The following is a 144,179-nucleotide window of genomic DNA, read 5'->3' as shown; positions in this document are numbered from 1 at the left end:
AAAGTTTGGGGACCACTGCTCTAGACCTTCAATGGCTCTAAGGTGTCCACTCCCGGCACTGAGATTCAGCACCCCCAATGCCACCCAAGCTGTGGGTTCCAGTTGGGATCCCAACACTGAATCCTCTGTCTCTCACACACAGGCTCCCCAAACTTCCCTCCCTGCTGCAGGGCTATCCCAAACTAACCTGAATGCTTCTAGGTGAGACCATAGAAGAGTCTGTTCAGCGGGAAGTGGCCGAAGAGGTGGGGCTGGAGGTGGACAGCCTGCAGTATTCTGCCTCCCAGCACTGGTCTTTTCCTAACAGCTCCCTCATGATCGCTTGTCACACTACTGTGAGACCAGGGCAGACAGAGGTGAGTCTCCCCCAGGCTTCTCTTGCCCATCCCTTGGTGTCGTACTCCTGGCCAGAAAACCGATTTATTTCAGTCACTAGACAAGTTCTTCCTGAGTGCCTTCAACATGCCTGATGAAATAGGATACGTGATTCTTTAAAGAGCTTGTAATTTGTTGGAGGAAAAAAAATTTTAAAAGAGAGGGCAGTTAGGTGGCTGCCTGGAGAGCCAGACCTGGAGGTCTTGGGTTCAAATTTGGCCTCAGACATTTCCTAGCTGTGGGATTCTAAGCAAGATACATTACCTCCTTCCACCTCAGTTTCCTCCTCTGTAAAATAGAGATGACAGCTATGCCTACCTCCCAGGGTAGTTGTAAGGATCAAATGAAAAATTGTTTGTAAAGTCTTTTGCACACCTTAAGGCACTAAATATGTTGACTATTAGAGCTCACTTTTTAGGCCCTTCATTTGGGCCCTGACTGCTGGGGATCTCCCATTACAGAGCAGGATTTTGAATTCTCTGTTCCTGCCAGACAGCAGCCTCCAGATACTGTTCTCCACAACTCCTGTTTGAAAATCATTCTCCAACATCCTCCAACCCAGCCTCATAACACAAAAGAGAGCTTGGGGTCAGAATGACCTGGGTTCAAATCCTACTTCTGATATGTACTGATTGATTGATTGAGTGAATGATTGATTATCAGCTGTGTGACCCTGGATAAATCATTTAAACTTTTGCCCCTCGAGCATATGGATTTTAGCCTCTCATGGGACTTTATCTACTAAATCATAGATGGAACTGCACGATGGGTCTTCTTTTGTATAGTCCCTACATTAACAAAATTCATCAATTCAATAAACATTTATTAAGGGCCTACTATGGGCCAAGTATCACGTGAATGAAAATGAAACTGATCCCTGTCCTCGAGGACCTTACATTCTATTGAGGGGTGGGGGGCAGGAATGGGGAGGGAGATAGGGAGAGCAATACATCCCCAAATAATTCGTGGAAATATATACAAAGTACATTTTTTGGCATGGAGGGAGTTGTGCCATCAAGAAAGACCTATGAAGAAGGGAGCTCTAGAGTTGAACCTTGAAAGAAACCATTTGGGACAGTGAGGTAGTTAGCCAATAGGGTGCCAAGCCTGGAGTCAGGAGGACCTGGGTTCAAATATGAATTTAATTCAAACTTTCCTAGCTGTTTGACTCTGGCCAAGTCATTTAACCCCATTTGTCTAGTCCTTGACCTTTCTGGCTTAGAGTTGTTCTTGAAACAGAAAGTAAGGAAAAGGAGGGAGAGGGGAAGGAAGGAAGAAAGGAAGGAAGGAAGGAAGGAAGGAAGGAAGGAAGGAAGGAAGGAGGGAAGGAAGGAAGGAAGGAAGGAAGGAAGGAAGGAAGGAAGGAAGGAAGGAAGGAAGGAAGGAAAAGTAGTTACTCTAAGAGCTAGAGGAAGAAGACAAAGAGCATTCCAAGCCCGAGAGACAAATAGGAGAAGAAATGTCATATGCAGAGAATAGCAAACGTTCAGTTCTAAACATATTCCTACCACAATTTTTATAGCATCTTTCCTCATTTCTTGCCCTTCTTTTGTGCCTTTCAGATCCAGGTGAACTTACAAGAGCTAGAGACAGCAAAATGGTTCAGTCTAGAAGAGGTGGTCGCAGCTCTCAAGAGGAAAGGACCACCTACCAGTCAGCAAGATGGTGCCATCCCCTTCTGGTTGCCCCCCAAGGTGGCCATCGCCCATCACTTGATTCAGGAGTGGGTTCAAAAGCAGAGCTCCCCTTCAAATCTTGCCTGATACAGATCAAGTGGCATATATCTCTTTTCCTCATCCTCGGGGAACATATCAAAGAGATGAGATTGATGGAGGTGACATGGCCTTGGCAAAAGGCAAATTCCAACCCAACCTTATAACATAATGGTATAATGGAACACATGTTGCCTTTGGAGTCAGAAGAAACCTACAAAGGAATCCCACCTCTGCCACTTGTTAACCATGGGCAAACCATTTATAACTTCACTGAACCCCAGTTTTCTCATCTGTAGAATGGGGATAATAATATCAGTAAACCTATCTCACAGAGTTGTTGTGAGGATCAAAAGAAATTTGAAAACCTTTTAGCTGCCATTTATAAATAACACTTTTATTATCATTAGGCCAGGCTTTGTGAGGAAATAGTGATATGACAGGAGGCAATCTTCCTATAAGACCCCCTCAGTTAAGGGAAGGTTGAAAGGCTACATGACTTTAGTGAATAGAATGTTGGGTTTGGAGTCTAGTAATAGTCTGTCAACCTTACCAGCTTTGCGACTTTCGGCAAATTACTTAGCTCCTCAAAGCTTCTGTTCCCTTATCTGTAAAGTGGGTGTATTAATACCTCATAGGGATATTGTAAAGAAGGAATTTTGCAAATCTATAAATTTGAGCATTTGTGCCAACACCTAGGAAATTGGTATTTACTAAATGGTGAATGAATGATTAAATAAAAGGAAATAAACATTTTCCAGTGCCTGATATGCCTGACCAAAAAATGATACAAGGTTGAGGAGAGATACTGTTTAAATATCACCATCCGAGTTGCCATACTTCACGTGCCCTTTGACCCATTGATACCACTACAAGGTGTTTACAAAATGGCCTCTCTTTTTTTGTGGTGGCAAAGAATTAGAGGGGGATGCCTATCTCTTGAGGAATGGCTGAACCACTTATGGTAAAGGGAGGTGATGGAATACTGTTGTGCCAGAAGAAATGATGAAGGTGATGGTTTCAGAGAAACCTGGCAAGATTTGCATGAACTGATGCAGAGGGAAGAGAACGATTTATAGAAGACCAGCAATATTGTAAAGACAAACAACTTTGAAATATTAAGGAACTCCAATCGGTGTAATCACCTGCCACAATGCTAAGAGACTAATGAGGAAACACCCTACCCACCTCCTGATGGAGAGCTGAAGGACTCGGAGTACAAAACAAGACATTGTTTTTTGGACATGACCAACATAAGGTTTTGTTTTGCTTGACTCTATGTTTGTAAAAGGGTTTGGGGTTTTTTACTTTCTTGGGGTGGAGCGGTGGGTGGGGGAGAGAATGCAGATCTCTATGAAAATAAAATAAAAATGAGTTTTTAAAAAAATATATCAACTGAGAGACAAAACCAGTGGAAAGGTCGAAGGTGATTAATATGGATTATTATAGTTCCTCTAATTTTACCCTTAACGTTTAATGCTGAAATCTTTCTTTTTGATGGGACCAGTAGAGACAGGATTATCCTAAGGACTAAAATGCTTTTGAGGTTGTTTGGAGGAAGAGTTAGCAGCACTTCCACCTGAATATTTTTCAATGTACAGTAAATGGCCAACCACCCCTTTGTGGGTCAATAAAACAGGGGGCCAGTTTCATAGATCACCAACATCAGTCATATTTAATACATCACTCATTTCCTGAGAGGTAGCAATTCAATGTTTCTAGGCCAGAATGCTTTGCCTGCTTCCTGCTATGTGTACTCATCTCTCTTTGTTGACAGCTGTCTCTAGCTGTTACGCTTGGGGAAGGGGGAATAATTTTCCCTTTCTTCACATGGCATTGTTTATCTGAGCTCTTGGTCCTGAGCAACGACTGCAGTGACATATTAAGTCCACAGAAGCCAATTTTCTTTACTTTTTTTTTTAAGCCTTTACCTTCTGTCTTAGAATCAATACTGTGTATTTGTCCCATAGTGGTAAGGGCTAGGCAATGGGGATTAAGTGATTTGCCTAGGGTCATACAGCTAGAAAATGTCTTGGGCCAGATTTGAACCCTGGACCTACAGTCTCTAGGTTTGGCTTTCCACCAAATCACCTCACTGCCCCTAGAAATCAATTTTCTATCATGGTAGATTCTAACACAGAAATAGCCTCCTAGAACTATAAACATAAAAGCATAAATATTTCTAGGACTAGAAACTGAAATTACCTGCAAAAGCCACTTATCCTGCCTCTACTTAGGGTCACTGGTAAAGGCCACATCATCAGCAAGCTAAGAAATGGGGAAGGGGGACTCTTATGAAACCAAGTATGGGTCACCTTCCCTGAGAGCCAGGCTGGGCCCCAGCTTTCTTGGGCAGGATGAATAAAGCACTAGAGGGCAAAACGAAAACAACCAAATACAAAGAGGGGGCTCCCTACCAGTCAATGGCTTCATTTAATTTCCTCACTTCCTACAAAGAACAAGGAGCCCCAGTCAATTGCTGGGTAAAGCCTGCAATCTGGAACCAGAGAAGGAAGAATGACAGGATAGTTTCAGGTCTATAGTAGTCAGGCTTAGTGGGAGAAAGGGGGGAATGTAGCCCACTGATACGAAGACAGTTAATAAGATGTTAGAACTCAGTAAACCAAGTCTATCATTTTCTAGGAGCTGGGTGCTTTGAAGTGTACATGATATACAGTTATTTGGGAGCTCAGAATAGGTGCCTATTATAATGACTGAAATTCTAGACTTAAATCCACCATTCAGATCCCTTTCCTTGACAACATAACAACTCTCTATCCCAAGCCATTCCTTTAAAAAAAAAATAGAAGCATTTAATGAAATTACATTTAAGTAGTAATACAATACTTCTACCATGAACCTGTCAATTTTCCCAGAAATAGGCACACTGTCACCAAAGGGGAAACATCTAGGGGAAATGTCTAGGGCACCCAGAGATAGGAGCAACGATGTCTCCACTAGAGCAAGTCTGCTGAGCTCTTCTGGTGAGGTCATTTTGCTGTCTATACTGGCAGACCATCAGTTATTGTTGTTTTTGTCCTTTCATCTTTTGAAGACGAGCCGTGATATCACTGGGCGATGTCTTGACTCTCAAGTGAATTAGATTTCAATGAGGTAAAGTTGCACAAGTCGTCAGTCTCACTCTCTTTTCCAGTTATGGAAGTCCAGTGGCAAGACAAAAATCAAGATGGCTGGCGATGGCCCTCGATGCATTGGTTGACGTTGGCACCTTCAATGTCTGACCAAGCTCTAAGCATTCCACTTTATCCTCCTTCATAGCTGTTGGAACAAATCATCTGGGGTGGACACCCCCCCCATTCGCCAATAGTTTTGAGACCTGTCAGTCACCCTCAATCCATTTTAGTCTGTCTGCTAGACCAATATACTGGGCAATGACTACTGGGCATGCTACTTCTTCTTGGAGCCACACAGGTGACAGTTATGAATGCATTGAAAGGTAGTGCGGTGTAGTGGATAGAGCAATGACCTTGAAGTCAAAGAGAATTGTGTTCAGGTCCTATCCGTGACATATACTGGCTGTGAGACCTTGTTCAAGCCATTTAACTATTCAATGCCCCAGGCAACTTTCTAAGACAGGGATTTTTAACTAAGGTCCATGAACTCATTTTTTTTTTTAAGTAAAAATTTTGGCACCTATTTTAGTATAATTGGTTTTGTTTGTAACCCTATGTGTTTTATTTTATGCATTTAAAAACATTATTCTAAGAAGGTGGCTGTGGGCTTTATCAGTCTGCCAGACTGATGACAAAAAAAAAATAATTAAGAACCCTTCCACTATTACATGTAATTGGTAAAATAAAATATATATATATATAAAAAGAAAAGAACCCCTGCTCTAAGACTACAAATTACATTTCCATCATTGAAGGGACCTTGTACATTAGGAGTGCTACAGAGCAGTAAAATCATCTATTTTAACATAAAAAAGTAATGTTACAAAGTATTCACTGGAATAGTCTTTGATGAGCTTACATTGGAATACTAAAATGTATTACATTTGAATTAAAAACTATCTACTGGGGGCAGCTGGGTGGCTCAGTGGATTGAGAGGCCTAGAGACAATAGGTCCTAAGTTCAAATCCAACCTCAGACACTTCCCAGCTGTGTGACCCTGGGCAAGTCACTTGACCCCCCCATTGCCCACCCTTACCACTCTTCCACCAAGGAGCCAATACACAGAAGTTAAGGGTTTAAAAAAAAACTATCTACTGATAGACAAATTATACATGGAATATTCTGTCTGGTCCATTAGCTTTCATGGATGTCTGCCCATTTATTACAGAAGAAATCAGGAGAATTCAAGACATAAATCTTTAATATTTCCAGGACCTGTGATTTCATCAGTCTGGAGATACCCTTCATAAACACAGGTTGCAACTTCTCTATGACTTTGTAAATGATCTTTTAAAATGGTGGTGGCAGAAAAAACCCCCAACAACAACCACCCTCACACCATACCTCATCACCCTGCAGGGAGCCTGAGAATGAGCCTAATGAGGCTGATCTTTGGGCAATGACTAGACAGCCCATCAATCAGCAGGATACATTCAAAGCCTGAAATAATCAAGACGTTCCAAACCTTTCACTATTGCCCATCAGAGCCCTGACCCTAATGGCTCTCTAATTATCCTTTAACTTTAAATTCTCACTGGGATAATATGGAATTGGGTCTTAACCAACAATACATGTAAAACCCAGTGGAATTCTGTGTCGGCTAAGGGAGGTTGGGGGCGGGGGTTGGGGGAGAGGAAAAGAACATGAAATATGTAACTAGGAGAAAATATTCAAAATCAAAATTCCAAAAATAAATAAATAAATTCTCATTGTCAAGAAAGTGTCACTAAGCAGAGGATCCTGCCTGGGGTTCTCTTCTGCCTAAATTACAACTGATCTCGAGATCTTTTCTTTTGCTCAAGGATTTTGGCTCATTTTGATTCCTCTCTGTAAATAGACTCATTCTGGGTAGACCATTTCTCTTGAGAAGTCCATTTCCCAGTGTAGGAAGTAGGTACTAGTAACTTTGAAACCAGGGACTGTGTGCCCACGGCTGCCAACCCCAGACCTCCATCCCTTTTCTACTAGGACTAGGAAACCTAAGGTTTGTTTTGTTGGAGACCCTTTGGGGCTTCTAGCTGGTGCCACTTTCCTTCTCTTTTTTATTTATTTTTTTCTAAACCCTTAACTTCTGTGTATTGGCTCCTAGGTGGAAGATTGGTAAGGGTGGGCAATGGGGGTCAAGTGACTTCTTGCCCAGGGTCACACAAGTGGGAAGTGTCTGAGGTCGGATTTGAACCTAGGACCTCCCATCTCTAGGCCTGACTCTCAATCCACTGAGCTACTCAGCTGCCCCCTTCTTTCCTTCTCTTTTAAGGGGTTCCCCAGTTCCCAGATCCCAATGGGCATGAGGGCACGATAGTGAAACAGTGAACCCTCCACCACTGACCCACTGAACTTGAGATTTCTGTTCAAAGCCATCTCTGTGGGCTACTGTCATCTATGCTCACCTGCACAATACTGAGCATAATATATCGCAAAGAATCTCTTAATAAAAAAAAGAAGAATCAGAGAACACTGTAGCTCTCCAAAGGAATTATAGTACTATCTCCTCAAAATCTCTAGTATGCATCATGTATCATCCCAGTATCCTTTCACAGATAGCCATTCATGGAGTGATAGTCACCCACAGGAATCTTCTCACAGGCAAAAAACATCTTTTAGTGCCCATTAAGGGAATCCCTTCCTCTAACTATCTCTAGCACTGGTTCTTTTTTAAAAATTTATTTTAAAATCTTTATTTAATTAATTAATTTAGAACATTTCTCCATGTTTATAGGATTCATGTTCTATCCTTCCTCTCCTTCTACCCCCTCCCATAGCCAGCACCCAATTCCACTGGGTTTTACATGTGTCATTGATCAATACCTATTTCCATATTATTGATATTTCTAGCACGGGTTCTTAACCTAGAATCCAGGAATTTTTTTGTTGTTAATATTTTTGCTAACTATTTCATTATTATTGGTTTCCTTTGCAATCCTGCCTATTTTATTTTATACGTCTAAAAACATTATTCTGGGGCAGGTAGATAACTCAGTGAATAGAATGCAAGACCTAGAGTCAGGAGGATCTGGGTTCCAATATAACTTCAAGCATTTCCTAGCTGGATGACCCTGGGCAAGTCACTTAACCTTAGTTGTCTAGATTTTACCACTCTTCTACCTTAGAACCAATACGGGATCAATTCTAAGATAGAAGGTAACTGTTTAAAACAGACAAACAAACAAACATTATTCTGAGATGGCTTTGATAGGTATCACCAGACACTGCCCAAAGGGATTTATGACACAACAGAGATTAAGATCCCTGGACCAGGTTGGCTGAGCAGAGACAGTCCACATTCTTGTCTCAGTGCAATTATTCAAATCACCAAAGTGCTTCAGGACATCCAAATGGGGAACATTTGGGGTGCTTTTTGTTGTTGTTGTTCCCTTGGATTAGGAATGCCTGCCCTGGTGTAGGTGGTGGAAAGGCTGGGGTGAGGAGACAGGACTATTCTGTAAACTGTCAGAGCCGGATGGAAAAGATCTCCAGGATGGAGGATGGACCCTTAAAGATACCCCTCCAGGTTGAGCCTATAGGAAGGTAGAATCTCCCATCTAGTGTTAAGTGGCTGGCTTCCCACACCCTACATAGAGACTATAGAAAAACTATTGGAATTTTAGAAAGAATACTGGACTTTGAGGCAGGAAAGATATGGGTGCAATTCCTGCCTCCTGTATTTATTAGTTATCTGACTATGCACAAAGCACAATCTCTCTGTAGTCAGTGTCCTCCTCTGTAAAATGGGGATAATACTAACCCCAGTCCCTACTTCCCAAGGTAGTCATAGAGATCCAATAATATATGTAAAATGCATGTTGTCTCCCCCATTGGAGTGTGAGTTTTTGACAGCAGAGACTGTCTTTAGCTTTCCTTAAATCTCCAGTGCTAAGCACAGTGCCTGGCCCATAATAGACACTTAATAAATGTTTGTTGACTAACTGGATACCTTATGTATTTGGTTTTGGAAGATAATTAATTTCAAAGTCTCTTAATAAATTTTTTCCAATATGGTATTATTGTTTATCCTCTTTTAAGAGGACTAATGACGTGGAGTGATATCTTGACTTGTGTATAAATTGGATTTAAATAAAGGCAGATACAGGGCAAAACATATGATTTTTCACTTTAGTTTATTTGGGTTTTTATTTTGGTGTTTTAGTTTTATAGGAGTATTCTGTTACAAAAATGAACAATATGGAAATATGTATTGCATAATAATCAAAATGATCACCAGCTCTGGGAAGAGGGACGGAAGGGAGGGAAGGAGACAATCTGGATCATATAACATCAGAAAAGTTATGTGGAAAATTGTTATTACATGTAATTGATAAAATATCTTTACAAAAATGAAAAAAAAACAAATTTGTCCTCTGACACTATCCCAGTGATTATATATATATATATATATATATATATATATATATATATATATATAATTTAATCTGTCTTTGAACTCCAGAATTATCTGCAAAATGAGAGTCAAAATAGTTGCACAGTCTGTCATGGAAAAAAAAAACCTGTCGAATCTGTAATAAAAACCATTGAGGGGGCAGCTGGGTAGCTCAGTGGATTGAGAGCCAGGCCTAGAGACAGGAGGTCCTAGGTTCAAATCTGGCCTCAGCCACTTCCCAGCTGTGTGACCCTGGGCAAGTCACTTGACCCCCATTGCCTACCCTTACCACTCTTCCACCTATAAGTCAATACACAGAAGTTAAGGGTTTAAAAAAAAAACTATTGAGTTAGAACTCTTAACCAATAACCATTTATAAAGTAACCTGGCCCCCTTTAATGAATAAGACCTCACCATCTGAGGTGACCCCTTGCTCCCCAGTACAGATTTTATAACCATCAGGTCCCAGAGAGTCCAGATGGTGTGCCACAAAATCCACATTCTCATTGGTGGTGCCATGGTCACACTGGTGGTCCTGAGGCAATGGGCAGGCAGATATCCACCTAAGCCCTAGCAACGGGGAGAAGTAGGGCAATCAAGAAGGCAGAATCCCACCCCATGTTGGACAATTGAGGGAAATGACAAAGGGTCCTGAGCCTCCTAAAATAGCTTAGGGACTTTTCTCAAGTGGTCACAAAAGGGGCAAGATAAGGGCTATCTCCACTCACAAGATAGGCAGGATATATACCTATCACTGACTAAAGATTCCTAAGATGGGTAATGGAATGAATGCTTATGTTCCCAAGTCTGGTGAGAGGAAAATGTCAGAGGGCAGAGGTCTTGGGGGCAGGTGATACCCTTCCTCATGTTAACAATTACTCATCAGGCCACATGGGGGGAGTTCCTCTAGCTGGAATATTTTTGTGGTTAAACGAGTGCATTCATGACTCAGTATACAGCCTTAAACCTGTTTCTTCTGGCCTAAAAAAATCGGATATAAAAAAGAATCCCTTTAACCTGATCGTAAGCATGATACGGATCAATATCTCTATGATCAAACTTGATTGATTACATATGGATAAGAGTATATTGAGCAATCCCTTATGTAATCACTAAACTGACTGATGCTCATTGGAAATAAACTGGTTGGAATTAACCAACTCTGGTGAAATCATGGATCAATCGATCAATCAATCATTTTTCACAACCTACCTCACAGGCCAGCACTTCATCAACCCTAAGGCTTTATAGAAATGGAAAGCTGGTTCTCTTATTCTCTGAAAGCTAGAAAATGGTCCTTTGGTGTGAATTCTCCTCCTTCATGTGACAGAAGTGGAAGCCCACATTCAGGGTCTATGGAGATGGCACAAAAATATGTGCAAAATGGGCATTTGATAAAGGTCAGGCTGAGAAGGAAAAGGAATAGAGAGAAGGTCAGACTTTTAGAATATAGAATTGCTGTGTGCAGAGCCGCAAACAGCCCAGGGCAAATGTGGTTCTGCCCAAGAGTGCCAACAACTCTGGGAAGGAGTAGCATGGCGCCATGTTCCTTTTCTTCATACACATGATAACTCTGTATCTAAAAAGGTAAAAATGAGCATCGAGCCTGCCATGGAGGATGAGTCGCTATTTTACTATGGATGACTTCTCCCCCCTAGTCACCTTTGCTCTGCCATACCTCACCCCAGGTTTAATTGGTCCCTGTTTTTTTCAGTTCTTTGTAGCTCTAACACCAATGAATGAGAGCAGACTCCTATTGCACCCCCTACCAAGAAGATCCCCAGGTCAGATCAGCTGGATAATTAAAAAGAAATATGAGCTCCAGATGGAGAGGGCCAACGTGTTGATGGCGTCCTTGGCTCTCAGACTTTTTATTCTCAGTAAAAAAGACTATCACTCCCTGGGTGAATGATAATTAGAGAATAGGACTTAATTGCCCTCTGACAAATTGGAAGCCTTTTCTTACCTAGTTTGACCCCAATAGGGAGGAGAGAAAAAAATAATATGGAAAGAGAGGTTCTGAGATTTCTTCATACCCTGCAGTTTGAAGAAAACAGTTCAGGGTTCATGTGTATAACCCTCTCTCAGACTTTGAGATCTCTCTTTGGGTGTTTATACTCAAATGTACACACACACACACACACACACACACACACACACACACACACACACAGAGTCTACAGATATTGATAAAGAGAAGACCAGAAGGGAATCCTTGTTATGTACACTTCTCCAATTTGCCCGGCTGCAACTATGCCCCCATCATTTCTCCTTTGAAAACAACAGTATTAGTCAAAAAGCAAACAGAGAGAGCTAACTGGGAGAAGCTGCTTAGCTGAACTTTGTTTTTCTGTCAGTGAGTGGGAGGAAGCCTTGGGTTGGAAATCTGAAACTGCCTGGAAAGAAAAGAATGCCCAAGTGAAGTGAGGGAGGCATGGGGAGAAAAGAGAGAAGGGAAGCAAAATAAAGGAAACTTTGGGAGTGGGATGTCCGAATTTGGGAAGTATTTGTGGAGGGGGTACGCACTCTTTGGTCCAGTCAAACTGGCTTTTTTACTGTTTCTCACACACCCAACATTCCATCTTCCGTCCCTCTGTCTTTCCACTGGTCGTGAACCATGCCTGGAATATACCGCCTCATCACTTCTGCCTCTACGAATTCCAAGCTGGCTTCAAAGGTCATCTCAAATGCCACATTCTCCACGAGACCTTTCCTGATCTTCTTGGCTAGTAATACCTTCCCCTTCTCCATGCTGTTTCCTCCAGGAGAATGTCAACTCCTTGAGGGCAGGATCTGTTTCATTTATCTCCATCCCCTAGTTTATTGCTGATGGATGTGCTGAGAGATGAATTTCAGGGGGTTAACGTAGCCTTAGAGGTAGAAGGTTTGATTACAAGGCCATGCTTTTGAGTTCTCATTGTATGTTTCCTGCAACAAAGTGATATGACTTGTCTTTACATGTAATTGAGGGGAAAATATTTTTTTTAAAAAAAGTAAGCTCTTTGAGGGCAGAGACTGTCTTTCAATTAATAAGCATTTATTGAGTGCCAGCTGGATGGCATGGATAGCGTGCTGAACCTGGAGTCAGGAAGGTCCTGGGTTCAAATCTGACCTCAGACACTTCTTAGCTGTGTGACTCTGAGCAAGTCACTTAACTCCAGTTGTCTAGCCCTTACCACCCTTCTGCCTTGGAACTAATACGTAGTATTGATTCTAAGACAGCATTTTTAAAAAGCCTAAATAGGGGGCAGCTGGGTTGCTCAGTGGATTGAGAGTCAGGCCTAGAGATGGGAGGTCCTAGGTTCAAACCCAGCCTCAGACACTTCCCAGCTGTGTGACCCTGGACAAGTCACTTGATCCTCATTGCTCACCTGTACCACTCTTCCACCTAGGAATCAATACACAGAAGTTAAGGGTTTAAGAAAGAAAGAAAGAAAGAAAGAAAGAAAGAAAGAAAGAAAGAAAGAAAGAAAGAAAGAAAGAAAGAAAGAAAGAAAGAAAGAGAGAGAGAGAGAGAGAGAAAGAGAGAGAGAGAGAGAGAGAGAGAGAGAGCCTAAGTAGCTTTAAGAAGAGTTATTTACTAAGGTGGTATAGAGAGTCCAAAACACTCCCCATAAAAGTCTGAGACACTTTTCCATAAGTAGATACATAGTCCAATGGTAAGTGGGCTCAGCCTTAGGAAGCATATATGGCTAAGGGGTAACTCAAAGTTCCTGGTTGCTTAGAAACCTTTTTTTTCTCCCTTTGTGTAGTATTTAAGAAGTTCCCCTTAATCATGAGGAATCCAAATTCATCTGTCTATGGTTTTTTGTTGTCAATACTAACATCAGTTGGTCCAGGGATACTGTTAAGGACACAGATGTAAAAATGGAATTCCAAAATTTTCTGGACCTTCTGAAACTCAAAAGGTCCTTCTTTAGTCAAAGGGGTGGGAGGAGGAAGAAGCTCTGTCAATGCCAAAGAAGCTGAAATCTCCTTCTCCCTCCTCCAGACTCCTGGAGTCATTTCACTTCATCCAAAGGCTTTCAAAGATATTTCACACTTAATTTAAGGTCTTTTTGATTGGTTGATCGATTGAAATGTATTTTGTCTAGTTAAGGCATCCAGCTGAAATAGGAAGGGATGATTTTGACTTCATCCTTACTTTAGCCTACAACCTAATCCTAACCAGTAGGAAAACTGGTTTCCATCAGCAGTAGTTTCAGGAGGAACCAAAATTGCTTGTCTTATCTTCTGTCTCATTCCTAAGAAGATAGCATCCCAGCATTGACCAGTCAAGATGGCAACCGAGCCACAATTTTATGTCACATTCTGATGGACATATTTACCTATATATAAGAATGGATTCACTTGCCTTATTCTGCCATCTTGGCTCAGGAAGACCTCACCTGAATGCTTCTGATGAGGATGTAAAACTAAATTTTGTCCCTGAGACATGTTAAGAGCAATTTTTAAAGGTGGATGCTTCCCACCTTAGCAGTTACCTTGCAAGTTTGAGAGTTCCTGAATTCTAGAGTTGGTATTGGATGCCCAGGGGAAGGCATTTTTGGAAGGAAAAGATAACATCTTATAGGATTGTCCTTGCCAGCAAAAAGAACTCAATTCATGACATGCTTGACCAGCACAGATTACAGGTGAATGTGAAATATCAGTAGAGCAATCCCACAAAGTACATTATGGGTATGATGGGTTTTTGTTTTATTTGCTCATGTCTGCTTAAGTAGGAGTGTGCTGGAGCCAAATCAAACTTTTAGATTTGAGAGAGCTGATTGTTAAATTTTTAGTGTGAGCATTTACACCTTAGAAGTCAGTAAATACTACAAATTAGGGCTAAGTTTATTATTTTGTTGATTTCTAGACTTAAAGTGATGAATGAAATGTTAATAATGCAGACTGAAGAACAATATGGAAATGCATTTTACATGGTAATACATGTATAATGCAGATCAAATTATTTACCATCTCCAGAAAAGGGGAAGGAAGGGAGAAAGGGAAATAATTTGGATCTCAGAACTTCAGAAAACATTAAGTGGAAAACTGTTATTACATCTTATTGGGAAAATAAAACATTTTTATATGACAAAAAGTTAATTTAATTTTAAAAATTATATAGATTGAATGTGTATCTTATGGGTACATTTTCTCAGCAGAAAGCCTATTGTTAAACATTTGCCAGAACACTGCTGCTTATGAGTCTTTTATATGTTAGACGTTTTGTGGTAAAGAGAATAAATAACTGTCCTATACCCAGAAAAAAACAAAATCAAATAGGACCAGATTGTTAGCACTACTATAGTGACAGTTGCATTGGGCTCACAAGTCTCTCATCTCTAGACTAGAGAATTGTTGTCCCCAGTATTTTCCTTTGACAGTTCTTTAGAAAAGAATATGGGGAGGTAATCCAGGGTTGAAGATTGACAAACAAAACAGGAAGGATGAAAGGGCAAAAGAATACCAGGGTAAGTCAGAATAAAGGTGATGGACTTGGAGAATAGGGGAAGATGGAGGACTTGAGATCTAGACATGGATGAAGAGCAGAGAAAGGAGCAATTCAGTTTAAAAAAAAAAACAAACAACTTTTGTTAAACACATCCTATAGGGGAATTCTCTCATCCTTTTGGGAGAGGCATATCCATCAACTGGAGTCCAATGACTATGGGTCAAAGATAGGATGTTAAGCTGAAAGAAAAGGGATTTATTAGATGCTGAATATCTCACCAATAGAAGATTCATATGGTTTTTGTGACCCTTCAGACCCATTTAGGAGCATTTTGAAGAAATTTAGGATGAGAAAATAAAGTATTTCACATGAGAGGGGTATATAGAGAAAGAGAGAGCACAGTGAGGGGAGAAAAAGGAAATCTTTGGAATGCAACTGGCAAGATTTATAATAAGAAAACATTCCTTGTTAAAGGGCAGGAGACAAGGGGGAAACATCGAGTAGTTTTCCGATTGTTAAAGAAGTCCTTTTTAGAGAAAACTGCAGAGTCTCTGATCCAGGGACAGAAAGCAGTTGTTAACACAGCAATATTGTGGAAAGATCCAATATGATAGACTTAGGTCCTCTCAGCAATACCTGATCCTGGACGATTCTGAGGGACTTAGGAGAAAGAACTGTTGGAGTTAGAATTCCAATCAAAGTATTTGCTTTTTCACTTTTTTATTTAGGTTTATGTTATGAGGTTTGGGTTTTAGAAGATTACTCTCTTTCCAAAATGAATAATATGGAAATGTTTTGTGGGATAAAACATGTACAACCCAGATCAAATTGCTTGCCAGCTCCAAGATGGGGGAGAGAGACAATTTGGACCATATAACTTGGGAAAACTTACATGGAAATTTGTTATTACAAGTAATTGGTTTTACATATATATATATATATATATATATATACACACACATATGTCTTTATAATAACGTGTTAAAAAATAAAAACAAAAAATTAGGGGGGAAAAGTAGTTGTTACAAAAGTAGATGAGATCATTTACTTTACTATGGTCGAGGATCTTCTAATATTAGGGCACTAAGTCATTGCAAGATTTTTACATATTTAGTCCATCAAGATGCCGTGAAATGATCATGGTGAAATGGCCATTTTTTCCCCCTCACCACTATGAGCAAGGCACCAAGCTGAGCACTGAGGCAACAAAGATGAATAAAGAACTCTGTTCCTGTCCTCAAACTGACTACAATCTAGAGCAGGGGTCGGCAACGTATAGCTCTCGAGCTATATCTGGTTCTTTTGAGGGCCAGATATGGCTCTTTCTGCAGGAGCCATAAAGTCAATTTTTTTTCAGGCGCTGTTACAGGAGCGGCACTGTGACCACTGTATGGCTCTCACGAAATTACATTTTTAAAAATGTGGCGTTTATGGCTCTCACAGCCAAAAAGGTTGCCGACCCCTGATTTAGGGGGGCTGCAGAAAGAACATGTAAACAAAAGAAATACAAGGTAGATTAGGATGGGGCAAAATTGCTCCAGGAAAAATTGCAAGAGAGTAAGTTGCAACAACTTACTCAGGGAAGGTTTCATGGAAGAGGTGATGAGCTGAGCCTTGAAAAAAAGAGAAAGATTTTATTGAACTTAGAGGAGGAAGAATATACTCCAGGCATGGGGGATAGTCTGTGTGAATCCATGGAGACAGAATACAGAAAATGAAGATCAGAGAACAACTAGTTGTCTGGTCTGGGTGGAACAAGGTGTATGAAATGAGAAATAAAGCTGGACAGGTAGACTGGTGCCTAATCTTTACCTAAATGCCAGACTGTTTTCAGTTTTTCACTATTGCAATTATAACAATTATGAATATTTTTGAATAGATGGGTTATTTCTTTAAAACGTTTTATATGCTATAACAACAAGCAAGTAGGTGGTGCAACAGATAAGTATACTTGGGATTTGGAGTCATGAAGACCTGGATTCAAATCTTGCCTTAGACTCTTATTAAAAGTATGATTTGGGGCAAGACATCTAACCTCCCACAGCCTCAGTTTCCTTATTTGTAAAATAGGGATAAATAATCCATCTCCCAGGGTTGTGAGAATCAAATGAGGGTAACAAACATAAAATGATTTGCAAACCTTAAATTGCTAAATAAATGTTGGCTATGATGATGATGATGATGATGATGATGATGATTGTGCTATTTGTCCTTTCAAATCACCTTGCTTCCTAGTTCATCAACTTCTTCAACTCCCATGACTTTCACCTTCACACTGTTTCATCTCCTCATGGAGGATGGCCATGCCTTCGATCTCCTCTCTACCCACATCCATAATCCATTTCTCTAAAATCCCTCTATGTACCCTAAATGACCTCCTATCAGTCCATCACTTTCTGTGCTTCTTCTCTCTTCAACCCATTCTCCATCTCACCACAATCTCGAGTCCCATGTGGCTCAGCCTTCCCAAGCCATCACTCCTTCTCTGACCTCACTTAGTTCCTTTCAAAATACTGACAATCCAACTTTGTCTAATTAGAATCCCTTTGCCCCCTTAATCTATCGCTGCTTCTCTGTTTCCAGATCTCAACCCTGGATTGCTCCCGCTGACACGTCAATCCTTTTTTTCTCTTCCCTAACTGACTTTCATGTTGCCACAGAATCTATTCCAAACTTTCTCTCTTCTCAAGTCACTTACATTACCACTTTCTCCCGCCTTCTCTCCAAGGACCTCTCTGCACCTCCTCTAATTCAGGTCCTCATCCCCACTCACTCTGATTATTGGGATCGTCTTCTAATGGACTTCCATTCCCTCTCTCAAATCCATCCTCCCCACAGCTGCTAAAGTGACATTCTTTAAGCTTAGCTTTGGCCACATCACTTCCCTCCTCAAGAAACTTCACCAACTGCCCATTATCTCAAGGATCGAGTCCAAAATCCTCTGTTTGACATTAAAGAGTTTGTTCTTGATAGGTTGGCTTCAGCCAATCTTTCTAAGTAGTTTACACATTACTTTTCCCCATATACTCTATGTTCCTGCCAACCTGGGCTGTTTGCTGTTCCCTGTAAACAACAAGGACTCTCTTACCTTTGCACACATTGTCCTCCATCCCTGTAACCTGTGCCTGGGCCATGACTTCTTACCTTTGAATGATCATTTACCTCTGGGGATGTTGACTTGTAGAGAAAGACAAGGGTATATTTGGACTCCTCACTAGAAATCTCAGGGAGTAGGCAGGAAACCATGCAATAATGCATCAGGCTGTACAAGATCTGTAAACAGGCATACAAGGCTACAATCCCTTTCTTCCAATGCCCTTGAAATTCAGATTTCCTGCTTATCACTTGAGGAACTGGGGCAATTGGAGGCTGCTGTGAAATCTGCACTCCGACTCCAGCAGTTCCTTCTTTGGCTGTGGATACTATTTTTCATCAGGAATCCTTTGTGGTTATCTTGAAGACATCCTTTGCTGTTAATAGTTTAGTCCTTCATGATGAATCATCGTATAATATTTCTGTTACTATATGGTTCTGCTGTTTCTGCTCACAGTATTTTGCATCAGTTCATATAAGTCTTTCTAGATTTTCTGAACTCATCTTGTTCATAATTTATTATAGTACAATAGTGTTCCATTACAATGCTGTTAAATGCATTTCTATGAGATAAACAGAAGCAGCCAGGACTGGGAATTATGGTAGCCACTGGTCCTGCAGTAGCCTAAGGACCCATTTTCTTACAACTGTGGTATTAGAGACTGTTTATTAGCTTGTGGGAAGCAACCAAGACCTTGGAACAGAGAAAAGAACTGGGATGCAAGGAGGAAGACCTTGAATTCTGAAACTGGCAACTATTGAGAATCTTGTTGGTCAGTGAAAGAGGCAAGGTCCTTCTTCTACACATCCCTTTTATTCCTGTAAGATATATATATGTCCATGCAAGATATTTATGCCCTGAGTTATCAAACTGTGGCTCTTCGGGAAAGCATGGATAGACCTGACCTGAGATGTTATTCATTTGTCAAAGTAGATAGCAAAAGGAAATTGAAGTTATACAGATTAGAAAATACCATAAAATAAACCAGAGTGAATGGACTTTTTAGGTAGGAGAGAGATGGGATCTCATCCAACCAAGAGAGGCACTGATCTTATCCACAGGAAAATTCCCCCAAGTCTCTAGAGAGGCAAGCTGAAAATCAGGAGGAGTCTGCTTCCCCGACTTATCTGACACTTCTTAAGTCTTTTGCTCTCTCCCCACATGTCTGGAACTGATCCCAGAGAGAGTCTAGAACTACATATGAACTCTCACGAAGAAAAAAAATCTCCTCTCTCTTTAAAGCTGTTACATCAACTCTTCCATCATGCATCACATGTTGCAGCAGCATTCTCTCCATCGTTAAGAGAATCTCATGTAAAATGCCCTATGTCTGGCTAGAAATCCAGGTTTTATTGTACATATCCTTAAATCCTGTAATACCACTACTGGGTCTGTATCCCAAAGAGATCATAAAAGAGGGGAAAGGACCTACTTGTACAAAAATATTTACAGCAGCTCTTTTTGTGGTGGCAAAGAACTGGAAACTGAGGGGATGTCCATCGATTGGGGAATGGCTGGACAAATTGTGGTATGTGTTGGTGATGGGATATTATGCTGTACAGAATGATGAACAGAAAAATCTGGAAAGATTTACATGAACTGACACAGAGTGAAATAAACAGAACTGGGAGAACCCTGTACACAGTAACAGCAGTATTGTACGATGACCAACTGTGAAAGGCTTAGCTACTCTCAGCAGAGCAATGATCTGGGACAATTCTTGAGAACTTATAACAGGGAATGCTATGCACCTCCAGAGAAAGAACTGTTGGAAGCAGCTGCAAATCAAAATATACTATCTTCCATATTAGTTTATTTATGGTTATTTTGGGTTTTGGTTTTATATGAGTATTCTCTTACAATAATGGCCAATATGGAATTCTTTTTTTCATGATAATACTGTATAATGCATATCAAATTGCTTACCCTCTCTGAGAAGGGGGAGGGAAGGAAAATAGGGAGACAATTTGGATCTTATAATTTCTATTTCAACATGTAATTGGGAAAATAAAATATCTTTGAATAAAAACATGAATAAAATAAAATATAGTAACAGTACTAAAAAAAATCCAGGTAATATTCCCTTTCCATGATCTCTTGTCTCATGAGATTTCCTGGTCAATTGTGAGTAACTGGAAAATGACCCAGATAGGAGCTTTGGAAAATGTTTGGAGGCTGATGGCTCCAAGGAGAAGCGCTTAATTTTTTTCTTTCATCTTCACCATGTTTAATAAACAAGGTGGCCATAGAATATTGACTAACATCAGTGTTTATTTTGGGGAGGAGGAGATAGAGAGGGAAGAAAGTCCCGCTATGGCATAGGAGTTTTAGAGTTATTAATTTCACAATTGTGACATTTTGAACCATATTCTTTATTATCCCCTAATCACAATAAAAGCTGGTGTGCATATAGCCTGGCTGTTTTCAGACTGAATTCACTCAAGGGGGAATTCTGCAGTCTATGAAAGACTATTCCATATGTGAGATCCCTTCTTGGGTAAGTGTCTTAAGGAGAGCTACCACCTGGTGGCCAATTTAGATATCATACTTCTTTAATTTAATTCAGTGACCTGTTTCAAGGGTGTCCTGAAGCCAGCTTAAATGAACTCGCCTGAGATGATTGTTAAATTTTCATTGTGAGTATTTATTTGCATCTAGAAAATCAGAAAACTCTACAAAATAGATTTGATTAGTTGTTTTTGTCGATTGTCTAGATTTCAGAAAATTATAGAGAACAAGTTAACAATGCAGATTAACTTTAAAACTATGTCATGTGTGCTTTTTTTCCCCCCCTTCCAAAGCCAGTTGTTAAATATTTACTAGAGTATTCCCCTTCCTGTACTTTTAAGCTTGAGGATGGAAGGACAGACTCCAATCTGAACACTCTGTCACTACTACAGTCAAGTATGATGTAAGTCACCAACCGGTCACACCTGGAATGCCCTCCCTCTTCACATCTGTCTCTTTAGATTAGTTGTTCCCTTCAAGGCTCAGCTCAGACTTCGCCTTCTACAAGAAGCCTTTCCTGATTTTGTAGTCGTTAGTGCCCCCTGGTCCTAAAATTGCTTTAAGCCAAGAACTTTGCTAAGGGGGAGATACAATTAAAAAAGACAACTCATGGATGAAGAGGCTCAGAGAATTTTATTGTTTTTCACTTTTTTGCCCATCTTTTAGGTGTAACGTGTTATCTTGAAGTTGTTTTTATTTGTATTTCTCTGAAGACTGGACTGTTTGATCAACTTTTCAAGTGCCTATTAATAATAGCTTGTTTCTCTTTTCCAATGTGGCGAATATATCCATGCGTAAAGCAGCTAGCAGGAGAAGTTCCTTCTCCCTCTTGTGTCTCCTGGACGATGTTCCCTAGACAATGTGTGAATGCTTTCTTTCCGGAGGCCCCAAGGATGATGACAGCCTTTCTCTGGAACTGCCTTCCTTCACAACTAGGTCACACGCTTTAGGTTCTACTGTTGAATTTTGCCTTAAAAAGGAAATCTATGGAAAAATGTAGAAAGGGATTGCCAACAGACTCAGCTGGAGAGGCCTGACCCTGGAGAACCAAGGGCATCCCTAGAAGAGAAGGAACCAACACTCAGTAGAGAAGGGAAGGGAAGAGAAGGCACAGAGCAGGGAGCCACAGCATGGAGAGAGTATCCTCTTTGCAGGTGCTCAGGCTTGTGCTGATATTCATAGGCTTGTATATCAAGGGCTGGGAAGAACCTTTTCCAAGTTTTCTAAGTCCAACTCCTTCCCCTCATATTATAAATGAGGGAAGTGAGGCAGAAAAAATTTGACTTGCTCAAATCAAATAAGTGGCAAAGACCTAAGCTAGGTGGATGCTGGTCCTGGAGACCTGGAGTTTAAATCTGGCTTCAGACACCTATTGTGTGATCCTGGGCAAGTCATTTAACTCCATTTGCCTCCATTCCTCATTTGTAAAATGAGCTGGAGAAGGAAGTAGTAAAACACTCCAGTATATCTGCCTCTGCCAAGAAAACCCCAAATGAAATAGGTATTAAGTGATAACATTTGTACAACCCAGTGGAATTGCTTGTTGGCTCTGGGAGGAGGGAGGAAAGAGGGGAGGAAAACAAAATGAATCATGGAAACATGGAAAAATATTTTTAAAAAGAAAGAAAACCCCAAATGAAGTCACAAAGAATAAGATACGACCGAACAAACTTTTGCTTTTGGATTTTTGTCTAGTTCAGAAACTATCCAAAGGGCATAAATGCCTGAGAAGACATCCCCCCATCCAACATTCCCAACACTGCTCGTTTCCCCATTTTCTCTCCTGGCTGGATGCTGTGCCCCATCCCAAACTCCTCTGTGAAAGAGAACCTAGAATTCCCATTCATTCCTTTGGATCATTCCCCCATGCCCAATGGTGATGGGCCTGGTCCCTCCATTTCCCCATTTTCCCTGCCCCAAGTTTAGCAGATGGACACAGTCATTCCTACTGCTTGAATAAGCACGGAGTCACCGACTACAATCCTTCCTCTAAGACTGAGTATTACTGGGCCTTGCCATCTGCCTGGACATGACCTCCTTCAGACCCCGAGATATTGCCATCTGACTTACAAACGTCCCCTTGGACTTCTGGACTTTGCCATGGGCCCTGCAGCTAAGCCCTTCTATATGTACTGTCTGCCTCCTTCACAGAGGGAGTCCATGGAGACCAGGGACTATCCCTGTGCTATTTGAATCCCTAGCACTTACTTAATGAATTTTTTAAAAATTCATTCATAGACAAATGACTCTGGATAATCGGATAGAAAGTTCTTTAAAACGTGGCCAGATCATCTGGTAATGATGAACAAGAATTACAGAATAGAAAGGGATCTCAAATGCTTGTTTAACCCTTCCATTTTACAGATGAGGAAAACAAGATCCAGAGGGAATAAGTGAAGTATCCAAGGTTGCAAAGCTCTTCAAAGTTGGAACTAGACTGGAAGCTGACTTAATTCTGTGCTATTTCTACTACATTTTCCTTCTGTTCGGATTTCGATCCCTGAGCTCAGAGCCACTGCAATTAATTACCCACCTAACCCCAGAGCTGACTAGAATTCCCCACGGTCTGCCCTTGGTCTTGTTTGAAGTCTAAAATGACAACTAATTGTGTCACCAGGGAGGTGATCTGTAGATGTGACTCAGGTTCATAAAATTCCAAAGAAAACTGAGAAGACGTTTATGAATTGATGCAATGAAGTGAACAGAATCATAATCATTTATACTATTGACATTGTTTCAAACACTTAAGAACTCTGATTAACTCAACAATCAACCATGATTCCAGAGGCCCCATGATCAAGCTTGCTACCCATCCCTTAACAGAGAGGTAATGGTCTTATACACGCAAAACAAGCCACATTTTTTGAACATGGCCAATAAAGGAATTTGTTTTGGTTGACTATCATGAGTTGTTTTCTTTTTTTCAATGGGGAGGGTGGAAGGAAGAGAAAATATATGCTTAATTTAAAAAATTAATTTTTAAAAGAAAAAGTTAACATTTTAAAAGCACTTTAAGGACTGCAAAATCTTGCATATATTATCTCTCAGATACTTACAACAACCTATGAGGTAGGCACTTTCATTATTCCCATTTAGCAGATAAGGAAAATAAGGCTAAGAAAAGTTTTCACTTGCCTAGTCACATTGCCAGTAATTAAGGAATTAGGCAGGAATTAAAATCAAATCTCCAGATACATAAGGCAGGAGTTTCTACACCAGGAATCCAGTAAGGCAAAATAAAAGGAAAAATATTATTTAAAATTCTAGAGTCCCCAATCAATGGCTCTCAAATTTTCTCTAGTTCAGTGGTTCAAATAATTTACATGACTCAAGATTCCTTTGGCTGGACTGATTGTCCCAGATTCTTCCATATTAATCTAGGCTGTTGTTCATATTTAGGATAAGAAGGTTCTGTTCAGTGCACAAGAATTGGGGTAAATCCTTAGTGTCAAATCCAACAGTGGGACACAGGCACTCTAGATGGGCTCAAGGTCTAACCCTTCCCACCAGAGACCCTTGATAGAGCTAAAGATCCCTAGATACCAAGCAAGGAAACAATTCTTATAAAACATTAAGAAGCTCAAACTGAGGAGTCAGTGTTCCGAGAGAGAACTCAGTTTTACCCTAACTTAACCTTTGCTTATTTGAGATCCTGGAATCAATCCACAGGTTCATCATGTAATTGCCTTGAAAACAGGTCCCTAGTAGCTGACTCCTGGGGAAGACGGCCATAATTCCACAAAGATGAGAGATCATCACAACTCATTATTCTTAAATTTCAGCTATGAAGTAGGTCTTATCCATCATCCACACTGCCTCTTCTATTCCCCTTTGGTGGTCCGAGAGCCCCAAGTACCTTCAGCTCTGGATTGTTTGCTTTTTAAACTAGATTCTGGCCACTCATTACTAAAATAGGTATCTTTGTCCAGCATAGGGATAATTGTGGTCTCCTCAGTTTTCCCAGAAATGATCTTTCCTCTCTCCCAGCCTTCAACACCAAGACAGACTAAAAACACACCAGGTAATGATATAGCACAAGCAAAGGTCCTGAAAAAGCAAACCTGATTGGTATGGCGCAAAACTGAAGAGACAGACCTGACTGGTTCATAGGTTGTGTGTTTAGAGAAAAATGGGAAGTCAGGATAGATAGGATGAAAGTAACAAGCAAGAGGAGAAGGTACCAGAAATCCAAAGTTAAACAGAATTACAACAGCACAGGAAAATTATGCTTTTTCTAAAGACTGCAAAGTAACTTTTTGCTGGAGTATTTGAGAAAGTAGTCCTTTGAATCTTTGGAAAAGACAGAATTCAACCTGGGAACTGAGTAGTTTCTGTTTGTTAAAACTAGATAGGAGGGGGCAGCTGGGTAGCTCCGTGGATTGAGAGCCAGGCCTAGAGACAGGAGTTCGAATCTGGCCTCAGAAACTTCCCAGCAGTGTGACCCTGGGCAAGTCACTTGACCCCCATTGCCTACCCTTACCACTCTTCTGCCTTGGAGCCAATACACAGTATTGACTCCAAGATGGAAGGTAAGGGTTTAGAAAAAAAACAAAACAAAACAAAAAAAACTAGATAGGAGATAGGAGTCATATTAAATTAAAAAGGTTTTGTAGAAACAAAACCAAAGCAACCAAGATCAGAAAGTGTGAAGAGAATTAGACTCTCTTATTTTTAATGTGTAATCAATGAGTAAACTTTAATCAAATCAAGAACTTAAAGTACCCCTACTTAGTACCTAGCTAACCATTAAGAGAGCTCACAAATCACTTATTAGTTCATACCCCCAAAGGCCACAAGCACTGCCCCCCCTTGGGCAGTGCTAGGCAAATTGGGAGGCTGTGATTGGTTCCTATAAAGTGGGAGAGACAGGAAGTGACGTGTAAAAAGGACTCTCAAAGTAGAGAACGAAGGACAAGATTCAATCTTGGCTTCCTTGGTGCTTCAGCGAGAAGACTCTGTCTTGGTTGGTGCTTCGGTGGGACACTCTCTTCACTGTAAGTTCTGGTGAGATTCTCAGCGGTTTTAGCCTCACATACACTGAAGGCTCTCACAGTTTTTCAGCACTTCCTGGTTCTTTGGATTTCAGCTTCTTTGGATTTTGGTGAGACTTGCTTTCAGATTTGCATTTTCAGTCTAGGATTAGGGTATTTGTAGCTAGGTGATTTTTTTTTCCTATCTCTTTCCTATATTTCATCTCTACCCAGTTGTAAATAAAAGCTACTGACAGTTTTTCTGAATTAAGGGTTAATATTTTATAAACAGTGACCACAATCTTTTATAACTCTCATATTTGGTCAAACCTAATTTTAAATCTTACAAAAGAAGAAATCTGGGAAAAAATTTATAGCAACAATCCCTGATAAAGGTCTTATTTCTCAAATACATGGAGAACTGAGTCAAATTTATAAAAATATGCCATCCTCCAATTGATAGTCAAAGGATATGAACAGGCAGTTTTCAAGGAAATGAAGGCTATCTAATCATGTGAAAAAATGTTCTAAATCACTTAGAGAAATGAAAATTAAAACAACTCTGAGGTACTGTCTTTCACACCTATCAGATTGGCTAATATGACAGAAAAGGAAAATGACAAATGTTGGAGGGAATATGGGAATGAGACACCAACGCACTATTGGTAGTTGTGATTTGACCAACCACTCTAGAATTTGGAATTATGCCCAAAAGGCTCTAAAATTGTGCATCCTTTTGATTCAGCAATACCACTAGGTCTGTGCCCCAAAGAGATTAAAAAAAAGAAAAGGACCTATTTGTACAAAAATATTTATTGCAGGTCTTTATGTGGTCGCAAAGGATTAGAAACTGAGGGAATGTCCATTGCCTGGGAAATGGATGAACAAATTGTAGTTTATGATTGTAATAGAATACTAATGTGCTATAAGAAATGAAGAGCAGATAATTCTGGAAAAAATGATTAAGATTTACATGAAGTGATGCAAAGTGAACTGAGCAGAACTAGAACATTGTATACAGTAATAGCAATATTTTTTTGATGAACAACTATGAGTGACCTTATTATTCTCAGCAATAGTGATGCAAGATAATCCCAAACTTACAATGTCATCTACTCCCAGAGAATGAGCTAATGGGAGTCTGAATGAAGACCAAATCATACTATGTTTCATTTGTTTTTGTGACATCTTTTTCTCAGAATGATTAATATGAAAAACTGTTTTACAAGCATGTAAAATCTTTATCAGATTGCTTACTTGCCTACTTAAATTGTAGGGAAGGAAAAGGGATGGAAGTGAGGGAGGGAAAGAATTTGAAATTAAAAATTAAAAAAATGTTAAAATTGTTTTTATATGTAATTGGAGGAAAAATAAAATGTTAAAAAAAAATTTTAATTTAAAAATTTTTTAAAGATGGCTTCCCAGGAACTTAGGGCAATGATACTAATTTGTGGTAGATACTGGACCATGAGAATGTGAATTCTGATTTGCCATATCTGTATAGCACTTTAAAGTTTACAATGTCCTTTAGATCACCCATGTAAATGGGTGGAAGGAACCTCAGAAGCCATGCAGTCCAACTCCTTTCATTTTATAAGTGAGGTAATTGAGGCCCCGGGAGTTTACATGACCTCCCCAGGGTCATCCAGCTAATAAGGGTGGAAGCTTGGCTTTCTTGACTAGAATATAATGCTTTCCCCCTCATATCCTGCCTTATCTATGCAGAGGATCCCCACGGCCATCCATAGCTGAGGCCTTATGTACATGGTGATGGCTTATTGGCCTGAGAGCTCAGCTGGAGAGAACAAGGAAGGCAGATCCAGGGAAGTAGAAGCACAGATTAGATAGCAAGGTTCTCCTCAAGAGCAAGGACTCTTTTGCTCTTTTTTCTGTATCCACAGTGTCTGGAACAGAGTAGGTGCTTAAGAAATGCTTACTGACTGCCTTGGGCACGCCTGGCCAGGAAAGGGAGGCTGAAAAAGGTACAAATGTCACAGATATCAAGGGTCAAAAGACACGGCCTCAGACTGAGCAGAAAAATCATGTAGAAATCCCATATCTTCCCGAGATGTTGATAGTCACCCTGCTGTGTTTGTTAAATTAGTGACTGAAGCAGCATAGTGCACATCAGACTGACTCTTTATTGGCTATCAGATTAATCTTGCAGTTACTGGCTGGTATGTCTGTGATCTATGTCATCAGGGAGCTGCACACCCATGCTCTGTAAAAGGTTAGAAGCTGGTCCTGCCAGTCCATCTTGGGAATGGTAAGATTCCAAGACATTTGTAACCAAGTTCACATCCAAGTCCAAAGGGTCCAGAACATGGCCATCTGCTGTAGCTTCATCATCATCTGAGTCAATGTCAAGAGTTTCAGACAGTTCCTTTGGCAAGTTTTCCTACAGATAATCAAGACCAAGGAGAGGGAAAAAGCATGAGATTTTGAAGACAAAGCTATGATCAACCATTTGATTTAAGCTTAACTGAAACAGAGTAAAGCTAAGACCTGAACTTGAGACCTAAAAGGAGAAGAAATGACTTGTCCTCTCCCAGATGACCCAATCTCCAAATGCTTACCTTTAGTTCCAAATATTGAAATGATATCTGCAAGAAGCTCTTCTACAAACTAAATAGATTTCCTCCCTCTACTGAAGGATTTCAAGAGAGATGCTCAGGATATTAGCTTGCTTCAGCAGATTCCTGAATGCTAACAGGCACTTTGGTCTGCCTCTCTTCCAGATCTGTCACTTCCTCTGGTTTTCCTGCTCTCCTTTATTTTCTTAAAAACTCTTACCCTCTCTTTTAGAATCAATACTGAGGACTAGGCAATTAGGGTTAAGTGGTTTACTCAGCATCACACAGCTCAAAAGTGTCTGAGGCCAGGATGCACACTTAACCTTGTAGCACCTTCCCTACCCCTCCTTTAAAGATTTGTCACAGTTAGCATGGATATGGTAAGTTCTGGTTCTAGGTTCTATTGACCTTGTGGTGCAACATTCAGTACTGAGTGTCCTTTACAAGAAACAAGAACAATCCTACCTAGACTACCTTCTGATGGAGATTTCTCTTTGTAAAACATAAAATCCAATTTAAGACAATGATTTGTAAAAAAAAAAAAAATTTAAGGTTTCTGTGTTCTCGCTGATTCCTGTGTCTCAGAAAAGAAAGAAGAAAACATATTTACATTGCGTTTCCAGTTGGTGAAGCTTTTTCCAATGCTAGTTTGTGCTAGCTCCTGGTCCATCTGTGCCATGTATGACTTGATAGTTTCTAGAGTTTCTCTTGCAAAGGCCTTTCCCTCAGGACGCTGGGTTCCAAGGTCCAAGTCACCATCACCGTTTAGGTATACAGAGTCCTCCTCATCCAGATCATCATAGAAGTCATCAGAGTCTGATTCATCAGAACCTGGCAAAGTGAGAGCAAAAACCAAAGAGAGAAACAAGTTACTAAAAAAAGGTTAGATGCTGTCAGGAGGCTAGAGCACCACTTGCTGAGTTTGGCTATCTCATAATTACACCCTCAATGAAATGGAAATGCTGACAGGCAAGTCAGCAGGGTCAGGGTCCTCAAGTGGTTGTGGAAAACATGCCAAGTAATGCTAGGTTAAGGCCTGAAAGATCAGCGCTAGTCAGCAGAGACAAAGTGAGATGAGAACGTGGCCTTAAAAACATTGAGAGACATTCCCCACTGATCTCTTTAGGAGAGCAGATTCACCAGATGCAGTAGTTCAAAACTAGGTCAAGAACCTAGATTTCTCATGTCCCAAGTCTAATGCCCTCCCCTCCCTCAGCCACACAACTTCAGAAAATGTCAGGAAAAAGCACATTGTGACTCACCCAAAACCTTGTCAAAGTAATTGAGGAAAGACTCTGCATCAAAGGTGATAGGCGCCTCAGAAGGCTCCCTACGAGTTGGAAAAAAAAAAAAGCCACAATAAACCCTTTTCTGGGGTCATGGCCCTTTGGCATACCAAGATGCTCCTACTCTAAATGGGTGACTGGCCACTTGGGAATAACCTCAGAAAATACAATGGAGCAATGGTACTTTAGAAGAAAGCTTTGAGTGAGATGACTTTGTGTTCCCAACACTAAGCTCCCTAAGAAGCAACAGAGGGAGAGAAGACCACAAGAAAAGAGAATATTCCATTTCATGATCCTGAGAGAATTTTCTAGATAAATGAAGCTTCCTTTTCAAACACCAAAACTTTAAAAGGATCTGTCTTACTGAACGCTTAATTATAGACCTAATGAAACAAACTTTTAACCTCTTCCTGATAACTCTGGACCACCACATTTGCCCATCATTCTGAACTGCTACTTCACTGAGTCAGCATACAGTTTACTTTTCAGTAGGCATCTAGCTTTCTGCTATTACTTATTCTTCCTGTTGTCCTGCTGTGTCTGCCTCTAATAGATGGCTATCACCTAGACATGCAGGAAGGCATGGACCAGGAGTCAGGATCCCAAGTTCAAATTGTGCCTCGATACCTGCTGAGGCACAATCACCTAAGCCCATCACAGGGTACATCATCACAGGAAGGTGCTTTATGAACCTTAAAGCTTTATATAAATATGAGTTAATAACACTTGCATCTAGTCCAACTCCCTTATTCTACATATAGGGAAACTAAAGACTTATTGAAGGTCACCTGGTTAATAATGAGTGGCAGCATTTGAACTCAAACCCAGATCCCCTGACTCCCAATCCCAGATCCTTTTTATTAAGCTACATTTCCTCCCTTGTCCAACTTTGTAGAGGTAGTGAATAAAAGAGCTGAGATCAGAGGCAATGTCGTCCTCCTGAAAATATAATACTTCATCCCCCAAAGCCTTGGGAATACCACTACTTACATTAAACACCTCACAGTATTGCTGTGTTTCATAAACCTTACTGTGCTAAAGAAATGTAATGTTCAGACACTGATTTCAACTCTAGTGGTTATGCCATGTATAATTAGAAATTCTTGAACCTTTGGACTATGTTCCTCAGAATTCCTTTCATCTCCCAGCATCCTTTTTCCCTTCCACTACATTTGTGTCTTCATGTAATTGTTTATAAGTTCTGAAACTGCATCTTTCTAACTCTTCTCCCGCAGGCTTTTTTCTTTGCTGAGGTTTTGCTGTTTTTCCTTCTTGCTTCAAGTTGTTATAAACTTCGTAAAATTATAATACTTGGAGTATTTTGTATATTAATTTTGATCCTCACAAAAATTCTGGACCACCTGCCTGTCTCTTTTTGTGTGTTGTGAGGGCGGGTAAGGGGAAACACCTAGACTAGCCAATATGAGTCAACTCCACACACCGAGGCAGTTCTGCTCCTTTGTGGGATGAGACTTTGGACACAAATGATTTCATGCTGTCTGCGACTTTGTTTAAGTCAAAATTTGGCTCCTCTCCTTTGGGAGTGACCGCTGGTTTGTCTTTACCAGTTGCTTCCTGCAGAACCTGGTCCAGCTGATCTGGAGAGATATACAGCCAGCGATCATCTGACAAGAGAAGAAAGCACCACTATAAGAACATTTCCACAACTTGTTCAAGATCAGTCCTGAGGGGGCAGCTAGGTAGCTCAATGGATTGAGAGTCAGGCCTAGAGACAAGAGGTCCTGGGTTCAAATGTGGCCTCAGACACTTCCTAGCTGTGTGACCCTGGGCAAGTTACTTAACCCCCACTGCTTACCTCATACCACTTTTCTGTCTAGGAACCAAGACACAGTACTAATTCTAAGACAGAAAGTAAGGATTTTAAAAAAAAAAGATCAGTCCTGAAACACCAAGAAGATGAGACAAAGAAGAGTAATTCTATGGCTGAATATTTCCTTCTAAGAAGTTTGTATGGATTTCAAAAAATAACATTAACATTACCCTCTCCCTAAAAAAAAAAAAAGGCATTTGAAAGTAATTAACCAAAAAGTATTTTAAAAACAACTAGCTGTCAGTTCATGTGAATAAAGAAATAATCCTGTTGCATTCATCACATGACAAGGAGAAATGCATTCTGATATGCTGCTATATGCTGTACTCTTTCCCACCTGTTCCACTCAAATAGTCACTCACCATCCTCACTGCAGAGATTAGCTTCTTCTTTCTTCAGCTCCTCCTGGTCAAAGGGCAATGTTTGTAATAAGGTTAAGATTTCTTCCCCTGGGCTTACGTCAAGAAGGCTACAATAAGGAAAATAAAATGATGTGCAATTCTCTCATTTTGAGACCTAGGAATTAGTTAATCACACATAGAATTTTAGTCCTAACAAGAAGAGATGAGATCATCTAGTCCAACAACTTCATTTTAACCGATTAGAAAACCAATGCTGCAGAAAGATTATTAATTGGCCTAAAGTCATTTAGTGGAAGAGCCGGACCTAGAACTCAGGTCTCCTGTTTTCTAGTCTAGTGTTCTTTTCACTAATTGTAATGAGAAAATACATAGATTTGGAAAAAAAAATGTTAGAAGGTTCATTAGCCACACAGGTGACGTGGCTGATAATGAAAACTGTTGGAATTCTGTCTAACCTATTTCTAATGAAGTAAAATAAAGTTACCTATCAAGTCATTTATTCAAGAAATATTGATTGGTTACCTACCATGAGTGTTCAGTAAACAGCGAAGAAGAGAGATAAAGACAAGTATAGCATAGCCCCTGCTCTCAAGTAGCTTACAATATAAGATGTAAAACAATAGCACAGGGGGCAGCTAGGTAGCTCAGTGGAGTGAGAGTCAGGCCTAGAGACGGGAGGTCCTAGGTTCAAACCCGGCCTCAGCCACTTCCCAGCTGTGTGACCCTGGGCAAGTCACTTGACCCCCATTGCCCACCCTTACCACTCTTCCACCTATGAGACAATACACCGAAGTACAAGGGTTTTAAAAAAAAACAATAGCACAGAAAACTATAAGGGGCATACAAAGTGGTGTAGGGGTGCAGAAAAGGAAGGGAGGGAGAAAAAGAGGGAGAGGCAGATGGAGAGGAAGAAGGAGAGAGAAAGGGAAAGGGAGAATGTGCGAGAGTGAAAGTGCGAGCGAGTGCACTTTAAAAAATCAGCAAAGCTTATGTGGAGTAAGAAATGGCATTTCAGTTGGGCTGAGAACAACCATGGAAGGCCATGGCAGGAGACAATAGGATCTTAGATATGGTCCAAGCTCTGCTCTCGAAGGGAGGTTGGAAAATCATTTCAGCCCTCGGGACTCAGTCTGAATGGGTTAAGACCCATCCCAGCTTTGTATCTGTGACACGGATGAGGGAGGGAATTTTAGATGACTTTTAGCATGAAAAGTGTGGAGGTAAAAAAGTGGAGAATGGATTTGGGAACCTCAGAAGCTCAGCCTGGCTAGGTACACAGAAGAGAGAAAGAGTATGGTTGGAAGGTCAGTCTCTATTCAGGAGTCACTGGGTAGTTTCTCAGTTTAGAAGATCAGAAACATGAGACAATCTCTGAGTCATTAAGTTGGAGGGGCTAGAAGAGGAGAAAGTGAAGATGAGGAGACCAGTTAAGAAGAGTGAAGGAGGACTACAGAGAAATTCAGGTGATGGCATTAGGAAAAGAAAGGGTGGTTGTGAGATCCACTGGCAAGGCAGAAATGCAGCCCTTGGTAACTGACTAGAGTTGGAAGCAATGTGAGGAGGAATCAGAGATGAAAGATTACTCTAGGATTTTGAACCTTGGCCTCGGGGAAAAATGGTGGTATCATTTATAAATGGAGAAGTCAGGAGTAGCATCTAGCTTATAGGGGAAGGTGAGTTCAGCAGATTCATGGCTTTCTATGGGGGATGAACAGAGATGCACCTCTGCCTGCTGGGCCACATCTGCCAGGGGTCACTTCCGAAGTGGACAGTGTAGCCAGCAGCTTAGTCTGGGCATTTTCCTGTAGCCTCATGCTGTCTCCTAATTTAACAGAAACAGATCTCTGCTGGGTGAATGAGTTAGAAAAGCACAAATTAACGTTATCTATGTTTTCTTGTATTTTTATTGTGTTTTTTTTTTAATATTTCCCAATTTCATTTTAATCTGATTCAGGCTGTGGTGGTAGGCTGTGAGTTTGATACATCTGTCTTAAAACATTCTTCCTATTTTTTTCCTTTATCTCGGGCTTTATTTATGTCTGAGATAGCCACAATTTATCAGGCTTATTCTCTTTCTCTTCTCCCAAAGACCCCATTATAAATCAGAGGTAGCCAGTTTTACATACTTACTTCTCCTCCTCTCTAAATCCCCTTCAAAGATCTGATAAAAATAAACCATATTTCACTCTTTGTTCTTATATCTCAAGTACCTAGCACAGTGCCTGACACATAATAAGGGCTTAAAAACTACTTTTTCATTGACTCTTTGCCTTTCTTGATAAATAAAACATCAATGTTAGATAGAAAGAGACAATCTTACCTTTCTGGCCTATTCACAGAATGCTCAAAGTAGTTCTTTGCCATGTGTAGTTTCTGCACGTACTTGGCAGAGCTTTCTATTTCTCCCTGAAAAATGCAGATCATTCAATACTGATCAGAAGATTATTCATCTCCATCATGGCAGTAAGCCACTATATTTGTCTGCCACCCCAGACATCCTACCAAAAATATCACATTTCATATGTGTAAGGATTTTAAGTAGTTGTGTTATTTCTTCTTGAGTTGTGTATACAAAAAATACATTATTTTTCCTACCTCAAAAAAGCCATTTGCTTTCAGACTGTCAAGAAAGCCATTCCAAAGAGAGGTGGTAGTCATTAGAGACTTCTTGAAGTCAGGAAGTGAGTTGGATTTAGCACACAAAATCTCAAAGCCATGAGCCTAAAACAGATACAGGAATAAAAAGGAGGAAAAATAGTGATTGCAGTTGTTATATTTACACAGGTTCAAGAGACAGTTAGCTAGGACAGCTATAGAGAGCTGTGAAAACCTGGATTTGGTATCAAGTTTCTGAATGTTTTACAGGTTATTAAATTTGAAAGAAGGCATGGTGTAGTATAAAGAATCTGAGCACTTGGACTTCAATCCTGCTTCTCTAACATTTTAACTGTGTGATCTTAAGCAAGCCAGACTCAACCTCTTTGGGTCTGTTTCTTCATCTATAAAATAGGAGAGATGAACCTGATTCTCTCAAAGGTCTCTTTCAGCTTTAAATTCCATAATCCTATTACCCTCTGAATTACAAAAAGGCAAAAACTCACTGAAATTTTTATGTCTTTTAAAAAGCACCTCTTGTAGAGGGGCAGCTGGGTAGCTCAGTGGAGTGAGAGTCAGGCCTAGAGACAGGAAGTCCTAGGTTCAAACCCGGCCTCAGCCACTTCCCAGCTGTGTGACCCTGGGCAAGTCACTTGACCCCCATTGCCCACCCTTACCACTCTTCCACCTATGAGACAATACACCGAAGTACAAGGGTTAAAAAAAAAAAAAAAAAGCAGCTCTTGTAATTGATTATATAACTTTCAAGACAAATTTATGAATTTCAATTCAACTAGAAACATAAGTTCAAAAACTCCCTTGGAAATAAAAACTATGTTACAAATAAATGAAGCTGGCATAAATTAAAACAAAAGAAGTTTAATCACTGTGCTCATTTAGAAGAGGAAAGGTAGACTTGCCTCTGAGAGGATATGCACCTGGAACTCTAGAAGAAGATACAAGGGGAAGGAAAATCACAAAAACAATGTATTTCTGATCAAGAAAATTCCCATTGTTGCTCTGGCAGAGACTTGCAAAAAAAAAAATTCTTGAACGATGAAAAATTACTAATAAATTAGACAAGAACTCGGACACATTAAAAAGGAATATTTGATTTTAGAAGTTATCCTATACTTAAAGAAAATAAAATAAAAATATCTCCCATAAATGTTACCAGTTTCATGCCCAGTTCATGTGCTCGGTACTGGGGGTGGGATGGAGAAGGCAGACTGTACCCACTTCGGCGGTCTGGCACAAACTTCTGTTGTACCAACTGTGCATACAAACACTTTGTGAATGTGACCTGCATGAATAAAAAGAAAAAACAGATTTTAACTTCCATTTCCTGTGGGGAAAAAAAAATCGACCCGCTATTTGGGAGGGTTAAGACTTTCATACACAATTTGAGATAAAACACATTATTTTCAGTTCTCTGATGTAGTTCTTAGCATTAGTCTTGTTATATGACATATTTGGGGCAGAGTGAAAAATAATCCTATGTTCCACAGAAGAACTGAGAACAATTTAGGTCAACAATTACTCAGTCTCTGAATCTGAGTTCCTTATTTTGGAGGGAAAGACAGATGGGGACTTACTAAATCAACTATTCCTTACAAAAATTTAATAAGAGAATTCCAATCCACCAAAGGAGAGAAAAGACTAAGAGCAGTATCTTACCGTAGTCATTACACGTGTTTCTGGCAAGAATATTTTGAAAGTTCGGCAGGCTCGCAGGTCAATAGGATCCCGTAAATAAAAAGCCTGGACAGCTGCAGCTACCAACCGAGGATGCTGCTTCAAAATTGCTGCCGCAGCAGCTGGAAGGAAGCAGTGAGCTCGATGAAGGGACGTTTGGAGTTTTTCCGGGTACCTATGATGGGCAGCAATGTTGTTAAGAAACACCCCCAGATCAGGCTATAGTTTATGCTTCTAATGGACTTAAGGAAAAAGAATCAGATCTAAATCTATCTATCTATGCATCCATCTATCTATCTATAGGCTCTGAAAGACTGGGAAGAAAGAGAAGAAAAGTGAAGAGATGGAAGGGGACAAGAGTGAGAGACCTTAAGAAGACACCATTTTTTCTGGTTTGTTTGTCTGAAAGTATTCTGAGGCAAGGGGAAAAAATAATGCTTATTCCTCTGAGAGAAAAAATATACTGTTTCTTACCCTTTGATTCGTTTGTTCACTGCTGCTTGGATAGATTCTGAGGCAAGGATTTTTTCTGAGTGCTTGGCAATAATCTCTAGTGCTTGACTAATTGTGGGAGGTGATGCAGGTAACCAGGATATTTCCTCAGATTTCCGTGGTGCTGGAATAATGCACAGCTCTCCACAGTGAAAAAACACCTAATGAAAGACACAGGAATTGACATAAAGAATAGACACACCCTTCCTGCTGATACCTGTGTAAATATAGGAAAATCAAGACATGGATTTCTTCTTGGTCCATCCACAACAAGGTACACTTACTCTGTTGGTGCTATTATCAGGATCCAACCATTTAGGGAGGAATTCAGCAGCTTCTATTAGCAAGAACTCACCATCGTTGTCTTCAATCCTATTTCAAAGGAAATATCAGTTTTGTTCATGAAGATGACTATTAATCAAGTCTGCTTTGGTGGCAACAATAGGCAAAATTTTAATATAGCACTTTTAGGACTTGCATTTTATGTATAATAATGAAAATGTTTTTCCTCTCACTAATAAATTTTCTTCTCAATATTTCATGTTATATAAAACACTGTTGATGGTTATGATTTATAGACCTTTAAAGATGAATGCTTTACTTTTAATTTTTTCTATCACTGGACATATGAACTTTAATGAGACTTGTTATTTTACATCAAGAACAACCAACATCCTATGGTTAGCAAAAAATGAGTTACGACAGGATTGAAAGGTCATATGAATTTATAGTGACAACTTGTTTTCTCTCTTATCTAAATAAAGAAAAAAAATAAGTTACTAGTGCTTTAAAAAAAACTAAAAAAGATTCATGTAGAAAGCATCTTATTCATTATTTGGGATTTTGGCGGAGTGGGGTGGAAGGTTGTGGAGGGAAGGTTGACTGAAAAGGATCTGAATTTCAGAAATGACTTCAAAAATCAAAAGGACTAAACAAAAATCAAATGACAAGCTCCCCCTCTACTGGAAGTATATGGAACAACTGTCATAAGTTAGTATTGAAAAGGAAACACGAGCCAGAATTGAGCATTTTTGAGTTTTATTATTTATCTAGTTTGCTTTCTACAAGGGTTAATGACTGGTTTTACTTAACATTGATTTTGATATTCTATTTCTTGAAGGAAAATAAAAGCATGGCTAGGGACCAGTTAAACAAATTCAAGAAAAGTTTTTTTGTTTGTTTGTTTTAAGGGCCATAAAATTGAACATACGCTTTGATCTTATAATACCACTACTAGATCTGTATCCCAAAAAGGGAGGGGGAGTTGTGGAGCTGACCTACTTGCACAAAAACATTTATAGAAGCTCTTTTTGTAGTGGCAAAGACTTTGGAAATCAAAGGGATGTCCATCAACCGGGGAATGACTGAACAAATTGTGGTACATGTTGGTGATGGAATACTATTGAGCTACAGGAAAGGATAAGCATGATGATTTTTAGAAAAAGCTGGAAAGAGGGGGCAGCTGGGTAGCTCAGTGGATTGAGAGCCAGGCCTAGAGATGGGAGGTCCTAGGTTCAAATCTGACCTCAGACACTTCCCAGCTGTGTGACCCTGGGCAAGTCACTTGACCCCCATTGCCTACCCTTACCACTCTTCTGCCTTGGAGCCAATACAAAGTATTGACTCCAAGACGGAAGGTAAGAGTTTAAAAAAAAAAAAAAAAAAAAAAAGAAAAAGCTGGAAAGATCTATATGAACTGATGCAGAGTGAAATAAATAGAACCAAAATACTGTACACAGTAACAGCATATTGTATGATGATCAACTGTGAAAATTTGGCTACTCTCAGCAAGTCTATAACGTGGGATAATTCTGAAGAATTTATAATGGGGAATGCTATCCATCTCCAGAGAAAGAGCTATTAGAGTCAGATGGATGTGAATCAAAGCATACTATCTTTCACATCTGTGCATTTATAGTTTTATTTTGGAATTTTGGTTTTGTATGAGTGTGGTCTTACAAAAATGACCAATGTGGAAGTGTGTTTTACATGTTAATTTAAAAATATATCTACTTCTGGTTATATTTGAGCTCTGGGGAAAAGAGAATTCACCTAGAATACACTTTAATCTTTCATAAGAAAAAACTTTAAAAATAGAAAATTCGTCAAAACATCTTTTCAATATTAACTTTTTAAATCTATTTTGCAATGGACTGAACATAATACAAAGTTATTCGCTCAATTACAATAAAATGCTGAGTATTCTAGAAGTAATTGTAGTACTGTACCTTGCTACTAATTCTGGAAACTTCTTTGTAATCTGCTTTATAAGGTAAACAATAAACCACTCATCCTCAATGTTGTCCCCAAATTTAGTTACACCAACAATATGAGCAGGAATGTTACCTGAAAGCAAGAGAATATAAGGTTTCTTAACCGATAAACCAATTTATCATTGCAAACACACCAGGTTAGGAAGTATTCCAGCTAATAACATGGCTGGTAGAGATTTCCATAAAAATCAAATATAAATAGATTGGCTTTAAGCATCAAAAGAGAAACTGCAGAGCCAAACTGAAATGAATGGCAACTATCTGTCAGTGTATCATGTTAATTGTGCTTTGCAATACTGTCAAATAGAACAGTATAATATACCATTGAGACAGAAGTCATAAGTGATAAGACACTGACAGAACTTCACTAGTCTCTAACAGTGAACTAGGAAGTAAAGGAAAAGATCTGAGTAGCTAGTATGTCACCAAAAAAGCCAAGTTAACTCCATGCCATCATTCAATGATTCAAAAAATAATGCCATGGGTTAAAAGCACTGACAGCAGAAAGAACTGAATGAGAATCAATGGTACATTTATAGCCATGGGCATTGTGAGTCCTTCTAAGGGCACTACCACAGTACAGACACTATAGTTCAAGTACATTGATAGATGAGTGAGTGAATGAATGAAACTGCAGTCTGCCATGTCAAGTATCAGACTGAAATACCAATAAGAAGTGAGATAGTCCCTAACCTCAATACAAGAAAACTATACAAATGGTGGACTGTTGAAAAAGGAAGGAGGTTTTGGTTTGGCGACTCACTAGCAGAATGAATGAAGCCAGAGAGCAATTATCCAAAAGCAACAGCAATAAGACAGTATTGATAGGATGGTCTGCAGAGTCAAAGGGAGAAGGATATAGAGTAATATGCTAAGGAAAGGCCAGATAACAAAATGCCCAAGGTAAATGAATATTTGCCTTATTCTTCTTAGCCAAGACAAAAAAGTTTGCAATTCATTTTAGAAAGATTTTCACTAAAAAAAATATCATGGGAATAAAAATGTCAACTGGTTATGTGAAAATTTGAGCTAGGTGAAACATGTCTTACCTGATGATGCCAAATTGACCAATCAAAAGACACTTATAAAGTATTTTCTATGTCCTAAGAACTATGTTTGGAGCTGACAAAAAAAAACAAAACAACCAAATAAAAGGTCTCTGACCCCAAAGAACTTCTATTCTATAGTGGGGAGGGAATGGGGACAATATATACACAGAGAAGTTAAATTTTCAAAATAGACAACACGGATACAAAGAAATTTGGGACATTGTCACTAACAACTGGGGAAATCAACTATACTGTAGGAAGAGGTTTTCAGTTGAGCCATAAAGAGAACCAGGTATGCCAAAAGGCAGAGTAAGAAGGGAAAGTATTCTAGGCATGGAGGACAACTTGGGCATAGGTAGAGAAGATCATTCACAGACAATGATAAGTGAGCCAGTTTGGCTGGGATACAGTGGGTGAAAGAGAAAAATGTATAATCCTCCAGAAAGAGAAAACTGAACCAAATCTGTGAAGAGTTTTAAATGTCAGACAAAACAGTTTATATTTTATCCCAAAGGCAAGAGAGAGTGCCAAGAGTTTCTTGAGGAGAATGGACACACCATCAGACCTGTGTTTTGGGAATATCCATTTGGTAAGTATGTGGATGACAGAGCAGAGAGGAACAAGATTAAAGTGACCAAATTGCAAGCTATTCTAATAATTTGTGTGAAAAGTGATAAATTCCTGAACTAGAATAGCTATGGTGTAAACATAGAGAAGGAGCTGGGAATGTGAAATGTTAAGGAGGTACAAGGGATATTTGTCAATTGGGGGGCAAAGGAGGGAACGTGAAGATTTAGAATAACTTGAAAGGTGTGAACCTGGGTAACTAGAAAGATGGTGGTATCTTAGAGAGAAGTTAGGAAAGAAAGGTTTGGGGGAAGGTTATAGGTTCTGTTTTGGATACCATCAATTAGATAAAAATACATGACATCCAATGAAAAATGTCCAGTAAGTTCCTAACTGGCGCTCAGGGCAGAAACTACAATTGGATATATAGCAATAGGAGTCATCTGTGTTGAAATGATGATTGGATTCACAGAACTAATGATATAACTGGGCAAGAACCTGTACAGAAAGAAAAGAAAGCCAATGCCAGAGTCTTAGGGTTTATTCAATTTAGAGAGAGGGACAAGGATGATAATTGAGTAAGGGAGCCTAAGCAACAAGCAGAGAAACAAGAGAATAAAAACCCAGAAAAAAAGATCATTACTTGTAAGAATGACATGTAAGAATCAAAAGTATCAAAATGAGAAGTAGACCTTTACCTTTACCAGGTGTGTATCTGAGATTAAAAGGTTGATTTTGCCATATATAGGAGACCAGTAGAGATGCATACTCAGTCGTTATTGATGCAATATACTTCTGAAGGAGCTCTTTGCGCTTTTCTGGATCTTTTGGTTCTTCTGGTAACAAAAACAGATGATACTCCACTGCATCTTCCATCATTGCCAGCTTCATGTTCCCCTCCATTCTTGTTCTTGAAAAACTGTATTTCAAAGTTTTAATAATGTGAATCTCACAAACTGCTTTGTAACTGGTATCCTCATTTCATAAAATTTTCATGATGTACTTTCAAAGTGCTGCTCAAATATTACATTCTTCATGCAATCTACTCTGATACTCTTAGCCCCAACTTGTTCTTCCCAACTTTGAATTCTCATTTCATCGTATATCTCATCAATGTACTTTTGGCCTCTTTGTATGATATTGTATGTCTTATATGCTATAAAATGTAAGATATATCTATATATTATAATTATTGTAGGCTGTAGTTTCTTCCTTTAAGGTTCTTACAGAAAGTTTAAGGAAGGAATCCTTTTTTTTTTTTTCCTTTTTGTAGCCCCTTCAATGTCTTGCATACTGTAGGTACTGAATAAGTCTTTGATGAATTAAATGGGAGAGGCAAGGTAAAAATGAAAGAGTGCAATGTATTTCAAATTTGATGACCAGGGTTTGATGGTTTGCCATTTACTACTGGGTGGCCTATGGTACAGCAGAAAAAAGCATTGGGCCTTGAGTCAGGACAAATTCCAGGACAGCTGGAATTAAAATCCACCTTTAAGCACTTACTTATTATCTTTATCTGTGCCTCTCCCCTCCTCTTTGAAAAGAAAGTTACAAGGTACAGTGGATAAAGTGTTGGCCCTTTGTTCAAATCGTTCCTGTCAATGTTCATCAGTGTGATCCTAAGCAAATCACTTAATTCCTATGTACTTCACTTTCTCTCCTTAAAATAGGAATAATAGTAGCACCTATTTCCCAGGATGGTTTTAAGAATAAAAATCTAGATCTCTGTAAAGCACTCTGGAAACCTTAAAACCCGTTATAAATATTCCCTATTATTCTACCATACACCAAAGAAAGCCTGTCTACAGTCCTCTAATCCAAAAATGCTGATCTCTTAAAAAAAAAAATCCTACCCACAATAGTCTCCCTAAAAGATACCAATTTTTTTCTCTAAATCATCTTTTTTTTTTTTTTTTTTTACATCTTTACCTTCCATTTTAGAATCAATATTGTGTTTTAGTTCCAAGGAAGAAGCGTGCTAAGTGGTAGGCAATGTTACATGGCTTGCCCAAGGTGACACAGCTAGAAAGTGTCTGAGGCAGATTTGAAAAATCAAGCCTCGATAAACCAAGGAGGCAACTCTTGAGAACAGATAAAAGGTTTTTCTTCACAGCAAAGTTATGAAGCTCCTCGTCCCACACAGTGGTACAAGTTTCCAGAGATCTGGACGAGTTTTTTTTTTTTTTTTTGCATAAAGTATCCAACCTGAGTTATTAGAGAGAAGATTATTCAATAGGGTGGCATCCCCATCGGAGGCTAACGTAATGGTGCCCACCAAGGCCTTTCCTTATCCCCTCCCAACCTCGATGAGCACACCCCAGGGGGCGGGGCGGGGTGAGGTGGGGTGTCTGGAGAATGTCTTGTCTTGCTTGGGGGTTCTCAACGGTAAACTGGGGGCAGTAAGAGCCCGGGCTCCCGAAGCTGTTTAGGGGAATTGACCCAGGGAACCCAAGCCAGCGGGCAGGATGCCTCAACTATGCGGCCCGGACAGCCCCGAAGATAAGCGCTACAGAAATGCTGAAGCGCTACAGAAATGTTGGTGGTGACTCCTGCCATCGTGATTAAGGTCAGGACGAACACTGCGGGGATCGCCTTCGCAAGGGCTGGCCCCGCACTCAAGCCGTCCGATCCCCAGCCCGGGGAGCCGACCAAGACGGAGCCGTTTGCCCCGCACCCAGGCGGCGGCCCGCGGCCATTTCAAACCACCTGCCCGTTCGCCCGCCCGCCCCCCTCACGCACCCAGCTAAGGCAGCCGCCGGCTGGCGAGATGTTCGGGGCCCGCCGGCCCCACGCCGCCCCGCAAGGCCAGCCGGGGAGATGTTAGGAGGGGAGAGAAGACGAGAGGAGGAGCGGGGTCGCCGCCGCCGCCACCTCCGCCGCCGCGCCGCTGACGTCACTGCCGCGCGCCACGCGCCACGCGCAGTCATTTCCGGTGCTGGCGGGGAGAGGAGGGGTAGGGGTGGGAAGCGGGCGTAGGCTGCGGTCGGGAGTCAAGGCGACGGGGCGGGACGGGGCCAGAGAGTGGCGGGAGGGGGCCGGGGCGGAGCCGGCGCCGGTGGGAGGGCCAGGCCCGGAAGCTCCCACCCCGGGATCCCCTCCCTGGTGGCGGCTGAGGAGAAGGAAGATGATCGCCAGATACACCCGGAAGTCGGCGCCGCAGAGCCTGGAGCTGTGAGTGCCCTCCCGCAGCCGCCAGCCCAGAGCAGGAGCGGAGTGGTTCGCGGAGGAGGCAGCGGGGCCCGCGGATGAGTCCGGTGCCTGCCTTCCGCCTTCCACCTCTCGCTTCCCGCGGGCCCCGCCCCGCGGGCGGGGACCGGACGGCAGCGGCTCCTGGGGGCGGGGTGCAGCGTGCACGGAAGAGGGGTGGCCGCGGTATCCTGACTAGGGGAAAGAACCTCGAGCTGCTGGAGCCGCCCCTCCCCCCCAGGGTGGGGGTTAGTCCAGCTGAGAGAAAGCTGGCGTCGACTGTTGGAGAGGGTAGTCTAGACACCAGGTTTAGAGAGCTCGGAAGCACCCCTCACCGGGACGAGCAAAGCCTCTTGGTCTTATGCCTGCAGGATTGTCCAATGCGTTCAGGCCTTTTCCGAGACCTCGGCGCCCCCTGCATTTCAATAAAAACGGTGTGGTGATTACACTTCTTAGCCGACAGACTATAATTCCAAAATGAAAAGAGCTGTGACTAAAGAAAATTTTTATTTGTTCTAAGTCTGGAAAGGACTTCTCGAAAGTGAAGCAAAGAAAAGCAGTTTCGGTGGTAATTGTAGAGATGTTAGGTTGGTTCATTAGGTTAGTTTTTAATGAGGCAGAGGCTGACAATTCAATTAGTCTATAATACAATTAGTGCTTATTTTGATACTTTGGACCATCGGCAAGCATTTATTAAGTGTCCTTTGTGCCAGCTGCGGGGAAGTACACATGCAAAGAATAAAATTATCCCTATTTGCAAGAAACTTACATTCTGATGGGGATAAGACAAGAGGTACCTAGATAAATTTACGTGGCATAAATGTAAAGGGAATAAATGTAAGAATATACAAAAGAATATACAAAAGTTGGTGGAAATCAAGAAAGGTTTCATGCAGAAGATGATGCTTGCATTTTTAAGGAAGAGAGTGTGAGGTAGTAAGAAAAGTACATTCCATGCATTTGGGACAGTCAGGTTGTCATGTTATAGGTATCAGTACAGAACTCAGGCTGTCCTGTTAACTCTCACTTCGTGCCCACCTCCTACAAACAAACATTTCTTTGATTTTTGTATCATTTCAAGAAAGTTGTTAATAGCAATATAGTATAATCCACTCAGACCCACTGTGACTCTGGACCACACCTAAGTCATACAATTGGCTGAAATGTATTGAAAATGTAAGAATTTTCTTTTGTTGATTGGAGAGAGAAAAAGGAATAATTAACTGGCTTAGAACAAGGCAGAGCCTTGCTGATATTTCTCCAACAAAATTTCTACTAGCATAGGTTAAGATCCTATTATATTCCTTGAGAGTTGTAGGCATAAAGACACATTTGATCATTGATCCTCTCATCAATTTCAAGCCAAGAAAAGTGTTTTGTCACTGCCATGGAAAATGTATTATGCAGAGTCCAAAGGTTGATAGAGGATTCTTGTTTGTATTTGACATTATACTGATGATTGATTATGGCTTAATAAGATCTATAGATACTTAAAAAAGAGAAGGGTCTATCAGGCCATACAGGAAAAATTAGGGAAATGAAGAATACATACATAAATACACACGGACACATATACATCGCCCAGATTATAACCTGCAGTTGACACAGTCCATGGATACATTTTGTACAGGCACTTGCAGATTGACAGTTATGTAGGCCCAATGAATAGTAGAGCAATTTAGGATTGCATTTGGAAAATTCTGCAGTAATTTCCAAGCTCCTCCCTGATACAAAAACTCACCTTTCAATACCATTATTTTTCCGGTGATGCTATACAATTGTGAATCACTGAGTGCTATTTAGTATGAAACTAGTAAAAGGAGAGTCTGTTTCAGAGACAAGAATTCGATGCCTAAAGCTTGACTGGGTATTTTTCCAGTTCGTGATGTTTTAAGAGACACTTGTTGAAAAGAGTTGAGACAAATTCATTCCCCACTGCTGAAAAAACAGCAAAAAGGAAATTCTGTACTCACAGTGAGTTTGTAACCTGATCTTTACAAAGGATGGTGCTTTATAAGCACTATCAAAGTAGTTGGGTCTAATTTAGGTGGATACGTCTCTTAATTTTCTTGCTTCTCTCCCTTTGGAGAGTCCTGTCAGATTTTCAGATATAGAGGTTAGCCTTTTTATTCTCCATATCATTTTATTTGTTGTTGTTTAGTCATTTCAGTAAAGTCTGACACTTCTTGACCCCATTTGGGGTTTTCTTGGCAGAGATACTGGAGTGGTTTGCCATTTCCTTCTCCAGGTCATTTGACAGATGAGGAAATGGAAGAAAACGAGCATAAGTGGCTTACCCTGAGTCACCCAGCCAATAAATGCCTGAGAACAGATTTGAACTCAGAAAGAGTCTGACTCCAGACCCTGTGCTCTATCACATTATGCCACCTAGCTGCCCAATATAACATTTTATAGCAGATGCAATAATCCTTCAAAATATAAGTGCCCTCCTGACATTAAATAGCAATGGTTTTGGTAATTTGTGGGTATTTGGAGTGAGTTCTTGTTTTAGATAATTGAGTCACAAGTTTAATCTACCCCAAAATTCATTCTTATGCACATGTTCTAGAGCAGTGACGGGCAAACTTTTTAAAGAGGGGGCCAAAGGAAAGGAAATGCTCATCTGTCAGTCTGTTTCTAAGGCAACTCTTTCCAAGTTTCATTGTATTGTGTCCTAAATCATTGTATTCATCAGATTAGGAATAGTGTCATGCAGCCTGATAGAACATTTCAGGGGGCCCGCATCTGGCCCTTGGGGCCGTAGTTTGTCCATCACTGTTCTAGAGAAATGGATGATTAATTTTAAAACATCAAATTCTTGAAAGATGTTTTTCTTTTTTATACAGCTAGCATAATATTGTTTTACCTTTTGTAGAAAAGGAATTACCAAAAATGCTGTTGATCATCATCCCCTTCCAGAGCAGCTGGATGAAATTTCCCCCCACAATGACAGCCATGAGAAAGACTCAAGTTACCAAAGGTAAAAATGCTGGATGCATCATTATTGGTCAAGATTCCTTAAGTCTTTTAAAGATGTTTTCCTTTACACTATGGTAATTTTATAAATTGTGCTTCTGGTTCTGTTCAGTTAATTGCAACAATTCATGTAAGTCTTCAAGGGTTTCTCAGAAACCTTCTCTTTCATCATTTCTTATAGCACAATAGTATCCTACCACAATAATAAACTAACTTATTCAGTCATTCCCCAACTGTTGGTATGCCCTCAGTTTCCAAATCTTTATCACCACAAAAAAAATCCACCTATAAATACTTTTTTTACATATAGATCTTTTTCCTTTGATCTCTTTAAGATATATACCATGTGATGGTATTTCTAGTGTTATTTCCGATAAGCCTTGCTTTGAAACCTACATTTTTTTAAACATTTCCTCCCTTTGTAGTGCCATCAGATTTTACTCTTACTTGGTGCTTGTTGGTTGTAGCACTGTGCCCATCACAAATGTTAATACATTTTAAGTAATGTTCCTCAAGTGATTGTGATCTAAGAGAAATCACTCATTTTTTGCTGAAATAGTATCGATTATCCAGAATGTAGTTTGTTATATTTTAAATTGTTGTATTATTCCCTCAGATTCTCATTTGCTGATGATGAAATTGTTTATGCCAAATGTTTAAAAAACTAGAGATAGTCTAAAGAGAAAAACTATTTAGAGATTTGATGAGCTTCTGCAGTTATAATATTTGAAAATGAAAATTATAAATAACACTATATTAATTTGAGTTCATCATACATACTATATTGTTACCTTAGAGGAATTATATTAAGTGCTAGTTGCTACAGCAACTGAAAGTGCCCTAGAACTATGCAAATTGTACATTTTAGAAATTCTCTATTATGCTTCTGTGTGCACATTTACATAAAATTTTTTGAATGCTTTATCTTGTAAAACTGAAGAAATCTAAGAATTTTTCCTTTTTCTCCTCCCCTTCTCAAATTGTGGATTTAGTGAATCTGACGTCACACAAGAATCACCTTTTACATCAGCTGACACTGGCAATTCAAGATCAGCCTTTCCAAGTTATGCGGGTACAGGGATTTCTACTGAAGGCAGCTCAGACTTCTCCTGGGGATATGGTGTGAGTTATATATGATCAGTCTGGTGGAGTAATTTAGACAATAGGACCTAAAACTGAAAGTCAGAATTTGCCAGGCTTCCTACCTTCTTCCCACTTTTTTATATACCGCTACTTTAAAATGTGCTATCTTATATTTGTGCTTACAAAGTAGTATATTGTAGTACAGTAAGACCTCTTTTTACTCAAACTCTGCACATTCAAATTCAGGTATATGTGATTGGCAATAAAAAAAATAAAGGCAAAAAAATACATGAAATAAAAATTTTTAATTATACACTAAATCTATGCCATTTTCCCAGGTGGCATAAAGTCTTGTGGCAAGTTCTCCCATCCACACTCAAACTCTTGAGAAGAGTTAGAGTGAGTCATAACATTGTTTTGCAACAGATATTAATTCCTACCTCAGTCTTTGTCCATAGCTCTTGACAAGTCATATCTGTGTCAGAGCAATGTTTCTCTTTGTTTCATTAATACTATTGAATTATTAACAATGACCCCAGAGTACAAGAGAATTGATGCTGGTAGCTCTGATAAGAATAAGAAAAGTCATAAAGTGCCTAGGTATGCACATATAAGAAATGCTTGTCAAATAATGGAGTTCACTTTTTGCACAATTTTCAACTTACTCGAAGAGCTTTAGAATGTATTGTCAAGTGAAACAAGGTCCTACTGTACTACTTAGTACCAAGTTAGCATTACCTTCTTATAGATATGGAAATTGAATCAGATTCAAACTGAATTGATAATTTAATTTGTGAAATTTAAAAATGGGAGGCAGACAGTTCTTTGGGGACTCACTTGAAAAGCCTGTAATACCAGTGTGAGATGAGACCGCACTTACTTTTTTTTTTTTTAAACTCTTACGTTCTGTCTTGGAACCAAATATTCCAAGACAGAAGAGTGCTAAGAGCTAGGCAATGGGAGTCAAGTGACTTCCCCAGGGTCACACAGCTGGGAAGTGTCTGAGGCCAGATTTGAACCTAGGACCTCTCCTCTCTAGGCCTGGCTCTCAATGCACTGACCCCCAAAGTAGATTGAGCTACCCAGCTGCCCCCTGCACTTATATTTTAATAAGGTGTAGAGGTACAGAGATAAGTGTCAAAAGGGATACAGAAGCAGACAATGTGGGGAAAGACAATGGAATCAGGAGGAGGAAGGGAAAAGACAGAACATCATTCTCATAATAACGGGTTAGAGATGGAAACACTAGGCAGCAGGATGGTCCTGGTAGAGATAAAAGAGTGCTCATGGGACAGGTGTTTGAGGTCTCATTTTTATAATTGTTTTTTGGGGAGCAGACTAACTCTTATCTGTACCACCTTAGAGTTAATTCCTTATCTATAGAATGAGCTGGAGGAGGAAATGGCAAATTACTTCAGTATCTTTGCCAAGAAAACCTCAAATAGGTTCACAAAGAATTGGATATGACTGAAACAAATGAAGAAAAACAAATATATTTTCCATTCTATTTCTGATGAGGAATTTTCTCTATTATATCTCTAACGTCTTACCATTTAAACGCTACTTAAAGACTGTCAGGTAAGAGAAGGATTCAACTTCTAAGGCAGCTCGTTCTACTTTTAGACAATTCCAATTTGTACAAAACTTACCCTTGTGGAGAGATAGATTTGGGTTCAGTGTAACTTTTATCCATTACTCCTAGTCCTGCCCCCTGGAGCCCATCAGATAAATCTAATCCATTTTCTTTATACAATCCTTCAATTACTTGAGGATAGTTAATAAATGTTCTGCCCTAAATCTTCTATTCAGGCCAACTATCCCTACTTCCTTCAAATGGTTCTTTTATAGTAGGGTCTCAAGTCCTCTTGCCATATGAGTCACCTACTTCTGAATGTGATCATGTTAAGTACTTCCTAAAATGCCCAGCCCAGAACTGAATATAGTAGTCAAGATATCAGTTCACAAGGTCAAAGAACATCCTTCATTTTGGGCACTGCATCTCTCATAATGCAGCTTAAGATCATGTCAGGTTTTTTGAATACTGTGTTTCTCTTTTTAATCTCATGGAGTACAAGGAACACTAAACCTTCAGACCTTTTCCCAAAAAATTGGTATTTAACCCCACCTTCCCCATTTTATCCTTGTAATGTTTTGATTTTTTTAACCCAAATGTAGGACTCTATTGATATTTATTCTTTTAAAATTTATTATTAAATTCGGCCCATTGTTTGGCCCATCAGGTATTTTTGGATCCTGACTTAAATTCAGAATGTTATCTAAATGACCAGCTTTGTGTTATCTGTAAATTTGATAAGTTATTTATATACTTTTATCCAAATCATTGATAAAACTGTTAACTAGCCCAGGTCCAAAAAGAGAGCCTGGGTTCCTAAGCTAGGAATACTGACCTGTTAATGACTTCATTTGAGGTCTGAATCTATCTAAATATAATATCACCTAGCCCCTTTCTCTGCATCTTGTCCAGGAAGATAATATGAGAAACTTTATCAAATGTTACTCAAAATTTAGTCATACTAGGTATATAATATTCCCTTTATCTACTAATTAATAAATTTCTTAAGAAGGAAATGAGACTGTTCTGGAATTACCTTAATGAATCCTTAATGAAATCATGCTGTCTCTTAGTGATCATCATTTGTTTTCCAGATGCTAACAAGACAAACCTTTAACAATGTGCTGAAGAATTTTGCCAGGAACCAAAGTCAAACTAATGAACTTACAATTTCCAACTGTGTCCTCTTCCCATTTTGAAAAAATTGGGGCATCATTTTCCCTTTTTTGGTTCTGCACCAGCCCTCTAACTCTTCATGATGTCAGACTTAATGTATTCAGCAGTCACATCCAACAGTTATGTTAATACCCTGGGAGGTCATTTATCCAGAACTGGTGATTTGAATGTATCAAGGGCAAATAGTTGATCAGTGATTATTTTCTCATTTATCTAGAGTTTCATCTCCCTGTTAATCATTTTTATCCTGATCCTTCCCAGTCCAAAGATTATTCTTGGAAGAGAAAACAAAAGTAGTGTAAAAGTTGAGTACTTATGCCTTCTCTCCTTCATCCAGTATATTTTATTCACCTTGAGCAGAGAGGTTCTGCTCTTTCTTTTAGCTTCCTGTAGTTTCTAGTATAGTATATAAAGTTAATAAATTTTAGTTTGGAGAGTTATAGTTTTCCATATGGGCAGCTAGGTGGCACGGTGGATAGAGCTAGGCCTGGAGTCTAGAAGACTCATCTTAAGTTCAGATCTGGCCCCAGATACCAGCTGCATGACCCTGGGTAAGTTGCTTACCACTGATTGCCTCAGTTTTCTCATCTGAAAAAATGAGCTGGAAAAGGAAATTATCTTTGCCAAGAAAACCCTAAAAGCAGTTGTGGAAAATTAGATACCACTAAAAACAACTGAAAAAAATTTTTTGCATATGCAGCAGAGCAATAGGTAGAGTTTAGACCTTGTTTTCATACTGATTTCCACTTGAAATGTCCTGGTATAATTCTTCACTCTGAAAATTAAGAAAAGATTCAGTTTCTATTTACAACAATAGAAATCATTTAAGTAATTTGTGTAATTGAGTAAAATGTGCTGAAACTTTCCATTAATTTGTCTCTTCAGAAAACTTAATAGTTTTTCAGATTGGATGAATATTTTATTGATCTTAAAAGATTTCCTATGACTTCAACATATCTTAAACCTATCAATAAACAACTATTTTTGAACGTTTATTTTTAGGAACTTGATCGAAATGCCACTGAAAAAGTCCAGATGATGTTCACAGTCATTGATGAACTTTTATATGAACAAAAATCGTGTATACATACAAAGAGTCTTCAAGAAGAGTGCCACCAGTGGACATCCACCTTTCCTCACCTCAGGTATTATGGGGATGGAATAAAATCTGATATATACCTGATCTTAGAAACAGAAAAGTACATTAACAAAAATGCTTATATTTTGATACCTCGGTGATATTATTGATTTGTGAACTTGGGCAAATTACTTCATATGTTTCTTTAATTTGAAGGATTCTGGGAAAGCAGATAATCACTTCTTGTGAAGGTTATGGATTATATCCTAGGTCTCCATCTGTTACTTCAACCTCACATGAAACAACATTGAACCAAGAAAGAGAATCAACTATGTAAGTAGTGGAGTTTTTAACTTGTGCAGAAGCATGAAGATATTTCTCTCTATTATTTACTATTAATTAGCAAAGCTTAAGTCTCATTAACAGTAAACTTCATGGGATTGTCCAAATTATTCATTTGTATTAGAATTTTGTTCTATAAAATATTGAGTTAGTGAGCTGTCCATCATCTATTTTTAAAAAGCCCACATTTTTGATATGCCGAGATTTGTGCTTACATTACAATAATTGAATTAGCTTTTTATTTTCAAAGAAAGCATTAATTTGTTTTAAAGAATCTTAACCCTTAAATTTAAGGATTTTTATAACAGATCCATTGTTCAGAAGTAGCCTCAGTCTATTAATTATTGTAAATCTTCAGGCATAAGGAAATGAGGCACTATATTTTGGTAGCTATGATTGTGATAACTAAGGCAGAGAAACAGTAAAAGAGATTTTATCTGGATGTGGAATGCCCTCTACAAGTGCCAGTCAGCCTTTGCTCTATGTCCCACATAGAGCATTCCTGCCATGGCACATGAAGCAGGTCAGGAAGCTCTGATCTTGGCCTTGGAGCCAGGGAGGTCTGACTGTGATCCTGGGACAAATTATTTAACTTCTTAGGTCCTTCAGTGATGAAACTGACAGAAACAGCAAAGCTTGGTACCATTAGAATCAATTTTAAGACAGAAGGTAAAGGTTTTTTTAAAAGTACACAAAATCATAAAATCCATTATTCTCAGGGAAATGGGAGAACAAGGACACATTAATTATTAGCAACACCATAAATTGGCTTAGTTTTTTAAGAAAGGTTTTAATTATTTCAGTATTTTGATGGATCTCATTGATGTGACCACTCTCTACAGCCCAACTATGTCTTCCATTCTGTATGATTCTTCCTATACTATTTTACAAATCCTCTAAGGATGATCTACTCAGTGCTCTAGAGGAGTTCTTCAAAATCTTTTTAAATATCTTGTTGATATAAGTGCTCACACTGTCCATCTTTTGTCCCTTCCACTTTCTACATTCTAATCAGTTCAATTCAACAAGAATTTACCATGTGCCAGACATTGTGCTGGGTGCTGAGAATAGTCCCTTAAAACAAAATAATCCCTGACCTTAAGGAGTTTTATACTTGAGGAAATGTCTCCATTTGAGTAAATTGATTTTCACCTATATGCAAATGAGTAGAATAAGAAGTAATTTGTGGAGCAGAAGAGGGGAGAACAACCAACTGGAATGAGAAATCCCATTTGTAGGAGGTAGTCATTGAACTGAGCCTTAAAGGAAATTGGTAATTCCATAAGATGCAGAAGAGTTGGGGGTAGCATCCTGAACAGGAAAGGCCTGAGATAGACTGTTGTGCACAGGTGACAGCAACAAACCAGTTAGGCAGTAGCATGTAATCATTAAAGATTTTTAAAAACTGATTTTGTCTACTTCCCTGTTTGGCCACATGCCCCTTCACTAGCAGTTAGTCAACATGCATTTTCTGTGTGCACTGGGAATGCATATACTGAAATTAAACCATCCTTTCCTTCAAGGAACATATACTGCATTAGGGGAAACAACATGTACATATAATAATAACAATAGATAAAGTTTCTATGACATTTTAAGGTCCGCAAAATATTTTAGAAATATCTCTTAAGTAAATGCAGAATATTTGTTATGAAGTAATTTAGGGAACAGAGTGGTACTAGGAGCTCAGGTGGTCTTCCTAGGAAAGGCCTCACAGGAGGTTTATTTGAGCTGAGCTTTGAAGGAAATGAGGGGATTTTAAGATGAGATGGAATGTTTTGAGAAACAAGAAAGCGGTTTGAAGATTAAGTATGAAGAGTAGCAAAAGTAAGTAATGTATACTAAATCTGAAAAGGTAGGTTGGAATCATGTTGGGAAGGCTTTAAATGCTTAAGACTCAGTTTGTTTGCTCAGCAGGACCATTACATGGCTACCTTTCACAGACCCACTATTTTGGGAGAATCTAATTGGGCCAACAGAAGAGATGAGTGCTAAATTTACCCATGTCTCTTCTTAGAACCTGGTGACACAAATCATAGCAATCAGCTGCTCAGAAATCAGCATACTCAGAAATTTGATCTATATACTTCATGCATATTTTCTTCAGGAAGAATCCAAAGATGGTGAACATAGGGAAGATCCTAGAACAGCACAAAAAAAAGGATAACTATATTTAGACAGGAGATGATTACTAACTAATGTGGAAATCATTTAAAAATCAAGCAGAAGTTAAAATTGACAGCAAATTAAATGATAAAGACAAGAATGCACTTCTTGCACTTAGAAAATTTCTCATCCAATCTACTTAAACCTATTGACTGAAAAATAGGAATAGATGAAAATCAAAACATTAGCTCTGATCATCACCATTTTTTCTTAGGAAAAAGTTAACTAATTGAAAAAAAATCACTTCCAATATAAGGACTCAGAAGTTTTTTCAGTAAGTACTCAGTCTTGCTGAACAGAACCTACAATATTCAAACACAGCACCAATGAAGAAAGTCATAGGCAGATTATTACAAGGAAGGGTGATAGAAGATTATAACTACTGTCTACAAAATAATTACAAATGTTAGAGATAAAAATCAGCTTGCTGGGGAAACTGAAGCAAACAGTTGTGACTTGCCCAGGGTTACACAGCTAATACCCGTCTGAGGCTGAATTTGAACGCAGGTCTATCTCAGTTCAGGTCCAGCACCCTGTCTATCTACTGAGCCCCTTAGTTCTCCTAGAAAAGTTTTTAGTTAATCCTGAAGGCATTAAAGAGCTTTTGGGGTTTATTGGGCAGGGGACAGGACCAGATCTGCACTGTAGGAAAAATTCTTTGGCTGCTATGTGGAGGATGGATTAGACAGGGGGAAAACTTTGAGTCAGGGAGACCAATTAGAAGGTTACTACCATAGTCCATGTGAGATGTGATAAGAAACTGAATTAGAGCAATAGTCAGGTAGATAGTCAAATAGAGAGAGAAGCAGATGTAGTGAGAGGTGTCTAGATAGAAATGGCAAGATCTGGAAACCAATTGGATACAAGATATAGGAGAGAGTGAGATCTCAAAAAGTGCATTGAGGATGTGAACGTAGGTAATGAGAAGAAAACAAAAAGGTTTGGAAGGTGGGTGAGTTTAGAGGAGAAAATATAGCATAAGTGACTCTTTCAACAAATTATTTCCCATTGATAGGCTAAAAGATCATAAAAAATGACTTGATCATTCAATAAATATTCTTTATAAGAAGCCAAATGCAAAGGCCCTTGAGAACCTTACAACCTAATAGAAGAGACAGTAAATATATAAAATAGGGGTGTGTGTAAAATTTTATATAAGATACATAAAATACATAAGATACATAAAACAGCTACAAGGTAACCTTGGAAATCAAAGTAGGGTTATTAGCAACACCATAAATTGGCTTAGTTTTTTAAGAAAGGTTTTAATTATTTCAGTATTTTGATGGATCTCATTGATGTGACCACTCTCTACAGGAATCAGTGGGGAACTGAGAAAGGCCTTATGCCTAAAGAAATAAAAGAGGAGGAGGCTAAGGAAAGCATTCCAGGCATAGGGGACAGCCAATGCCAAGGAACTCCACAAGATGGAGGAAGTAGAAATATGTCTGGAGTATGGAGTACATGGAAGAGAGCAATGTGTCAGAAGACTAGCAAGGTGGAAAAGGGCAAGTTACAGAGAACTTTAAATGACAGTTGCCTCTATAGAGATTCCCTGGTGATCCTTAAGTTAACAGTATCATCAGACCAAAAATAATATGAAGACATAGTTGTTGCTACAGATGATGAGGGAGCAGCTAGTAATCTTTGAAAGTAAAGCACAATTTCCCAAATGCATCCCAGGTTGTGGGTTGTTTGATATTTTTTCCTAATTTAAAATCTACTTTATTAAAAATAGCAAATTCACACTTCACATTTTAATGCCAATGGCTCCTGCACAGTGAACTAAATAATGTATAGATTTTTCTCTGTAAAGCTTAGCTGTTACAACATACCCTTATGCATCATGGAATATTATAGTATCATCTGTCTTACAGAGGAGGTCCTATAAGAGTTAAGTAGAAGAAGGCTTCTATATGTAGATGGTGAAGTCTCCAGATGTGCCTGATGATAGATGGCATGCTGATTTACATCAAGCCCTGTAAAATTGCAGGACTTCTTTAGTGACTTCACTAGCCACTAAAACAAATTTAGCCTAACCATCCACATAAGAAACACAAGTGAATAAAGAATGCTCTCCATAGGACATGCAGTTGGATGAATCCATTGCTTTAGTTCATCAATACCTATGAATAGGGGCCAGGTTGGTGGCTCAGTGGATTGAGAGCCAGGCCCAGAGATGGGAAGTCCTGGATTCAAATATGGCCTTAGACACTTCCTAGCTGTGTGAGCCTGGACAGGGCACTTAGCCCCTGTTGCCTAATGCTTTTCTGTCTTGGAACCATTACACAGGATTGATTTGAAGACAGAAGATAAGGGCTTTTAAAAATATACCTATGTGTATATGGCAATGTTGATGAAAAGTGAGTGAGGTATGAAACTGAATAGGTTGAAGAGAATGTGCTGGATTGCACTGATTGCCAAAAGCTTTCAATGATCACTACCTATACTTTGACCATATGTAATGAGCTGTATACTCATATCATTTTGATCATGGGATTAATCAGGAAACATTTATTAACTGACTTGTATATGGAGAGTGCTACACTGGGAAGATTAAAAGTTTAGCTAAAATATAAAAATTCCATTTGAGGGAATATATACATAAATGTACATATACATTTATGTGTATATATATCCTAATGAAAAAATCTAAAAAGTAAAAAAAATAATTTATAGAACTGGTCATAGCAATGCTATTCATAGTATTAAATACCAGAAATAATTCAAATACCTAATAATAAAATGCCAGAAATGGTAAACTAAAGGAAGAGTATTCTATAGCAATTAAAAATGATGACTATGTAGACATTACATTCTCAAAATAACTATTGGACAGTTGTAGAAATACTAACTATTACAAAAAGGCAAGAAAAATAAATTTAGGGAATAAATTGAGCAAAAAAGAGGTTTAAATAATCATACGTACAGATGATAAATTTTATTCAGAAAATTCAAGAGCCTTGACAAAATTAATCAAGATTGACACTTTAGTAAAATAGGGCATAAGAAAATTGCATTTTTTATTACATTAAAAAATTGCAGGGGCAGCTGAGTAGCTCAGTGGATTGAGAGCCAGGCCTAGAGACGGGAGGCCCTAGGTTCAAATCCGGCCTTAGACACTTCCCAGCTGTGTGACCCTGGGCAAGTCACTTGACCCCCATTGCCTACCCTTACCACTCTTCCACCTATAAGTCAATATACAGAAGTTAAGGGTTTAAAAAAAAAGATTTGTAAAAAAAAAAAAATGCACTTTTATTTCACTAAAAAAATACACAAGAAGTTATTAGAAACAATAATTAGTACTTCCAATGACAAAATATCACACCTTATAAACACAATTATAAAATAACTTGTAGGAACAAAGAATTATATAATTGTAGAAATGTCACAAAAGCCCCAGATTATAAGAACTGGAAAGACCCTCAGAGCTTTCTCCAAACTAGATTATAGCAGGAACATCCTCCACAGCCTTTCTGAGTCTATCAGCTTCTGCTTGGAGATGCTTAGTGAGGGGACATACCACCTGAGGATCTGTTTCCTTATATTTACTCCAAATCTGCTTCTCTGCAGCATCCACCCATTGCTCCTGGGCTTTCCCTCTGGGCCAAGGAGAACAAATCCGATCTGCCTCTCTATATGACCTTTCCCCCACACCCCCTACTCCCACCCTTCTCAGCTGCTCCACTTTCAGTTACCTGTTCTATGGTGTGACTGCACTTTCATTCATTCCCCTGACTGGTTAAGGCAGGGGAGTTAGAGTACCAGTCATTTCTTTGAGGTTCATGTAATTCATATTGATCAACCAATCAAAATTCCAGTTTGTGGACAGACTGGAACACTCCTGTTCCTTCCTCAGTGAATTCCGTATTTGACTCAAATCATTTTCTTCTTACTCTTTCAACATATAAATTGATATTTCTTCAAGCACCCTAACCTCACTGTTCCTCAGCTCACTCATTTCTCATGACCTATTCCTCCATCCCACCTTATCCACACACAGAGATGATCTTCCCATCATCCGCAGATGCCCCACTTCTAGATCAATGCACTCTAAAATTACTTTATCTAGTCACAATCTATTATCATTCCACCTCCCTCTCAGCTTTCCAGTACAAAACCCTGCTCTTTGTCCATACCACGACTTCCAATGCTTTGGCCCCTTAGTTCTCTCCCAGGCAGTCCCTGCACTAGCTCCATCTCCTCAGCCTCACTGCCCCCCCCCCCACCTCCCCAGTTCCAACCCCTTACCATGACCTATTGATTTCCCCTTATACTGTCCCTATCTCCCTTATGCCTAGACTATTGCAACAGCCCGCTGATGGGTCTGCCTCCTTCAGGATTCTCCTTATTCTAGCCCATCTTCTGCCTCTCTGCTAAAGTGATTTTTCTAAAGCATTCAACCACATCACCCTTCCCCTCTCCCAACTCTTGTCAATTCCAGTGATTCCCTGTTATGTTAAGGATCAAATGTAAAATTTTTTATTTGCATTCAAAGCATTTCATAACCTACCCCTCTGCTCTTTTCAGTCTTTTTATAGCTTACCCCCACTTCTCCCAGGTACTCTAATCCAGTGACAGTGGCCTCCTTGCCATTCCTGGAATAATATACTCCCTCTCTCAATTCTGTGCATTTTTACTGACTACCCCTCATAATTGAAATCTCTGCCTCCTGGCTTCAAGTTTCAGTTAAAATGTTGTGTAGATGTAGGAAATTATTAATTATTCAACAAAAAGAAGTAATATAAGACAAAGTCATTAAGTTATATAAAAATAGTTTTCACACCACAAAAAAGTGTATCTGTAATAAAAAGGGAAGAAAAGATTTGGGAAAAGATCCTTGTGACCAACGTTTCTAACAAAAGGTTGACAGCCAAAATATATATAGCATCTATCCAAATTTGTAAGTGTAAAAGCCATTCCCCAATAAGTATCTGGTCAAAAAATGAATAGACATACATTGAAAGAAGAAATACAGATAGTAACCACATTTTTAAAAAATTTAAACTCTTTAATAAGAGAAATATTTAAATGAAAACAATTCACATACCAACTCTTACCCATAAAATTAGCAAAGAGGGTTAAAAATATGTCATTGCTGTTGTGACCTGGAAAACTGCTTTACTGAACCTGATGGTAGAGCTGTGATCAATATAATCTCTTGGGAAAGAAACAACTAATTTATGTAATAATTGCTACAGATTGTTCATACTTTTTTTGCTTTAGTGATTCTTTTCCTAGAATTCTATTCTAAGGATATTATTGACAAGGGAAGAACATTCCTACAAAAATATTTCTAACAGCAAGTTGGGGAATGGCAGGAGACTCAGATTAATGCAATGGAATGTTATTGTGCCATAATAAATGCCAGGTATGCAGAGTAAAAAATAAATATGGGAAAATATACGTGAGGTGATGCAAAATAGAATGATAACTGTGTGTGTGTGTGTGTGTGTGTATACAAACTCAGAATTTTGTAAATAGTAATAGCAACAAAAACTAGAAGGAAAAAGAACATTTAGAAGGAACAACAAAATAATTGTTTTATTACCATGGTAAACATTTTAAAACAAACTATCAAAAACATTTTAAAATAAACTATAAAAAATGGAAACTTATGGTTTCATGTACAGTCCTTTTGTATTTGAATATTGTTTGTGATTAAGTTTATAATTAAAAGAAAAAGGTATATAAGCTTTCATTGTATGGAAATATATAAATGTTAAATGAAAAAAGATTGAATATTAAATACCATGTAGATACATATAACCATAAAAATCAGTTGCAAGCAAAGAATTTTGGTGAAAAAATAGTTTGAAATTATTTTTTTAAGTAGTTTTAAAAAGACATTTAAAAAACATAAGCTATCATGAATGTTAAATGAGTGGGATGTGTAATAAGTGTAATAAAAACTCAAAGGAAGGAGAGATTATGAGTCAGTATAGTCAGAAAAGTACCTAAGATTTGAGGGTTTCACTGAGCCCCATGACAGTATTATAAGATAGTATTATTAATCAAAGATTGTACCATAATTTATGCTTGCCTTTACTTTCTCCCCCAGGTTTGGTATAAGAGGTAAGAAGTTACCGTTTTCACCTTCTAATGCCCATAAAGATGTTTCTGTCTCCAAATCTCCAAGCTCATGTTCTGTGGAAAGAGAAGATGAAGAAGAGGGTGTAATTGTCTCAGAAGGCATAATAGAAGAATATCTAGCATTCGACACTACAGACAAGTAGGTATTTTGATTTTTAAGCTACTACTTCTTTCTTTTCAATAGGATAATGTTTATTTATAATTTGTTTTCTAAACTTAATTACCAGTATGATTTAGATTTGCCTCAATTTCATGGTTTTTTATTTGTCATTATTTATTTTGCTTCCAAAACTAGTATTGGTATTTTCCTTGTTGGATCAATTCCCATTAACTACCTTACTTTGTATTTATTTGTTTATTCTCTCCACATTTGCACCCCTGCCAAGAACCCCTCATCTCAGAGTTGGAAGAGACCCTCAAAACCATCTAATTGAGCCCATACCTGACCAGGAATCCTCTCTATATCCTATCCAAGTTTTCTGTATCTTCAAGCTTTTGCTTGAAGACCACCAGTGAAAACTGTGGTAACACGCATTACCTTCCCAGGCATCATATCTTACTTTGGGGTATCTCTGATAACAGGAAGTTTTTCCATATAACAAACCTAAATTTTCTTTTTTGCAAGCAAAGTTTTAATCTTTGGTGCCTTATTTCCCTTTTTGAGCCCCTTTTACACTCACTGGTTCTTTCTCCTCCATCCCTGCCAGAAATTCGGTACCTTTATGTTGTAGATTGGCTAATCAAAGCTCCCCACTGTTCCACTACACCAGAGGAAAGGAGGGAAGGAGTCCTTTTCTGCCTAAATAACCCTTTTTCTGCTCCCTATTTCCTCTCATCATCTCTTATTCACTCAGTTTATTTCACTACATATTAGCAAAGCAAATTGATTAAGCTAGTTCATAACTGAGATATGTCATAATTCATGTTTTCCCTATTCTTTTTAATACTTCTCCAGATTTTTGCTTATTAGTAGCAAGTGAATTTCTAATTGATAGGGTTTAGAGAAGCATTGGAGAGGAAAGCTAGGCTTTCCTTAAATCATACCATTCAGCCTAAATTATACTTCATTTCCCAGAACCTACTCTTTGGTTATTGCTCTTATTCTTCCTCTTCTTATAGTTTTATATGTGTAGCTTGAGACCTAAGAGGTCCATTAGATCTGGAACACAATGAAAAGATACCATTTCTTACTGTCAGGGTCAGAGATTTGTCCATAAAAGTCAGGCGTATCCAAAACCATCAATATTCTACCTTTCCTAGTTTCTAGCAGTCAGGCAAGTTTTTATGTATGCTCCTTGAACACATTCCATGTTGCAAAGTAAGGAACCACTTTGCTACCTGGTCTATAGACCCAAGAGAGCCTTAGAAGAGCCTCAGAGTATTTTCCTGCCCTTCCCACTTCTTCATTTTCCCATGGCTAGCCCTAGAAATTCTTGCTTTGGTTGGATTGGATAAAAGTTACATCAATCATGATCATTTATGAATATTGTTTATTGTATATCCTTCAATATTATCTCTTTCATCTTTATTGTTTCCTTTCTTATATCATATCTTGTATTTTATCTCTCTGTACATGTCCCCTCCCCCCAACTAGAATATAAGCTCCTGGAAGCCAGAACAGCCTTTTTTTAAAAAATCTTTAGGGGCAGCTGGGTAGCTCAGTGGAGTGAGAGTCAGGCCTAGAGACAGGAGGTCCTAGGTTCAAACCCAGCCTCAGCCACTTCCCAGCTGTGTGACCCTGGGCAGGTCACTTGACCCCCATTGCCCACTCTTACCAATGTTCCACCTATGAGACAATACACCGAAGTACAAGGGTTTAAAAAAAAAATCTTTAGATGGCTCAGTAAATTGAGAGCCAAACCCAGAGATGAGAGCTCCTAGGTTCAAATCTGGCCTCAGACACTTCCTAGCTGTGTGACTCTGGGCAACTCACTCAACCCCCAATGCCTAGCTCTTACCACTCTTCTGCTTAGAAGATAAGGCTTTAAAATAAATAAATAAAAATAAAAATCCTTTTATCTCCAGAATCAGCACAGCAGGATCATGAAAGTTTTTGTTAAAATTGAAATTGGCATACATAATAAGACATATACTAATAATTATTCATATATGTTATACATACACATAACATTAAATAAGGATCAGATTATTGTAAGTTGTAATTTATGACAATATCAAATACAATTCAAGTGTGTTTAGCCTCCATGTTGATTACCTAGCATGATCACCAATCAACTCAGAACTTTAAAAATATTAGGGGCAACTAGGTGACTCAGAAGATAGAGAGCCAAGCCTGGAGTCAGGAGGATCTGTTTTCAAATCTAGGCTCAGCTACTTCCTAGCTATGTGACCCTGGGCAAGTCACTTAACCCCTGTTTCCTAGCTCTTACCACTCTTCTCCCTTGGAACCAATACCTAGTATTGGGTCCAAGACAGAAGGTAAGGGTTTTTTATAAAAAAAAAAAAAAATATATATATATATATATATATATATATATATATATATATATATANTTAAATAAGGATCAGATTATTGTAAGTTGTAATTTATGACAATATCAAATACAATTCAAGTGTGTTTAGCCTCCATGTTGATTACCTAGCATGATCACCAATCAACTCAGAACTTTAAAAATATTAGGGGCAACTAGGTGACTCAGAAGATAGAGAGCCAAGCCTGGAGTCAGGAGGATCTGTTTTCAAATCTAGGCTCAGCTACTTCCTAGCTATGTGACCCTGGGCAAGTCACTTAACCCCTGTTTCCTAGCTCTTACCACTCTTCTCCCTTGGAACCAATACCTAGTATTGGGTCCAAGACAGAAGGTAAGGGTTTTTTATAAAAAAAAAAAAAAAAAAAATATATATATATATATATATATATATATATATATATATATATACACATACATACATACACGTATATATATTTATAAAAATATGTGTGTATGTATATATATTTTTATACCTATATAATATACATATTTATTACAGGATATTTCACACTGCATTTGCAGGGGAAAGAGAAGAAATTTGTAATGAAAATGCAATATCTTCATTTTGTGCAGAGCTGTTTTTATTCAAAAGGCAGCTTCACCCTTATAGCTTATAAACTAGGGGATTATGGTAAGACCCAAGCTGCATTCCCAAAGCTTAGTGTTCCATAAACACAAGAATTGAGAGTCTTTTCTGCCTTTTCTTTCTTTCCTCTGTTTTAGGGAAGATAGTTTACATGGAAGAAAATTAGGCCTATCTTATGAGAGAAAGAAATTAGGCTATCCTCCCATTGCTCCATTTCATTGCATGAAGGAGGATGTGCTTTCCTATATGTTTGACAACGTGTGGAGCAAGATGCTGGACTGCATGGAGGAGCTGATTCGAAGGCACTGGGAAGGATCAGCTTCAGGTAGGGATCTTTTTGGAAATAGCATTTAAGAAAAAACCTCATCCTCCTCCAAATCAACCTCAAAAGTTGACTTTGTGGGGCCTAGCTATGTGTCTTCTCTTAAATTTACTTAAAATAATTTTGAAAAAACCTAGTTTCTGTATTGAATATACAGCAAAATCTCTTTATATTTACTCCTTTGCAGAAGAATCAATACCAATCTTCTAACCAAGTTTTGTTATATCAGGCTTATATTTTCTAAAGTTATTTTACAAGATATTATGAACTCTATTTTTCTTGTTATTTGCAGTTTTGAGCTTTACAGTATATCCAAATTTGAACACTGTTGTTTTTACATTCACTTTATTGTTTGATGATATCCTCTAACACAGTGTTGGTGAACCTTTTAGAGATTGCGTGCCCAAACTATACCTTTAAGCCTCTTGTGAGCCCCTGACATTACCTCACACAGTAGAGGGAGGAAGTGCTTGGTTTGGGCTGCTGAGCAGGAGGTCAGGGCATGTGAGAATTGTCCTTAGACCCACATAGTGGAGAGGGGGAACAGAACAGCCCCCTCCAGCATGCTGGGGCACATGTGCCACACCTTCACCAACGTAGTTTTGACACAGTTTTTTACAAAGCAACAAAAACTTTCTAATTTATTAATATATGGTGGTATCTTGCTGCCTTTCTTTTTCTGTGAGCCATAAATCCAATCCCACAAGCATTAATTAATCAACCCCATTGCCAGTGGGTGCATTGTATGGCCATGAGACTGGAAAGACCTCGCCTTTGATATCTCTTGGCTTTGAGGCTGTGGACAAGTTACTTAACCTGAGTGCTTCAGGCAGCCCTCTAGAGCAAGGAGTTTCCCTATCTGTACACCATTGCTTCCCAAAGACTCTTAGCAGTCTGGTAGGTCAAAACTTTTGTAGTAATTAATACTAAATTAAAGACAAATTAATTAATTAAATTTCATTTTAAGTTTAATAATTAAACTAATTAATTAACTAAAATACTAATTAATACTAAATCCAACCTCTCTCCCTATCGTCAGTACCCCAGGCCCTTGGTTAGGGACTAGGTATGCAGTCAAAGCAATCCTGCTCTAAAGAAGCTTAAATTCTTGGAATTGGGTGGGGGGAGGGGGAGTGATGGGCATGTACACAGAGGAATCTATTAAAAATGAATACAGAGGGGGCAGCTGGGAAGCTCAGTGGAGTGAGAGTCAGGCCTAGAGACAGGAGGTCCTAGGTTCAAACCCGGCCTCAGCCACTTCCCAGCTGTGTGACCCTGGGCAAGTCACTTGACCCCCATTGCCCACCCTTACTACTCTTCCACCTATGAGACAATACACCGAAGTTAAGGGTTTAAAAAAAAATGAATACAGAGGATGTGGCAGTGGGACTCATAATTAGTGGTCTTTAATATCCTACCCAGCTCTGAAATTCTAAGTCCAGCAATGAGGAAAGATCATTCTGTTTGGCAAATAGGTAGTCATAGATGACCTTCAGTTTCAGGAGGGTTTGTAGAGTTGGAAGCTATTTGTAGGGTGTGGAAGTGAAATTATTCATTTGAGAATTTTGAAAGTGAAAGGAAGGTACGAGAGGATTGGACAGGATTATTTCACTGCTAGCATTATGAGACCTGAGGTCTTCAAGAACAGGGAATGCTACCATTTTGAGATTAAAGAAGAGTCAGAAGGAAATTTCTTTTTTATTGTCATGCAAAACACTTCCGTATTGGTCATTGTTGTAAAAGCAAATTTATTCGTAACCAAAACTCCCAAATAAAATTATAAATATACTGATGTAAAAGGCAACTCCAACAGTTCTTTCTCTGAAGGTGAACAACATTCTCTATCATAAATCCTTTAGGATTGTTCAGATCATTGCAATGCTGAGAGTAGCCAAAATTTCAGTTTCCTCATTGCCTACTTTAATTTCTTTCCTTATTGCTAAAGCTAGCATTTCTAATAACAATATTAAATAATAGTGGTGATAATGGGCATCTTTGCTTCACTCCTGATCTTATTGGGAAGGCTTCTAACTTAATCCCATTGCAAATGATACTTGCTGAAGTGTTAGGTAGATACTACATATCATTTTAAGGAATGACCCATTTATCCCTATGCTTTCATAGTGTTTTTAATAGGAATGGATGTTGTATTTTGTCAAAGACTTTTTCTGCAGCTATTGAGATAATCTTGTAATTTCTGTTAGTTTGATTATTAATAGGGTCAGTTATGCTATTAGTTTTCCTTATAGTAAACCAGCCCTGCATTCCTGGTATAAATCCCAACTGGTCATAGTAAATGATCTTTGTGATATATTGCTGTAGTCTCCTTGCTAGTATTTTATTTAAAGTTTTTTTCATCTATATTCATTAATGAAATTGGCCTCCATAATTTTCTTTCTCTGTTTTTGTTCTTCCTGACTTAGGTAACAGTACTGTATTTATTTCATAAAAAGAATTGGTAGGTTTCCTTCTCTGCCTGTTTTCCCAAATAGTTTATGGAATTAAATGTTTGATAGAATTCACTTGTGAATCCATCTGGCCCTGGGGCTTTTTTCCTAGGAAGTTCATTGATGGTATGTTCAGTTTCTTTTTTTCTGATATGGGATTACTTAAGGATTCTATTTCCTCCTTTGCTAATTTGGGCAATTTGTATTTTCATAAATATTCATCCATTTCAATTAGATTGTCAGATTTATTGGCATATAACTGGGCAAAATAACTCCTAATGATTGCTTTAATTTTCCCTTCATTAGTGGTGAGTTCACCCTTTTCATTTTTGTTGCTGGTTATTTGATTTTTCTTCTTTCCTTTTTAAATCAAATTAACCATTGCTCTATTTTTTTTAATAAAATCAACTCCTGTTCTTATTTATTAGTTCAATGGCTCTCTTGATTTCAATTTTATTAATTTCTCCTTTAATTTTTAGGATTTTCAGTTTAGTCTTTAAATGAAGATGTTTAATTTGTCCTTTTTCTAGTTTTCTTAGTGGCATGCCCAATTCATTGATCTGCATTTTCTCTATTTTACTGATGTAAACATTTAGAGATATAAATTTTCCCTAAGTACTGCTTTGACTGTATCCCATCAGTTTTGATATATTGACTCTTCATTGTCATTCTCATTAATAAAATTGATTGTTTCTATAATTTGTTCTTTGACTTACCCTTTTTTTAGCATTAGATTATTTCATCTCCAATTAATTTTTTACTTATCTTTCCATGGAGCTTTACTAATACAATTTTTATTGCATTATGATCTGAAAAGAATGCATTTATTATTTCTGCTTTTCTGGTTGTGAAGTATTTATGTCTTAGTACATGGTCAATTTTTGTGTAAGAGCCATGTACTGCTGAAAAGAAGGTATATTCCTTTCTAGTCCCATTCAGTTCTCTCTAGAGATTTATTAGTTCTAACTTTTCTAAGATTTCATTAACTTCCTTCTTTCTTGTTTATTTTTTGGTTTGATTTATCTAGATCTGAAAGGGAGCATTTGAGGTCCCACACTGGTATAATTTTATTGCCAGTTTCCTCCTGAAGTTCATTTAATTTCTCCTTTAAATATTTAGAGACTATACCATTTGGTGCATATATGTTTTGTATTAATATTACTTCATTGTTTATAGTACTTTTTAGCAAGATGTAATTTCCTTCCTTATCTCTTTCTATCAGATCTATTTTCACTTTAGCTTTTTCTGAGATCATGATTGCCACTCCTGTTTGGTTTTTTTTGTTTTGTTTTGTTTTGTTTTTACTTTAGATGATGCACAATAAATTCTTCTCAAGCCCCTTACCTTTACTCTGGGTGTGTCACCCTTCCTCAAATGTGTTTCTTGTAAACAGCATATAGTAAGATTCTGGTTTTTAATCCACTCTGCTCTTTACATCCATTTTATGAGTGACTTTATACCATTCACATTCGCATTAACAACTGTGTATTCCCCTACATCTTATTTCCCCCCTTTTGATCCTGCTCTTTTTCCTTTCACTCTGTCCTTCCTCACTGGTATTTTGCTTTTTATCACCCTCCCCCTGACCTTCCCTTCTCTCCTATTATCACCCCCCTTCCCTTGTCTTATTCCCCTCCTACTTCTCTATAGAGTAAAATAGAATTCTGTACCCCAATGAATATGGTTGTTATTCCCTCTCTGAGCCAGTTATGATGAGAGTAAAGTTTAAGCATTTCCCATCACAACCCTCATCCTCCCCTCCACTATAATAGTTTTTCACACCTCTTTACATAAAATAATTTACCCCATTCCATCTCTCCCCTTCCTTTTCTCTCAGTGTAATACTCTTTTTCACCCCTTGATTTTTTTTGTATATCATATTCTAATCAGCTTACTTCCCCACCCTTTGTCTATGTATATTCCTTCTAAATGCTCTACTACTAATAAGAATTTTTAAGAATTACAAATATCCTCTTTCCATGTAGGAATACATACATTTTGACCTTACTGAGCCCCTTAAATTTTCTCTTTCTTATTTACCTTTTTAAGCTTCTTTTGAGTCTTGTATTTAGACTTCAGATTTTCTGTTTAGGTTAGATCTTTTCATCAGGAATGCTTGGAAATCTTCGATTTTATTGAATGACCATTTCCACCCCCCAAAGAATATACTCAGTTTTGCTGGACAGGTGATTTGGGGTCGTAAACCTAGATCTTTCATCTTCTGGAGTATCATGTTCCACACCTTTCAATCCTTTAATGTGGAGGCAGCTAAGTCCTGTGTAATCCTGACTGTTACTCCATAGTATTTGAATTGTTTCTTTCTGGCTACTTACAATATTTTCTCCTTGGTATGGGAGCTCTTGAATTTAACTCTTATATTCCTACGAGTTGTCATTTGGGGATTTCTTTCTGGAAGTGATCTGTGGACTCTTTCCATTTTTGTTTGACTCTCTTGTTCAAGAATATCTGGGCAGTTTTCTTTGGTAATTTCTTGTATTATGATATCTAGCCTTTTTTTTTTTTTTTTGGATCATGGCTTTCAGGTAGTCCAATAATTTTTAAATTTTCTCTCCCAGATTTATTTTCTAGGTCACTTGTTTTTTCAGTGAGGTATTTCACATTTTCTTCTGTTTTGTTGTCCTTTTGATTTTGTTTTATTGTTTCTTGATGTCTCGTGAAGTCATTAGCTTCTAGTTGTCCAATTCTAATTTTTAAGGAATGATTTTCTTCTGTGAGCTTTTGAGGCTCCCTTTTCATTTGGCTCATTTCCTCTTGCATTACCTTTCATTTCCCTTCCTCTGCCTCTCTTAATTCATTTTTGAAATCCTTTTTGAGCTCTTCCAGAATCTGAGTCCAATTCATATTTTTCTTTTGAGTTTTGCTTTCACTGTCCCCTTCTGTGTCTATGCCTTGCTCTTTATCACAATGTGGTGGTGTTTCTTTAATGTTTGCTCATTTTCCCAGCCTTTGTCTCAATTTTCAATAAGTAGACTCTGTTCTCCAAGAGGATAGGGCACTCTCTTAAATGTCAGTTCTTTCTTAATGCTATCCTTAGCCTTATTTCTGGGTTTCTCAAGTTTCAGCTCTTCCAAGATGGCACTCAGAAAACTTCTGCTGATTCAGTCATCTCCTGAAACTGATGGCTCAAATGTCGGGCTTAGGCAGAGACTTTTGGTCTCATTCAGATCAGGTATGCCTTAGACTGCCCTGGGACTTTGCCTTGAGATTTGGCAAGGGTCAGCTAGACCCAAGCCCCAAAGGCCAGAGCCCTGGGGACTACCCCCTCCAGGGAGCCAAGAATGCATCTCTAGGTCTATACCAACCTAGAGTGCCACTCAGACTGCCCCAAATTGGAATTCAGGGTCTCACCACAAGCTCAGACTAGGACTCCCAGCTTCTCTCTGGGCCTGCACAGATTAGGCTACACAATAGCACAGGCTGCCCCAGGCTGGAATTCCAGACCTCACTGCAGGTTTTCTTAGAACTTTAAGGGCTGTGCTTGGGTTGCACTACTGTTGGCCCAGCAGGGTCTCAGGGTCTGGCTATTGACCTGGGCTCAAGTTCAGAACTTGGAGCCATAGATGGGGAAGGTGGGGGGAGGGCTTGCTCTTGACTTGCTGAATCATGTATTCCTTATTGCTTGTTGTACCCTCCTGCTGGCCATACTCCCCTCTCACCCCAATGCCCCAGATGTTCTCTGCCTACCTTTCAGGTTACTCTCTGCATGAAAGTGGCTTTATTCTGTCTCCTTGTTGGTTTTTTCACTCCTGTATTTGTTTTATTATTTTAAGATTGATTGGAGGTGATTGTTATGGTGGTTTTGAACTTCCTGGTTTCTACTCCACAATCTTCAAGAATTTCTTTTTGACTTGGATGTTTAATGAGAACAGTAGAAAGGTTCCAAGATGTTAGATTCAGCTATACTAGAGACTTGACTTGACTTTTCTTCTTAAGGTTTTGGTAACAAGGGAAAATTGAATCTCTAAGAAGAAATAAATAATCAGCTTTTAAAACTGTTTTGTTGATCCTAGTATCAGTGATCTAAATCAGTTTATGTTAAGTATTGAGATAATAAGGTCAATAGATAGAGCTCAGTTAAGTATTAGAAGCATTGATGCTGGATTTCCATGTGGGTCAACTAGCTATACTCTATTCAAGGACTATTCTCTTATTCCAGTCAGTTGCCTTACAATTAAGTCCATCAAATATTTATTAAATGTCTATGTAGGGAGAACTAGGTGGCTCACTGAACTGGAGATGAGAGATCCTGGTCTCAGACACTTGCTAGCTGTGTGACCCTGGGCAAATCACTTAACCTCCATTTGCCTAGTCTTTACTACACTTCTGCCTTAGAACCAATACACAGTATTGATTCTTAGATGAAAGGTAAGAGTTTAAAAAAAAAAAAAAAAAAAGGCTGTGTACAAGGCACTCTGGTACACTCTATCCTCAAAGAACTTCCATAGTACTGCAGATACATATCATTGATTATAGGAATCCAAAATAAGTGATCACTGCTGATGGTGGATCAGTGGTGTGATGATCATGTTTAAGATATACTATCTTTTTATATGAAGGCTAGCATACTTTTCTTGTCTAAAATGACCCTGATAATTTTATGTGGGAAAAATAATGGACAAATCTTTAACAAGGCCTGGGATTCATGATTAGTAATTTTTAAGGTGGGCCAAGATCTGTTTCCGTACGAGTCCTTTAATTTCAGAGATGAAAATATTTTTTCTGTCTTTTCCTAAGAAAGGGAATTTCATGTAAAGCTCATCTTGGTTTCTTACCTCCTACTTAACACATGTGGGAAGAAATCATTTAAAGAGTTTATTTGCTACTTAGAGCAAAACTCTTGTCTGCTAACATTTTCTCTCCAATGTCTAAGACCTCCTGTTCTTTGAGATGACCCTTGAACCAGTTTGTAAAGTCATGCTGCTGTGACTCTTAAATGAACAAGACTCACCTTTGTTCCTTCCTATAGATGATGAGAGCAACGCTTTGACAACACGATCTGATTCTGGAAGCCCTTGTATGCCATGTGAACCTCAGCCCTTGGTATTACCTCGAGTGCCACAGTCGAAGGTGCTCTCCATTACTTCAAATCCAGTAAGCTTACAAAACCAACTCCTTGGATAGCCTGGAACTATTTAACAATAAGGTTTTCTCATGGGGTATCCTCTTTGTCATTCTCATTTTGATCATCATGGTCCAGAAATGGGTAAAAATCTTTATCATGTTCACTAATTCATGACAGAAAATATATTTTATAACAAAAATAATGAGACAAACTCTTTTCATATAGTCTAGCTAAATGATATAACTCAGCCAGGCCTTTTAAAGAAGCAACTATCTACATTCTTTATGGTAATCTCAGATGCATTAATCTAAATTTTATGAAGGATATATTATTTTCATCTCATCTCACACAACAGTCTTGAGAACTGTCTTGGGTTTTTCTTTATATTTTCTTCTTTATTTTACCTGCTTTCTCTCTTTTTTCTTTTATCCTTTTCTCCTTTGCTATCCTTACATTGACCTTTTTTGGATACATAGAGCTCACAGTCCAGATATAATGGGCAAATCAAAGAGAGGGAAAAGTTAGTTCAGAGAAATCTACAGTAGGAAAAAAATGGCCTTTTGTGATTGGATATGTGTTTATTCTTATTCATATGCTCAAGTTTCAAGAGGATGTCTGTTAACTCAGAAAAGAGGTCATTCCAGCTTTTGAACTGAAGTTTGGACAATCTTAACTCACTCAAACTTTAACAATCTGATGTTATCTGTTGGAAGTAAAACACCCAGCTCATGTCTCTACAACATAACATAGACTTTACTTTTTCTTAGCATTTATTATGAAAAGTTTGTATAGGTTGGATATATAAAGGGAGAGATTAGAAGTGTACACTTTTCACATGAGATGTGCCATTAAAAATAAATAAATGAACAAAAGTTTCTATAGCAGTTGACATGGGGAGCAGCTGGCCTTAATGATGGGAAGAAACTGAACAAGGGCCAAGAGCCAATGATAGATTTACCTCAGCTCAAACAGAGCTTCTAGAATGTATTAGTTTTTGTTTTTGTTTTTTTATTCCTTCCCACTGCCTCTCAAGAGCTATACTGTAAATACAAATGAAACAATTTGTTGACTTGATGGAAGATTGGGAGCAAAGTCACAGATTATGGATTGTCTTTGATTCCAGGGACATAGAGCAGAAGGAACAAGTTTACCTCATTTATTGTGGATGCTTTTTATTTTATTCGAACCTTTTCTTTGTATATTTACCCAGGTTCTGATTTATTATTGTTAAAAAAAATTATTAGACAAAACTTATTTTCTTCTTACCTATGAAATTTCTTTTTTCTTTTATGGAATATCCTTTTCCCAGCCTAAAAAGAACCTTTCCAAATCACCTTGGACCCCAGCCTAGGATTGAGACTAGGGACAATTCACCAATTAGGAAGATACTAAGAAGCATATTGGGAGAGTGACCCCTTTTAAAAGCTCTCTTTTTTTTTACTGTCAAATGAACACTTGATGAGATCAGGAAACTAAACATGCATTCCTAAGGTAAAATAAAGAATGTGTTTTTTGACTTGTAGATGAGTCTCTCTCAAGCAGTCGGTGGTGGTCACCAGCCAAATGTGAATGGTTTATTGGTTCATGGGATGCCCTTACAGCCAAGAAATCTCTCTCTAATGGACAAACTCCTGTAAGAATTTTTTTCCTTCATTTTAAAAAAGTCTGTAGCCTGTGGATTTTGTAGATTATTGTAACATGGAGAAAAAGAAGTAAATTATCATTTTTATTTAACATATGTGGTGTGCAAGACACTGTGCTAGGCACTTGAGGAATATAAAGAAGTATAACTGTACCTGCCTTTGTCCATGAGGAAGTAATACTATCTAAATAGCACAATACATAAGATTTACTGTTTTTATTATGTAGTTTTTGTTTATCAATCCCCTCTTCCTACTAAGACTATAAGCAGTAAACCATATCTTATTTAAACCTATTTCCTCCAGCCTCTGAGCATGGTGATCTCTGCATAGCAGACAGTTAATGAATGTGGATGTGGAATGGTTAAAGTGCTATAGAAATATATGGTATGGACAGGTCATTACCTGGAAAGATCAGATTAGAGAGTGCTGGGGTCTGGCATGATCAGGGATAATCTCAGTCAGAGGGTTTAGGGATGGGTCTTGAAGGATGGCAAGAAAAAGAGTAATGGCATTCTGGGCATGTCTAGAGGTTGAGTGGTGTGGTTAAGGGCATGAGAGTGAAATAGCTGTGGGCGTGTTTGGAGGACTGTTTTTAGACCAGTTCAGACAGAGTAAAAGGTTTGTTAAGGAGAATAATAGGAGATAATGTAGAACTTGAATGCTTTTTGCCAGTTCTCATTGTAAAATGTCTAAAAAAAAAGGGTAAGGCAAAGTATAAAAATTCTATATTGTGACAGACAAGACTTGAATGGTAATTTGGGACCAAATATGAACTTCCTTAAATGCCAGGCTAAATAATTTAAATTTTTCCCTGTAGGCATCAGGAAACCTTTAATGGATTTTGAGCAAAACAAGTATTGAAAGCAATATCTTGGCAGAAATTATTTAGTAGCATCATTGTATATGACGAATTGAATCACATATTTAGAATTGGAAGGGATCTCAAAGGCCATTTAATCCAACTTTCTCATTTTACAGGTGAGGAGACTGAAGACCAGACTGGTTAGAGGACTTGTCCAAAATTACACAAATAGTAACAGAGATAGGATTTAAATTCATGTTCTCAGACTTTTAAATCCAGTATTCTTTTTACTGTGCCATGCTAAGGGAAAGAGGCTACTTGGAAGCCTGTTACAATAAATAAAGCAAGGAATAACAAGGTGTTATGGGATGATAATGCTGTGGTTATGGTGTTGGGAAAGAAAGGAAGGGACGGTTTGAGAGACAATGCAAATGAAAAATAAGTAAGATTTGTAAGAAAGGTGACTGATTATATAGAGAGAGTGAGGAAAGTATTAAAGTTAAACAGATTTCAAGCCTGAGTGAATGGGAAATTTTGCAGGAATAATCAAGTTGGAAAAGAGAACTAACTATGAGAGGAACTGGTAAATTGTTTTAGAAATGTTAAGTTTTGGATGATGGGACCTTAAATGGACATACTCTGGGCCACATGGGGCTTTCCCAACTCAAGAGAGAGGTCAGAGATGGAGACAGATTTAGGGGTGGGAGTGGGAAAGGGGGGGTATTCTTCAGTGGAGGAATACTAACTGGAACTGCGATATCCATGGGAGAGAATGTGGAAGAAGAGTAGAATCATAGGACATTATGGAGCTCAGCTGAAAGGGAAAGAGGGGCCATAATGAAGACAGATGAGGAATGAGAGGTATCAATCAGTAATGCCCTCAGTTTATGTCATCATTTTTCAGAATGCTTGAATGTTTTATAAAACAAGATTACAAAGAACTCAGAAGATCATCAAGGTAGAACCAGTGTTATCTTCCTTTTGGACTTGAGGGAACCAAGTCACCCAAGCTTGGGTGACTTCCTTGCTGATCATACAAGCGACTGGTATAACATCAGCACTTTGGACTCTTTATCTTCTGTTCATTTCATTATCCACAAGACCATGTAATTTCTTTTGTGTCAACTAGCTTATAACACAAAACTTCTTTTAACCTGCACTCTAACATGATTTTCAAATTTTATGCCCATAAAAGTATAGTTAAGAAGGTAGAGCCATGAATGGAGAAGGTACAGGGAACCATCTGATTTCTAACAAATTACCCTCCAAAAATCAATGATATAACACCTCAAAATGAATTCTGGAGCAGCGTAATCCACCAAAAAACAAAGTGAAGAAATTTTTTAGCCCAAAACAACTTAGAAGGCTGGCACAAGGAATCTAGTGCACTGGTGTAGAGGTGGAACACAATGCGCCAGGGCAGGCCTCAAGATGGAAATAGGCCCTGGGTACAACTAAAGCAATAGCCAAGCCTTCTAAAACTCTCGGCCACAGACGGTAAAGTGAGTCAGACAGCTCCTTTGAAGGGTATTACAGGGGTCCCTTTGCTGGCTATGAGTGTAAGACTTGTTACATTGCCCATTTACAGAGCCAGGTTGCATTCCTGGGGTGCAGCAGTTACAGAATGAGGAGGAACACCAGCATACACCAGCACATACAGCCACAGGGGAGCAGGGGACCCTGATCACAGTTCCAAGGGGGAAAAGAGTGCTTGAGGTTACTCACAGACCAGACCACAGGCCCAGAGAGTATTAAATACACCTCTCCTTACATCATACCACTTTGGAAGAACTGAAAGCAAATAGATTCCCTAGTGCCAGCTCTGAATGCAACTGCACAAAGAACCTGAATCTTTCAACAGTGCTCTCTTCACCACAGTTACAAAGACCAACTTTTAATAATTTTTTAAACTAAAAACAAAGAAAAAAACATGAAAACGAGCAAACAAAAAAAAACTCAATATAGAAAGTTATTTTGCAGATAGGATAGACTCAAACTCAAAAGTCAACAAAGTCAATAATGCTTCATCCAAAGCCTCCAAGAAAAATATGAATTTTTTTCAGACCACAAAGAATTCATGAAGGAGCTCAAAAAGGATTTTAAAAATAAAATAAGAGAAGTAGAAGGAAAATTGGGAAAAGAAATGAGAGTGATACAGGAAGATCATGAAAAAAGAGTCAACAGCTTGGTAAAGAAGAAACTTAATACCTTCAAAAAATAAAATAGGCCAATTGGTAAAAGAGGCACAAAAATGCAAAGAAGGAAAGAAATTCTAAAAAGCATAATTGACTAAATGGAAAAAGATATAGAAAAATGCACTGAAAAGAAAAATTTCTTGAAAGACAGAATTGGCCTTTTAGAAAAAGATACAAAAATTCACTGAGGAAAAACATTCTTTATGGAGTAGAATTGGCCAAATGGAAAAGGAGGTTCAAAAGTTCATTCAAGAATCATGCTTTAAAAATTAGAATTGGGCAAGTGGAAGCTAATGATTCCATGAAGCATCAAGAAACAAAGTCAAAGAGAATGAAAAAATGGAAGAAAATGTGAAAAATGTCAGGGGGAAAATAACTGACTTGGAAATAAACCCACAAGAGAAAATTTAAGAATTATTCAACTATCTAAAAGCCATGATCAAAAAAAGAACTTAGACATCTTCTTTCAAGAAATCATCAAGGAAAATCGTCTGGATATTTTAGAACCAGAGGACAAATAGAAATTGAAAGAATCCACTAGTCATCTCCTAAAAGAGATCCTAAAAGGATAACTCCCAAGAATATGACCAAATTCCAAAACTCCCAGATTAAGGAGAAAATACTGCAAGTAGCCAAAAAAGAAATAATTGATTCACTATTAATTAGAGAAATGCAAATTAAAATAGTTCTGAGGTACCACCCCACACCCATTGAGTTGACTATTTTGACAGAAAAGAAAAAAAACTTGGAGGGGATGTGGAAAGCTGGGACACATATGCTTTTGGGGTGGGGGGAAGTTATGAACTGATTTAGTCATTCATGAGAGCATTTGGAACTATGTCCAAAGAGCTATAAAACAGTATATATATACTTTTACCCAGCAATACCATTACTAGGTTCGTATCCCAAAAAGATAAAACAAAAAGGGAAAGGACCTTTATGTCCAAAAATATTGAAAGCAGCTCTTTTTAGGTAAAGAAAGTGAGGGAATACCTATCAATTTGGGAATGGCTGAGTTAATTATAGTATATGATTGTAATGTAACACTATTGTGTGGTAAGAAATGACAAGCAGGAGGAGCTCAGAAAAACTTGGTAAGACTCACATGTGCTTAAGCAGAGTTAACTAAGCCAGAACCAGGAGTTTATTGCATAGTAACAGGAATATTTTACAATTCTCAGCAATACAGTAATCCAAAACTATACCAAAGGACTGATGATAAAAAAAAAATGCCTTCTATTTCCAGAGAAAAAGAACTAAGTATGAATCCAGACCAAAACAAACTTTTTTCACTTTCTTAATTTTTTTCTATTTGAATTTCCTTCCCCAAAAGGATTAATATGGAATGTTTTACATGATTACAAATGTAAAATCTATATGAGATTGCTTACCCATCTCTGTGGATATGTGGGATTTCAGGGGGAAGAATGGAGAGAATTTGAGACTTGATATTCTTTGAAAAAATGTTGAAAACTTTTTATTTAATTGGGTGTAAAATTTAAATTAAATTTTTTAAATGTATGGTTAAGCCACTGAACTATTTAGGTCTTCAATTTAATTTATTAGAGTACTCACTTTTTCAGGAAGGTCAGTACTGTGGATCACTAAACCATTCATCCTAACTTAAATGGATTAGTTCCTAGTTGGCACTGAGCTCTCTGCTAGAAGGCACTAACAATAGAACATTTATCTTCCACACTGAGCCAGTTAGAGGCATTCTTACTTGGATTTTCTCGAGGGATAATTCCATTGGAATAAATTTCAAGTATGGTGGCAGGCTAGTGGGGAGATGTTTTTAGATAGGTGGATTTTTTTTTTTTATGACCCTCATTCATATTGCATGTAAGGGCCAGATGAGGTTGCCTCTGATGACAAGTGAATGACTTGCTTTTCCTAGATACTCCTGCTTATGCCTAAAATTATAGTATACTGTTAAGGAAGGGTTAATTTATCTGACCTAGGCAAGAAGATTATTCCTTGAAATTAGATTGTTTATTGTAAAAGTTTAAAAATTTTTTTTCTTTAAGCATGTTATACAAACCAAAGCTTTTATCCTATAAGACCTGTTTCATTTCCACTGTGAATTTGTCATTGTGTATATTTTAAATTTTGGATTTTTTATTTGGCTGGTAGAGATATAGATGACAAGCTGCTCATGAGACCTGGATCCAGTACCATCCTTTCTAACCGAAACTGGCCTAATCGCACATTGGAGCTCAGTTCATCATCTCTGTCATATACAGTGCAATCTGCCAGGAGGCGCAACCCACCACCACGTACCCTTCATCCAATTGGCACAAGCCATTCACGCTCAGGGACACCTAGACCCATGGATGAAGTCATCAGAGGAACCAGACTGTATGTTTCAAAATCATATTTTAAAATTAGGGAGTCTAATAAAAATAAGGAAAAATTCATTTTAGGTAGAAAAACTCAAAATGGAAAAAAAAATTAGAACTACATAATTAAAATTTTGTTTTGATACATTAGCTTGAATGCAGTATAGAATGAATAATAGGAGAAAAGGTTTTAACGAGGAACAGATCTCATGCATCTCTATGCATAAGAAATCTGTTGATTCAAATATAGCTGTGGAATTGACCAAAAGAATAATAGCTTTTCTAGAGAAGAGGTTAAATAGGTCTGAGATGTTTAGTCCAAGATGAGGGCAAAGTTTGATATTCCTTTCTGAGAAGAAAAATAATTCTCTTTACATCCCTACAGAGCAATTAATTCTATTCATGATGATGTCATTATTTTAAAAATCTAATAATTAACTTTCCATACTAGCAAAAATATTCCTTATGGTTTTAAAATATTAGCTCATCCATCTAGGATGTGCCTTCATTTAATGACATTACTGATCATTCCAGATAATGGTGGGATGAATGTCTTATTTCCTTTATCAGACATTAAATGTGACTAGAACAGAGGTTTCCATGATGACCATATCACATATCAAGGATGGTGCATGCAGGCATTTTTGTCCATGCCTACTTATGCAGGTTATTTTCAAATAAAACATGCTTTACGAACTAGTATTAACCCAAAAGTGATCATTTCTTGATTTTTCCCTCCAGTTCCTTTTTTTTTTTTTTAAACCCTTACCTTCCATCTTGGAGTCAATACTGTGTATGGGCGCCAAGGCAGAAGAGTGGTAAGGGTAGGCAGTGGGGGTCAAGTGACTTGTCCAGGGTCACACAGCTGGGAAGTGTCTGAGGCCAGATTTGAACCTAGGACCTCCCATCTCTAGGCTTGGCTCTCAATCCACTGAGCTACCCAGCTGCCCCCCAGTTCCTTTTTTTTAACCATGTATTTTGCTTAAATAGATTCCTCAGCACAGGCAAATACTGACCAGAAGAGGAGGAGAAGGGGGTTGGGGGAACATGGCACCAAAGATCTCTGTTAAGTGACTGGTGGCTATCTTGGAGGGCAGAATTCTATTGTATTGGATGTTTAGATAGTAATGGGGACTGTGGGATCAGAATTTATATTATTCAGATGCCCATGTCAATCTAATTATATTACTAAATAAATCCAAATAAATCTTTGCTTGTCAACCATTCTTAATCCATACACTTTATGTGCTAACTTTGTACTTCAGGTTTAAAAAATAAAATCATTTTGACAATGAGAATTGTCTTCTAGCACATGACAGTGTCAGCTGGTTGTACTTGCAATCTTTGGTATCAGTGATGGGTCATTAATCTAGACCTGGGGAAGGAAAGATATGTCATAAGCTATTCAGATTGCTTCCACTATTGTTTGTAAAAGTCATGATGATAATCTGTGTATACCCAGATCCATACTGCAAAGAAATCATTGAGATTTTGTAAATGAAGCCCTAAGTCTAAGAGACCTTCCAAATATAAGGCAGAATTCTCTCCCAGGACTGCATAACAGGAAAAAATAAGCTTTTTTTCCAAAGAAGCAAAACAGATTTTCAAAGAAAACCTGGGAAGCACAGACCAAATATATTAAATGAAATTACTCCTGAGTGATTTGCAGTACTACTGTATAGACATTAAGCTCAACCTTCAGTTGTGATTAAATGAATTATTTTTGCTTTTTCCTTTTTTCTGATCCTTGGGGATTGGCAGCCAAGCAGCAACTGAGTCCTTGTCTTCTACATCACCAATGCCCCTGAGTCGAAATAACCTGCTTCCCCCAATTGGCACAGCTGACTTGGAGCACTTGACCAGTGTGGGATCACAGCGGCAGATGGTATGGACTTGGCATGTCTCTGGGTCAGTGTGGGTGGGCAGAACATCTCCTGGGGAGACCTCATCCTTCAGTCACGCTTGTTCAAAGTACAACCTGCTCTAAATGTCATTGATGAGGTGCTATCTCCCAGGCTGGGGTAGGGTTTGTGCTGGCAGTAACTGCCCATCTGATCTTTTACCTTCTGCTTCAGAAACCCCGCAATGATTCTAGCCGAGCTCGCAGTGCAGTGGTGGATGAGCCCAACCAACAGCCTCAGGAGAGACTCCTTTTACCAGACTTCTTCTCCAGACCCAACACTACTCAGTCATTTTTGGTAGAGTGAAAATATCCTCTTTGGTCTTTATCATTGGGGTACAAGATGGGCAGAAATACTAGTTGGATAGACCTATAAGCTTAGCATGTAACTTTACAAAGAACAAATAAGAGACACAGTGCTGCTTAGGACTCTGCTTAGGATGTTCTCATTGCCAGTGACTCCTACATAGTTACTAGCAAAACCTTTCACTGTCTGTGAAAACAATATATTATGAGGGCTGACCAAAAATTGACAGAGATAAGTGTATATATAAAGTTTCTTTAAAAACTGTATTGATAGGGTTAGTTAGAAGAAACCTTATAGTTAGAAGAAACCTTAGAGATCAGTCTCTAAGATCTAGTCCAGCCCCATCATTTTATAAATGATAAAACTAACATGATTTGCCTAGGTTTACCTAGCTGGGATTGTTCGGGACTAGGACCTGAGGCCTTATTCTGCTCTTGGTCTTTCTCCTACATCACACAACTTAATACTATGTATAGTCTAAATTATTTTAAAGCTAAGATTAAGGCCTCTGAGAACAACAGAAAATTAAACCTGCACACAGCCAACACTGGATATTATTCAACCACAATAACCCTCTAAACAGACTCATATTGTAGAACCTAAACAGATCTTTACCAAAAGAACAGTAGATAGATAGGATCCTGACTAGGTGAAATAAGACTGCTTTCAGAGCTTTGTTTTCGAGTTAATACTGTAGGCACCTCATTTTATGCAAATTCAACACACACAAATTCAGGTATACATGATTGGCAAATTAAAAACAATAAAGGTAGAAAAATACATAAAATAAAAACTTTATTAGATACTAAATCTGCGCCATTTTCCCAAGCAGAGTAACGTCTCACAGTAGTTCACCCAATCACACTCATTCTCACTGTGAGAAGCATTAGTGCAATTACATTTTGTGCCAAATGTTCACTCCTGCATCAGTCTTTGTCCAGAGTTCTCACCCATAACTAACATCAGAAAAGTGTTTCTCTCTGTTTCATTAATGCTATTTAGTTATTAATAATGGCCCCAAAGTACAAGAGTAGGGATGCTGGTAACTGATAAGCCTAAGAAAAGTCATAAAGTGCCTGGGCATATTTGCATAGGAAATGTTTACTAAAAAATGGCATTTGCTATTAGGCATGATTTTCAGCTTAATCAAAGGGCCATTGAATGCTTTGGTTGAGTAAGATGAGGACCTACTATATATGTAAATTGGAATCTTAACATTACTTTTAAAAAAACATCATGAAAAGACTTCCTAGGCAAAGTATTTCACACCAGGATGGATTCCTACAGGGATAACCATGCAGATGGCTCAGCCCAAACTTTCTGTCAGCAGTCTCCAAATCTAGAGATGGGGGTCTGACCCAGATCACCAGCACTGCTCATGGGGGTTGGGGGGTGTCCAAGTAACTGTAGTGGGATCCCATAAAGTCCCAGGGTAATGATTTTTGGTCTGTTTTGCTCCCTGACTTCAGGTTATAATGACATAGATCTGTGCTATTTGATCTACCTTTTTATTTCCACATAGAAAAATGAAACATGAGGCAGATGGATAGACAAGATCTTGATAGGAGGGAGAATCATAAAGAGAAAATAAACCCAAAACAACAAAAAAAGTAACAGAAAAATTAAAGCTCCTGGTTCCTAGAGTTATCACTGAGTTCCAAGTTTTAGAATCTCTATTAAATCTACTTCCCACACATGGCAGTAATGCTTTAAGATCGACATAAAGTGTAAAGCTTCTTGGCCAAGATTTATTTTGGGAGTAAAACTCAACCCATGCAAATCCTCATATTTTAGCGATCCATCAGGATGGTAACAGGCATTCTTGTCTTAAACAGCCCTTCTCCCAGGGTGCTCTAGAAGAGCCTCGTGCTTTCTAGACAAGTCAAACATTCATCCAGGGCCATGAGGTCAAAGTCAAATAGAAGCAGAACCATGAGGACTGAATAATGACTTAGAGAACGACAAATTAACATTAAGTGGTATTATATTTTTATTTGTTTTGTTAAACATTTTCCAATTTCATTTTGGTCTGGTTCTAACCTTAGTGTTTGATATAGAGCAATTGGAACAGTTTATGTTGGGAAGCACTTTCTCTTTTTGAGGAATATTACTTATTTGTTTATTTGTTTTTTAATTTTTCTTTATTTTATTCCAGTAACAAATCTACCCATAAGTTTTCCAGGGTTGTCTTCCCCCCTCTCCCATAGTTGATAAGGAGTTCCACTGGATTTTACATGTATTATCACTCAAAACCCATGTCCATATTCATTTTTGCAATAGAGTAATCTTTTAAAACCAAAACCCCAAATCCTATACCCACATAAACACGTGATAAATCATATTTTCATCTGCATTTATATTCCAACAGTTCTTTCTCTACATGTGGCTAGCATTCTTTCTCATAGGTCCCTCAGGATTGTCCTGCATCATTGCATTGCTGTTAGTAGCAAAGTCTATTGCATTCGATTGTCCCACAGTGTTTCAGTTTCTGTGTAAAATATTCTCCCAATTTTGCTCTTTTCACTCCATGTCAGTTCATGGAGGTCATTCCAGTTCTTATAGAAATCAACCATTTCATCATTTCTTATAGCACAATAGTATTCCATCACCATCATTTAGCACAATTTGTTCAGCCATTCCCCATCTGAGGAACACTCCCTTATTTTCTAATTTTTTTGCTACTATAAAAAGTGCAGCTAAAAATATTTATGTACAGACAGGTCCATCCCCATTTTTTTAATCTCTTTGGAATACAAACCCAGAAGTGGTATTGCTGGATCAAAGGATATTCATTCTTTTAAAGCCCTTTGGGCAAAATTCCAAATTGCCCTCCAGAATGATTGGATCAATTCACAACTCCACCAGCAGTGCATTAATGTGTCGAGTATTATTTAAAAAATAGTGATGCTTGCATTTATAGTGCCCGTAGGTAAGGTCATTTAGCAGTGGAAGGTTCAGCTTCCTACTTTAATAATGCCATAATCTCACTGATACGGGTTCTCCCTCCAGTGCCGCAGATATATCTGGTAATGCCCATGCATACAGGCGCCCTCTTACCCTATATGACTCATCCACATGCTCTGCATTTCCATGGGGCCCCCCCAATGTTCTGGGAAGCAGCATCCCCCATTAGTGTTAGCTTGTGGCCGCCAGCGTGCCAGTGTAACTCGGGGGCCATTTGTGGGCCTCACTCTTGTCCTACAACTGGCCCCCCTTCCTTTGCAGCCAGACATCTCTCTGTCTGCTGCTTCTTATTGAGGGATGTGGGGTAGCATGCCCGGGGCCCTGTGTGCTTTCCTGCTGCCTTTTGGGGAGCCCTTCACCTCCATTCTTCTTAGACAGTAGTGTTACATAACTTAAAAACATACAGTAGCACTGGAAAAAACAGCACGAAAAAGGTGGGCTTTTGTTCAGGGAGATGCGACATCATGAAGAGGAGGAGCTGGGCCCATCGTCATTGTCCATGAGCAAGCACATGTCCAAGTTCTATAGAGATATGGATCTGGGGTGTGTGTGTGTGTGTGTGTGTGTGTATACACAGCCTAATGGATCAGACTTAATGTATTATCCATTGAACTAGATCACGGTTTGGACCTTCATCCACTTAATTTTTTTAGTGTGAATTTTCATTTTTCAGTTATGTCTGACTTTTCATGATCCCATGAACCACAGCTATCCGAGGGGTTTTCTTGGCAGAGATACTGCCATGGTTTGCCATTTCCTCCTCCAGTGAATCCTTTTGTCAGATAGTCAGAGATTAAGTGACTTGCCCAAGGGCACACACCTAGGAAGTGTCTGAAGCTGGATTTGAACTTAGGTCTTCCCGACTCCAAGCACAGTGCTCTCCCCACTGAACCACAGCTGCTGCCTCTTTTTACTGTGGATGGTTAGAGCAAACTTTCTCATTTAGTAGACAATTCCAGAGCTTGGGGGCAAGCAGTATAGTAACATCCATCCGTGGGGGTACCTAGAGGTTCTCAAAATTTATAGGGAATACTTCTCCCACTTGGACTCAGTGGTGGTGAACTCACGTCTTTGGTGAGCATACAGACAGTCTCAGTTTGTATTGTTTGATAGTAATAATAAGGTGAAAGAAAATGATCTGCTCTGCTTGCTAAGGATTTTTGTATGATTTTTAACACATGCTGGCACTGTGTTCTTCCAAATGAAAGCTTTTTAATAGTCAGCACTTGAATAGCCCAGAGGATCTGGGATTCTCTTACACCTTTCAGTCAGTTGCATGATGGTAACAAGTGTTCTGCATAGGATGTCAGTGATGAAAGAAAGCTCACTTCTTTTACATTTTTCAAGAATATCTATTGTCAGAACGTCTCTAGAAAATAGCTTTATCACTCATAATTTTGTAGAAGGAAAGTAAGGCTGAGTCTTTAGTTATTAATATTCTAGTCACCTCTTTTTTGACTTAAGGTTTTTTCCAAGCTTTGGCACTCACCTCACCTTCAGATTCTTTATAGAATCTTTTTCCATTTTTCAATGTTTGTCTAATTCCATTCTGGAAAATCCTTAGCATAACTTTACCTTGTGGCCTGCCAGGTCTCAGTTCAGTCTTTTTTTTCCCTCCTCCAATTTTTGGGGGGCATCTTCAGTTTTTATAACATCTGCATTTCCCAGTTTTTCCCTTCCTTTCCTTACTTCCGCCAGAGTCTTTGTAACAGACAGAAAGTACAACAGGGAAGTAGTTCAGCAAAACTCATTGACATGTCAGCCAGGTTACACTGTATGCATTCTTCCATATCTCTGGCCCCCTCCCCACCTGCCCCCCAAGAAGGGAGGGACATTGTCCTTTCTCTTCAGGATCAAGCTTGGTCATTATAATTACACAATATGTTTCAGTTCTTTCCTTTTAAATTGTTAATAGTCATTACAAATGTTGTTGTCTTGGTTCTATTTGTTTCACTTTGCATGAGTTCATATGAAGCCTTTCCATGCCTTGTGCTGTTAATATTTATTTCCTATTGTGCATTACTTTTCCATCAGATTTATGAACAGCTGTACCCATTCCCTAATTGATGGGCTAATCGACTTTATTCTTTGCTCCTACTAAAAGTGCCACTACAAATATTTTGATATAAATTGGAATTATCTAATTTTGACCCTTGGATATGTGTCTACCAATTTAAAATTTTTTCATTATGAAGCAGTTTTGCCATAATTTTCCTTCCTCCTTTTCTATAAAATCCAAGATGTTCCAAAAGAGTTTTAAGCTCTAGTCGTTTAAAAATGGCCCCTAAGACTTAGGACTCCCTGTATAAACAAATATATCCTATTGAACCTGTTGTTGCCATATCTCTCTGCTGGGCAACAGTATTAAGTGTGTGGACAAAGATGGTTTCTAGACCCTTTTGGCCTTCCTGTCAGAGTGGTTGATTTGTATCAGTTAAATCTCTATGGAAATGATTGATAAGAGGGGTCAGTGTTCATCTTTTACTCATTTCCTTTTTCAGCATTGATACAGATAGAGATAGAGACTGAATCTTGATTGTATTAGTATCACCATTCAGGGTTAGCACCTTCTCTACAATTTATGGTTTGGGAGTTGCCTGATCGACTGTCACGTTCCCTTTATCGCAGACTGTCTTCATCTCGTTTTTACTCTTTATCCTAGTTTGTAGCTGCTTTTACTGAACACCCATAGCTGATTCTGAAGTAGTTCCCATATCATGGACCAGTTATTTCTTGTCAACATGATACATTTCACAAAGTTAATAAGATTAAAAATAAGGATGAAAACATGAGGTCAAGTTTTAGGTAGCAAAATAGATTTTTAATGTTGATACAAGAGACGAAAGCCATTCATTATTTCATTGGACAATAAGTGAACATTGACCACCCTTGGGAACAAGTAAAAAAACTAAACCATATTTATTAGTTACAGTGAAACTGGACAGACAAAAGAAGTACATACACAGGCTTATCTTCGGGTAAGACTGATTTGTGCTTCAGATACTTGGAATAAGAGGCGGCCGCGGGCAGATTCTGTCTCTGCTTTGAAAGCTGACATGAAACTCTTAGATGGGCCCGTGGAGAGGCAGCTTCGCTCTAATAATTCAGAGCCATTTTCCTTAAGTATATTAAAACATTAAGTCTTTAGCATTTGGGGAGAAAAATGAATGACTCGGTTACTTTTCACTCTTTCCTTCTAGCCAGATACACAGTGTCGACGTTCTTACACTGTTATTGATTATCCTAATCAGTCTCGGACTGGCAGAGGATCTGCAGGTACAGGTGCGTTTCCCTCTTGCTTTTTGCTACAAGGTAACATGTGATATAAACTTTCTTTTTAAATACATCATTGTGAACTTAAAATAGGTTACATGTAGTTACTATGTTGTAAAATTGCCAAACTCAATAGGACTTAAATATTGGGACTGGAAAAATGTCTTTGGTAGTTACAACAATTAAAGCTGGTGAAAAACACTAAATTGAAAAAGCAAATCCCTTCATCATCACTCTGTAGAGCAGGGGTCAGCGACGTGTGGCTCTTTTGAGGGCCAGATGTGGCTCTTTCTGCAGGAGCCATAAAGTCAAATTTTTAGGTGCTGTTACAGGAACACACACTGTGAGCACTGCACGGCTCTCACGAAATTACATTTTTAAAAATGTGGCGCTTATGGCTCTCACGGCCAAAAAGGTTGCCGACCCCTGATCTAGAGAATGGTGTGGATCTGGTTACACAAACTAAATGTCTTGCTGGCAGTCATGAATTGATTTTGACGAGTATACTTGGCCAAACAGTTTGGGGAGTAAACCTAAAACTAGTTTTGTCTCATCAAAATTATGCTGCCACATTCAAACTTCAAATTTTTTAAAACCTCTCAATTGTTTTCTATAGATTCTCTTAGCATAGGAGTGACAGGAATCAGTTTAGGGATGTCTAGTTCCTCCTCTATCAGGGAAATTAATTCTCCAAATGCAGACAAGGAGAAAACGGATCATCATTCAGTGGGTGAAGTTCAGCAGAAGCATCCAGTTACAACTATTGTTCATGACAATCAATTAAGCGCAACATATTGAGAATCCACACTAGGCATGCCGACCTGTTTCTGGCTCTTCTGAAGTATAAATGAGATAAAATTATTTTCCAGCTCAACCAAACTGGAAATTACTACAAACTGCCACATCAGTTACTTCAGATCGTTACGTGTACACACATTAATTTCTTTGGAATAACCGACATCTCCATAAAAGTTCTATTGGGATAGAATTCAATGGTGAACTTCAGTGAAAACCAATGCAAACAACAAGGATATTACTGTAGATTTCATCCTATTAAAAAATTCCCCTATTAAAACTTGAGTCTTTATTGTGATTTGGTTTAGACAATTTAATTTTTACAAATATGATTTTCATTCTGTATCATTTAATTCTTATCCAATTATTTTCCATTCCTCCCCCCACCTTTCTAATCCAGATTCTCACTGTTACCAGATTCATTTTAGAATCCTAGGATCAAAGACTGAAAGCTGAAAGGAGCTTTATCAGCCTTCTAACCCTTTCCCCCCCTTTCCATTTCACATGATATATGGCAGTCAGGATTTGAAACCAAGTCCAGCAATTCCATGTACTTGGGAAAGTGGGCCACGTCCTAGTCACAGCTGGGGGCAGAGTTCTGAAGGATCCTGTTACTTTCTTGGTAAAAAATCTTTTGGATCTACTTGTCATTTACTAACGAGAAGTTCAAACTCTTTCTTTCTTTGCCTGCATTCAAGGCCCAACCCTACCTTGTTTCTCACCACTTCTCATCTGATGCCCCAGCGAAGAGCTCACCAGGCCCCTGTCAGTGACTAGCTAAGCGTCTTAGCTCCCTTCTTTCTAGATCCTAGGATTCCTGCCTTATCCGTGCTTGCTTAGTACTCAGTATACAATCTAACAAATTAAAAAGACCCTCGAATATTACTTACTGTATCCTCTTTGTCCAACAGGTCTTCAGTTACATGGCTCTAGGGCCCAGAGTCGAGGTGGACCAGTCACCAGGAGCAGACAGGGACCATAGGGTGAAGCACACCCCAACCCCCAAACCTGTCCTCAGGGGGTGGTGAGCCCGCCTTGAGAAGTTTGTGAATCAGCGTTCAGTCAGCTCAGGGCTGCAGAACTTGTTTACAAGAAAAACTTGAAACCATCTTTACAAAGAGTTCTTAACCTGCTGGAAAAAACCAGCACACAGTGCCTGCCAAAGATCGTGGACCAGCTGTCTTCCTTCAGAGCAAGTCAAGCTACTCCACTGGATGAAGGGAAGCTCTTACCTAAGATGTTACAAGGATTCACTGCCCCCACTCCCACCCCCATCCCCAAATCATTGCTTATGTTGTCTGTCAAACAGGTTATCGGTTACGACGGGATCTGAGAGGTAACTACAGGTGTAAGAAAGCAGCAGTTACTTTATTATATAGCATTAAGCAATCATATTCCCTAAAACACTTCTGATAAACTAAAATAATTTGATTTTCTTAATTTCAAGTAAAATCCATAATCAGAAGACTGAAATGCCACTCAAATGAAAATCCTTCTTAGAGTGCACCCCAAAATTAGCCAGACTGATCCCCAAGGACTTGGCCACACATTCTTACTGGGGATAAAACTGACTAAGCTAAAGGCCAACTGGAAAACATAGTGCATCAGTACAAAGAAATATGGCTTATTTTACCTGTATTGGAATAGACCTATTTGCCAGATCTTATCTTTTTAAAGTAATATTGATCAAGCTAGAGCTTTCAGGTGAAGTTGTACAGATACTGGTATTTCCTATATTCTAATTAATTCTACTTCATTGATCAGATTTCCCTAATACTCATGTTCCCATTTTGCCAAAATTTCTCCTACCACCCTAGGAGGGAAACAAATACATTTGCTTTTTTGGAACTTTCCCACATGGCTTCACCAACTGTCAGGGATCTTCAGGCGTTAAGTCTCAAACAAATTCCTTTGCTGACAGTAGAGGTAGCAGAAGTGGGTAAGCTCTGAATCTCTTGAGTTTTTCTGATGGCATTTTAAAATTTAGAATTAGCTACAACAGTATAGCTTATCTTTAAGACCTGTTCAGTTTACATAACACTTGATTTCATCTGTAATTAAATGTGGTTATATAATTAGTTTCAGTTTTATTGTTCAAGTCATCTCCTGAGAAAAAAGAATTCACAAAATCTTAAAGTGAGGTTACTTTACTGTTACAAGATGGCCAATGCTACTATGTAAAGACACTCGTGTCAAGTATGAGGTGGGGAATCCAATCTGCATGGAATTATATTTTTTTAATTGAATGCAATTAAAGAGTATATTTTCTAAACCATAACGTTTGTGATCAGAAACTGAAAGGTGACTGACAGTGTGTCCTCTACCACCCTCCTAATTTAGCATCAGTGATAACAAACTTCGGTGAAAGTATTGGTCTTAACACTTGAGAAAACAGTATTCAATTTCCTCTACAAAACTGCTCATTGAAAGAAAAGTTGTGAATGTGCTGGGCCAGTGATGGCGAACCTTATAGAGACTGCGTGCTGTGCTCCACCCCCAACCCTACCCCAGATAGGGGAGGAAGTGCTCCCATTGGGCTGCTGGGTAGAGGGGCGGGTGGCCTGGTGGAGAGGGAGAAGGGAGCAGCTTCACCAGCATCCCTCTACGTTTTAGTAACAAACTGGGGGTAGGTAAGGGCTAGGCAATGGGGGTCAAGTGACTTGCTCAGGGTCGCACAGCTGGGAAGTGTCTGAGGCCATATTTGAACCCAGGACCTCCCGTCTCTAGGCCTGGATCTCAATCCACTGAGCTACCCAGCTGCCCCCAGTGTGGTAAGATCTTTAGGCTTATTACTGAGCCCTCCCCACAACCAATATCACTTTTGTAAACAAACTTGAAAGCTAGTTTTGAAAAGACCCTAAAGATGTAGCAGTGAATTATTTTATTAGTTTATTATTTTGTTTTACAAAAATTCATTAAATACTTGCCAACACCAAATAGTGCAAAATATAAAACAAATCTTGTTCACTATTAACAAATGAAAACAAACCTGGCCAGGAAACATTGAGAACAAAGCGGTTCGCTAGTTCTTTAAGAATTTCAGGTTCCCCACCAGTAAGTAGTTTGGTGGTTAAGAGCATTATTACCTGTCAAGTGAATTCTGCTAAAGTTTCGATCTTTTCTTGACATAATTTACCTAGAGTTCCTTTTGTGTAAGACACATGAAAACATTCTCTGAAAAGAAAATTCTTCCAGTAGGGAAATTTCATAGAAACGATAGGTAAGTGCCAGCAAACACTTTAAGAGTGTACCTATAACATGAAAGTGGGCTGGAGAACTGCTGAATGATTTACTTATGAGACAGTCACTGATCTGGATAGTCCAGGTCAGAAGGGACTATTTTTCTCAGTAATAAAGGTTTTACCAATTTTATCTAGATAGGTAGGTAAAAGCCAATTAAACAGAAGGCCCACTGAAGAAACAAAACTATCCACTTCATTATTTCTTTCCTTTCTTGTCAGTTGTTTTTTTCCCTTTTTTGGAAGAGCTGCAATACTTTGCTTCCATCTGGGCCAGAAAACTGTCCATTTCTTTTTCCCGATCCTTTTGTCTGCTCTGTTGAAAGAATTAAAACAACAGATCTCTAAGAAAAGGGTGAGGGGTGAGGTGAGGGTGGGGAGGTTCCCCACTCTTGGGAGCCACAAGACCCACAACACCTAGTATGCCACGTGCTCACCTGTATGAGTGCTTTTAGGTCACCTGATCCCTCCCCCAGGCCCAGCTCCTTTCTGGCCTTTTCTGCCTCTCTGGCCTCTTCTTGAGCCTGAAACAAAACCCAGGTGAGATTTAAAGTCAAATGAAATGCCATCTACTTTACATCTACCACAAAAGCAAAGGGCCAATAAATTCTTTGTTAACATTCATCTAAACTCAGTTGGCAGGAAGTCTGTTCATTTTACTTAGCAGCCTCCTTTCCAATTTTACCCTTTTCTTCAAGGCCATCTAAAAAGGATTTGGTTAAAAAGTCAGGGACTGAACCTATGGTTTCAAGGCTTTGAGGAACTCCTGAATAAAGAAAGGACCTTCACTAACACAGTTCACCAAGTTCTTCAAAAGGAGAGTCTTCTCGTTCCCTACAGCATTACCATTATGTGGCTTGTCTGGCCTCATGATACATTAGATGTGAGATCTGAAGACACGACTTCCTGATTGAAGCCAGCATATTATCATTAGCCAGTGTCCCTGATTAAAAATATTTCTCACAACCATGGGTTAAATGTCAGAGTAGAAATAGGATACTTGGGAAGTTTTAGTCACATTTACTACATTAGATCAGAGACAGAAAGAGACAGGAAGTGATGCAATAAAATTGAAAAAATCCCTAGGAGACTTAAATAAAGTCCATTTGCCTCATAAATATACCAGAAAAGAAACGTCAAAATGTGAAATGAGGTTAGAATAACATGGCTAGGTTCCCTGTCTAAAGCATCAGTTTACCATATATTACAAGTGTTGATTACCCAAAGCCACTTTGGTTTAGAACTTTTACAAAGCATTTTGGGGAAAATTTCAGCAAATTCAAGTGGACCTCTTCCATCTTTTCAAAATCATCTCAAGACAAGCATTCCCAACCACCAAGTTAGTTCCTCTTGAGGAAACTATTTTTTTAACTCTTTTCTCCTTGACTATTTAACTTCTCATACAACTACTATGGCAGTATAAAATACAAAGTGAAGTAATGATACTAAGATTGCATGCCTGTCAAGTATTTATCACCTCGATAAATAAAAACTCAAGCTTCCCTTTTCCCTTGCTGCCCTAGGCACATCCATACCCTCCTTTTTCTTGCATTTATTTTTTGTTTTGACTCTTTGAGAAAAGCTTTATAAGATGGAACTTCTCCAGAATCAATGGCCTGTTGTATGATGCTCCGTATTCTGGGTTCAGCAGTGTATTCTGCACATAATACAGACTCCATGATTTGGTCCATATCGCCCTCGAAGTCCATATAGGCTTGTTTAATATCAGTCAGCTCTTCCTCAGAACCAATGTACTTCTCTTCGAAGTTCTTAATGTCCTCTAACGTTATCTGAAAATATAAGGGTTTAGGAAAAGTCCAACATGAGGGGTTGCTCTTTCAGTTAAGGGTCTTTGGTTAAAATTAGAAAATGTCAGATATTTATTTTTTAAAGTGAGAGCAGATAAGACCCAAACTATATTCGTTACATCCCAAACATCGTAGTTAGTTATAGGAGTCAAGTCAGAGGGCTCGGATTCTCAGTACTCGACCAGGGAACCGTCACCTATTACTAGGCTAACAGAATTAATGTCGTCTCCAAAAGGGGTCTGACAAACTTGGTATTTAAACTTTCCTTGACAGGAGTGAGCTATTCCCATTAGCCCGGGTTCCACTTCCCCTTTAAGTAGCTGTAACTAACGAACAACGAACCCCCTGGTTGAGCACCTCCTCGATGTCAGGCATCGCCCGCTGGATTACAGTGAACCAGACATTCTCGGGCGGCCCCACACACACCGGGCTAGTTCCATCCCGAGACGGAGTAGCAGCCCGGGCTCCCTGCCGCGCCGTACCTTTTTGAAGAGCAGCCTCCAGTAGGCCAGCCAGTCCCGATCCTGGCTGAGCCCGTCCGCCTCCTCGTCCACAGTCCCTTGCTCATCGTACACTGTCCGTCTCTCCCGGTCGCTCAGGACTGAATAGACCTTCCCAAGGATCTAGGGGAGACAGCAGCTGGTAGTGAGCACGGTGCGCCGGCAGCACCGCCCCGGGAGCGCAGCGCGGCCACTGGGCCCCGAGATATTCGCGGGGTCTGGCGAGGGGGCGGAAGATGGACAACTCTGAGCTCGAGAAAGCTGAGAAGGCGGGGCAGGGGCTGTGGGGAGCCCTTGGAGGGATAAGCGGGGCACCCAGCAGTACTAACGCTTTGGGAACCCCCGGGGAGGCGAAAGGAGGCTGGAAGGGGAGGGACTCAAGGCAGGGCGAGCCCCTGCAAGGCTGCAGAGGCCATAGTATGTCGGAGGTGGGGGCGCCAGGGGTCCCACGCACCTGGAACTGCCGAGTAGCCACCTCCTGGCCAGCCTGACCCACGCGGTCCGGGTGCACCTTCAGGGACACCCTGTGGTAGCCGCGCCGGATCTCGCCGTCCGATGCCTCCCGCCGCACGCCCAGCACCTCGTACAGGTCAGCGGTGCCAAACTCTTCCTTGCAGCGTTCCAGGAGCCCCATCACCGCCCCCGCCGCCGCCCGGCCCAAGGGACCAAGGTCTATAGACTTCTCGCAGCTGTGAACTTTCTTTTCCCGCGCGAAAAGGGCCGGCGGCGAGCGAGACGGGGCGGGGCGGGACGTGACGTATCCTGGGGGCGGGACAGAGCCTCCTGCACAACCGCAACGAAACCGACACGTGACGGCGGCCTCCAAAAGTCGCGGGGCGCGAACTGCCGTAAATGCCGCAGGTTATCCCTCTTCTTCCGCCCCCGCTTCCTCCATCCTTATTGGGCCGTCGGAACCTGGCTCCTGATGCCGCCTACCCCCTTGTGACGTTCCTTCCTATCCTCGCTGTCCCGGGCTGCCCAGCGCTCCCCCAAGGGGTGTCGTTTAGGAGAGACGGGCTCATCCTTTTTATTGTCAGACTTCCGTGGGGTAACTCGTGGTATCTTCCCAAGGGCCTTCCACGAAGGAGGAAACTGAGGCAGGGAGGTGGGCAGTAAGCAGCCTATCTCGAGCGCAGGCCGTGGAGCTCTTCTGGTACCGTCTTCCCGGCCTCCTCCACTTCTCCGTGGCAGCTTTCCGGCATTGCTCTAGGTAGCAGAGACCCACCTATTCCGTCTGCACTAACTATAGACTTAACTGAATCTAGGGGAGTTTGCAGCATAATGCTGACGTTTTTGTTCATGTTTCTAAAAGCATTTGTAGATATGTTTGCATTTACTTTATTGACTTCCCGTGGTATGTTAAAGTTTTCAAAGAGGAGCCCTCCCGGCGACCATCAGCTAGTGCTGCTGGATATGGCAGTATTCAAGCAGTATTGTTTGAATATCAAAGTCTCAGTCTAGCTAGAAAAGCTAAAAAATCCTAAAATCGTGGCAGGAAAAAAAAAAAAATTTTTAATCCCAAACTACTAAAGTTTTCTTGACCAGGGAGGGCTCCCCAATCACTGATTTTGTTGTTTCATTTTCCCGCTCCCTTGACGTAGAGCTCGCCCATATATTCCCTCCCAGTAAAAGACACCTCTGAGAATGTTGCTTCTGTTCCAATGTTCTATTGGATATTTTCAGGAGGTCCTACCAGTACCTCAAGCTCAATATGTTCAAAACCACATTCTTCCCATGTTGGTACTCTCTAGCCAAAGAATCCTCAATGGTTCCGTGACCTAATGAATAAAGTTCAAACTCCATCTTGGCATTCGAGGACCTTCACTCAGGTTTGACAGAAGAAAGTCCCTACCCTTCAGGAATTCACAATTTGTTGGGACAGACAACTTGCAGATATATACAAAGCTAGCTTAGGGCAGTTTAAATAGGAAATAATTAACAGAAGAAAATCACTAGGCTTAAGGATTGAGGAAAGCTTCCCAGTTACAATGTCCTCAAGCAAGATATCTAACATTTTACACAGTAACTGCAATATTGTGAACTGATCAGACAGTGATAGACTTTGCTACTAATAGCAATGCAATGATCCAGGACAATTCTGAAGGAATTATGAAAAAGAATGCCATCTACCTCCAGAGAATGAACTGTTGGAGTATAGACGCAGATGAAAACATATGATTTATCACTTATTTGGGTATATATTTTGGGGTTTTCGTTTTTTAAGATTCTCTTACAAAAATGTATAATATAGAAATATGTTTTGCATGGCAATACATGTCTAATCCAGAAAAAAGTTATTAAAAAACAAACAAAAACCAAGACATATCTCCTGTCCCTGTTCTCTTCTGCTGGCTGACCCCCTGTAATGCATAGTGCACAGGCAAATCCTTTAACATTACTTAGGCTGATTTAATGTAAGGGAAACACTAAATCAGATTTGCATGAAATCCAACTTTATTAATATTGAGTAAAGTTGTGAGTAAATTCATTAAAGGTAAACTGAGGTACATACTCTAAGCAAAATCTTTTATTATTACAGTGACACATTTTTAACTTAAAGCAGGTCAGACTGGCCACCTCTGTAAAGTGAGTGATCACAAAGAATAGGAAGGAATCCTTTTTTGTTTACAGGCAGGAATGAAGGGGTCAGGCTAGCTGGGAACATTACAATTGGCTATCAGTGGTTCCCAAACTTTTTTGGCCTACCGGCCCCTTTCCAGAAAAAATATTACTTAGCCCACTGGAAATTAATTTTTTTTAATTTTAATAGCAATTAATAGGAAAGATAAATGCACCTGTGGCCATCACCGCCTCCCTGGATCACTGCAGCACCCACCAGGGGGCGGTGGTGCCCACTTTGGGAATCATTGGACTATACTAAGAGAAGTGGGTTGGTATTCGGGTGTAGTTAATGATGCCTTTCCCTGACAATACAGGGATAGTAATCACTTTATGGGACTTATCTCTTTCTTGTAGTCTTTGTTAGGACATCAAAACTACTAGCCTGCTCCTTTGGAGGAGACCAAACAAGGGCAGGCAAGGGCAGAAGACTTATCTATTTGTGAGAGGTGGCACTAGGTTAAGCCTGTTGGGGCTTACAGAGAGCAACCAGATCTTCCAGGGGTTATCAGTATGAATGATAACTTTTTCTTTTTAACGACACTTTTAAACTAACTCAAAGGGAAAACTACATTTCTGAGCTTAACTCAATAACTTATTTCAGCTTAACTCAGAACAGAGAAGTGTGGCTTGACAAAATGGGGGGAGTGATAGGGTCAATTACAGAATAGAAATCAATTATTAAATGGTACAGAATAATTATTTCTTCCATCTATAACATACAAATATCTGTTTTACCATACAAACATTAACTCCTCTAAGAACAAACCACTAACCTGATTCCTGCAGGTGCCATCAGTAAAGAATGCCCTACCAGTGCTCACAAAAAGTTTCTTTAGAAGGCATCTGATGCCTGGGACCTCTGGCCATTTTTTCTGGTCCTAACTTGAGGTGTCCACTGGTGGCTTTTAAGTTATGACTGAAGGTCTATTATTTAATTTGTTAACCACAGTTTTATTGGTAGATAAACTATTAAAGTTTATCTACATAAAGATAAACTACATAAACTATTAAAGGTATGTGCAATATTTTCTCATTGATTGTCCTATCTGGGGATTCATGTTTTTTATTATTCTTGGAATGCACATGTGTTATTTATTGTTGAAAAACAACTTATAAGAATGTGATCTCAGCAAAACATCTTGGTCAAAACACAATCAAATAAAATGGAGCCAATTATCCTAAATTAACATACTTGGTCCCACAACATGCCACCCTTTTGCTGCTGGCTATCTTTGTAGCCATCTAGGATGCTCTGTAACCAAGGTCACAATTATAAAAGGAAAACAGTAATTCCAAACATGCATCTGTCCCCCCACCCTTGGGATTGGAGCAAGCAGTCCATACAAGCATCAGTATCCCATGAAGCCATAAAATACATTTGAATAATACATTTCAACAAGGCCCTGATGGACAAGAGATGACTCCACCATGGGATCTCCCACTTGCCCCCAGAACCTTTGGGGGTAGTCCAAGCAAGCTGCCAATGTATGGGTAGATACTGCAGTGGTTATTAATTCCCATGATCTCTGTCCTGAAATCTTTTTTCTAATGCTAATAATTATTCCAGTCATAATGTGTCTTCTTATGAAGTCCAGTCTTGAATTTTTCATTGTTATACCACTTCTTGGTGATGTTTGAGCCATTGTTGCTCTCTTTTGATCAAATTCTGATGTGGCTCCAGTTGAAAAACTGTATCCTTTTCTACTTCTCCTGGAGGGTTTAGGAAGAGATGAACTTGTCTGTCCCTTTCTGCCAGCTACTGAGGGGTGTGGTTTTTCCTGTTAGGTTTTCCACTGTCCTCTTGATATTATTTTCATGATAAGCCTCACCCATACCTGAAATGATTTCCCTCCACAGCTTAGCCTGATAGTTTCCTTCAAGATGGTTCAAATCCCACCTTCTGCTCAATGTTTTTCCTGGTCTCCAACACTATTAGTGCCTTTCCTCTTAGATTTCCTCCTGTTGTCTATGTTTTATGTGTTCAAATAATATTTGTGTCCTATCTCTCACATTGTGAACTCCCTAAGGCAGTGATGGCAAACCTATGGCACAGATGCCAAAGATGGCACACAAAGAGCACTCTATGGGTACTCAGCTGCCCTCCTCACCCAGAGTTTGTTACTACAAAGGCAGAGGGACTCAGGTGGAGCTGCTCTCCTCCCCCTCTCCATTGCTCTTGAGGACATTTTTTCACACACATCCCATGCCTAGCAGCCCAATGGGAGCTCACAGGGGGTAAGGTGGGTAGCTCACAGATGGCAGAGCTGGAGGGGAGCGGAGCACTGGGGTCACTCCTCTTCCCCTCTCTATAGGTAGGTGTTGAGGACATTTCTCCCATCCCTCTGCCCAGCACCTCAATGGGAGTGCTTCCTCCCTCTCCTGTGTGGAGTAATAGGGTGGGGGAGGCAGGGCATAGCATTTGGTCTCCTGGGGAGGGCAACGGCACTCGGTCTGGGGGGGACCAGCATTCTGTCTCTAAAAGGTTCACCACTACTGTCGGAAGGCATGGAGTGTTTGCCTTTCTTTGTTAATTCCTGCACTTAACACAATGCCTAACAAGTAGTAGATGCTTAATACTAGTCCTCAGTTGTGACTGATGCTTTAGGATCTCATTTGGGGTTTTCTTGGCAAAAAAAACTAAAGTGGTGAGCCATTTCCTTCTCCAGCTCTTTTTTGACAGATGAAGAAACTGAGTCAAACAAGATTAAACAACTTTCCGGGTCACACAGCTAGTAAAGTATCTAAATCCAGATTTGAACTCAGAAAAATGAGTCCTAAACTCCAGGCCTGGCACTCCATCCACTGTGCCACATAGCTGCCCCTTTAGAATGGTCCAAGATGCTAAAAGGTACAATGGTTTAGAACTGAAGGAATGCACTTAAAAAATTAAATTCTAATAAAATATTCTGCGAAATAAGTAGACATGTTAGAGACCAACATGGTTATAAGTGAACTCTCCAATGAATTCAGATTTGAAAAGGGTAAGTACAAAAATATGAGACACATAAATGAGGAGAAATACCCAAAAGGCAAGAGTGACATGAAACTAATGAGAAAAACATTGATCAGTTTCAAGCAAAGAATGAGGTATGATTTGGGGAAAGTGTTAATAATAACAAGATGAATGAGAATAGGCATGCAGCTTGAAATGAAAAAAAAAAGTTAACTCCTATTTTGCTTTGCTTTGTCAAGGAGAATGATCTTCATACTGGAAAGAATAACAAAAGAACGGGAGGGTCAGGGGACCTGAAGCCTGATTCTGCTGGGAAGATAGCAAAAGAATACTTAGTTATTCTGTAGGAGTTCAAGTATCCTGGCCTAGACAAATTGCATCCCAAGTCACACTAAGAATTTATTCAGGGGCAGCTGAGTAGCTCAGTGGATTGAGAGTCAGGCCTAGAGATGGGAGGTCCTAGGTTCAAATCTGGCCTCAGACACTTCCCAGCTGTGTGACCCTGGGCAAGTCACTTGACCCCCATAGCTCACCCTTACCACTCTTCCACCTAGGAGCCAATACACATAATTTAAGGGTTAAAAAAAAGGAGAGAAAAAAAATTTATTCACTATAGTACTGTGGGTCACCTAGGCCGTACTATAGATTAGCCAAAGTGCTGGTTTTCAAAAAAGATGGAAGCTGTAATCTGGATGAGACTAGAGTTTGGATATTATAGCCTCCTCAAGTGACACATTTGGTGGTTTGTACCCACTGAGGAAAATGGGAATCACTAGAAGCTTGGCTTCCTTAAGAACAGGTCACCAAACTAAAATCCTTTTCTTTTTTGGATAGTTTTGCTGGAATCATCAGGGTTATTACAACATTCTAGATTTCACCAAGATATTTGCCAACGTCTCTCTGAGTCAAGATGGAGAAGTATGGCCAAGATGATCATTGTTAGGCATTTGGACTAGTTCATTAATGGATCAATGTCAATCTCAAGGAAGGTTTTTCCTCATCTGCTGAAGGGCTCTTTTGCTTCATTCAATGTTTTTATTGGTGGCTTAACGATACAGATGGAATATTTTTCAGGTTTTCAGGTGATAAGGTAACCATCTGATCTATGTCAACTATTTATGACTTGATTATTCAGTCTCAGCCTCCTTCAGTCCATCTTCTATATAGCCATCCTGTGGAGATTCCTGAAGCATGTCTTTCATCCCTTTACTCCTCAAGCAGCTTTGGGGACTTCTTGTAGCCATTTGGATAAAACATAAAACCCTTTACTGGAGATTTAAAACACCTCTCAATTTGGATCTCATCCATAGATTTCCCATTATATTCCACTTTCATCTCAACTCTTCCAGGGGTCCCCTTCTAACTCCTGAGATTCTATGCCCCAATAATTCCCTAATATAGCCTGCCCAAGGACAAAATCCAGTTTCATCCAATTATCAAAAGCCAGGAAAGCACACAAGCGTTGAGGCCCAAATCTAACCTCCAGATACCTAATACTAGACCCAAGGCTACGAAGCAGGACTACCTCATTCTACCCCTGCTCTAAAAGAACACACAAAGCTCTGGAAATTCCCTTTATTCACCTCAGAACAAAACAAAACGAGTTCTTAAATCAAAGTGTGCCCCGTGGCTCCTAGAGCTCAGCAGAGTGTCTGGCAGAGTACACATTTAACAAATGCTTCTGGATTCCACTTGCAGGTCCCGCTCAGGTTGCTCAGCTGGGTTCTGTCTCTGTGCTTACTGCCTGAGAAGCTGAACTGGCTTCAAGAGCTCTTTTCCTTCGAAGTCTCTCTGCACTTGTGACAGTCATGGGATGCAGAGGGAAAAATCCAGAAAGACCTAAAAGCAGAAAAATGTCCACTTATAAACACAAAGCCATTGATTCTCTACGAATCCATCTCCTGGCCTCTAATGAGCCTGCCACAGTAAGTCCTAGCCCAGTGCCCATAGGGAAGTCAATTCTGGAATTGTTGGGTCCTGCCGCTGTAACTGCCCAGATCTCTCTCCAATGGACCCCCCTCCATTAGAGAATGTTTACTCCTCTACTCAGTTGGCTATGTTGTCAAAAAAGGAAAACAAACTGTAGAAGCTTGGCTGTTTTTTGGTCCTGCCACCTCTCAAACTGAGGATTTTCCTCCCAGTTGAGAAGGGTAAAACTCAGGCTAGTCAATATTCTCATGACTAGTAAGAAGTGGGGGTATCTGTAAAGACGACCACGAGAGGCTTCTTCAAACTGAAAAACCTAAATTAGGGTCAGGATTAAAGCTTCCTATTCCTAAACTGGGGAGGGGGAGTTCGGCATTCAGAGCTAACAGCCCTCAGGGGTTGTCCATGAACACGGCCACATTAACCGAGCTCCCCACGACGTCACGGGGTGCCCTGACAGCGCAGAGCCCTCTGGATCGGATGGGGCTGCATTACCTAGAAGCTTCTCCACAGGCTTGGTGAGGTGCGCCCCGGAGCCTAACCAGTGCCGGATCCTCTCCAAGTTAAGGCCAACAAGCTTCTCCCCATTGGTGTTGGGCAGGGGGTCATAGCAGCCCAGCTGCTCCAAGTAGCGGCCATCTCGGGCACGTTTGTTGTAAGCAGCCACGATTCGGTAGAAGGGCCGATTGGTGCAGCCGCTGAGGGCCAGCCGGATGGTCACGTGGCCACCTCGGTAAGTCATACAGAGAAGGGAGGCTGTAGGAATACAGACGGTCAGCACCCGCTGGGCAAGGAGGGCAACGCCTTTGTCCCATGGTGCCCCAGTTCAAATGCTCTTCCCTCCTGGCCTAGCTGGATCCCACCGCCTTTCCGTGGCGGCTAAAGACCCCGTGCGTGACACACAGTAGGTGCTTAGTAAAGGTGGTCTCTCAACCTGCTCTGAACCCCGAATCCGCTTACAGTGTGGCCCACTGGGGGGGGGGTGGCACTTCGGACCGGCGTCAGTCAGTGACTTGGAGACAACTAATCGGTTTAGTGCAAAGAGCCCTGGGCCTGGAGGTGGAAGACCTTAGTTCAAATCCAGCCTCGGTAGCTGGCTGACCTGGGTAAGTCACTTAACCTTGTTTGTCTTAATCCCCTGGAGAAGAAAATGGCAAACTGTCCAGTATATTTGCCCCAAAAACTCGGAGTGCGTGGTTACGAGATACGACGAACCACCACCCCGTGACTCCGCGGTGGCAGCCCAAGTTAGGGTTCGGAGGCAGGGCTGAGGGCGGGAACTAAGCCTCTAAACAGCAGCCTCTCAAGTACAACGGAGTCTATCCTACTGCGCCTGCGCACAGTACGCTCGCTGATTGTATCCTCCAGCACCCTCCTCCCTTCGTCCTACCTTTCTAGCCCCGTCCCTTCTCCATGTCTGAGCTGGGGAGGTCACACTACCCCGGCTCTCCCCGTGGTAGTCACTCACTTAGATGGACCATGGCGGGCTAGACGGAGACCAGACACCGGGGCTCTCTATAAGACCCGTAGAGGCTTGGGACCTCTAAAGCAGCCGCGCAGGAGCAAGTTCGAGCAAGTTCGTTGCTACCACCGGAAGCGAAGAATTCTCTGCGCCTGTGCACAGAGAACCCGGAAGCGCTGTCTGCCGTGGTCCCGCCTCCTTTAAGTCACCGTGGCTACGGGCACAAATCTTTCCCCTAGAGGCTGTGTGATTCTGGGCCAGTCATTTACCTGCTCTGCCTCAGTTTTCCTGATCCGTGAAATGGGGACAATAGCGTATTAGGGTTGTCGAGAGGCTCAAATCCCATAGGATTTGTAAAGTAGTCTACAAATGCTACTCTTCTAGCTACATAAAGCATATATTAAGCACTTACAGTGGGCCAAGCTCGGTGCCAACTGCTGGTAATACTTATATTTGATCCTGAAAGGCAGGAGGGAAAAGCCTTAGAGTTCGTGCAGCAGGAGAGTCAGACCTTTAAGAAAAATCCCTTTAACAGCCGCGTGGAGAATGGGCTAGGGAGGGAAAAGGCCGGGAGACACCAATAAAGTGACGGATTGGTCAGGTGTGAGACAATCGGGGCTCCCTTGGGGGAGGGGAGGGAGCTCTGCTCCGTTCTGGAGGGGCTGGGTTGGAGGCTGCCCTGGGGAGCCTCCCGCCTGCGTGGGTCTGAGGGCTGATGGCGGCCCCGTGACAGTGCAGAGAGAAGAGGACAATCTCAACCCTGAGCTAGAGCCACCGTCGCAAGGTTTACTGATGCTGATCGGGCCAGGACAGCCACGGGAGGAAAACCCAGAGAGGAGGCGGCAGGAGCCCACAATCACAGACTAGGAGGAGCCAAAGTCATCACATCTGGCAATGAAGAGGTGGCTGGTAACCCTAGAAAGAGTATCTCTCAATAAGGGATTAGAAGCCAGATGGAAGGGAAGCAAGTGATGAAACGGGTGGGTGCAGCTCAGAGAGCCAGGCCTAGAGAGGGGAGGTCCTGGGTTCAAATCTAACCTCAGATATTTCCTTGCTGTGTGTCCCTGGACAAGTCACTTAATGCCCATCACCTAGCCCTGACCGCTCTTCTGCCTTGGAACCAATACCTAATATTGATTCTAAGATGGAAAATAAATGTTTTTTGTTGTTGTTTGTTTGTTTTAAAGAAGGAGTGGAAGTAAAGCAAGTAATCAAACATATTTCTGAAGCTCCGGCTACAGTGACATACACTGCTAAGGGAAGGGTAATAGGAAGAAAGGATAAAACATTTCCTGATTCCCAAAGAGCCAATATTTTAGAGAGGAAGGCAACATGGAAATAATTGGGTACATATAAGAGACCATACTGTAGAGGGAAAGTATCTAGCATCTGGGATAACTGGGAAGGCCTGCAGAAAGTGAGATTTGAATCCAGGCATGAAAGAAGTCAGGAATTCTAAGACATGGGGGTGAGAAAGAGTGAACAGTCATCATAAAGGGAAGAATAAAGGGTCAGATGTAGGAAAGGCAGGAAGAAGCCAGGATATGAAGAATTTCAAATGTCAGAGGACTTCCTATTTGAAGCCTCTAGAGTTCATTCAGAAATGTGAAGATGGGATTAACTTTCCCCTGCCTATTTTTAGATTTAATCACCAGAAGTGTATACACCCCATTTTATCCTTAAGTGGGGGAGGTCTGTGACCCAAATGTGCAAAAGTGGGTGACGAATCAGAAACGACTAAGCAAAGCTAAAGCTACAATTGGTCCGTGTAAAGTGGAAAGAATGCTCAGGAAGTGACAAAGCAGTGGCTACCTCCTGTGAGAGGAAGTTCTTCAGAGTTCGGAGCTCGAGTTGGAGACAGGTGAAGGATCTGCTTTGTGGATCCAAGACTCTGAAATTTGGTGAGACTGTTCTTGAATCTCTCCCTTTGAACTGCCATGTGGGTGAGTGAAAAGGCTGACTTCTTTCCTGACTTTCTGGAGAGACAAGCCTTGCAGAAGCCTCTGTTTTGGAGAAGGCCTCATGATTGGAACCCTTGTTTAGTTTACCGCTGGGGCCCCTGAAGCCCTGCCTGGTTCAGACCAGGCCGGAGTAATTATCTACACTCTCTTTCTCTCACTACCCTTACTTTTACTTTTCCTCCTTTTGTAAATAAATTGCCATAAAAAAAGTTATTCTGACTTGAGTAATATATTTTTGGCAACCACATTTTTATACATTTAGTCTAACCTTTAATTTTTTAACTGTTACAGAAGTTCGGGTGGCCTATGCTTTGGGGAGATCCCCTTAACAGCTCTGTGGAAGGGGGATTCTCACGGAGGAGGAGAAGCCTGTTGCTGGGAGTCTAGGCAACAAGCCTAAGAACAAATGAGAAGAGAAGAATATCCCTGAGCTGGCAGTCCTGGGGCACTAATAAGAGGGTGGTGTTTGGGACAGTAAAAAGAAAGCTCAGAAGAGGGGAAGATTGGGGGAAAGAGAAGTTCTGCTCCTGAACATGTTGAGTTTGAGCTATCTCTAAGGCATCTGGTTCAAACTGTCCATTAGGCAGTTGGGAGGAACCTGGTGCTCCAAAGACTGGAATCATCTACATAGAGATAAAAAATCAACCTAGAAGAACTGATGAGACAACTATGTGAGAGAGGAAGTGTTTGGCTATGAAAGGCAATATAGCTATAGGACAGTGATGGGCAACCTTTTGAGCTTGGTGTGTCAAAATTCACCCAAAAAACGAGCATAACTCGGGTGGTGTGTCACTTTGAGGAAAAAAACTGTAACTTCGGTGTGCGGCCCCATACTTCTCTGTATGCGGCCACGTGTCATCAAAAATGGCTACACGTGTCATAGGTTGCCATCAGGGCTATAGGAGGATACCCGAGGAAATGGGTCTAGTAGGAAACGGGCATGTTAGTAGACAATAGCTATGTGTCTACTTTCTTCTTTAGTTAAGACTAAGGTAGGCCACAGGCCATGGATCTGATTAGCTCTGAGAGCCCAGGACTGCAGCTGTAGTAGGTAGCGGCAGCTTTGTCTATGGGAGGACTCCATGTAGACCCCTTGGGTTAGGGGAAATCAGCCAATCTGGTGCTTCTCTGCTCTTCCTCACAGACGGATCTCTCTGGAATCTACCTACACAAGGTACTAAGAGCCACCCAATCTTTTTTCACTATTAAATTATGCCTCTAGGTCACATCCTGCCATTAGTGAGCCTGAACAGTGATGTGGCATTATCTTGCTTTTTGCTCTTCTCCTTAAGTGGATTCCCTGCAATCAAGTCATGCTTTTTAGACTTGGAAGACCTTAAAATCTTTTTTTTTTTTTTTTATCAAATCCTGTCTTGCAATTATGGAAACAGAGGTTCAGTGATGAAAGAACTCACTCAGGATCACAAGAGCAAGGCCCAGACCAGAACGCAACTCTGAGAACTGGCCTAGGGCTCTCTCCACCAGACTACACTGCTTTTCAGTGTCATCCTAGAAATTCTGGCAGTGCCACTCCCACCCCATCTCCCCCCACCCAGGTCTAACTCTCCACTAGAGGACATTGCCTCTCGTTCTGACACTCCTACTCTCTTTGTCCTCTCACTAGTGACCTAGATTGGCCTTCATATCTCTTATTTGTCTTTTATTATCCTTATTGAATAACAACAATAAAGAAAAGAAACATTCAACAAACAAGAATAAACATAAAACTAAAAAGCCTGCCAAAATGTACCAGTTTCTGGGGTGGATTGTTTTGTTCTTCAGGTGCAGGATTAGTCTGACTCCAGGATTCAGGGGCTCAGGAGGTTTCTTCCCTTTAGAGTCAGACAAAAGAAGCTCCTTCTTGAAGGCGGTCAGAAGGAAGGGTCCCCAAAGCCAACCATCTCTTGCACTTTGTGGATCTCCTTGAGCAATTCCTCATTACCCAGCTTTAGCTGCATTAAAATGGAGAGGCTACTGTCAGATTAAGTTGGCAATGTTTTACTAACATCTCAAACCACTCACGACTCCATATTTCACATTTCTCATTAGGACTGCATGCTGTTGGAACTTCTTGCTATCTTTTAAGTACCTCATGGGAACATCATTCAAATATCTCAAAGGAGCAATAAACCCCATTTGTTGGCCAATGACAAGTGTCCCAATTTGATACTCATAGACTCTTTGGACTAGAGGAAAGGTCTGGAATTTAGCTCAACTCCTTACTGAGCATATTAGTAAACTAAGATTCAGAGTACTTAAGTGCTCCTTCCAAGATCACCCAACTAGCCCAAGACTAAGATGGAACAAAAGCCCAGCACTGCTCATTATGCTATTTTAGAGGCTATCTCAAAGAGAAAATGGATAATAAATACCTACAATCACTTAGTGAAGGAGTTATGTTACAAAACCTGCCCCATGGGGGGTAGGGGGGAAGCAGATGTGATAAGAAAAAAATAGGGCATCTCACAGTGATAATTCTCAGGTAAAACATGACAAAACAGCAGCAGCTTCTTCCTGAATTAAACCAGCCCTCCTTCGGGCAATGTAGTTTCCATCCAGCCAACCCAATAGGAGAATTAGAGCCAAACCTTCAATGTGTATTTGTAGGACTGTTCTGCTTCCAGTCTCCTCCCAGCCTAAAAAAAACAAAACAAAAAAAGCAGCTAGTGATGATTATGTATAATAAACACGGCTACTTTAATATTTTAAAAGATTCATTATTTCATAAGTGAAGAAAATCAGTGCAATGAGAGACAACTTGGTATGTTTGTAAGCAGCAGGGAAGGAGCAAAATGAGAGATTGACAATGAAATAGGGAGGAAATGGTCCAAGGGGCAAATTCAAGAGATAGAGATGGGTTAAAGAGAGGGATTAACATCTCATCCTTGGTACCTGAAACAAAAAAGAAAAGGATTTTTAGAGGAGTAATGAGGTAGGCAATCAGAATAACAGAGTCGACAGCTTTTCTCTGTCAAGTAGGAAATGAGATTATCTGCTAAAATGGAGGAGAGCAGGAGAGCAGAAAGGCCTGATTACAAGGTGGTTTAGAACAATCCTGGCAAGAAGCATGATGCAGAGTTCATCAAGGGAAAATAAAATGGCAAAAATAAAAATAAAAGATGGTATATATAGCCTTGACTGAGATCAGAGATTATGTATCTGTAGTGTACCTGATCAATGTGGTAGAACAAATTCTTCAAGGAGCATTCAATAGCACAAGATTAGAAGTACAGAGAGAGATGGAAGGAGAAGAGGATATGATCAGAAAGGTTTTTCAAGGTCATGGAAGCATCACAGTTAGGAATCATGGTGAGATCTCAGATATGACCCATGCTTGTGAGTGACGGAGGTAGAGTAAAAATTTCTGCCACAAGAATTGAGAAGGTTGATTACCTGGGAGGCAACGAAAATATTTAAATACTTAAATATAGCTATATCCCAATCAATGAGAATCATGAGTCCTGTCTAATGGTTGTATCATTTAGATTCACGTTGCATATTCCAAATGGGCTAGAATCAATGATTATATTTAATATATTTTTAACTTCAAATGATGCAAATTCAAATGCATGTAACCAACCACTTTGCCAGGATTCATTCATTGTTTGCAATGGGGGAACCTAGCAGTATAAAGGCAGTTTGGGGAGGAGAGAAAACCTGGGAGTCAGATACTGAATACCTTCAATAGGGACCTAAGTCTGGTAGATTACAGCAATATATGACTGTACTGGATAAAAAGAGAGGATGAAGCCACAGAGTGTGGCATTAGCGGCATTTGGGACCAGGGGCTATGCCAAGAGCTCCTGCTGGTCCAGTCTGTTAGAAGTCATAAGAGAATGAGCAGCCCTCACTGGAAAAGGCAGCTTTGAATGTGGTGTCTTGAGGAGAGAGCCAGGCTTTCATGAATGCAGGAATATGAGAAGACAACCCAGAGACCTGGGATGAGGGACAATTTGTCAGAAGGGCTGAAGGAAAGTGGGGACGGGGGCCCAGGCTGTTCAGAGAGGATAGGGACTACAGATGGTAGGATGAAGCTAGGAGGAGAGTATGGGGAACAGTAGTTTAGATAAAAGGGACTTTCACTTCCATAGAGGTCAAATCTGAATCCCAGGGATTAGGGGAGCAAGAAGTATTAGTTTGTTACCCTAAAGACACAGGAAACACTAGCTGATCGATGCTCTTGCTCTCCTGAGTCCTAATGTTATTAATTGGTTCCATGAAAATATCCACGAAGAATCAGTTAGCTCTACAACGTTACAAACATTGTTCCATGAGGATATTAATGAGATCCCTGACAAATGGTGCTAGTAGGGACAATTAATGCAGAACATTGCTGTAAATCAGTGGTTCCCAAACTTTTTTGGTCTACCACTCCCTTTCCAGAAAAAATATTACTTAGCGCCCCCTGGAAATTATGAAACTATTGAACTCAGAATAGAATGTAATACAAAAAAAGTGTGGCCATCACTGCTTTCCTGATCACTGCAGCACCCACCCAGGGGGCGGTGGCTGCTGTAAACAAACCTGGGTTGTTATGAAGACAAAGTAATATTTAAGAAAACACTTTGAAAAGTATATAACTGCTGAACAAATTCTAGAATTCAAAAACAGACTGGAAGAGCCCTTAGACATCCACTAGTCATCTCCTTATTTTACTAAAGCTGAAGCCCAGAGAGGGAAGGCAACAAGATGATGCAGCTATTAAAGTGGCAAAAATAGGCCTGGGCCTCAGTTAGATTAATACTTTTCAAGAGTTTTATTCCCAAGGAGAAAATTTCAGCTACTCACTTATTTCCTTTGTTAGAAATCCCAAACTCCCTGGAACTCAAGCATCATGGTGCCCACTGATGTCCTTGATCAGGAATCTAATGGAGTGAAGCCAACAGGCTCTATTCCATATATTAATATGTTGCAGACTAGTGACTTCAAAATGGAAAGATGCTGAAAGAGCCATCAGCTCTTACACTGAACCCAGTAGGTTGTGATTTGGTCACTCCCTTGTGTCCACCCCAACCATTATCTGAACCTCCTGGTAACCTGAGCTCACTGGAGTTGACTCGTTGGGGAGCACTTCAGAAGAACATCGGAATTCTCATTAGATAAAGCTGGAACCTTCTTTCTGGTGAACATCTTTGCTGGCTTGCAAAAATGAAATAATTACAAGAATAATCCTGCCATTTTTCATTCTCTGGCCTCTCCCATCCCTCACTGGGAAGGAGCTTTGTCTTGTGGATAGCTGGAAACTCACTTTTAGACAGACCAGGGTCAGATAGGCCCACACTTCAGCATTGTAGTTGTTCATGGCATTGGCTTCGGAAAGGGCATCTTCTGCCTCTGTGAACTCCTCCAGCTTAACAGAGAAAAGGTAACATGAGCTGAGTCAGCATAGCAAAACCCATCAAACTTTTATGCCATCTTAATGCCAAGATCCTTATAAACACATAAACACAATTCAGTAATTCCCTTCTAAGCACTACTGTGCTTGTCCAGTTCCAACTCTAAGTTTTCTCTTTATTTTTTTAACCCTCTAAGAGAGAAGAACAAGGGTTAAGTGACTTGTGCAGGGTCGCACAGCTAAGAAGTATCTGTTTCTATTAAAATAGGAGTCAGTCCTTAGATTCTAATAAATTTTATTAGGATTATTTGGATAGGTAGAAGATGAGAGAGAGAGATAGAAAAGGGGCCCTAATCTAGCTTTTCCATGTGGCTCCTCCAGCAGACCCCAGCACAGAAGTGTGGAGGCAGAGCGCCAGAGACGGAGAGAGCACGAATTCCTGCTTAGCCCTTTTCATAACCTCCTGGTGCCCCTGCTCCTATCCTAGCCATCCAGGTCAAGTTCAGGCTGATGCCAGGTATGAAGATAGTCGACAGAAGATGATTACCACCTGTGTGACCCCAGAAAGGGGGGGGAGGGTAAATTTCCTTCACACAACCCTCCCTCCCGCGGCCATTCTTTGGGAGACCAACATGTTAAATCTCCTCACTCTGGTTTTCTAGATTAACATTTCAGGTCTCCCCAATGGATCGTTCTACATATGGAGCCTATACAAAGATTCTCTCACTAGAGGGGTATAAAATATTGCACCTTACAAAGAGGTAATTACTACAATTTGGGGGATAAGAGGAAAAGAAAGAAGGAAAAAAATGATTGATAGACACATTGACAAAAAGCCAATTGGGGGCACTCCCCTTTGGCATAAGAGTTTACAATCAGAATAAATGGTAGGTTCAACTCTCTTCAGTTCAGTTCATTATATCCAAAAGTTCACTCAGGATCTCTTGATGTAGTGTGTGATTTCTGTAGGCATCATAATGGCATCTTCTCCAGACGGTCCACTTTCTTGGTCTGGGGTGTTGGTGATTTTTGTTTCCTAAAGTTACTTTAAAAGATCTTAAACTTTGGATTTTAGGATAATTATATAATACCCACTCCCTGAAGATAAATTTCCTTGACACATGTCTGAGGCCATATTTGAACCCAGATCCTCCTACCTCCAGGCCTGGTTCTCTATCCACTGTGCCACCTAACTGCCCCTAAGTTTTCTCTTTATGATGTGAATCTGAAAGTACTCTTCTAGTAAGATACTAGAATAGGCCAGACAGTTTTATTTTCCTCTAAAAAAGAATAAGTACATGGATAGGGAAAGGGACTGTGGTTTCCCTGACATAGGGCAGAGGTTCTTAAACCTTCTGGTCCCAAGACCCCTTTACACTCTTAAAAATCATTGAGGACCCCAAATAGCTTTTGTTTTTGTATCTTACATCTATTGGCAACTACTATATTAGAAACTATCAGAAACTGGAACTGATGGTAAACTATTAATAATATCATTATCATCAATTAATAAATTAGTTATTAGTATATAGGGTGTTTTGTAAATTTATTAATGAAGAATGGCATTCAACATATTCAAATTTCTTTAATGTCTGACTTAATAAAAGACAATGGTAATAATAATTATAATTTATATAGCATCTATATGTGTCAGGCATTGTGCTAAGCAGTTTTCAAATATTCTCTCATTTAAGCCTTTCAACAACCTTGGGAGATAGGTGATTTTATTATCCCCATTTCACAGTTGGGGAAACTGAAACAAATAGAGATGAAGTGACTCGGGATCACACAACTAGTATCTCTAGCTGGATTTGAGTTTAGGAATTCCTTATTCTATACCCAATACTCTATCCACTGAGCCACCTAGCAGTTTTAGTAGACAACTAGATTCCTATATTTGCTTTTGCATTCAATCTTGTAATTTTTTGGGGGAGGCGAAACATGAAAAAAATCTGGTCTCACTTCGATATGTGGTTGGAAAAAAGAATATTTAACAGGCAAATAACAATACCTCATGAAACACCTGGAAGAATTTTGGGAAACACACACACACACACACACACACACACACACACACACACACACTTCCAGAGACTATACTTTTGAGAATCCCTCACATAGAGAATATCCATGACTAATGCTGGTAAAACATGACTGATTTCCTTGACTCCACAAAAGGACAATGTGCAGTGAAAGCAGCATTGTTGAAGACTATTAGTTTCATAGGAACAGGATTATAAGTGGGTAACCAATTACATGACATTACAGTAGGGTTTGGCTAATCTTATGGTTGGGTTAGTTATGGTATATTAAAAACATGACTACAAATGGCAATCAGCAACTGGAACAGTTTCAGATAATGCTTTTGTTGGTGTAAAGAAGCATTCCTTCAGTGCTAGACAAAGGTAAACCATGTAGAATAAGCATTTTTGGTTACTGGTAGATATGCTAATCTAATGCTAATAAGATCTCAATGCTAAGCTCTTATGCCAGAACTTCATTAGCACGGCATTCAAGGTTCATTTTGGGGGTAGAAGTCTCAGAATTTTTTGAATAAGGGGCAAAAAGGCTTAGTCTTCGTCATAGCCTTTTGACTTACTGGCTAGATGCAGTAACTCACCCATCCCAAGGCTTTGCACTAAAAGCTTGCCCTTATCAGTATAGCAGGTAAATAAACACACAGTGGGTAGTAGAGGGAGAAAGGGATTAATGAGGAATGATTGGGGCAAAGTGGGTTAACTGCCTAACACACAAATACACTGGGAATCACACCTACTCCCACAAACACAGGACACAGCTGAGAGTGAGTGGTGACAGGGCTGTGAAAGGCAGTTAGTCCCAACTGTCTTCCTTAACTAAGCCAGGGATAAACAACTCAGTTAGTGTGCTCTTGATTGGTTGTAGAGAAGGAAAGTAGTCTATAAGTTATAAAAACTATTTAATAAAGTCTTGGGAAGGAAGGTGGGGTTAGGTTAGTCTAAGCCAGTGATTCCCAAAGTAGGCACCACCGCCCCCTGGTGGGTGCTGCAGCAATCCAGGAAGCAGTGATGGCCACGGGTGCATTTATCTTTCCTATTAATTGCTATTAAAATTTTTTTTAATTAATATCTGGTACTGCTAAGCCACCTTCCTTCACGTTTTTTTCATTATTTCCCTTGTTATTCTTGATCTTTTGTTCTTCCAAATAAACTTTGTTATAGTTTTTTCTAATTCAGTAAAAAAATTTTTTTGGTAGTTTGATAGGCATGGCACTATATAAGTAAATTAATTTGGGTAGAATGGTCATTTTTTTTTTAAACCCTCACCTTCCATCTTGGAGTCAATACTGTGTATTGGCTCCAAGGCAGAAGAGTAGTAAGGGTAGGCAATGGGGGTCAAGTGACTTGCCCAGGGTCACACAGCCGGGAAGTGTCTGAGGCCAGATTTGAACCTAGGACCTCCCGTCTTCTAGGCCTGACTCTCAATCCACGGAGCTACCCAGCTGCCCCCGAATGGTCATTTTTATTATGTTAAATCATCCTACCCATGAGCACTCAATGTTTTTCCAATTGTTTACATCTAGTTTTAATTGTTTGGAAAGTGTTTTGTAGTTATGTTCATATAATTCCTGTATTTGTTTTGGTAGATATATTCCTAAGTATTTTATATTGTCTAGGGTAATTTTAAATGGTGTTTCTCTTTCTACCTCTTGCTGCTGTGATGTGTTGGAAATATATAGAAATGCTGATGATTTACGTGCATTTCTTTTGTATCCTGCAACTTTGCTAAAGTTGTTGATTATTTCTACAAGCTTTTTAGTTGATTCTCTGGGATTTTTTAAATAGACCATCATATCATCTGCAAAGAGTGATAGCTTAGTCTCCTCCTTGCCTATTTTAATACCTTCAATTTCTTTTTCTTCTCTAATTGCTACTGCTAGTGTTTCTAGTACAATGTTAAATAATAGAGGTGATAATGGGCATCCTTGTTTCACACCTGATCTTATTGGAAAGGCTTCTAATTTGTCCCCATTGCATATGATGCCAGATATTAAGTTATACTATAAAGCAGCAGTCATCAAAACAATATGGTACTGGCTAAGAGATAGAAGGGAGGATCAGTGGAATAGACTTGGGGTAAGTGACCTCAGCAAAACAGTGTATGACAAACTCAAAGAGCCCAACTTTTGGGACAAAAATCCACTATTTGACAAAAACTGCTGGGAAAATTGGAAAACAATATGGGAGAGATTAGGTTTAGATCAACATCTCACACCCTACACCAAGATAAATTCAGAATGGGTGAAAGACTTGAATATAAAGAAGGAAACTGTAAGTAAATTAAGTGAACACAGAATAGTATACTTGTCAGATCTCTGGGAAAGGAAAGATTTTAAAACCAAGCAAGAGTTAGAAAAAATTACAAAATGTAAAATAAATAATTTTGATTATATTAAATTAAAAAGGTTTTGTACAAACAAAAACAATGCAACCAAAATCAGAAGGGAAACAACAAACTGGGAAAAAATCTTTATAACAAAAAATTCTGACAGTGGTCTAATTACTCAAATATACAAGGAGCTAAATCAATGTATAAAAAATCAAGCCATTCCCCAATTGATAAACAGGCAAGGGACATGAATAGGCAATTTGCAGATAAAGAAATCAAAAGTATCAATAAGCACATGAGAAAGTATTCTAAATCTCTAATAATTAGAGAAATGCAAATCAAAACAACTCTAAGGTACCACCTCACACCTAGCAGATTGGCTAAAATGATAGCAGGGGAGAGTAATGAATGTTGGAGGGGATGTGGCAAAATTGGAACATTAATGCATTGCTGGTGGAGTTGTGAACTGATCCAACCATTCTGGATGGTAATTTGGAATTATGCCCAAAAATCGATAAAAGAATGCCTGCCCTTTGATCCAGCCATACCATTGCTGGGTTTGTACCCCCAAACAGATCATAGATAAACAGACTTGTACAAAAATATTTATAGCTGAGCTCTTTGTGGAGGCAAAAAACTAGAAAGCGAGGGTATGTCCTTCAATTGGGGAATGGCTGAACAAATTGTGGTATATGCTGGTGATGGAATACTATTGTGCTCAAAGGAATAATAAACTGGAGGAATTCCATGTGAACTGGAAAGAACTCCAGGAATTGATGCAGAGTGAAAGGAGCAGAGCCAGAAGAACATTGTACACAGAGACTGATACACTGTGGTAAAATCAAATGTAATGGATGTCTGTACTAGCAGCAATGCAATTACCCAAGACAATTCTGAGGGATTTATTAAAAAGAATGCTACCCACATTCAGAGGAAGAACTACAGGAGAGGAAACACAGAAGAAAAACAACTGCTTGAACACTTGGGTTGATGAGGACATGATTGGGGATGTAGACCTAAAAGGACCACACCAACACAACTATCAATAAAATGTAAATAAGTCTTGACTGACCACATATGTTAAAACCAGTGGAAATGCAAGTTAGCTATGGGGTGGGGAGGGGTTGGGGGAGTTTGAGGGGGGTGAAGGGTAAAGTATTAAAAAATTTTTTAATTAATTTTCAGGGGGCTAAGTAATATTTTTTCTGGAAAGGGGGTGGTAGGCCAAAAAGGTTTGGGAAACACTGGTCTAAGCTAAGGCTAAGAGATCTACCAACTGCCAAAAGAATGTGCTGGCTTCACAGACCTAAACACAGATAGGCAGGGCTGGGAATCAGGAGTGACTGCTGTGGGCTTTGGATTCAAAAGGGATTTCTCACACTCCTGGAGATGCTGTATCAAGCTGAAACCACAATGTTCAGGTAGATGAATAAATCCTTGTCAGCCAATAAATCCACAGACTGAATTAAAGACACTCTGACTAGTCCACCCAATCACAGAGACATGCCCTTTCCTCAGTCCTGATGCTTGCCAGATGTCTCCACAATATCTCCAAAGATAGGATACAAACTGTTAACTGGATCGAAAATGCCACACACCCTGCTCCTTGCTCCTGGCAGTTCAGACTCCCCCACACACACTCCTCTTTTTGCATTCTACATAGAATGTCCATCCCTTAAGCAAGGCTTGTGTGTCCTGCTGTCTGTACATTGCTATTTCCTCTCTATCTATCTTCATGTCCTACCTTATATTTACCTACAACATCAGGGAGATGCTTTCTAACCACTATACATTAGTAGACAGAAAGGAGAAAAGTGCCCAAAAAGCTATGGCCCAGCTGATGTTAGCAGTGAGTAGCTCTGTGGCTGTAAACTTAGCTTAGATGTCCAGAAGAGGTAAATCACAAACCAGAACGTATGATAACATTTTACTAAAAGACATTAGCAACTCTTCAGTGTAGGAGATGCAAGTTTCCCTGGCCAAGTCTAGGGAGCACTGTGAATAGAACCATGGGCAAGGAGTCAAGAAGACCAGCCTTAGAGAATTAATAGCCGTGTGATCTTAAACAAGTCATCTCACTTCTGGCTGCCTCAGTTTCCTCAACTGTAATAGCACCTATCTCCTATGACTGTTGTGAGTGTCAAGATAATATCTGAGAATCTTACTGTCTACTGAGGCAGTTAGGTGGCCCACTGGTTACAGTGTTGGGCCTAGAATCAAGAAGACCTAAGTTCAAATCTACCCTTAGACATTTAAAAATTGTGTGATCCTGGGCAAATCATTTCCCCTCTGTTTGCCTCAGTTTCCCCAACTATAAAACAGGGAAAATAATAGCACCAATTCCCCAGTGTTGTTTTGACCATCAAGATATGTATTTTTTAAACCCTTATCTTCTGACTTAGAATTTATACTAAGTATTGGTTCCAAAGCAGAGGAGCTAGGAAGTATATGAGGTCTGACTTGAACCCCAAACCTCTTCTCTTTAGGACTGGCTTCCTATTTACTAAGCCACTCAGCTGCCCCTAAGGGTTTACTTTCTTACATCATTGTAAGAAAAGCCATTCTAGGAAAAGAACAAAACCTTCCCCTTCATTAACGGTGGGTTTTTTTCTTTTCCTTTTCCCTCTCACAGTGTTTTCTACAAAGAAAGTAAAAAGAATCTAAGGCCAAAACGGGGAACAAAGGCTTTTTAGCCAGAATCAAAGCTTCAACCAGATCAAAGGGGGTAACTTGGCCTCCTGTGGCAGAAACACTTGGAAGTATGTTGCTATAATCATTGGACCTAAGCTGGAAAGCCGATTCTGTTCCATTTAGCTCTGGCCCCCTCAACAAGTCTGAGGGAGAGCTTTTCACTATGGGGAAAGTTGATGTGAGATTCATGCTGTGTGGTCACAACAACTCATACCTCAGTAATACTCAGACAAGAAAAGTCGACTTTTAACACTCTCAAACCTTAATTCTCTTACCCGGTAGCAGGCGATTCCCACTCCCAGCCAAGTGAGGCATGAAGGTGATCTTTTACAAGCCATCATGTACGTGTTCTTTGCCTTTTCATTCTGTAGAAAGAGAGTTACTAAGCTCCCACTGATGGGACATCATGCACTTCATATAGCAAGCAGGAACTATGAAGGTCTCTGATGTAACTTCTCTCCAAAACAGTGTAAGTAAGTTATTGGATTTCATTCACATTTTCTATAATTCTGCTAGCTATCACAAGGGGGTTGGTGAGAAAATCATATGGAATATACTCAAAGAAACAGGCAAAAAATTCCAAAGAAGCAAGAGATTTCTGCAAAAGTGCTGCCATCTTTATCTACTAACAGTTTGGGGGTTGTAGTTGAATCATGCCTTCAAGCCAGGAGTATTCTATCTCCCCATAAAATGCCTTCAAAGAAAAGAGAGTAAGTCTTCTTGGGGGTAACCACCCTATCAAGAACAATTCTTTTTTTGTTACGTGTTTATTAGGCTTTCTGGGAGGTGAGAATAAGAAGTGCATCTGGCCCAGACCCACTAGTTAGGCTCCCTAGATGTACCCATTCATAGCTAGAAGCCTCATATGTCCTCTCTAGTGCATTTTGCCCCTAAAATGTCAACTTTTGGTCTGATTTGTCCCAAATAGTGGAGATATAGCTGTAATGGGGATTAAATCAACGAGAAAGCCAGTGACCCCAGGAGTCACTTCCTTGGAGGCTGTCCTAAGGAGGAGTTCAGTGAAGATAATAAGCCCTCGAGGGGTTATAGTAAAATTTAATAAATCTCTCCTTTTTTAAATTGTAGGCCTCATATTTACCAGCAGAAACTTGGAACTGCTTTGGACTTTGGCCAGAGTTCTCAGCAGCTTCCCAAGGTCTATGGCTATCTAAAGATAAGCATTTTTCTGTGAGATTAACCCTTATTTTACTAAAGAATGTGTTTTCTTCATGACTCTTGATTAAGTGTTGAGACATGTTTTGCCTAGCTTTTCTTGGAACTCAGGACCTTGATCAGGTCCCTGGGACCCTGGGAGCAGTTATGCAAAAAGCCTTCTTTGTTTGAGGCCAATAAGAATCCCCTTCTGGAAAGTGGACTTTTGCAGTCTCACCCATGGAGAGGTTGCTCTGCCTGATGCTTTCCTGAATAGGCCCCTGAAATGGTGTTTCCCAGAACTTCCCAACTAGAATATTTAGGTGTTGAAGTTTTCCCCATCTGGTGATGTATCTTTCTTTTTTTACCTCTCTTATTATTGCTGGTATTGCTCTTATCTGCATATTCCTTTTGTGTTTTCTGTTGTAAGCTAAATTGCTGGATCTTTGCATAATAATAACAAACCTACTTTTTTTACTTGAAAATGCTGTGGAGAAACGTGTCTTATTGTAGAAGCAAATCTTGAGCCAAAAAGAGTGAAGCAGCTACAAAAATGTAACCCTTAGTGTTATAGTCCTGTGACAATCAAAACGAGATTTGGACAGGGTCCGAACCTGTGAGTACAGAGAACTCACCGATGGAGAAGCTTCCTTGCAATCTATAGTTCTAGAGATCTGTCTCAAGCTTTGAAAGGTCTAGTTATTTGCCCAAGGTCACACATGTAGAAAGTATCAGAGGAAGGGCTTGAACACAGATGCTCCTAGCTTCAAGGCTGGCCCTCTGCCAACCACACTAGACTGTCTAGAAGGGAACAGTTTTTCCATCACAATTTTATTTGCCTTATTAAAAAATACATAGTTATTTCACAAATTATAATGCAAGACACTATAATTTTCTTATAGCCACTGCTGCAGGAAGAAACTCAGTCCCAAGTGACAAGGCCTAGTATCTACTAGATTTCTCACCTCTCCCTCTTCCAGATAGATGGATCCCAGTCGCAGATAGATGAAGTGCATTTCAGCAGCATCTACTACGAAACTAACCGTTCGTTCATAGCATTCCTTGGCTTCAGCATGATTTCCAGTCAGAAAGTACAAGTGGCCCTTCAAACCCCAGACATTAGGGTTCTAGAAAGCAAGAACAATAGCCACTGAGCAAGCTTGCAAATGGGAGCACTTGGAATGAGGTTAATGTCTGTATTCAAAGTTATAGGCAAAATTGGTGACCCTTTTCACAGGGATTCCTCTGTTCTGTCCAGCCTGTGGTTAAAAAGGTTTACTTAGTGACACAGAGAACACACCAACCGGGGCTACTCTCTTTGACCACCATTGGTGAGTACAGCTAAACCTATCTTCCTTCTCCTATCTTATCTTATCTTTTCTTTTCTTCTTTTTTTTTTTTTTTAATCCTTTTTTATCTTAGACTCTACTGTGTATTGGTAAGGGCTAGACTTTGGGGGTTAAGTGGCTAAGTTAGGAATCCCTTATCTTTTGTTGAGGTCCTAGAAAAGACAAATACCATGTAATCCATCTGTACAGCTGCCTGGAGGTACTCTTCTGCCTTGGGGAAATCCTTCTTAAGAAGGTGTGTCTCTCCCAGGACCAAGTAATATTCACAGCTAGGGCCTCCTTGGGGGTACAGCAATTCATGTGCAAGCACCCTGTGGACATACTGAAAAGAATGAAAAAACAATGTTGGAATGTTAGAAATGTTACCCTGGGTCAAACCCATAGTTCACAGTTCACCTAGCCCAGGAGACTGTCCATCTCTGAGCAGACCAAGAGGAAACCTATAGAAGGACGTGGTTATCCTCAACTTCAAAGAGTTGTGATGTGTCTAAAACATCCAGTATTTCCTTAATAATACACTACAGATGTCCTGAACTGGAAGGTACTTTGGTGCCTTAGGAAAAGCACTGACCTTGGAGTCACCAGACTTGAGTTTGAACTTCCACCCTGCCACTGGCTACCTAGGTAACCTTGGACACATGTCTTAACATCTCATCTGGAAAAAGGGGTCCTTTCCTGCTCTAGACTGACAGTCCTAGGAACTAGAAATAAGCATTCCTAAGCATTCCTAGCTATCCGAGACAAATTCTGACCCCAGCCACAATGCCAGGATGACTGGCGAATGGAACTATCTGTCACAGAGATCTGTCTGGAAGACCAGATAACTAGCCAAGAGTGTGAAGCATGAAGTCAACTTCATTGTCCTATAAAGGGGAGGCACAGTTTCAAGAAGCCTCAGAGTAGTTTAAAGGTTTATTTTTTTCCAAGTTCCAGACCCTAACTCTGGACTTTTAAGTGGGCATGTCTGATAACATCTACTACAGTAGGTTGACATGTTTTCACTGGAGAAGGACTACTTTGTCCCCTCCTTTCCCATCCATCTTCCTAAAAACAAAGCAAACTTTGCAAATTCAACAATTTTTGTTAGGGCTCACGTTATACAGACAGACAGCCAGACCTGGCAGAAACAGTCTAATATCATTGTTCTTCAACCCCCAAGGATCAGATTTGCTCTGATGTGCTTTCACAGCCAGCCCTGATGAGTAATATTACATACAAGAAATACTTTGATGCTTCTGCTCTTGGGTCCAGGGATGATCCTAAGAATATACCTACTTCTGGGTCACACATAGGAGGAACTTTAAAAGACAGCGTATGAATGAAATAACTAATTTATTGAAAAAAAAATTTTTTTTTTTTTTTGCTATTCTATGTTTACCTGAATAGCCTTGACCTTCATCAAGAAGCGTGTTGTCTCCATGAAGATACTGATGGGAGGCTGGGCAACTCCTTGAAAGGTTGAGGGAGTCAGAACAGCTGATGAAACCTGACTTTTTGAGGAAGCTGGAAAAAAACATATGAGAAGAGAAAGGAATAGAAGTAATGGAGAGGCCAGAAAAACAGGAGTGAGTATAAAGCAGAAAGACCTTGAAAGAGGGCACCAGAGAAGGCAGAAGACTCATTCAAATATTGATTCTCAAGGTGCTAAATCTTGCCTAGTCAAAAATTCAAATCACAAAAATTGGGAGCAACTTTTAAATTATAGCTTCCAGTCTACTATGAAGAATATATCTTGAAAATGTAGCCATAATAAGATCTATTAATAAAGGCCCAATTTTTTTTGCTATAATAATAGAAAATAATCATGGTAGATGAAATACAGGGAATGGCCTAGTGATCCATAAAAGAAAACATTTGAGAAACTCTAATGGATAGCCTACAGCAAAGATGTCACCTGCATCAGTGCAGCCAAACTGATGAAAATGTCATGGAAAAATGGTTGATAAAATAAACAAAAGTGCAGTACGACATAGATAATGTTAAATTGTGGTTTTCAAATACAATATGTCATCCTCAGGGATTCACTACTGGCCTACACTACCACAGGGCTGGGGATCAAACATTAAAAGACCAGGTAAAAAGCCAAAATAGTTTTTCTTCAAATACCTGAACTGGAGAAATTATAAACAAGGTAGACATATACACACATATACAATACACACACATATATATGCATGTGTATATTATACACACACACATACATGTATATTGTATATGTGTGTGTATTTGTGCATGTACACAGAGTATCCCAAAAGTCTTAATGTTGTTTTAAGCTTTCACTAAGCCTTTTGGACATCCTGTATCAGAGATGTGTTGGTAAATGCCTCATAGTTAGCTCTGCAGACAAAACAAATACATGCACCTTGGACTTTTAAGTTTAATCTGCATTATGAGTATTTTCTTAATTACTTCCTCAAGTCTAGATGAACCACAAAACAATAAATGAAGCCCTGATTGGCAGCACTTGCCTACTTCCAGGATGTCACTCCTAACTCTGAGGGTGTATTTCCTGCCCTTGGCTGACAGGTTTTGGTCCTCTGATTCCATCCAAAGGAGTACTCCCAGAAGGAAACTTCTTAGCAAGGCAGACTGGCTTCTGCTCTGCTCTTTCTAGTCTCAGAGGCTGCCTTTGGCCTTGACCTGCCCACAACATATGCCAGTTCTTCCTAACTGCCCATCTCCAGTCACTATGCTATGCTGCTTTTCATACATATGTGTATATGCTTCATTATGCATTAAACTGGGGAAGAGATTACATGGTATTTAATGTATGTGGAAGAGAAGAAAAGGAAAATGCATAGCATGTGATGGAAGCAGGCCTGGTGTAAAAGCATTATTATAAATTTTCAGATGAAATAAATCCTTTATAGAAAAATGTGCTGCTGTAGAATATCCTTTATGGGCACCTTGCCAAGGCTGCAGCCTGCTAGTCTTTTTCCAACTCTGAGCTCAATAATAAGTTCTATTGACTGAAGAGTTCTGTCACAAAGTGGAATCTTCACAATGTACCCTAATATCGATAGATGCACCAGTGGCTGAGAGATGATACCATCAGCTTTGATTAAGTCAGGGTTACCTCCCAATTCTCATCTCTTGTCTAGTCATCCATGTCATTCTCTATGCTTTGTAACTCTTTTTTGCTGCTTACCTTTCTTTGATGCCTCCTTAGAAACGGAAAATGACCTGGAAGTTCTGTGGATGGAACTCATTTCCTGTCCTTGTGAATCCAAAGGGTCAGACTGATGTTTGGTTGAGTCTTCAAGAAGATCATCTAGCATGGAAATCTCATCTAATCCCAACAAAATGAAATTTCTTTGAAAATTCTTCATAAATTGTCCGATAACAAATTATAACAGAAAATACTAAATAATTTTCAAAATTAAAAAAAAAATCTACACATCTAATTTCTGTTCATAAAGAGGCCAGTTCTTTGACACCAGTTTATTTATATGTGTTCTGCTTCTCTCTGTTGGGAAGTGAACAGATGATTAAGAAAATGTTATCTTGCTTGGGAATCTATTTGCCAAGAAAAATGCAGGAATTATATAAGCACAATTACAAAACACTTTTCACCCAAGTAAATTAGATCTAGACAATTAGAAGAACATTAGTTGCTCATGGGTAGTCCAAACTAATATGATAAAAATGACAGTCCTACCAAAATTAAGTACTTATTCAGTGCCAAACCAATCAAACTATCAAAAAACTATTTTATAGAACTAGAAAGAATAATAACAAAATTCATCTGGAAGAACAAAAGATCATGAATATCAAGAGGACTAATGAAAAAAAAAAAAAGGATAGTGGTCTAGTGGTACCAGTTATTAAATTGTACTATATGGAGCAGTAATAGAAATAATTTGGTACTGGCTAAGAAATAGAAGGGTAGGATCAATGGAATAGATTAGAGGTAAATGACCTCATCAATCTAGTGTTTGATAAACCCAAAGATCCCAGCTTTGGGGATAAGAACTCACTATTTTACAGAAACTTCTGAGAAAACTGGAAAACAACATGGCAAAAATTAGGTTTAAATCAATATCTCACACCCTATATCAAGATAAGGTCAAAAAGAGTATATGATTTAAACTTTTTAAAAATTTTTATTTATTTTTAAATATTTTTCCAAGGTTACATGATTCATGTTCTCTCCCTCCCCTCTCTGAATATTCATGATATTCTAGAAGGCAAAGGAGCTAGGATTACAATCTAGAATCATTTACCCATCAAAACTGAGTATAATTCCTCGAGGGGTGGGGGGGGGATTTGGGTATTCAGTGAAATAGAGGATTTTCAAGCATTCTTGATGAAAAGATAAAAGCTGATAGAAAATCTGATTATCAATTACAAAACTCAAGAAAGTCATAAAAAGGTAAACAGGGAAGAGAAATCATATAGAATTCAATAAGGTTAAAGGTTAAACTGTTTATATTCCTATTTGGGAAGTTGATATTGTAACTCCTAAGAACTTTATAATTATTAAGGCACTTAGAAGGAATATACACAGACAAAGAGCACTGGTGTGTGAATTGAATATGATAGGATGATATCTTAAAAAAAATAAAATTAAGGAATGAGAAAGATGATTTCATTAGGAAAAGGGAGAGATAGAATGGGGTAAATTGTCTTACATAAAAGGGACACAAATGATCTTTTAGAATGGAAGAGAAGATGAGAGGAGCAGGATTATGGGATGGAGGTTGTTTGAACCTTACTACCTTCAGAATCGGCTCAACAGGGGAATATACATATTTAGTTGGGTATAGAAATCTATCTTACCCTAAGGAAAGTAGGAGGGGAAAGAGATAAGAGAAGAGGGACAGAACTGATACAAGGGGAGGCAGATTCAGGGAGGCAATAGTCAGAAGCAAAACCTGATGGAAAGGATGAAAGAGGAGAGAGTAGGATAAACAGGGGATTTAGGATGGAGGGAAATCCACAGTAATCATAACTATGAAATTTATAGTAAGTTTCTCTGAAAAGACCTAATTTCTCAAATATATAGAGAACTGAGTCAAATTTATAAGATCACAATTCCCCAATTGATATGGATATGAACATGCATTTTTCAGACAATGTAATCAAAACTATTTATTGTCATATGAAAAAATGCTCTAAATCCCTATTGATTAGAGAAATGCATATTAAAACAATTTTGAGGTACTACCCTGCACTTGTCATATTGGCTAATATGACAAAAAAGGAAAAGGAAAATGTTGGAGGGAATGTGGGAAAATTGAGACACTAATGTGGAGTTGCGAATTGATTCTAGAAAGCAATTTGGAATTATGCCTAAAGAACTATAAATCTGTGCATATCCATTCATCCTGCAATACTACTACTAGGTCTGTATCCCAAAGAGAATAAAAAGGAAAGGACCTATATGTACAAAAATATTTATAGCAGCATTTTTTGTGGTAGTAAAGAATTGGAAACTGAGGAAATGCCCATCAATTGAGGAATGGATGACAAGTTGTAGTATATGATCGTGATGGAATACAACTGTTTTATTTTATAAAAGTAATGAGCAGGATGCTTTCAGGAAAAGCTGGGAAGAATCACATGAACTGATGCAAAGTGAAATGAGCAGAACCAAAGCAGTGTACACAGTAACGGTAATATCATATGATAATCACCTATGAATCATTTAGCTATTCTCAGCAATACAATAGTCTAAGAAAATTCTGAAGGACTTATAATGAAAAATACTATCTATCTCCAGAGAAAGAACTGATAGAATCTGAATGCAGATTGAAGCATACTTTTTTAAAAACCCTTACCTTCAGCCGTTTAATCAGTACTGTGTACTGGTTCCAAGACAGAAGAGTAGTAAGGGCTAGGCAATGGGGGTCAAATGACTTGTCCAAGGTCACACGGGTAGGAAGTGTCTGAGGCCAGATTTGAATCTAGATCTTCCCATCTCTAGGCCTGGCTCTCAATCCACTGAGCCACCTAGCTGCCCCCTGAAGCATACTTTTAAATTTTTCTTTTATTTCTTACCTTTTTTGGGGGGTTGTATTTTTTTCACAACATGATTAATATGGAAATATGTTTTGCATGACTGCACGTGTATAACCTCTATCAAAGTGCTTGCCTTTTCAACCATTAGTGAGAGAGAGAATTTGGAACTCAACATTTTTTAAATGAATGTTAAAAAAACTTTTTTACATGTAATTGGGAAATTTTTAAAACATTAAATCTCTTTTTTTAAAAAAGGAATGAATAAGACAGAGAGTGTTATTATGGCCCCAGGGAGAGGAAAGACTTAAAATGTTAATTTTGAAAAGTGTGACAAAATTGAATTAAAATTTGGTGAGCAGCAACAAAAGCCTTGCTGAAGGTATAGAAAGTCTGGTGAGTGACAGTCCTATCCAAACCCAACTTTATTGGTTAAATTTCTCTTTCTCATTTCTTGTTAAATTTTACTAGCTTCTAACCAAGGTGGCGTTAACCAGAAGCATACTATTTGTAAAATTTATCTCTGGTGCTCTCTCTTCCCTTCTTCCAGTGTCCTCTCTGATCCTTCTTAAGTGTTCCTCTTCCTCCCTAAAATACCTATGTCCCAGTCCCACATGATCTTGCTCTAAAAAAACCCAAACAACTTAATCCAAATAATGTGTTTCCCTATATCAAGGGCATCTGCATTTTTAAAAGGAGACTTGAAGACAAATAATAAAAGCCTTAACAATCCTTATGAATGAATCTGAAATTTTCTGGGGAATCTGGGGATTTCAGACACATTGGTTGGCCAGTTGGGTAGATTTGGGTCAGGGTCCATCCTAATATCCTTGAGGTCACATCACTACTTTGCCTGATTATAAAGGCCAGTCTCCCTCCCAACATCCATTACTATATCTAGCTCTTAGAACATTTCACCATTAACACACCTGGTATTTCTCTTTTGCTTGGTGAAGAAGATCTCACAACTCCTAAGGTTGTTATACTGGATTCCAGTTTCCCTCCAACATCAACAGAATCACTAGTAGTCTTTTCTTTGATTACTTTGGCATTAAGCTGTTTGGCAGCTTCATGAAATGCCATTTCCATTCGAATATCATTATTCTGAATTTCATAGAACAAGCCTGAAAAGACATCAAACTGGATGACTTATGAATTTCCCATTTTAACATTCTAACAAGTTGCAAATTTTAACATTCAGTTGAATTCTTGCCACAGTGCAAAATAAAGGAATAAAATAAAAAGGGGGTGGGGAGGTGGGGAGACTATCTTATAAAGAAAACACAACAGACAGACAGATTGCAAGACTGCTGTACCGAGCAAAGTCCATGCCACAACATTGTTTGGTTCCAAGCAAGTGGCATCTTCAAAGAAAATCTCTGCTTGTTCATAGTGCTCCATCATCATAGCCAGAAGACCACATAGCAGCAGGCTGAGGACAAATATCATTAGCATCAGCCCCATGATCACAGTGGATGCTTAACAATGAGCCACAAAAAGCCCCCATCTCCTTTCCATACCTGGTCATGTGTGTCTGATTCAGAGAAAGAGCTTTACGAAAACATTCTTGTGCTTTGGTAATATCATCGAGCAGAAGGCAAAATGAGCCATAATCCAGCCAGTGTTCTATATTCTGGTTGTCACGAACCAGTCTCTACAAACAAGAATCATTAGGAATATTAATTCTTCTACTCTTATTTGTGAAATATTGTATGCTTTTCTGATACCCTAAAACCCAATAAAAGAGCATGAGATAGTGCTAAACATACAGTAGGCACTACAAAAAAAATACATGTTGGACTGTATTAAGAGATCACAATCCCAGCATAGATTTAGGTTGTTCCTTTAACCACAGAACCAAGTGAATATATTTTGGCATTTATCTACCAGTTCACATTATTCTTCTCACAAACATTAGATAATAATATCTGATCAAGTGTTCTTCATATTTGCCTCATCTATCCAAATACTTCAAGAATCTGAAATTTCATCTATATGGGTAATAATTCAACTTATGCATATTATAACTCCTCTACAAAATAGTTTCTATTTGGGCCTACAACTTTCATTCAGCATCTCATTCCTTACCACTAACTTATTGCACCATGACTTATAAATATATTGCATAAAATCTCTGATTTTCTATAGTTACTTCCATCTTTTTAAGATCCAGAAGGTGATCGATAGTCTTTTCTTTTTCCTTTAAATTCTCTATGTACATCTATTGCAACTAGTATAATATTTAATGCTCAATTCAACTCTATAATTTATCTTTTTATTGAATTTAATATGTTCTGATAGTGAGGTTTTAAAATATCTCATCATTAATTTTTAGCTATTTTTGCAATTTTGTGAGATTTTCTGTTATAAATTATACAGTAGAATTATAAGCACACACCCTTTTATTTTTTATTTATATGTTTGTTTGTTTATTTGTTTGTTTATTTTAGAAAAATTTTCCATGGTTACATGATTCATGTTTTTACTTTCCCCTTCACCCCCTTAAACACCTCCCCCCATAGCCGATGCGCATTTCCACTGGTTTTAACATGTGTCATTGATCAAGACCTATTTCCAAATTGTTGACAATTGCATTGGTGTGGTAGTTTCGAGTCTACATCCCCAATCATGTCCGCATCAATCCATGTGTTCAAGCAGTTGTTTTTCTTCTGTGTTTCCTCTCCTGTAGTTCTTCCTCTGAATGTGGGTAGCGTTCTTCACCCTAAATCCCTTAGAACTGTCCTGGGTCATTGCATTGCTGCTGGTACAGAAGTCCATTACATTCGATTTTACCACAGTGTATCAGTCTCTATGTACAGTGTTCTTCTGGCTTTGCTCCTTTCACTCTGCATGAATTCCTGGAGGTCTTTCCAGTTCACATGGAATTCCTCCAGTTTATTATTCCTTTGAGCACAATAGTATTCCATCACCAGCATATACCACAATTTGTTCAGCCATTCCCCGATTGAAGGACATCCCCTCCTTTTCCAATTTGTTGCCACCACAAAAAGCATGGCTATAAATATCTTTGTACGAGTCTTTTTAAATGGCATACTTTCATTATGCATACACATGTCTGTGTTTATATCATCTAATGCTTAGCAGGCACTGTGCTAGGCATTGGGAATAAAAAGACCAAAAAAAATCCTTAATCTAAAAAAGATTACATACTCTCAAAGGAAACCACATAATACACACACACACACACACACACACACACACACACACACACACACACACACACTCAAGCATTCAGGCAGGTTAAGGTTTTTTGTTTATTCCCAATGCCTAGCACAGTGCCTGGAAAATTCAATACAAATAACCAGAAATAAAGGGTGATAACCAGAAATAAAGGGTTGTAGCCAACAGGAAAGACTTTATACAGAAGGTAGTGCTTGGGTTAAGTCTTGAATGATGTAAAGGTCTCTGTGAGGTAAAAGTGAGAAGTAAGGGCATTCTAGGTAAGGAAGACAGCCAGGGCAAAGGGACAGAGATTCCAGGTAAAGTGCCATGTACAAGGAGCAAAGGAACAGAACTTGGCTGGATCATGATTATGGGAAGGGGAATAATGAAAAATGAGGCCAGAAAGTTAGGTTCAGGCCAAGTTGTAAGAGCCTTTAAAAGTCAAATTGAAATGCTTTTGATTTATTCTGAAGGCATTAGGGAACTGAAACTACTTGCACTTATTTAGTAGGGGACAAACATGGTTAGACCTAAACTTAAATAAAATTACTTTAGCATCTAGGTGGAAGAGACTTGAGATGAAAAACTAATCGAGAAGAAAAACTAATTTGGATGTTCTCTCTCTCTCTCTCTCTCTCTCTCTCTCTCTCTCTCTCTCTCTCTCTCTCTGCCGTTGTCCCTCACCCTTTCCCTCTCCCTCCCTCCGTGTATGTATGTATATGTGTGTGTATGTGTGTGTATATATGTATATATATATATGTAATCTCCATTTCTCCATTTCAAAGGCTAAATGATTCTAAAGAGTATATCTTTTGCCTTGATAGAGTATACTGAAATTCGCAAGATAGATAATTCTGGATTCACAGTTCATTCTTCAAATTGTTGTAATCTTGATTATTCTTTTTTTATTAAGTAATTTCTATATTTCTCTTAGGAACCTGAAATAAGTTTTCTTTAGTGTTATAATGTTGGGCTTGAGACAAGTGTAGACGAAACCTTTTTTGGTTTCTCCTCTCCTTTGCTCCTAAACCATATTTTCTACCAGCTTCTCCTTTGCAGTGAAGTCACCAGAAATCAAAGTATATGTAGATCTAATTTGGAGAAGTCCTTTATAGAATTTCTTCATCTTCTTATCATTTGTAATTGATGGAGGTATATAGGCTGAAATTGTTTTCATTGTGGTCTTTTTCGCATTATAGCATGAGATGACCAAATGTACCATAAATGAGGTTTTTCTCTTATTGCCTTTGTATAGAAGCTTCCTTTTTTCTTCTGGTTTCTCAAAGGTCTGCCTTTTTAATACCATTATTTTTCCAATGATATTACATACCTTCAAATCATGGAGAACTATTGTCTCTGAAGAATTGAAAGAAATATCACTCAATGGGCAGTAGAGGAGCATGTAATGGGAGTGAACATATGTAAAATATATGAAACTGTGAAGATGCCCCCAACAAGGGGTTTTATGCAAAAAATGTATTACTGAAAATGAAGATAGACTCATACAACCTATCAACAGCCAATATACTTTGTTGATTTATTTATGATGTCAAAAGAAAGCATGAAAGGTCCCAAAACACTGGAAGCCCATATATGGAAGAACATAGATATACATGCAGGAGAACATTCATGTTCATGCATGTGCCCCTTATGGCAGACATGTGGAAAGATGGGTGGAGGAGTCAAGCAAGGTGGGCAGGCATGGATTGGTTAAAATCTGTGTTGCTGGAAGAAATGGCCACATCAGTGAGATCACGGATCCACTGGAGTCTTAGCACACATTATTGTTTGTTTCTATGAGATTTGGGAACGTTTTTCTGATTATTTTCTTTTTTTATTTGTTTTGGGGGCTAAAAAGACTTTTTTTTCCAGTTATGTGTAGAAACAATTTTTGACAATTGTTTCATGATATTTTAGGATTCAGATTCTCTCCCTACCTTCCCTTTGCCTCAGTGAGTTGGTAAATAGTCTATTATAGCAAATTGCTTACCTTCTCTGAGCAGCAGGAGAGAAGGGAGAGAAGAAGATGGTTTAGATCTTTAATTTTGTAAAACATATGTTGAAAATTATTATTATTATTACATATATATAAATATTATTATTACATGTAATCGGAAAATAAAATATCTTTGAATTAAAAAAAATTTTTAAATAGTCTGATAGAGGCTATACCAATGCTTTCATGTAGTACATATGCTCATGTCATGATAGAAGACCTATATCACACATATAATAAAAATCTCATGAAGGAAATAAAGAGGAAAATGGCTTGTCTTGATCTTCAATAAAACTCCAACAGTTCCTTCTTTGGCTATGGATAGCATTTTCATCATGAGTCCCTTGTGGTTATCTTGGAAATTTGCTTTGCTGATAATGATTTAGTCCTGATTGCTGCTTTATAGTATAGTTTAAAATCTGGTATGGCTAAGACTCCTTATTTTTTTTTTTTTTTTTTTACTGATTCCTTTGACATTCCTTGCCTTTTATTCTTTCAGATGAATTTTGCTGTTATTTTTTCTGGTTCTGTGGAATAATTTTTGGGTCATTTGGAATGACACTGAATAGGTAAATTAATTTAGGTAGGTTGTCTTTTTTGTATCAGCTTGGCCTCCCTGTGAGCAATTAATGTTTTTCCAGTTGTTCAGGTCTGACTTTATTTGCATGAACTGTTTTGTAATTGTGTTCATAAAGTTACTGGGTTTGTTTTGGTAGATATACCCCTAGGTATTTTGTATTGTCTATAGGTATTTTGAATGGAATTTCCTTTTCTATCTCTTGCTGTTGGACTTTGGTGGTGGTAAATTGAAATGTTGATGATTTATATGGGGTTTTTCTGCATCCTGCAACTTTGCTAAAGTTGGATTATTTTCCATATTAAATCACAGAATTTCAAAGTTGAAAAGGGCAAAAGAAAGCAATTTGTCCAAACCATTACTGAAGAAAAACCTCCTTTGAACACTTCCACCAAGTGTTCATCCATCTTCTCCCAGATCTTTAGAGAGGGAGAACTCACTACCTCTTTAGGGCAATCCATTCTGGTTTTAGACAACTTCTTAACGTCATACCCAAATCTACCCATTTGAACTTGGGTGCATTGTTCCTTGTTCTACCCTCTGGTCCAGATGGAACAAGCCAACTCTTTCTTCCAGTTGATAGGATTTAATTACTTGAAGAGTGTGCGCCTGCTCCCTTTGCAGTTCAAAATGAAGCAATCGTGTAGAAACTTGGAGGGAGTCAATTTCCTGCCATGATATCCTGCCTGATTAGCACTCAGGGGTGACAAAAAGTGGTGAGGGTGAGCATTTATTAAGTTCCGGGGACTGTGCTAAGTACTTTACAATTATTATCTCCAGTTGGCCAGGTCTTTTCCCTTAGCATTTTCTTGCTTCTTGCCTGGGGCATTTAATGTGAAACTAAGTTCCCAGGTAATTTGAAAGTAAAGAGACTCATTGTGCTATCCAGAGAATAGGCTGGGAGACACCAGAGAGGAATCTTTGAAATCCTCTGGAGTCATACAAGTGAAGAAGAAGATACCAAGATCTATGGATGACTTGCCTGGCTGGTCTCTAGCAGGCCTCTATCTAGCTGCTAACTCGAAGATCATTACAAAGCCCACGAATGTGCATGTCACAGGGGAGGTTTAGTCCTGTTGCACACACTCGTGGTGAATGGGATGGGGTGACACGCTCCAAGCACTACCCAGTGACTCGCCCAGAAAACGCACTCTGAAGAGCCCCCTCTGCCCTGGCCCCTGGGATTGATTAAAGGCTCGTAGAACTAACTCATGAAAAATAGGGCTTCCGAGGCCCTTGTTCACCTGCTGTGTTTTACAGGTAAAAAAGCTGAAGTCTATAAAGGTAAAATGACTTGTTCGGGTCACTTAGGGAGTAAGCATCCAAGCTAAGATTTGAACCCAGGCCCTCTGGCTCCAGAATGAGTGTTCTTTACCCAATCATAGGCTGTCTCCCTAGTGCTACTTCAGCCCCAGAAATGTGTGTTGTCCTATAGACGGGGTCTAGAGAAAAAGTGGAGTGAGCAAACATCCACCATGTCATGGGAGACTGACCTATCACACGTGTACATACAGACACGTGCTCATCTCTGCTCTCACTGAGGTCTGAACCTTCCTCTTTCTCCCTCCTACAACCTGCTTCCACCCTAACTAGCAGGTCCCCGTAGGTAGACCACTGAGCCCCGGGTGCTCCCCGACCCTGCGGTGATCTCCTGAGCCGCCCACACTGAGGGCACCGGACAAGTGAGCGGCTACTCACAACAATGACAACTTTTAGATCCCTAAACTACCATTTACTTAACAGTAAAGCAAAAGAAATACTGTTAAAGATGCCAATGTAGTAAAGCAAACGCCTTTTTAAACACCACAATGCACAGACATACCCAGATCATAGCTTTACGCTGAGATATTCTATATGTGAGCTGCAGAATGGGCGCTACTAGACCCTGGGCAGGTAAAGGCAAGACCAAAGCAAAGCCACGCTCAGGGTGACTCGCTAGTCTGGATCACGGGCCCATTCGGGGACATCCCTACCACAAGAAACAATTCTCTTTTTCTCTTCTCTACTTGAATGAAGTCCTTATAAATTCTTCCAATCTGCCCTTACCATTAAAAAGATGTTAAGAAAGTATTGGGGTGACGTGAATCACAGTTCTCTCTTAGGTGGAGAACTACAAAGCAGTTTGTTTTGCAATTCTTCAGAATTCTGTCACTTTGCATTATAGTTTTCTATATTTGTCTCTTATCCCTCTACTAGAATGTAATTTCCATGAGGAAGGAAACTATTGACTTACGTAAACCGTATGTTTTCCCCCAGCCACTGTCACACAATACTTAGTTGATTTGAGTTGAAAGAATAACCAAGTACAAGTGCCGATTTCTACCAGATTTGTGTTCGATTTCAAGAGACGGCACTTGCTTACAATACTAAGTATAGTCCATGTACCAGAGGAACATTTCTTTAAAAAATTATGCAGGGTCAAGAAATAAAAACACTAGAAGTCGTCGTAACCCTTTGGTAAGCTGCTAAGAGGGCAGAACAGTTTGAAAATAAGGATGAGAGGAGTAAAGCCCTCTTCCTGAAAACATTGTTTGGATCAAATCGGAGATTCTGTTTAGCGCCAGAGACATTTTTTCTAGAGACCTCAGGAAACCCTCTGTGTAGCCCAGCCCAGTGGTCTGTCTCCATGAAGGGACACATCATCTAATAGGCAGAGGGTCTTCGTCCACTTGGAGGTTGCTTAGAGAACCTTAAAAGGACCCCAGAAAGGACAGGCAATCCCCGCTTTCTAGATCATTCTACAATAGACTGATAACTAAAGATCAACCAACAGTACTACTTCTCCTGGGGATGAGGGAGAAGAATGGAGAGACTCTCTTACCTCCTCATAGTATACTGTTGCAAGGGCAAAGTCTTCATTGACTTGTGCTTCATATGCAAAGAGTCGGAGTTGTTCCGAAGTGGTGGCAGCAGTCAGAGCAGTACTTAGACTCTCATCTGGCATGCTCTATTCAAAGAGAAAGATGTGACACTAGCAAAATGGAATAATTTGAAGCTTTAAAGGGGTAAACGTAGAAAAGCAAATAAAAGGTGTGAAACTAAGAATATAAATTCTAAATGATTCTGAGGCTTCTTGTCAGTTTTCTTAGACAAATAAATAATATGCTTGAATCAAGAAGGAAAACTTTAAAGGTTTATTTGTCATGTTTGAAATTTGCACATAGATGGCAGGTGAACCCCTGAGAAAGGAAGATATTGCCCAGGATTTCTCTTCTTTTGGAAGAAGCATAGGACTTCAAGATGAGATCTGGAGTGTTTAATCCCCGCTGAAGCTTGGAAATGGGTTTATAAATCACCCAAAGGATAACTATAGCTTAGAAACTCAGGTGGAAAAAAGTACTCAGAAATAAGTGATGAGAGGGCAGCTGGGTGGCTCAATGGATTGAGAGCCAGGCCTAGAGATGGGAGGTCCTAGGTTCAAATCTGGCCTCAGATACTAACCAGCTGTGTGACTCTGGGCAAGTCACTTGACCCCCATTGCCTAGCCCTTACCACTCTTCTGCCTTAGAACATTGGTTCCAAGTATTGATTCTAAATATTCAACAGTATTGATTCTAAGACAGAAGATAAGGGTTTAAAAAAAAAAGTGTTGATCTGTTGTTTTGAAAATTATCTGTAAAGGAGGGAAATATCTTTTCATTTTAGCAATGTGCATGTGAAGAAACAGGGCTTCTGACAGAACAAGGAGCAGCTCTTAAAACATTACCTAGGATTTTCTTTAAAAAAAAAAAACAACAACACAAAACTATCCGAGATAAAATGCTGACAAGTCAGCTTCCCTGTGTCTTTAATAGCACCCCGCCACACACACACACACACACATATAACTGATACCATATGAAGAGGGCTAGAAAGTTGTAATGAAAATTATGTAACGCATGCCTGGGTGGGCATTTGAGATGTGGGGTTCAAGGGCTTGAGGAAGGAACAGCCCACCTAAAAGTTCCTTTCTGTGCCTGGGCCTGCCTTTGATTCCACTCAACCACTCCATTAGTGATAAAGTATCGGAGTCCTGTAGAGCCTTGTCAATGAACAGGATTGGAGATCACAGCCAAATGACAAAGCAGCAAGTGTGGAAAAGCAGTGGGGGAAGGAAATGAGGGTCCTAGTTCCCAGTTAGGGCATGTTTCCAGGGCTCTGGGTGGGAACAACTTAGAACAATTAAAGGCTGAGCAACTGAACTGGATCCTGGCTGCTCAAACTCATGGGTTCCTAGAGACTGGTTTGGGCTGCCCAGGTTTAGGAGCCCCAGGTGTATAACACATATGACCATTGTTCTAATATATTGGCCTTTATTCCTTGGCCTAGGATCATAGCTTTGGAGCTGGAAGGAACCTTAGTGGTTATCTAAGCCAACACTGTTATTTAACAAATGAGGAAAAAGACTCCAGGTCATGAAGTGACTTGTGTGAAGTCTATGGTAGTGAGTAAAGCACTATATACAGTCAAGCTATATTTAGATAGTCTATTTCATTATGTATTACTCATAGAACATGGGCCCATTAAAACAAAATATGAAAGGAAAAAGGGAGAGTTTCCTGATGGATGGGAGTGAGCCATAAGAGACTCATTGGATAAATTCACACTGACCATATCCCTCAAATGAGGAGATGAATACTGTCATCCAGAAAAGGGAGAAGCTAGGCATTTCCTTCAAGTAACTGCTTGTATTGGGTAGAATGTATAATCAATCAAGGTGAGCATGGGTCAGCCATTCCCTGGGCCCTCTTCCCTAAAGATGCAAGTAACTGCCACAGTGACCTTTCTCCCACACTGCTTAGGTGGTTTTACCTAATGTTTTCACCACAAGTCTACCTTTAATTTCAGTTATCACAAGATATCCTTCAATCCAGCTATCACTGGTAGGCCAACTCTATTTGCTCCCACCTAATTATAATTAGCCTTTTGGCTGGGTACTATCATTCTGACAAAGAAGAATCCTGAGCATCTTTGTTCCTTTTCTAATCTAGCACCCCTGACAGCTCTGCCACCATCTTCCCAGGTTGTTGCTTCCAAGGGCCATTAGTCCACATTAGTGAAAAACTCTACCAATCCACACTAAGGGAAAGATTGTTACTCAATAAAAAGATCACCAGTGATCTTCCCTGACCAGGATGAGTAGTGAAAGAAAGATTGGAAAGGATCCATGAGAGTACTGAGATGAGGGAATGTACTTAACAAAAGGTTCTTCCAGGAATTTAGAGATGAATGCTTATAAAGAGATTATTGTTATATCAGAGAAGCATTATCACTGTTAAGTTTGTTGAGAAGCAACATAGATGAGTGTATTTGTATGTTCTTCTAGTAGCTAAAAACAAGAATCAGAAGCATTGGGAGAGAGCAGAATATTTGCAGGTAGAAAGAAGTGGATTCTGGGGAGCAAAGGTGTCAAACACTTAGCCAATGTGGCCCACAACATTTCCAAATGTGGACAGAACTAGATTTAAATGTGCTTGGAAAATATTTAACAAAACAAATAAAAAATGCAATGGGGTTTCCCAAGTCAATATGTAGCCTCCATACTCCATTTGAGTTTCACATCATTGCTGTAGAGGAAGGCCATGCTGACACAATTATATATGCCCGATGGGTATAAGATAGGGAAACTTAGTTGAATACCTGGTTCAAAGTGACATTCATCTGATCCACCAAAAATATGTAGAGTTCACTGATAAATGTCTGGAGCTCTTCCTGGTTTTCAAATGCAGTTGTCTTCAGGAACTTCTCTCTCACAATCTTCACCACTGCATGCTGCAGGAACATAAAATGTCCATTTGACACCACCTTCCTGCCCAGACCTTCTTGTTGACTTTTCAGAGACTCAGTGATTTTTCCTTTGGTCTCTGTTATCTCATGCTTAACAGGAAGTCTTTGGAGGTTGCTATCATCAAAAAAAAATCATTACCCTATGGCCGCCCTGGTGAGGAGACCCTCTGAACCTTGCCAGGCTGGTCCTCAGACAATAGATGGCTAATCCTTCTCTGGACCTTTATTTGAAGCCTTTCCAACTTTATTTGGACATGGTAACATTGGTGCTCTGATGACATGGCTTTTGAGAGCCTAGAATTACCCCAATGTCAGGCTGAGACATGGAAATGGGATTTTAACTGGGTTGGGGACATTTGCATATATTTATTGTGGGGAAAGTAGTGAAGACCCAGAATTACTATATCAGTTCAGCTTTGTTTCTGCATCCATAAAACTGCCCTCAGTAGCTCCTTCTCCAGCTTCCCTTTTTCTCCCCTTGGTGGCTATGCCAAGTATGACACCTCTGCCCAGTCAGCTCTACCAGATAATTTCCTACTTTATCTTTCTGCTCCAAATGATCCTCAGGTCTGTCTTTTCCTCTTTTGGTAGATTACTGCTTTCCTATCTGCCAACAGCAAAGGCTGAAGAGCCAACTGCAACTGATCTAAAGAGCTTTATCATAAGTTAATGGGGGCAGCTAAGTGGCTTAGAGGATTGAGAGCCAGGCCTAGAGAGGGGAAGTTCCTAGGTTCAAATTTGACCTTAGATGCTTCCTAGCTATGTGACCGTGGATAAGTCACTTAACCTCCATTGTCTAGCCCTTACTGTTCTTCTGCCTTGGAACCAATTCACAGAATTGATTCTAAGATGGAAGGGAAGGGTTTTAAAAATCATAATTTAATAAAATTGCTCTTTACAACATTGACTAATGAAGACTTTGTTTAATGCAACCAGATTTCCGAAAGAGCACTTATTTCTGTGGAGAAATGAATATAGATTACAGAGAAATGAAGAGTAGCCTTTCTTGTATGAAGCTACATGTAGGGATAAATTGAGACATGACACTTTGTCAGCAAATAATTTACTCAGGTCAAAGATGCTATTACTTCTCTTCATCAGGCTTGTCATGAAGAGGAGCCAAGGCCTCAGTGTTAATACATTCAATTATACCAGGGGTCGGCAACCTTTTTGGCCATGAGAGCCATAAACGCCACATTTTTAAAAATGTAATTTCATGAAAGTCGTACAGTGCTCACAGTGCCGCTCCTGTAACAGCGCCTGAAAAAAAATTGACTTTATGGCTCCTGCAGAAAGAGCCATACATTGTCGACCCCTGAATTATACTAAAGACTGGGCAAAATCAACCTCCCCTCTGTAGCTATATTTGATTAGAAACTCCCTAAAGTCAGGAATCATGTTCTATTTTCTTTATTCTCCAAGAAACTTATTATAATCTTATAAAAACAAAACAAAAACTTATTAAATCTAAATGAGTTGAACTGAATCAACTTAGAATTCTCCACCGTATCCCTATATTGAACAATATGGACATTTTGTTTTGATCAGGGCAGATTAGGAAATCAGGATTTTGTTAAAATGGCCTGACTATTCATCTTTCCCCTTAATAACTTCTAGAAATATGGCGATTTATATGCTTATTTGGAGAGGTCTGAGTTGGTCCAATAGGAAGAGTACTGATTGGGATAGTGGGAGACTAGGTTCTAGGCCAAACTCTGCCATTAATTGTCATTCTCTCTCCTCTGCTAAAGTGTTCCCACCTCTCAAATGAGGGTCATGATACTCCTCTTACTGACTTGATAAGGTTGTTTCTATAATACAGTGTTATAAAAACTACTTAGAAACATTAAAAAGCTCTATACAAATCTAGGCAGCTGTCCGTATAATCATGCCAGTGGTGGAGAAGGGCTTTCTTTCTGTTCTCTGATCTCCATCTTTCAGTTTCCATGAGGTTTTCAGTAATGACTCGAGTTGGAGTTAGCTTACAAATTGTTAAAATGTGGTAAAATTTATAAGGGAAATGGGAAGAAACTTCTCAGTATGGGCAGAGCAAAATAGATAATGAAAGCAGTAAAAATTGAAGGGCTCCCATGGTCCAATCCAATAGTTCAGTTTCCTAGTTTAGAGATGGACTAGGGGGATACTCTGCCCTGGGAGCAAAACTGAAACATTAATTTTTAGTTATTAAAAAAAAATGAATCCTATTCAGTTCCAGGATTTTGTACAGGCATCCAGTTCTCCTGGGAGTAAGAAGTGAATTGAAGAGAAGGTGCAGAGGGTAGAGTGTCAATTAGAGCAATGAAAACACTGTTTTAGGACTGGTTTACCTTGAGTTGTTCTTTGAAAGCAAAATATTTTCCAGAGCAATTGAGCTCATAATTGAGCTGGCATTTGTGATCCTCTAAGGTTTGGTTATCTAGATCTTTTCCTGGAGTCAGATCTTTACCAAACATCTTGTGGTACTCTTCTAATATGGCTACAGAAATATTCTGGATTTGAGTGTGGTAGTCATCCAGTGCCTAATAAAATAAGAAATCAGAATCATTGAATCACAGGACCTCAGAGACAGAAAGGATCTCAGAGGTCTTCTAATCCCACTCATACAAACCCTTTTCAACTACCTTGGCAAGTGGTTAAATCAGTTTCCACTTTAAAATCTCTGGCATATGAAAAAGAACTCCAAAGTTACTCCATTCAACTTTTCAGACAGTTTTAATTTTTTAGAAATTTTTTCCTTTTATTAAACCTTTTGAGTGCATTCCATCTTGTCAATTAATATTTTTACAAAAATGTAGTATACCAAACTAACTGCAACACTCCAGCAAAACTATTCTCTCTTATTTTGAATGATAAGCATTGATATAGCCAAAAATAATACTTTGATGGGGGGGGTGAAGTGGTGCTATCATATATTTATTGATAGTTTTTAAGTCACTAAAATCCTTTTTTTTTTTACAAAATTATAGTTGAGTCATATCTCTCTTTTCCTGTATATAGGAAAACTGAGTTTCTGAGCCCAAGTCTAAGGCTTTTCATTTACTCCTTTTAAATGTCATCTTGGAAAATATTAAAAATTAAATTTAAAATTAAAATAAACAAACAAATAAATAAATAAATAAATGTCATCTTGGAAAACCCTTAGCAGCAGATTATATACATATGTACCTGAATCAAAAACACAAGAATATAATTAATAAATGGTCAAAGAATGTGAATAAACAATTCTCAGAGGAAGAACTCCAAAACATCAATAGTTATATTAAAAATGCTATAAAACATAAATAATTAGAAAAATACAAATTAAAAACAACTCTGCGGTACTACCTCACACTTATTGGACTGGTAAAGTTGACGAAAAGGGAAAATGACAAATGCTGGAGGAGATGTGGGAGAATATCAGAGCTATGAACTAATCCAACTATGCCAGAAGACAACTTAGAATGATGCCCAAAAGCCTACCATTAACTGTACATATCTTTTGATCTAGCAATAAGGCTTCTAAGTCTATGCCCAAAGAGATAAAAGAAACAGAAAAAAGATCTATATGTACAAAAATATCTATAGCAGCTCTTTTTATAGTAGCAAAGAATTAGAAACTGAGGAGATGCCCATCAATTGAAGAATGTCTGAAAAAATTATAGCATATGATTGTGATGGAATATTATTGTGCTGTAAGAAATGATGCAAGGAATGATTTCAGAAAAGCCTAGGAAGACTTACATGGACCAATGCAAAGCAAAGTGAGTAGAACCAGAACAATTTATACAGTAACAGCAATATTGAAAAAATAATCAGCTTTGAAAAGACTTAGTTAACTATGATCAACACATTGACCAATCACAATTCCAAAAGATTCATAATGAAACATGAGTAGCTGAGTATTGGTGGTATAGAGGTTAGCATAGTTGCCTTCCATAATGAATAGCTGATAGATTCAGAGAATAGACTCTAGCATATTTTCTTCTCTTTCTTCCATTTTCTTCCTTCCTTTCTTTATGACATGGTTAATGAGAGAATTAATTTTGCATGACTATACTTATTTGTGATCTGAGCCAGCCATTCTGGAAAGCAATTTAGAATTATGCCCAAAAAAAACTATTAAATTGCTAGTTTTCTCCTTCACACTAAAAGAACCAAAATGACATTACTATGTTGGGGTCAAAGTACAGTATATTCAACTGTGGCTAATCAGATCAATATGAACTTGAAAACCTCTGCCACAGGTTGGGCACAAATAATTGATAAGAACTTTGGGGATGAGGTTGTCTCTAAATCTATGTAATTCACATTTCTTTTGAGCTACTGCAATTCTGCTTTGCTCAGAGCATCTTCATGCTGGACAGTGCTGTGCCAGTGTCTGATATCTCACAATCGACACCTAACTTCTTCAGAAAGACCTTTGGAATATCCTTGTATTACTTCTTCTGGCCTCCATGTGAACACTCACCTTGCCTGAGTTCTTTATAAAATAGTCTTTTAGGCAAACGTCTATTTGGCAAACATGGCCAGCCCATTAAATTTGCACTCTCTGTGGGAGAGTCTGAATGCTTGGCATTTCAGCTTGAGAAAGGACTTCAGTGCCCAATATCTTATCTTGCTGGGTGATCTTCAGAATCTTTCTAAGACAATTCAAATAGAAGTGATTCACTTTTCAGGCATGGTGCTAGTAGATTGTCCAGGTTTCATAGGTATACAGCAATGAGGTCGGCACAATGGCTCTGTAGACTTTCAGTCTGGTGGGCAGCCCAATTACTCTTCTCTCCCACACTTGCCTTTGAAGCCTCCCAAACACTGAGTCAGCTCTGGCTATGCATGCATCAACCTTATCATTTATGTGGACATTCTTGGAAACCTGACTCATAAAGTTAGTAAACTTATCCACAGCTTTCCAATGTAACCAATGGTCCTATAAATGGATGATACTGTGCTGTCAAGTGGAGAGCCTCTATTTTCTTGGTGTTACTTGTCAGGCCAATATTAGTATGAGTGGCAGAGAATAAATCCATGCTCTGTTCCATCTGAGCCTCAGAGGCTGAATTGAGTGTACAATCATCTGTGAACAAAAAGGCATGCATCAAATCTCCCTTCATTTTAGTTTCGGCTTCTAGCCTTTTCAGATTAAATAATTTACCATCTGGTAGCTGACCTTGATGCTGTTTTTGTTCTCATCGAGGTTATCCAACAATATCACTGAAAACATTATGCTAAAAAGCATGGGAGCAAGCACACAGCCTGCCTCACTCCTTTGGTGCCTGGGATAGTATGAGAGCATCTTCCATTATCCAGAACCCATGCAAGCTTGCCATCATGGAGCTGGTGTACAATATTGATGAACTTCTCCAGGCAACCAAATTTCACCATGATCTTCCACAAGCCCTCACAACTGATAGCATCAATGGCCTTGGTCAGATCAATAAACATTGTTTATAGGCCTCTGTTCTGCTCCTGGCATTTCTCGCGAAGTGGTTTGGACAGCAAACATAATTTTGGCTATTCCTTGGCCTTTTCTGGGTAAGTGATCATCTTTCAGATGAAGAATCTGCCTATTAAGAACTCTGACAAGAATCTTGTCCGTGCTGACTAAGCAAGAGACCTCCCTGTGATTGTCATCAGATAACCTATTTCCTTTTCCTAATTTACAGAGTTGGACAATGAAGGAATACTTGATCTCTTGAGGATACCTTGCCATGTAACCCAGAAGATTTCAGTCAGTTTTTGTATGAGCACTGGACCCCTTTTCTTGTACATTTCTGCTAGAATGGAATCAGCACCAATTGCTTTGCCACATGAGAGGAGCCTGATGGCATTCAACTCTTCTTGAGTTGAAAGTTTGACTATAAGGGAATTGACTTTAACCTGTGGTATATGACCAGTGGCTACAGTATTGATTGACAATGGTCTGTTGAGAATACTATAGAAACGTTTAGTTCATCTCTCCAGGATCATGTCCTGATCAGTGTGGCTTCATCAGCACTAAATAGTTGAGATACACCACAGGCCCACAAATAGCCTTCAGGGCATCATAGAAGCACTTTAGGTTATCACTATCAGTGTAAAACTGAATTTCATCTGCCTTCTTACTGAACCAAGAATCCTGCATCTCTCTAAGTGTTGCTTGTACTTTACTTTTTTTTTTTTTCCAAACCTTTACTTTCCATCTTAGAATCAATACTAAATGTTGGTTCTAAGGCAGAAGAGCAGTAAGGGCTAAGCACCTGGGATTAAGTGACTTGGCTAGGCCAGATTTGAACCCAGGACCTCCCAACTCTAGGTCTGGCTCTCTATCCACTGAGTCACCTAGATGCCCTTTTGTACTTTACTTTTCATGGAGTTAAATGCTGCTTTCTTAGGGACAGATGAACTATTCTGCTGTTAAAACCTGTGAAGTTCTTGTTTTTTTCATTTAGTAGTTACTGAATTTCCCCATCATTTTCATCAAACCATTTCTAATGTTTGCAAGTATTATGGCCCAGTCGAGTACATGTGGTGCTGTTTACTGAATCTCTGAAAGCTGCTTACTCCTTTTCTGCTCTACTATTGTCAATGGTGGTTCAGGCATTCCCTCCAAGTTCGACAAACTTCACGCACTGAGAAGCACTCTAACCCCATGACATTAGGTCTTCTAATAATTATCTTGCTTGGGGCCTTTGCTTTTGTTGAATGTGAATGTTTAGCTTTGAAAGGATAAGTCTATGCAGCATCCTGGGCCACACATCACCCTTATCACTCAAATCCTATCTTTTCTCCTCACCATAACATAGTCTATTAAATGCCAATGTTTGCTTTGAGGGTGCATCTCCAGTTTTATTGTGTTTAGGTAAACAGAAGACAGTGTTGGTGATGAGGTCATGAGATACCCACATCTTCAGTAGTAAGTGATTACTGTAGTTTCCAATTCCATTTCTCCCAAGGATTCCCTGCTGTATCTGATAGTCCGTGCCTACTCTAGAATTAAAGTTACCCAGAATTACAAGCTTGTCCTCTTTCAGCACACCATTGATGAAGGTCTTTCAGGTTTTCATTAAATTTTTTCTTTGATAGAAGCAGAAGCACTGATGATGATGGCATAGCACTTTCCTGCAAGTGGCAATCTCATTGGCATGGCTATGTCATTCACTCCTTTTGGGAGTCCTAGAAGCTTTTTGACTAGACTAGATTTGCTTATAAAACCTATGCCAGCTTCATAGCACTCCTCATCAGGGCAACCACTCCAGAAAAACATGTATCCAGCTCTGACTTCACTAAATTGGACTTCATTTGCCAGCCTTGTTTCAATCTGGGCTGCTATTTGCATACATAATTTGACGAGTTCTCTTACAAGAGCTGTTTTTCTTTCAGATCTGCTGGATTTAGTGTTGTCCATAGGTGTGTGCACATTCCAAAAACCAATAATGAGTGGAATTATCTTTGCAAAAGCTTTTGTACTTTTTTGGTATTTTACTAATAAGGTAAGATCTCTGCCTGCCATAGCCAAGTTTTGGTGAAGCAGAAAAATTTTAGGGCACTTTTCTAGCCCCTTTCTTACATCAGGAGGTGAGCAGTGTGATCCTTTTTAAAAAGGCTATGCAGACCTGCAAGGGGCTGCCAAATCCCACTGATGCTTGTGGTGAGAAGTTGACCCTATGTCTTGGGCCACCTGTGTAGGATTGTGACTCACAGCTCCCAGTGTAGCTGCACCTGCTGCTTTGTCACTTGTCTGTCACCATAGGACTTTTGAGGTAGGAATAAAATAATGAGATAGTAAAATAGCAAAAGTAAAATGGTATGGGTGATGTCTTTTGACTAGCCTATAAATTGAATTTATGTGACGCAGAGTTGCACAAAGTTGTCAGCTTCATTCTCTCTTCCAGAGTCAAACAAGTCCAGTAACAAGACAAAAGTCAGGATGACTGGTTTTGGCTTGAGATGCATTGGATGACCTTGGCTTCTTGGATGTCTGACAAAACTCTAAACACTCCATAGTGCCATAGCACTGCCACCACTTTAAGACCATCAGAACATATTGTTTTCAACCTCTTCTTTGGCCAGGGGAAGTCTTCAAATGCTTAGGGTAGGAACCTTCTAACTCACCAATGGATCTAAGGCCTATCAGTTACCCTCAACCTGATTTGGCCCACCTGCCAATATGGTTTTACCAGGGTATAGCCACAGCTTCTTGGAGCCACAGGTAAAAGCTG

The 144,179-nt window shown here is 39.4% G+C and overlaps 6 protein-coding genes across 7 annotated transcripts in view; 2 read left to right on the top strand and 4 right to left on the bottom strand.

Annotated features, from left to right (window-relative positions):
• The window catches only part of NUDT13 (nudix hydrolase 13), a 19,423-nt gene extending 17,081 nt beyond the window's left edge, over positions 1–2,342 (top strand). The window contains exons 7-8 of one of the 2 annotated variants that reach the window (XM_044662816.1): positions 202–356; positions 1,938–2,342. In XM_044662816.1, coding sequence (XP_044518751.1) covers positions 202–356; positions 1,938–2,138 — 356 coding nt within the window. In that variant the 3' untranslated portion in view covers positions 2,139–2,342. The remainder of the gene's footprint in view (positions 1–201; positions 357–1,937) is intronic. The other variant, XM_044662817.1, reaches the window with a different exon arrangement.
• Positions 2,343–27,733: 25,391 nt separating this feature from the next.
• On the bottom strand, positions 27,734–43,217 carry ECD (ecdysoneless cell cycle regulator). The gene is made up of 14 exons (XM_044659082.1): positions 43,075–43,217; positions 41,034–41,254; positions 38,675–38,792; positions 36,731–36,818; positions 36,429–36,607; positions 35,937–36,129; positions 35,434–35,562; positions 34,260–34,385; positions 33,985–34,070; positions 31,665–31,771; positions 30,913–31,096; positions 29,448–29,515; positions 28,796–29,016; positions 27,734–28,010 (listed from the first exon to the last, which is right to left on the bottom strand). Exons 2-14 carry the CDS (start codon positions 41,236–41,238, stop codon positions 27,780–27,782), a joined length of 1,935 nt encoding a protein of 644 aa, XP_044515017.1. The 5' UTR covers positions 41,239–41,254; positions 43,075–43,217; the 3' UTR covers positions 27,734–27,779.
• Positions 43,218–43,303: 86 nt separating this feature from the next.
• FAM149B1 (family with sequence similarity 149 member B1) lies at positions 43,304–89,434 on the top strand. Its single transcript, XM_044662815.1, has 14 exons — positions 43,304–43,506; positions 46,397–46,501; positions 47,490–47,619; positions 51,332–51,474; positions 51,624–51,740; positions 59,977–60,147; positions 63,224–63,411; positions 70,843–70,967; positions 72,462–72,571; positions 77,712–77,936; positions 79,679–79,802; positions 79,993–80,115; positions 86,289–86,364; positions 88,068–89,434. The coding sequence occupies exons 1-14, from the start codon at positions 43,460–43,462 to the stop codon at positions 88,136–88,138; spliced, it is 1,755 nt and encodes a 584-aa protein (XP_044518750.1). The 5' UTR covers positions 43,304–43,459; the 3' UTR covers positions 88,139–89,434.
• Positions 89,435–90,033: 599 nt separating this feature from the next.
• On the bottom strand, positions 90,034–93,422 carry DNAJC9 (DnaJ heat shock protein family (Hsp40) member C9). The gene is made up of 5 exons (XM_044662814.1): positions 93,158–93,422; positions 92,686–92,826; positions 91,931–92,185; positions 90,833–90,919; positions 90,034–90,711 (listed from the first exon to the last, which is right to left on the bottom strand). The coding sequence occupies exons 1-5, from the start codon at positions 93,335–93,337 to the stop codon at positions 90,595–90,597; spliced, it is 780 nt and encodes a 259-aa protein (XP_044518749.1). The 5' UTR covers positions 93,338–93,422; the 3' UTR covers positions 90,034–90,594.
• A 6,417-nt stretch (positions 93,423–99,839) lies between these two features.
• On the bottom strand, positions 99,840–101,820 carry MRPS16 (mitochondrial ribosomal protein S16). The gene is made up of 3 exons (XM_044662813.1): positions 101,673–101,820; positions 100,700–100,960; positions 99,840–100,117 (listed from the first exon to the last, which is right to left on the bottom strand). The coding sequence occupies exons 1-3, from the start codon at positions 101,683–101,685 to the stop codon at positions 99,993–99,995; spliced, it is 399 nt and encodes a 132-aa protein (XP_044518748.1). The 5' UTR covers positions 101,686–101,820; the 3' UTR covers positions 99,840–99,992.
• A 3,542-nt stretch (positions 101,821–105,362) lies between these two features.
• Positions 105,363–144,179, bottom strand: part of CFAP70 (cilia and flagella associated protein 70) — a 78,931-nt gene continuing 40,114 nt past the window's right edge. Inside the window, exons 14-27 of the mRNA XM_044662811.1 lie at positions 138,330–138,521; positions 135,856–135,987; positions 133,058–133,183; positions 126,001–126,134; positions 125,797–125,912; positions 125,410–125,604; positions 121,671–121,811; positions 119,901–120,025; positions 118,692–118,844; positions 118,139–118,300; positions 116,297–116,386; positions 108,876–108,977; positions 106,216–106,263; positions 105,363–105,579 (exon numbers count right to left, since the gene is read on the bottom strand). Coding sequence (XP_044518746.1) covers positions 105,499–105,579; positions 106,216–106,263; positions 108,876–108,977; positions 116,297–116,386; positions 118,139–118,300; positions 118,692–118,844; positions 119,901–120,025; positions 121,671–121,811; positions 125,410–125,604; positions 125,797–125,912; positions 126,001–126,134; positions 133,058–133,183; positions 135,856–135,987; positions 138,330–138,521 — 1,797 coding nt within the window. The 3' untranslated portion in view covers positions 105,363–105,498. The remainder of the gene's footprint in view (positions 105,580–106,215; positions 106,264–108,875; positions 108,978–116,296; positions 116,387–118,138; positions 118,301–118,691; positions 118,845–119,900; positions 120,026–121,670; positions 121,812–125,409; positions 125,605–125,796; positions 125,913–126,000; positions 126,135–133,057; positions 133,184–135,855; positions 135,988–138,329; positions 138,522–144,179) is intronic.

Source organism: Gracilinanus agilis, chromosome 2 (assembly GCF_016433145.1).
Source record: "Gracilinanus agilis isolate LMUSP501 chromosome 2, AgileGrace, whole genome shotgun sequence".
Lineage (NCBI taxonomy): Eukaryota > Metazoa > Chordata > Mammalia > Didelphimorphia > Didelphidae > Gracilinanus > Gracilinanus agilis.
This window is presented reverse-complemented; position numbering and strand designations above follow the sequence as displayed.

Excerpts from the sequence above, each read along its gene's own strand:
- ECD (XM_044659082.1), bottom strand. The coding sequence starts at position 41,238 with ATGGAGGGGAACATGAAGCTGGCAATGATGGAAGATGCAGTGGAGTAT. Across the intron at positions 35,563-35,936 it reads AAACACGTGTAATGACTACG|GTCACATTCACAAAGTGTTT; the intron begins GTAAGATACTGC and ends TTATTCATGCAG. Across the intron at positions 29,516-30,912 it reads AAAGGAGCAGAACTGCCTCG|GGAGCCTTCTGAGGCGCCTA; the intron begins GTGTGTGGAGTT and ends TCCAACTCGTAG.
- FAM149B1 (XM_044662815.1), top strand. The coding sequence starts at position 43,460 with ATGATCGCCAGATACACCCGGAAGTCGGCGCCGCAGAGCCTGGAGCT. Across the intron at positions 46,502-47,489 it reads AAAGACTCAAGTTACCAAAG|TGAATCTGACGTCACACAAG; the intron begins GTAAAAATGCTG and ends TTGTGGATTTAG. Across the intron at positions 63,412-70,842 it reads CTGGGAAGGATCAGCTTCAG|ATGATGAGAGCAACGCTTTG; the intron begins GTAGGGATCTTT and ends TCCTTCCTATAG.
- DNAJC9 (XM_044662814.1), bottom strand. The coding sequence starts at position 93,337 with ATGGGGCTCCTGGAACGCTGCAAGGAAGAGTTTGGCACCGCTGACCTG. Across the intron at positions 92,186-92,685 it reads GGAGGCTGCTCTTCAAAAAG|ATAACGTTAGAGGACATTAA; the intron begins GTACGGCGCGGC and ends TTATATTTTCAG. Across the intron at positions 90,712-90,832 it reads ACCTAAAAGCACTCATACAG|AGCAGACAAAAGGATCGGGA; the intron begins GTGAGCACGTGG and ends TTCTTTCAACAG.
- MRPS16 (XM_044662813.1), bottom strand. Across the intron at positions 100,118-100,699 it reads GCCTGTGGAGAAGCTTCTAG|GTCTTTCTGGATTTTTCCCT; the intron begins GTAATGCAGCCC and ends TTCTGCTTTTAG.